This window comes from Bos indicus x Bos taurus, chromosome 8 (genome assembly GCF_003369695.1).
Source record: "Bos indicus x Bos taurus breed Angus x Brahman F1 hybrid chromosome 8, Bos_hybrid_MaternalHap_v2.0, whole genome shotgun sequence".
Classification (NCBI taxonomy): Eukaryota; Metazoa; Chordata; class Mammalia; order Artiodactyla; family Bovidae; genus Bos; species Bos indicus x Bos taurus.
Window position 1 is genome coordinate 61315543 of NC_040083.1, and position 121522 is coordinate 61437064.

General features: G+C 44.1%; 3 protein-coding genes across 4 annotated transcripts; 1 reads left to right on the forward strand and 2 right to left on the reverse strand.

Annotated features, from left to right (window-relative positions):
- Positions 1 to 15641: 15641 nt before the first annotated feature.
- POLR1E (RNA polymerase I subunit E) lies at positions 15642 to 34877 on the forward strand. The gene is made up of 12 exons (XM_027549682.1): positions 15642 to 15844; positions 16455 to 16558; positions 17964 to 18040; positions 19327 to 19412; positions 21859 to 21917; positions 23018 to 23162; positions 24277 to 24384; positions 24975 to 25071; positions 27040 to 27173; positions 29137 to 29218; positions 29964 to 30095; positions 31239 to 34877. Exons 1-12 carry the CDS (start codon positions 15769 to 15771, stop codon positions 31396 to 31398), a joined length of 1260 nt encoding a protein of 419 aa, XP_027405483.1. The 5' UTR covers positions 15642 to 15768; the 3' UTR covers positions 31399 to 34877.
- A 4519-nt stretch (positions 34878 to 39396) lies between these two features.
- On the reverse strand, positions 39397 to 82024 carry FBXO10 (F-box protein 10). Of its 2 annotated transcripts, XM_027549683.1 has the most exons (12): positions 81918 to 82024; positions 78856 to 78947; positions 61600 to 62190; positions 57885 to 58706; positions 55982 to 56131; positions 54619 to 54755; positions 49433 to 49503; positions 47520 to 47672; positions 46242 to 46511; positions 44023 to 44333; positions 42748 to 42926; positions 39397 to 41359 (listed from the first exon to the last, which is right to left on the reverse strand). In XM_027549683.1, exons 3-12 carry the CDS (start codon positions 62182 to 62184, stop codon positions 41185 to 41187), a joined length of 2853 nt encoding a protein of 950 aa, XP_027405484.1. In that variant the 5' UTR covers positions 62185 to 62190; positions 78856 to 78947; positions 81918 to 82024; the 3' UTR covers positions 39397 to 41184. The 2 variants fall into 2 exon arrangements, with proteins under 2 accessions (XP_027405484.1, XP_027405485.1); XM_027549684.1 differs by lacking the exon at positions 47520 to 47672.
- Positions 82025 to 96632: 14608 nt separating this feature from the next.
- TOMM5 (translocase of outer mitochondrial membrane 5) lies at positions 96633 to 99981 on the reverse strand. The gene is made up of 2 exons (XM_027549685.1): positions 99765 to 99981; positions 96633 to 97011 (listed from the first exon to the last, which is right to left on the reverse strand). The coding sequence occupies exons 1-2, from the start codon at positions 99883 to 99885 to the stop codon at positions 96977 to 96979; spliced, it is 156 nt and encodes a 51-aa protein (XP_027405486.1). The 5' UTR covers positions 99886 to 99981; the 3' UTR covers positions 96633 to 96976.
- Between the last annotated feature and the right edge of the window lie 21541 nt (positions 99982 to 121522).

A 121522-nucleotide genomic window follows, 5' to 3' on the forward strand; every position in this document is an offset into this window, starting at 1 on the left:
TTAAGGCGGTATTTATCACCAAGCGGCTCTAGGTTTGGACTACAGAAAAGCGACTGTGTGCCGAGGCCAATCGAGAACCGTTGTGGTGGAGGCCAGCAGGTTTTCCGCCGAATCCCACCAATCACAACCACTACTGCCTGATATCTGAGCCAGGTGTGAGCAGAGCCCGCGAGGTAGTGGGTCCCACTGCTGCCTGGACCCTAAGGATTCCTCCATCCTCACGGGGCCCGGTTCCCTCTTTGGTGATCCCGGGCCCCCTCGACTGCGAATTCCCTTTGCGGGGCTCACACAGTCACCGGGTCCGAGGTTGAGATCCCACCTCGTAGATTTTGGAATAAAATAAAGTTCCAAGAAGATGTTTAGGTTGAACTAAGCCGAGATCCAGGCTAAAGACGTTGAACTGAAAATGGGATGGATCCATCTGACCGCAATTGAGTCTGACACTGTCCCACAGGCAATCCCGGTGGCGACGTCGCGAAGCGCTGGCGCCCAAGTAGTCTGGCACTTAGCGCGGTATTCTGTGTGTTGTGTGTGTCGCTCAGTCGTGTCGGACTCTTTGCGACCCCATGGACTGTAGCCCAGCAGGCTCCTCTGTCCATGAGATTCTCCAAGCAAGAATACTGGAGTGGGTTGCCATTTCCTTCTCCAGGGGATCTTCCCGACCCAGGGATCGAACCCGGGTCTCCCGCATTGCAGGCAGATTCTTTACTGTGCAGGTCAAATGAGCCTGCAGTCTCCAGAACCAAGCCTCCAGAGAACAGAATTGCAAACGTGGAAGGATTGCGGACTTCGGTGGGATTTTGTCAGAAAAGGGCTAGCTCTGGGCGGCTTGATGGAGAACCTGGGCCCAGACGGACACTGGCCCAGGCGCTTCCGACGGCGCGGGGCCCTGGGGCAGAAAGAAGCTCTTCCTCGGCAGGAGCGCTACGTGGCTCCCGAGACACAGGCAGGCTGGGGAACGCCGTTCTTTTTAGGGGGTAGAGGGGAGGGCGGGGGTGTATTATTTTTCAAAGGGGAACATCCCACTTCAGCACTCAACATCCAGTTATCATTACATCTGATCCATCCCTTCAGACCATATGCGTTGTTAATGTTGGTTTTGGTTTTCTTTTTTTTCCTTTGAGGCCTCAAATGAAGTCTGATGGTAAATTGTATTCGTTAAGATTCTCTGACATTTTATAGCCCTTGCTTGTATTTTACTGCCAGATTGGGCAGCTTCGGGGGGAAAAAGGGGAGGGGGACGCTGACAATAAGCCAGTCGTTTCACATGTGTGACCCTTAGAGACATACTATGAGCTAGATGTTGTTTCAAACTTACAGACTGGCAAAAAATATAAAAGATGTGTATGTTCAGGTTCTCAGGGGAGTGTGAGAAAAAAGTCCCATCCTATACTGCAGTTGGGAGTATCATTGCTACTTCCTGAAGATAACTTGGTATTTCAAATTTTAAATTATATGTTCATTCCCTTCTAGCTGGCAATTCCTTTCTAGAAATTCTCCTTAAATAAACAAATGTGGGAAAGTATGTACAAGATTGTTGAGCACAGCTTTATTAGTGGCAGACAAAAATGTGAATGTGCATCTATAGAGGATTACAATACATGGATATACACTGTATATGTATTCTGACTCCTTTATCATTAATAATCTCATATACATACAAAACAAAACGTAAAAACCTGTGTGTGGATGTACACATAAAAGCTGGTAAATGTATGGCTGAGTATGAAAAGATACCATCAAACTGTTCATAAAAATTACCTCAAGGTACTGAAAAGGAATGAAAGGAAGTTGGAAAGGTGATAAGGAAATACTTTAAGAAGGCCTTATTAATTTTTTGCCTTTACATACATCTGTATCAATTTAATTTTTTAATGAGCTGTATTATTTTATACTTATGAAAACCAGGAATTTTAGATTGAGTTTTCAACTCATTGACAAAATTATTCCTAAATTAAGCTATAAATTTCCTAAGAAAAGTATAATTAAGATACTTTTGGAAGCTAGACATTGATTCTAAATTCATAAGAGACGCTAATACTACAAGAATAGCCAAGAAAAATCTGGGGGAAATTAACAAGGCAGCCATTGTTGTTGTTTAGCCGCTTAGTCTGTCCAACTCATGGAAACCTCGTGGACTGCAGCACACCAGGCTTCCTTGTCCTTCACTATCTCTGGGAGTTTACTCAAACTCGTGTCCCTTGAGTCGATGATGCCATCCAACCACTGTCTCCCCCTTCTCTGTCTCCCCTGCTGTACCCCCTTCTCCTGCCCTCAATCTTTCCCAGCCTCAGGGTCTTTTCCAGTGAGTCAGCTCTTCGAATCAGGTGCCCAAAGGATTGGAACTTTAGCATCAATCTTTCCAATAAATAGTCAGGGTTGATTTCCTTTAGCATTGACTGGTTTGATCTCTTTGCTATCCAAGGGACTTTTAGAAGTCTTCTCCAGCACCACAGTTTGAAAGCATTAATTCTTTGGCACTCGGCCTTTATGGTCACTTTCACATCTGTACATGACTACTGGAAAAACCATAGTTTTGACTATACGGATCGTGGTCAGCAAAGTGATGTCTCTGCTTTTTAATAAGCTATCTAGGTTTGTCGTAGCTTTTCTTCCAGGGAGCAAGTATCTTTTAATTTTGTGGCTGCAGTCACTGTCTGCAGTGATTTTGGAGCCCAAAAAATAAGATATGCCACTGTTTCCAGTTTTTCCCCATCTATTTGCCATGAAGTGGTGGGACTGGATGTCATAATCTTAGTTCTTTGAATGTTGAGCTTTAAGCCAGCTTTCTCACTCTCCCCTTTCACCCTCATCAAGAGGTTTTTCAGTTCCTCTTTACTTTCTGCCATTAGAGTGGTATATCATTAGCATATCTGAGGTTATTTGTATTTCTCCCAGCAATCTTGATTCCAGCTTGTGATTCATCCATTCCAGCATTTCATGTGGTATAGTTTACATATAAGTTAAATAAACAGGGTGACAATATACACCCTTGACATACTCCTTTCCCAATTTTGAACCAGTTGGTTGTTCCATGTCTGGTTCTAACAGTTGCTTCTTGACCTGCATACAGGTTTCTCAGGGGACAGGTAAAGTGGTCTGGTATTCCCACAGTTACAAGTGTATTTCATAATTCTTTATTATGTATTTTTTTAAAAATATGGGAGATGGAGATTCTGGGAAGATGGGAGAGTAGAAAGCACCAAGAATCTGTCTTTCCACCCAGATAATAACTACACTGGCAGAATCTGTTTGGTGTAACTATTTTGGAGCTCTGAAGTCTATTGAAGGTTTGTGACTTTGAGGGGAAGGCTTGGATGGCAAATTGCAGTTGATTTTGGCCAAGCCAGCTCTTCTTCGTTCAGTAGGAGCTACTGATCCCCTGCCTCTCAGTAGTATGACAGGCACCTGTGCACAGGTTCCTGGAGAAACCTGCACCAGCTTATAGAGCCAGGATGGGCAAAAAGGACCCCGTCCTCCAAATATTAGGGTTCACTGATTGCTGCTTTTGATCTTAGAGGTACAGATGAAGAGGTAGATGTCTATTATCCACCTTATCTACCATTGTTTCAAACTCCCCTAGTCATCACCACCTGAAGTGACTTCTGGGCATTTTCAAGCAAAAACTGACAGAATTGAAGTGAGAAATAGAGAATTCTATAATAATAGTTAGAGGTTTCAATATTGCATTCTCAATAATGATTAGAACAACCAGACAGAAGAAAAGTAAGGAAATAGAGGACTTAACACAATTAACCAACTAGACCTAAGAGACACATACAAAACACTCTATCAAATAAAAACCATATACATATACTTGTTAAGTGCACCTGGTACATTTTCCAGGATAGACCACACCTTAGGCCACAAATTAAGTCTCAACAGATTTTAAAAGATATTGTACAAGTTAAAAAGCAGTAACAGAAGTGAAAGTGGAAAATTCAGAAAGTTGTATAAATTAAACAATAAGCCCTTAAAACACCAACAGATCAAATTACAAGTTACAGAGGAAATTAGAGAATACTTAGAGATTATTGAAAATGAAAATACAGCAGACCAAAATTTATGGAACACAGCAAAGCAGTGCTAAGGGGGAAATTTATAGCTATAAATGCTTACATTAAAAAATAAGAAAGATCTCAAATCAACAAACTAACTTTGCAATTTAAATACTAGGGAAAAACTAAATTAGACTCAAAGCTGCAGAAGGAAAAAAAATAGTAACAGTCAGAGCAGATATAGGTAAAATAAAGAATAGAGAAACAAAGTTAATGAAACTGAAAGTTGGTTTTTTGAAAAAATAAACAAAATTGACCATCCATCAGATAGATGGACTAAGAAAAAAACAGAAGATGCAAATTACTAAAATCAGAAATGAAAATGAGGACTACCAGTTCTGTAGAAATAAAAATAATTGTAAGAATATTCTGAACAAGTGTGTCAACACACAAAAATTAGTTATATTTCTATATACCAACAGTGAACAATCTCAAGAGGAAATTATGAAAATGCCATTTACAGTGTCATCTGAAAGAATAAAATACTTCGGGATTAACCAAAAGTGAAAGACTTGTACAAAGAAAATTATAAAATATTACTGAAAGAAATTGAATTCATGGAAACACATTCTGTGTTCATGGATTGGAAGACTTATGTTAATTTTATTAGGATGTCAATGCTATCCAAAGCAATCTATAGATTCAATGCAATCACTATTAAGAATTTCAATGGTGTTTTGCCAAAATAGAAAGCCCATCCTAAAATTTATATGAAATATTTCCCAAACAGACAAAACTATCTTGAAAAAGAACAAAGCTACAGGACTCACATTGCCTGATTTCAAAATTTACTAGAAAGCCACAGTAATCGAAACTGTGGTATCGGCATAAACATATAGACCAGTGAGATGAAACAGGGAGCCCAGAAAGAAACCTTTGCATATACATGGTTCTTTGCATATACAATGAGTTTTGAAAAGGGTACCAAGACCATTCAATGGGAAAAGAACAGTCTTTTCAACAATTGGTGCTGGGAAAACTGGATATCCACAAGCAAAATAATGAAACTGGACCCTTATATAAAATCTCATACAAAAATTAACTCAAAATGGATCAAATACTTGAATATAAGATCTAAAACTATAAAACTCTTAGAGGAAAACATAGGACAAAAGCTTTGTAACAATTGTCAATAATTTCTTGGCTATGACACCGAAGTCAGAGATAGCAAAAAAAAAAATAGACAAACTGAACTTGAAAATTTTAAAGACAAAATCAACTGAGTGAAAAGTCAACCCATAGGATGGGAGAAAATATTTGTAAATCATATATCTGATAAAAGATTAATATATAAAATATATAGAGAACTAAAACTCAACAATCAAAAAACCAAAAGACATAACTCAAGAGTGAGCAAAGAATCAAAAGTGGATAGTCCTCCAAGGATTATATACAAACTGCCAATAAACACATGAAAAGATGCTCAAAACCTCTGATCATTAGGAAAATGCAAAGCAAAACTTTGAGATACCACTTCACACCCATTAGGATGGCTATTGTCGATAAAATTAAACACAAGTGTTGGCAAGAATATGGAGAAAATGGAACGCTTGTGCAATGTTGGTAGTAATATAATATGGTACAGCTGCTATGGAAAAAACAGTACAGTGGTTCCTCAAAAAATTAAAAATGGAATTACCATATGATCCAGCAAGTCCACATCTGGATATATACTAAAATGATTGAAGTGGTGTCTCAAAGAGAGATTTGTACACGGAACAATAGCACCGTTGTTCATAATGGCTAAAACGTGATTAATCCAAGTGTCTATCAATGGATGAATGGCTAAGTAAAATGAGGTTATATTCACATTGAAATATCATTCAGCCTTTAAAGGAAGGTAATTCTGACATATGTTAGAACATGGATGAACCTCGAAAACATTATACTAAGTGAAATAAGCCAGTCACAAGAAGACAAATACTGTATGATTCCACCTATATTAGGTGCTTGCTGCTGCTGCTGCTGCTAAGTCACTTCAGTTGTGTCCGACTCTGTGCGACCCCAGAGACAGCAGCCCACCAGGCTCCCCCGTCCCTGGGATTCTCCAGGCAAGAACACTGGAGTGGGTTGCTATTTCCTTCTCCAATGCAAGAAAGTGAAAAGTGAAAGTGAAGTCGCTCAGTCATGTCTGACCCTCAGCGACCCCATGGATTGCAGCCTTCCAGGCTCCTCTGTCCATGGGATTTTCCAGGGAAGAATAGTGGAGTGGGGTGCCATTGCCTTCTCTGATACGAAGTGCTTAGAGTAGTCAAATTCATCTGAGACAAAAACAGAATGGTGATTGCTGAGGCTTGGGTGAGGTAGGAATGGAGTTATTATTTAATAGGTACAGAGTGTCAGTTTTACAAGATGAAAAGGACTAAGGAGATGGATGGTGGGGATGGTTGCACAACATTATGAATGTATTTAATGCCACTGAACCTGTACACTTAAAAACAGTTTAAATGATAAATTTTTATATGTGTATTTTACCACGATAAAAAAAAAAACTATTTGATACTGAATGACAGACCAATCAGTGGTTCAAAACAGAGGGTCCAGAATAGACCTAAATATAAAAGACTTTAAAGTATGAAGAAGTTGTTATTTCAAATCAATGGAAGAAATATAATTTTGGTGTTTTTTTTTTTTAAGAGATTGTGAAACTACGAAGTCTTTTGGGAAAAATATTATGTTGAATACCTTCCCAACTTCTTACCACAAATGTATTATCAAATAAATCAAATAACATATTTTAAAAACTAAACTATAAAAGAAGAAAACATAGGACAGGCTATCCATTAGAAACCTATTTAAGTATAAAGACACAAATAGGTTAAGAGTGAAAAATGTAGACACTCGCTTCTTAGTAGGAAAGCTGTGACAAATCTAAATAGCATATTAAAAACCAGAGACATCACTTTGCCAACAATGGTCTGTATAGTCAAAGCTATGGTTTTTTTAGTAGTCATGTATTGATGTGAGAGTTGGACCATAAAGAAGACTGAGCACCGAAGAATTGATGCTTTCGAACTGTGGCGCTGGAGAAGACTCTTGAGAATCCCTTGACTGCAAGGAGATCAAACCAGTTAATCCTAAAGGAAATCAACCCTGACTATTCATTGAAAGGCCTGATGCTGAAGCTGTAGCTCCAATACTTTGGCTACCTGACTCAAAGAGCTGACTCATTCGGAAAAGACCCTGATGCTGGGAAAGATTGAAGGTGGGAGAAGAAGGGGACGACAGAGCATGAAATGGTTGGATAGCATCACCAACTCAATGGACATGAGTTTGAGCAAATTCTGGAAGATAGTTAAGGACAGGGGAGCCTTGTGTGCTACAGTCCATAGGGTCGCAAAGAGTTGGACACGACTGAGCAAATGAACAACAACAATAAATACAGAAAAAGATGTATCATGCAAATACCAATCAATAGAAAGCCAGAGTGACTATCAGCCCAGGTGGGTTTCATGACAAGTTCTATTGTAAGAGATAGAGGACAATTCTAATGACAAAAGAGTTAATCCATCAAGAAGAAATGACAACCCTGAATAGCATGATCCTAGTAACAAACCTTCGAAAGAAAGAGAAGAAAACTGACAAATGAAAAGAGAAACTCTAGAGACTTAACAGTACCCTTGAGTGTGCTTTTTTCCATTTTTGTGTTCCTTCTAGGAAGTTAATTTCTAGGATAGGTTCAATTCTGGTATAGCATATTTTCATTCTTATTTCTCCCAAACTGCCTTGGATAGTGTCAGACGACAGAGACAGGATTTTTAAAACATCTGAAAATCCTTTAGAGAAACATTTGTGTATTAACAATCTTTTTTATTTATTTTTTATAGGGCAAAACAATCATATAATTTAATGTTGAATTAAGCAGTAAGCTGAATGTCTGGGTCTCCAAATTGGCTTTGAACCCAAGAAATCTTTTTTTAAATGTTCATATTCTTTCATTCATTAATGCAAGTCTTAAAACTCTATCCAAAGGAATCCATCCAAAAAAGGAGTTTTATGCTTTAGAATTCACTGAAATGTTCTACATAAGAGTGAAAAACGGGGTGAGGGGGAGGTTCCCTGGGGGTCCAGTGGTTAAAAATCCACCTGCCAGTGCAGGGGACGTGGGTTTGATCCCTGCTGCAGGAAGACCCCACATGCTGAAGGGTAACTAAGCCCATGCACCACAGCTACTGAATCTGTGCTCTAGAGCTTAAGAGCCGCAACTACTGAAGCCCCTGTGCCTAGAGCCTGGGCTCTGCAACAAGAGAAGCCACTGCAATGAGAGGCCCTCCCACCGCAAGGAAAAGGAGCCCCCACTCGCTGCAACTGGAGAAAGCCCACACGCAGCAATGAGGATCCAGGGCAGCCAAAAAAAAAAGCAAAGTTTAAAAAAAAAAAAAGTGAAAAACTGGGAACAGCCCAAGTGTTCACTTAGAGGATTGTATCTATAAACTCTGTGAGAACACTGAATGTAGTATCATGAGAGATTTGAGAAAATGCTTACAAGATAATGTTAAATTTTCTAAAAGGAGAATACAAAATTGCATACAATATTATATCAGTTGTATAAATATACATATGCACAGAGAAAATGTAGAAAAAAATAAAACAATGCTAACAATATTGCCTTAGGTGGGCAAGGGACCATGGGTCACTATAATTGTATTCTTTATATTTTTCTGTGTTTTCCTCAACACTGGACATCAAATATGTATTGGTTTGATCATTTTTTTTTAAATCTCACAAATGTTATTGGGGAAAATTACTTCTCAGGTGGCTGGCTCAATGGTGAAGAATTGCCTGCCAAGCAGATGTGGGCTTAATCCCTGGGTCAAGAAGGTCCCCTGGAGATGGAAATGGCAGCTCACTGCAGTATTCTTGCTTGGGAAATTCCATGGACAGAGGAGCCTGGTGGGCTACAGTCCATGGGGTTGCAAGGAGTTGGACACGACTCAGCGACTAAACAACAAAAATATATGAACAGACTGAATCTAACACAATTAAATTTAACAGTCCTTCATTCAAGGTCTGAATCTTTGTTTTTAAAAAATTGCAGGGATGATGGGACTTAGCAGAAGTGAAGTCAAGAATTTTTGTTTATTGTTAACCCTAAATAAGTTAATTGAATAGTACAGATGCTTTGAATAAAAACACATATTGGTTTCATTAGGAGAGGCATGGTAAGTAGCACAAAGGAAGTGATGGGTCCTTTCTGTTCTGTGTTACCCAGACCAGAGCTAAAGTATTGATCTGTGTGGGGCCCCACAATGTGATCGATACAGAGATATTGGTGTGTGTCCAGCAGTGGTGACCAGGATGAGGAGAGAAACTGGTATGGGAAATAGCTGAGGGGCTGGAAGGAGTTGCTGAGAAGTAGAGTGGCATCACTGATGCAATGAACATGAATTTGGGCAAACTCCAAGAGATGGCGAGGGACAGGGAGGCCTGGTTTGCTGCAGTCCACGGGGTCAAAAGAGTCGGACGCAACTGGGACGACTGAACAACAGCAACAACAACAAGAGGGGCAGATAAGCAGAAAGCATGATCAGAGTATTCAGGCTTTTTCGGTTTCAGGGCAGAGGAGTTGGTGATGTCCTGTGTGGCCCTGGAGAGCAGAAACTGGAACTACAGGAGAAGCTACAAAAGATTCAGCTCTGTGTAAGGAAAAGTCTATCCTAGATGAGTCTTCTTTATAAGAAATGAGTCGTCTATGTCTATAGGTATACAAGTAGTCTGCATCAGGAATATGAAGGAAAGGAGAGAAAGAACAGGAGAGGGAGACAAACACACAAAAAGGAAGGCAGAGAGGCAGAAGATACAGTGTTGAGAGCTCAATGCAAGTTGCAGCAAATGATCTGACCTGCCCTGTTCTTGTCTTGCTAGTGATATCCTGAATCGCCAGCAGATGGAGATATTACCCCAGGAAAGGTGGTCTCTGCCTGCCCCCTCCCCCAATCCTCCAATTCCTTTTTGGAAAGAAGCATATTTTCCTTTTCTGAAAAATAACGCTAAGAGAATTCCAGAAGTCTCTGAATTTCCAAACTAAATTTATAAACAAACATTTTGTGGTAAATCCTGCCTGTGATTACCCCTGACTCTAATTTAGAAGAGATCACTATAGCTTCTGGCATTTTGGTCAGTGAAAAAGAGGAGAGTGAAAAAGTTGGCTTAAAACTCAACATTCAGAAAACTAAGATCATGGCATCTGGTTCCATCACTTCATGGCAAATAGATGGGGAAACAGTGGAAACAGTGATAGACTTTATTTTGGGGGGCTCCAAAATTCACTGCAGATGGTGACTGCAGCCATGAAATTAAAAGATGCTTGCTCCTTGGAAGAAGAGTTATGACCAACCTAGACAGCATATTGGAGAAGGCAATGGCACCCGACTCCAGTACTCTTGTCTGGAAAATCCCATGGACGGAGGAGCCTGGTAGGCTGCAGTCCATGGGGTCGCAAAGAGTCGGACACAACTGAAGCGACTTAGCAGCAGCAGCAGCAGCAGCAACAGCAACAGCAGCAGACAGCATATTAATAAGCAGAGACATTACTTTGCCAACAAAAGTCTGTCTAGTCAAATCTATGGTATTTCCAGTAGTCATGTATGCATGTGAGAGTTGGATTGTAAAGAAAGTTGAGCGCTGAAGAATTGATGCTTTTGAACTGTGGTTGGAGAATATGCTTGAGAGTCCCTTGGACTGCAAGGAGATCCAACCAGTCCATCCTAAAGGAAATCAGTCCTGAATACTCATTGGAAGGACAGATGCTGAAGCTGAAACTCCAATACTTTGGCCACCTATGCGAAGAAATGACTCATTGGAAAAGACTCTGATGCTGGCAGGGATTGGGGGCAGGAGGAGAAGGGGACGACAGAGGATGAGATGGCTGGATGGCATCACTGACTTGATGGACATGAGTTTGAACAAGCTCCAGGAGTTGGTGATGGACAGGGAGGACTGGCGTGCTGCAGTCCATGGGTCTCCAAGAGTTGGACACAGCTGAGCATCTGAACTGAACTGAGTATGTCATCTTGCCCCATTCCAGTTCCATATGTATGTGTGTATATATATATATATATATATATACACATGGGATCTGTGTGTTTAGAATCATTGTTAAATAATTAAACAATATAGGTGCATACTACAGCCCCCTTCCCATTAATATTTTCCTTTTGATAGAATCTGTCACTTTGCACTCTTGCCTGTGGGAATTCTGGGAGTCTTTGCTCTCAAGCAATGTGTCATATTCTTCACTCTTCCACTCAGCTATAAAGCATCCAATTCTTAGGGCTTTCACAGACTTTGACTGGTAAAGATGTACCTTAAAAGGGAAAGTCTTAGACTTTCCTGGTGGTCCAGTGGTTAAGATTCCCACCTTCCACTGCAGAGGGTCATGGGTTTGATCCCTGGATCCCTGGTTGGGGAAATTCCACATGCCTTGCAGTGAGGGAAAAAAAAAAAAGAAAATACTCTTGTACAACAGTGCTCCACAAACTTGAAGGGCAAATGAGTTACCTAGTGATCCTGTTAAAACAAAACAATTCCTAGGTGATGTTGATGCTCTTGGTCCAAAGATCACACACTTTGAGTAGCAAGGCCATATAATATGTCCCTATATGAGGAGGGGCAAGACACTTCTCTCAAGAACTATAATTGATTCCTTGTATCCACTGCTGTCTTCTTTGTCACTTGTTAACTATGATTTAACTCTTCCTGTTTCATTCAACCATCCCACATTTACAGAGAATCTGCTATTTGTAAACAGAATGCCAGTTATATTTAAGCAACTTTAGTGTTTTTAAGCTCCAGTCCCTATGCTAGGCTCCTAGGATTTGTGATGATTCAGACTTATTCCTTGGCTTGTCATTCATTTCATTTAACCTTTATTGAGGGTCTACTATGTTCCAGACACTGCTCCAGGAGCTAAAGATTCAGCAGTGAACAAAACAAACAAATCTGTTTATTTTCAAATCTGGGAATATTTGAAAGAAAAACTAAATGATGATAGTAGCAGATTCTAATCTATTGAATAAAATAGGAATTCACAAGTCCACACTGATGTACATAAATAAATAGGAAGTGTGATGAACAGGATATTCACTTAGTCTATATGTACCTGCCCACAAAATAACCTGTTAATTACAAAGGGAAAACAATACTGTGGAGAAGCCTGGTTGATACCACTTCAGTTAAGTGATCAAAGTTACTATCAGCAGTAATGGAACAAATTGAAATCGTGTACCAGCTAACATGATATAATGAGAATAGCATCATATCTGTAATATTCCTGCCAAAGATGCATGAACTGAGACTCATAAGTTGGAAACATTAGACAAACCCAGATTGAGAGACATTCTACAAAATAAGTGCCCTATAACTGGCTTTTTAAATTTAAAATTCAAAGTAAAAATAAGAGTGAAGAACGTTCTGGGCTGGAGGAAACTACAGAGGTACGATAGCAAAATGCAACATGTGGTTCTGGGTCAGAACTTTTGCTATAAAAACATTACTGGGACAGTAAATGAACTTAAATGGGGCATGATGATTATATGGTAGTAACGCAGCAATATTAGTTTCCTGATTTTGACACGTGGGTTGTAGTTATTTCTGGTGGCTCAGAGGTAAAGAACCTGCCTGCCAATGCAGGTGATGTGGGTTTGATTTCTGGGTTGAGACGATCCCCTGGAAAGGGAAATGGCAACCCACTCCACTATTCTTGCCTGGGAAATCCTGTGAATAGAGGAGGCTATTGGGCTACAGTCCGCAGCGGGTGCAAAAGAGTCAGACCCAACTTAGCAACTAAACAATTGTAGCTACTTAGGGATCGTTGTGGTCTGTAGGAAATATTACATGGTCTTCAGGGTGATGGACATCAGGTTGATAACTTAGTCTGAAAAGATCAGGGCAAAAAATAAGATTCTTTGCACTTTGCCTGCAGTGCTCGGAAGTGTGACTGGGTAATTAGAAGGGTGACATGTGCTCGGGCAAAGGGAAGCTAGGGTGTTAAAGGTGATTTGGATCATCTTGGAGGTATGTGTTGCCGGGAAAGAGGATGAGTCTGGGAAGAAGGCAATTTGGAGAACAGAGATAATCTGGTTCTTTCCCTTCAACAGTATTTCCCTTTGGGCAAAAGGGGCTTTGGCCCAGGTCATGCTCAAAGCTCTGTAGGCCATGCTTTGACTCTCATTTTATTCTAATAACTCCCAATAAGGGATGGAGGGAGAGTTGAATCCATAAGAACAAAGGGACATGCCCATAAGATTGGGTTCCTCCTTCCAGTCCACCCCGGAATCCTTGAGCCTTCTGGGCTTCTCCCCTGGTCCATCCTCGCAGGGTTGATTGAGCCACAGGTGTATGCACGCCTAGGCCCAAGAACTGATCATAGCTGTTTACAGGCTTGTGGACCAAGCATAGGGGTTTAAGGACTGATGTCCAGGTGTGTGGATGGAGGACTTGGAGAAATGCTTCTCTCCGCAAGTCACCACATTTAGCTGGAGCTGAAGGATTGCCTATTAGTGAATTCTAAATTTGAACTCGGGCTTTCAGATCTTAGTATTAATAAGACATATTTACACAGTAAACCTATATGCAGGTCAGGAAGCAACAGTTAGAACTGGACATGGAACAACAGACTGGTTGCAAATAGGAAAAGGAGTACGTCAAGGCTGTATATTGTCACCCTGCTTATTTAACTTATATGCAGAGTACATCATGAGAAATGCTGGGCTGGAGGAAGCACAAGCTGGAATCAAGATTGCCAGGAGAAATATCAATAACCTGAGATATGCAGATTACACCACCCTTATGGCAGAAAGTAAAGAGGAACTAAAAAGCCTCTTGATGAAAGTGAAAGAGGAGAGTGAAAAAGTTGGCTTAAAGCTCAACATTCAGAAAACTAAGATCATGGCATCTGGTCCCATCAGTTCAGTTCAGTTCAGTTCAGTCTCTCAGTCATGTCTGACTCTTTGTGACCCCATGAATCGCAGCACTCCAGGCCTCCCTGTCCATCACCAACTCCCGGAGTTCACTCAGACTCATGTCCATCGAGTCAGTGATGTCATCCAGCCATCTCATCCTCTGTCATCCCCTTCTCCTCCTGCCCCCAATCCCTCCCAGCATCAGAGTCTTTTCCAGTGAGTCAACTCTTCGCATGAGGTGGCCAAAGTACTGCAGTTTCAGCTTCAGCATCATTCCCTCCAAAGAAATCCCAGGGCTGATCTCCTTCAGAATGGACTGGTTGGATCTCCTTGCAGTCCAAGGGACTCTCAAGAGTCTTCTCCAACACCACAGTTCAAAAGCATCAATTCTTCGGCACTCAGCTTTCTTCACAGTCCAACTCTCATATCCATACATGACCACTGGAAAAACCATAGCCTTGACTAGACGGACCTTTGTTGGCAAAGTAATGTCTCTGCTTTTCAATATGCTATCTAGGTTGGTCATAACTTTTCTTCCAAGGAGTAAGTGTCTTTTAATTTCATGGCTGCAGTCACCATCTGCCGTGATTTTGGAGCCCAAAAAAATAAAGTCTGACACTGTTTCCACTGTTTCCCCATCTATTTCCATGAAGTGATGGGACCAGATGCCATGATCTTCGTTTTCTGAATGTCGAGCTTTAAGCCAACTTTTTCACTCTCCACTTTCACTTTCATCAAGAGGCTTTTTAGTTCCTCTTCACTTTCTGGTCCCATCACTTCATGGCAAATAGATGGGGAAAGAGTGGAAACAGTGTCAGACTTTATTTTTTGGAGCTCCAAAATCATGGCAGATGGTGACTGCAGCCATGAAATTAAAAGACGCTTGCTCCTTGGAAGGAGGGTTATGACCAACCTAGATAGCATATTGAAAAGCAGAGACATTACTTTGCCAACAAAGGTCCGTCTAGTCAAGGCTATGGTTTTTCCAGAAGTCATGTATGGATGTGAGAGTTGGACTGTGAAGAAAGCTGAGTGCCGCAGAATTGATGCTTTTGAACTGTGGTGTTGGAGAAGACTCTTGAGAGTCCCTTGGACTGCAAGGAGACCCAACCAGTCCATTCTGAAGGAGATCAGTCCTGGGTGTTCTTTGGAAGGAATGATGCTAAAGCTGAAACTGCAGTACTTTGGCCACCTCATGCGAAGAGTTGACTCACTGGAAAAGACTCTGATGCTGGGAGGGATGGGGGGCAGAAGGAGAAGGGGACGACAGAGGATGAGATGGCTGGATGGCATCACCGACTCGATGGACGTGAGTTTGAACGAACTCCGGGAGTTGGTGATGGACAGGGAGGCCTGCCGTGCTGCAATTCATGCGGTCGCAAAGAGTCGGACACGACTGAGCGACTGAACTGAACTGAGAGATAGACAATACCCTACCTAGATTGTGCAGATGAAGAAATCCCACACCATGCAAGGCTTGTAGACGCGAGCACCCTAGCAGCACACAAGGTGTAACGCGCTTGCTGAGTGCTGGGCCAATCAGGTACTGCGCGTTGGAGAAGCTGGCACTGCAAGGTGAGGACCGAGGCCACGCCTCATGGCGGGGTGGGGCGAGGGTGGCGGGGCAGGCGCGCCTAAGAGCTCAGGAAAAGGGCGCTTAGGGGGCGATGTCCTGTGGGGCGGAGCCACGCATCTTTGCGTGCGCGGGGTGGTATCCGGAGAGACCACGCCTCTTCCGGCCCGCCGCACTTTTACCGCGTGTAGCTGCAGCTGTTTTAACTCCGGGGATTGGCGGCTAGCGAGGCGAGATGGCCTCGGAGGTGTTTCCGAGTGCGAGGTGGCAGTATTGTGGGGAGCCCGACGACAGCCAGAGCGCTCTGCTGGGTAAATACTGCGAAGCTGGAGCAGGTTTTCCTGTAACTTCCTCCCCTTCCGTTCCTGTACCGCTACAGCCCTCCACTTCCCACGTCCGTCCAGCCGCATTCCCAGCTGGGCCAGGGCCCCTTATAGGCTCCACTACTCCTTGGGGCTTGGCCAGGGCTCTCCTGTCATCTCCTGTCATCTTGTCTCTCTGTTACTACCTCCCAGGTGGATGAGGACGTCCCAGTTACGTCCTCCCCAGGGCTGGGGCTGTATGTATCCAGGACCCCGTCATCCCCTCACCCACCAGGTCTCACACCTGCTCCATTTCCTTCTCCCCATTGGCCAGGGATTCCCTCAGCCTTTCTAGGTTTGGCCGAGGTCTCCTTAGTCAGCCCCACTCCCCTAGTTATTCCTTCCCGTGGAGGCCCGTCCCCAGGGATCCCCTCACGGCTCCAACCCCTCACCAGTCCCTCTTCCCATCTGGACCAGGACGGCTTTGGGTTAGGACCCGGGCTTCCTTGCCATCCCCATTCTCCGAGTCTGTCACTCCCTCCCATTGACGATTAATTTCCTCCCCACCATACTCTGGATTTTTCTGCTCTCATTTCATTCTTATGCTGTAATCTTACAGTCCAGTTCTCCAATGGGAGGCTACAGAATCCAGGCAACATGCGCTTTACCTTGTACAAGAACAACGACTCCACAAACCCCAGGAAGAGGAGTCAGCGGATCCTGGTAAGTGGTGCTGTGGCCAGTCACCTCCACTCTGCAGACCTCAGGAGGCCCTTTGGGTGTGGGTTGATGTAGGAAGGAGTGAGAGGAGAAAAGAGGGGGAATAGCAGGTGAACCTTTGAAGAACATTGTGCCCCAGCAGGCTGGGTTGTGGAGACAGGCCCCATTCAGTTTCACACTGGTGGTGAAGTGATGGCTTTTTATTAATTTGTTCAATCAACAAGCATTTATTGAGTCCCCAGTGTGGCCCTGGACTGTAAGCTGCTGGGGAAATAGCTAAGTCAGACCTGGACCCACCCTGAGGGAGCTCATACTATAGAGCAGTGTTTCTAGCCTCGGCACTATTGACATTCTGACCCAGGTATGTTATTCTTTGTTGTGGGGGCTGTCTTGTGCGTCACTGGATGTTTGGTAGCTTCCCTGGCTTCTGCTCACTAGTAGTGCTTCCTAGTTGTGGCCAACAGAATGTCAGACATTCCCAGATATCTGCATTCCCTGCTCTAGAGAGGTGAGAACTGAATATGAGGAACTCATACATAAGGAAACAAAGCTCAGGGTCCCAGGGAGAGAGAGTACAGAGCAGGGCAGAGTGAGCTGAGTCAGTGAAGGTTTTGCTTGCCAGAATGTCTTCCTGAGGAAGGGTGTATGGGAGCTGAACCCTGAAGGATGGAGGAGGGTTTAACAGCTGAAGTTAGTATTGCAGGTGAAGAGGACAAACATGAGGAGAGGGCAGGGAAGCTTGGCTCTGATTGAGGAATGAATTCACCACCTCCATGGCGCTGAGGGGCTTCCTTGGTGACTAGCTCAGTGGTAAAGAATCTACCTGCCAGTGCAGGAGACGTGAGTTCGATCCCTGAGTCAGGAAGATCTCCTGGAGAAGGAAATGGCAACCCAATCCAGTATTCTTGCCTAGAAAATCCCATGGACAGATGAGCCTAGTGGGCTATAGTCCGTGGGGTTGCAAAAGAGTCGGACACAACTTAGTGACTAAACAACAATAGCAGTGATCCTGAGAGCAGATAAGGAGCAGTCATGATAAAGGTGGGCAGAGAGGTTCAAGAAAGGCTTGGGCTTTAATGTTGCCTGCAGAATCATTTTGTTGCATGCCTCTAAGCTGTGGAAGCCTAGGGCCTGTCTCTGAGTCCTGAGGCGCAGCTCCACCAAGAACTTTCAGACTAGCTAGAAAACAGCACTGCCTGGAACTTTTCAAAAGTCCTCTTGCCTTTCCACCAGGGACACCCCAGACTCACTTAGAGATAGTGGAGCTGGATCCTCTCAAAGAGGCTCTCTTGTCTTATCCACTGCAGTTTTGATTCTAAAGCTTCTGCAAACTTGGAAAAGGGCATCAAGATGTTTACTGTCTTTCAACATTGGTTATAATGGAGCCCTTCCCTCCTCTACATTTTAGGCAGCTGAAACAGACAGACTTTCCTACGTGGGAAACAATTTTGGGACTGGAGCCCTCAAATGCAATACTCTGTGCAGGTAGAGATGGGGAAAGTGATTGTGAGAAGTGGGGATGGTGGTGGTGGCGGCGGCGGCCCTGGCACCGCTCTTTTCTGACTTTATTTTAGCTGCAGAGGGGGAAATCTAGAGAGGTTTACCAGGTTCCTGTGTTCCTAGACCCAGGGACCTTCACATCAGCATGTAGACATTCTTGAAATTGAAAAGTGACTTAACATTTATTTAATTTCCTAAAAACCTCATTCATTTGTAATTTAAAATTTTTTTAAAAGTTGAGATGTAATTGACATATAGCATTAGTTTCAGGTGTATGATAAAATGATCAATGTATGTAATGCTGCAAAATGGTCACAACAATGTCTAGTCAACATCCATACAGTTACAATATTTTTTCCTGGGATGAGAACTTTAGAGGCTTACTCTCTTAACATCTTTCAAATATATAATGCAGTATTATAGTCACTGTGCTGAACATTATACCTCCAAGACTTATATATTTTATAACTGGAAGTTTGTGCCTTTTGACCTTCATTAGTTTTGACCACATCATTAACTTGAAATATTGTTTATAACTATCTTGTTCCTAAAGGCAGCCGTCTCCATTATTTTTGGATGTGTGATCAACACACCAAAGTTTGCCAGAAGTCTGCCTTGGAAGTAACTACAGTAAAAGGGTTTGGTAGTGTCCAAGGCTCCAGAGTTTCTGTCTAGTTCTGGAAAGATTACTGACTTGGGCAACTCCACCGTTTACTGGCCTCTAGTTTACCTCTTGGTACAATGAAGATTGTTCAGCCTGTTCCGTCTCACTGTCAGGCATTGCATAATGCAGTGTCCCTGTGAAGATATCCATCCATGAACCACAACCAAGGCCCTTTTAGAGTCATCTCCCCCCTCCCCTACCCCAGCAGCTGATAGAGCTCCAATGAATTTGTTTGTGCTTGAAGCTTTTATCATCTCTTTACAAAGATTTTCTGGTTTAAACTGGTCTTCTCATAATTACTGAAGTTTTGTCTTTGCCTCCATAGAATTTATACATGGAGTAAATTCTAGTGTAGTTCTAGATTGTTATATCCCAAAGGTTTAACCACTACATCAGTGACCCCAAATGTGATTGGCTGTAAGAATCACCTGGTGACTTCCCTGCTCCCCTCCCCCTTTCTCCCCTCATTTCCCTGTGCTTGCAGAGAATACCTGCTGTGGGGGATTATTGTTACTCATGAGTAACACCTTTTAAGCAGAAACAAGGAGATTGTATAAACAATACCTTTTGAATGATCCATTGTCACTGATATTCCTTCTTTATTCAGGCACTTTGTGGGAATTTTGAACAAGACCTCTGGCCAGATGGAAGTATATGATGCTGAACTGTTCAACATGCAGCCACTGTTTTCAGGTAGGTTCTGGTCATGAAGGCTCAAGGAAAGGCTGAGTGTTTTAGGTTTGCTGGATGCATCAGTTTGACTTGTAAACTACATTTTGTAGCTGTTTTTTTTAAAGGTTTTTTTTTTCATTTGACAAAGTTTTAAAAGTGCTTTTACTCAACAAATATTTACTGATGACCTACTGTGCCCCAGGCACAAGTTAGGGGCTGTGAATATAGCAAAACAGGCACAGATTCTATCCCTACAATGTTTACAGACTGAAGATCAAAATCTAATCTTAGTTTAAGCAAGTTGAGCAATGATCAGAGCAGAGTAATGGAGGGCATGTCCGATACTCTTTTTCATTGAGGGCTTTTCTTAATTCTTAATGGTTCTAGTTGGGGTAGAGGTTTTAGAATCTCTGGTAGGTTGTAGAAGTTGCTTATAGGTTGGACAAAGGTTGATGCAAAGTCTTTACACTTTGTAATTTGGGAAGAGATCTATTTTTTCTCTAACCCACTGGGAGAAGTTGCAATACCTCTCTTCTCGGGCATTTTAGAATGTATTGGGCTAGAGTGGGATCTTTGAAAATGATAGATAAGATGGTCAAACTCAAGGGGCTCCTGTTTCTAAATCTTAAATACTGAGAACCATGGTTGGGGAGGGAATTAGATAAGGATTATTAGGATCATTGTGAATCCGCTTCACAGGCATTAGTTCTAATAACTTCATTCTGGCAAAGCAGTGATCTTAGTCTTTCTTGTAAAGAACCAGAAGTACTTCTGAGAAACATATAATATATACAAGAAATATGAGATTCTGCATATAATTTTAAAGGGCTCTTGCATCCCAAAGGTCATCTGTGAATTTCCTAGGGATCCATAGTCTGTAGGTGAAGAATTTCCTGCTTTGCAAACAAATGAAACAACATATAAATTACTCTCCAAATGCTCTTTTAACTTCCAATGAACAAAGAAAATTGTTCATTAATTTGTTATATAAACACATTTGTAAATATTGGTTAATTCTAACTAGCGTATATAAAAAATACACACACATTTATTGGGTCCTTACTATGCTCTGGGCACTGTTCTAAGCACTTTCAATGCATTATATCGCTTACTTCACTTGTTAATCAACAATGAACCTGGAACAGAAGTTAAATGACTTTGGCAGGAACATACTGCTGTTATAAGTAAGAGACCTGGGATTTAATGCAGGCAAGGTCACTTCAGAACTTGTGCTCCTGTCCACTAGATTATTGCCCCTTATATGACTACTTTGTGGGAGATCAGAGAGCTTCATGTAAAATAATACATACCTCATGTTTGTGCCTACTTTTAGGTCTTAAAATTTGAAAAAATATTTTTTTTATTGAAGCATAGTTGATTTCTAGTATTTTGTTAGTTTCAGGTGTATGGCATATGATATATATATATTGTTTTTTGGCAGATGATATTCCAATATAGATTATTACAAGCTATTGGGTACACTTCCCTGTGTTATACAGTAAATTCATGTTGCTTATCTATTTTATGTATAGTAGTTTATATCTATTAATGCCGTACTTCTAATTTGTACCTTCCCCACATCCAGGGGCTGGCTGGCTCAGATCATGTGCCAGGCTGTGGTGTGGAGAGCCCATGCAAACCTTCCTTTCCTTTCACATCCCTTTGAGGGGCAGTGGTGGGGGTCCCAACCCTACTACCTGGTTTCCTGGAAATCTTTCTTCTGCCAATTTTCAGTTAGTTTTCCATGATAACTGTTCCACATATAGATGTATTTTTGATGTATTTGTCAACGGGAGGTGAGCCCCATGTCCTCTTCCTCCTCCTCAGCCTTCCTGATCCCTCCTCCTCATCTCTTTTACAAGAAGGGCAAAGCTATATACTGGAAAGAGCACAGGACTTAGTTTCTAATCCCGTCTCTGCATTGCCTAGGGCAAGTCACTTCACCTGGAGGCCTCATGTTTCCTTGGATCCCTTCACTTGATTCCATAGTTATTCTCCAGATCCTCTACCTGTATACTGAAGCTTCATACTGAGTGTTCATAGTACACATGCATGTTAAGCTCTGGGAAGTCCTGGAGTAGAGAAATGTGGTTTTCTTAGATTAACTGTTAACCAAATATTAAACACTCTTACTGTCTGTAGGCAATGGAGAAGGCAGTGGCACCCCACTCCAGTACTCTTACCTGGAAAATCCCATGGATGGAGGAGCCTGGTAGGCTGCAGTCAGTGCGGTCGCTAAGAGTCGGACACGACAGAGCGTCTTCACTTTCACTTTCACTTTTCATGCATTGGAGAAGGAAATGGCAACCTACTCTAGTGTTCTTGCCTGGAGAATCCCAGGGACGGGGGAGCCTGGTGGGCTGCCGTCTCTGGGGTCACACAGAGTCGGACACAACTGAAGCGACTTAGCAGCTGTCTGCAGGCAAACTTAACAGTTTGCTTTTTTTGTTTGTTTTATGTTTTGTAGATGAATCAGTTGAGAGTGAATCAACACCAGAGAGTCAAGCCAAATCTTTCAGAGAAAAGGTAAGTGTGACAGCTAAGATGTGAGGCCTAAAGTGAGTTCCTTCCAGGCCTTGAATTTCTCCATCAGTAATATAAAAATGCACAGTTCTCCCTGGGTGCTCCCAGTTCATTCAGTCTGTGGCTCTCTGGACAGTTCCTACCTGCAGAGGCCTCTGTGGCCTCACAGAGAGCAGATGCCGTATCTGGGGCAGTTGTGCACAGGTCTGTGCCAGCATCTGGAACTGGTTCTCTGCTGGGCTGTTGCTACAGGTGTAGCATAGCACTTATTTTCAGGATTTAATCCAAGTTTCAGAAAATACTGGTTATAGCCTGGAAACTTCACATCAAGACAAAGTAAACTTTAGGATTGTCAATGTAGTAGCTTTGTACAGGCTCATCTCATCCTAGGATGGCAGACTGATTGGATCTTCAGGACTGCCTGGAGCACTGTATGGAGAAGGGTGTGAGGCTGTCTGCAGGCTCAGAGAGGGAATGAGTGATCTGTTAGCAGTGTCTGTTGTGGGTATAGGATTGGAAAACGGTGAGCTGTGTGCCCCAGATTTACTGACACTAATTCTAGTCAAGTCTTTTCATTTTACAGATGGAAACACTGTTGATTTATAAATAGCTCATTATAGTTTATAAAACAAGCACTTCAGATCTCTTAGTATCTTTTGGTTCTTACAACAAGCCTATGAGTAGTTAGGTATGAGTCAGCCCAGTTACGGAGAGGGCAGTGGCATCCCACTCCAGTACTCTTGCCTGGAAAATCCTATGGATGGAGGAGCCTGGAAGGCTGCAGTCCATGGGGTCGCTGAGGGTCAGACACGACTGAGCGACTTCACTTTCACTTTTCACTTTCATGCATTGGAGAAGGAAATGGCAACCCACTCCAGTGTTCTTGCCTGGAGAATCCCAGGGACGGAGGAGCCTGGTGGGCTGCCGTCTATGGGATCACACAGAGTCAGACACGACTGAAGTGACTTAGCAGCAGTAGCAGCAGCCCAGTTTACAGGTGTGATATTGATGGCTCAGAGAAGCTGAGAGTTTCCCTGTAGTCACACAGCTAGGAGTAGCAGTGCTCAGCCTGTCTCCAGTGACCAAATTTGTCTTTGGCACAGATGGATTCTTGCATTGAAGCCTTCGGTACCACCAAACAGAAGCGAGCTCTGAACTCCAGGAGAATGAACAAAGTTGGCAGTGAATCTTTGAATCGTGCAGTGGCTAAAGCTGCAGAGAATATAATTGATACAAAGGGTGTGACTGGTAAGCAGCTGAAACTTGGGGTTAGAGGCTGCTTCTAGAGACAGCTGTCCCTTCTCTTGAGATCCTTTACCTGCCTCACAGATGGACATGATGGGAGTTAGGGCTGTATTCCTTCCTGCTTCTCCCTGAAGGCCTTATTCGAAATAGACTCTGGGAATTATGAGAAACAGCTGACGTGGCCCGCCCTCAGTGAGCTCAGTCAAGTAGTTTTCCTATTAAAATGAAATTTTAGGAAATTTTAGAAAACCTTTCCATACCCTATGATTATATAAATATTTTCTTTCACTCCTTTCACAGTTTTACTTTTTACTTTTACATCTTAATGACCTTTTTTTTGGTCTATGGTACAAACCTCATTTTATCTTTTCCAAATGATTAGCGAGTTGTCCCCAACTTCATCTTTTCCTTGTGTAAAAAATGATTTAAAAAGTCATCTTTATCATTTTACCACATTCTTAATTGGGTTCTGTCTCAGCATTCTGACTGGCTGTTCGTGTAGCAGCATATGGTCCTTCTGATTATAGTAGCTTCACCATCCAGTTTATCGTCTGATGGGGCAGCTTCATCCTTATTGTTCGCAAATGTACGCTGTTGTAGCGTACTTTTTCTTCCAGATGATCTTAAGAATTATTTTGTTAAATTCTCTCAAAATCCGTTTGGGATTAATATGGGGAAAATCAGCATCTTTATATAATGTTTTCCCATTTAGAAACATAGAAATATGTCTCCATATGGTCAGATACAGTTTAATGTCTTAAGTAAATTTTTCAATTTTTTTATTCAGTTTATTCTCAGCTATTAACAGTAAACTTAATAGCTGAAGACATTTAAAAAGAAAAAAAAATTCACCCATTTTCATATCGTTCTACAAGACCAGCTGTTATAGTTTTCCTCTCTCTTGTCTGTGTGCATACTTAATTCAGATGTGGTTATTCCTGTATGATAGTTACAATTTTATAATTTGATCTTTCTCTTTCACTCACAATACATGAAGAAGTTCAGATGAGGGGGTTCTGGGCCGATGATAATCTCAAGTGCACAGGTTGCAGAGAGCATTGGGGAACCCAAAGCTAAGCAGGGTGACACTGATGCTGACTCTTCCTTTACTGAAAAGCCCTGGTCAGTGACGCCATCCACGATGACTTGCAGGATGACTCTGTCTGTCTCCCTCCCTGCCACGCCGATGCAGCCAAGCCTGAAGACGTGTATAAGTTTGAAGACCGTATCCTTCTTGCAGTAGAAGCGCCACCTCATTTCCCAAGTAGAGATGTTCGCATGGCAGTGCCATGGCCGGGCTCTCTGAGGATGTTGGTGGTCCTGTGATGCTCATAAAAGCTCGCCCCAGACGCTTGCTGTTGCCCCAGCACTGTTGCTGGGAAGTCAGCGAGGCTTCCCCAGTAGCTGAGGACAAACCCATCCCTCAGCAAAATGCCCACAGCTCGGCTCCGTGGGTGGGGCTCACTCTCCACAAAGAATCAAAATATGACTTTTAAGTTGGCCAGTGCCCAGAGTCTAGGCTAGGCCGATTTTATAAAAGGAAAGGTTAGAATGTAGAGTCTCCATACTTGTGATTCTACTCAGATGGAAGATGCCTGCAGCAGCTTTGTGATAAGAGAAGACAGAAAAGTCCAGGCAGACCATGAGCTTAGGCTGGGAGTCAGGAGAGCTGAGTCCCAGAAGCTCTGCCCAAACATACTGTGTTATCACCCCCTCTCAGCCTCAGTTTTCCCATTTCTAAGATGAGGCTGTTACAACATGATCTAGCTAGTTGATGTTTCCACTTTGCTTGGGTTTTTCTTGACCTGTAACTAGTTCTTTCCCCTGTGGAGTATGACGCTCTTCAGAGCCCATCTGAAGCATTTAGGAATGTCACCTCAGAAGAAATACTGAAGATGATTGAAGAGAACAGGTATCGCACTTGGGCGGATGGAGAGTCTGGGTTGTGGTGTTGGGACACACACTTACTGTAGTCAGACATGAAGGAGACCTCGGGTGTCAGTCACCGAGGACATCTGTCTCTTCAGCATTTGGGCGTGAACGAGCTAGTGCTTGCTCCAGTGTTTGGGCTCCTAGGCCTATTGCCCCGAGGCTGCGGGTAGCATTCAAGGGAGAGCATTGGCCTCTGAGTGCAGGGATCATGTGGCTGGGCAGAGGGTGGTGAGGCCTTATAGGCTGGGGCTGAGAACTGGAGCGGACCTGTATTCCCCCTACAGTGTTACACCAGGTCCAAGGGCTGGCCTGGGAGTAGGTGCCTGCTGAAGTGATAGTTTATCTGTGGTGATGTGTTGAGTGAGCTTTTCTAAAGTTAAATTATATATATTATTCATTTATTGGTTTTTTATTGTTTATTATTTTTGGCTGTGCTGGGTCTTCATCACTGTGCAGGCTTTCTCTAGGTGTGGTGAGCAGGGGCTAATCTAGTTGCGGTGCTCAGGTTTCTTATTGCAGTGACTTTTCTTGTTGCAGAGCAGGGCTCTAGGGCGCCCAGGCTTCAAAAGTTGCTGCACAGTAGTTGGGATGCACGGGCTTAGTTGCCCCAGGGCATGTGGGATCTTCCCAGACCAGGGGTCAAACCAGTGTCCTTTGTATAGCAAGATGGATGATTCTTCTTTTTTTTTTTTAATTTCTTCTTGTTCTTTCTTTTTTTTTTTTTAATTATTTATTTTTTTGTTGCACCGGGTCTTCATTGTGGCATATGGGATCTCATTCCCTGACCAGGGATCGAACCTGAGCTCCCTGCGTTAGGGAGTCTTAGCCACTGGACCACCAGGGAAGTCCTGCAAGATGGATTCTTAACCAGTGGACAATCAGGGAAGCCCTGAATTATGTTCTATAAATATAGTATGTTTTAATTAATTCAGAGATGATTGCCTCTACTCCCCTCCCCCTTTTTTTGCCTTTTAAAACAGCTTTTCTTTTATGATGGTAGTGGGGGATATTTTTGCTTTTGAGTTTTTCTTTTAATAATTTTATCCTGAAAAAATGTTGTCAGCCCTAGGTTGGTTCCCTAGATATTTGTTTGGAAATTTTACTGGTCAGTGAAATCCAAAGTCGTAGAAAATACATTTCCCACCCCCCTGTCCTCTAAAGATCCATTTCCAAAAAAAGCTTCATTGATGGTTCTTCATTATCTTAATGTGATTGTGGCTCAGGGCCAGGTACTGGAATGAGCTCTGGGCTGGGAGTCTAGAGAACTGAGTCCCCATCTGCCTGATGGACTGTGTGGTCTTCCCCTCTCTGAGCCTTAGTTTTCCCATCTGTACAAGGAGGCTGCCGTGAGATGACATTGAAGAGCCTTTTATGGCTGCGATTCCATGATCGTGATAGTGGTAGAACAACAGTATGTAAAAATAACAGCCAGCACTGATGGGACTCTTCCCTGTGCCAAGCACCACTTTCATTGCATTGTCTCATTTACTCCACAAAAATCCATAGGGTGAGGGTACTTAATTTAGAGGTAAAGAAACCAAAACAGAGATGTTCAGAAACTTGCCTGAGCCACTGCATGGCAGAGAGGGGATTCAGACCCAGGTAGTTGAGAGCCCATGCTCCAGACCACCACATCAGGAGTGGGCAGCTGTGGCCAGAGTGCTGAGTCTTGGACACTGCCTGTGAATAAAGTTTTATTGGAACATAGCTTCAGTCATTCATTCATGTGTTAATCAGTGGCTGCCTTTGCACTGCAGTGGCAGTGACCATTTGCTCACGAAATGTATATTTACTGTCTAGACCTTTACTCCCCCTGCACTAAATTCACGCTCCTCCTATGTAAGGAGCGGGTGGGATGGCCCTTCCTCAGCTGTTGACTGTATAGCAGGTGTTGGGGGTGCCTACTGGCTGGTCTTACACATTTCCCCTTTTGTCTCCCTTGTTGCAGTCACTGCTCCTTTGTCATAGAAGCCTTGAAGTCTTTGCCATCAAATGAGGAGAGCCGAGACCGCCAGGCGCGGTGCATATGGTACCTGGACGCCCTCATCAAATTTCGAGCGCAGAAAGTGATTAAGCGGAAAAGTAAGTCCATGATAGACTTTTTTTTTAATTGAAATAGTCGATTTACAGTGTGTTTCAAGTATACAACAAAGTGATTCAGTTACATATGTATTTATACATATATATATTCTTTTTCAGATTTTCTTCCATTATAGATTATTACAGGATACTGTATATAGTTCCTTGTGCTATACTGTAGGTCCTTGTTATTTTATATATAGTAGTGTGTATCTGTTAGTCCCAAACTCCTAATTTATCCCTCCCTCCCTTGCTTTTCCCCTTTGGTAACCATACGTTTATTTTCTATGTCTATGAGTCTGATTGGTATCATTTTCTTCAGATTCCACATAAAAGTGATATTATATTTGGCTCTCTCTGTCCGGCTTTACTTATTACGATAATCTCTAGGTCCACCCATGTTGCTGCAAAGGGCATCATTTCATACTTTTTATGGCTGAGTAATATTCCATAGAAATACATATACTACATCTTGATCCATTCATCTCTTGATGGACATTTAGGTTGCTTCTGTGTCTTGGCTCTTGTAAGCAGGGATACAATGAACACTGGGGTTTATATATCATGATAGGCATTTTATTCTAGTTATTTCCAGTCTGTTATCTGTCTATAATTATTAGACTAGCTCTAGTGAGAGAAGAAATGGACATGTCTTTCCAGGTCTTCACTTATAACTGTGTAACAGTGGGGTACTGCTGATGTGCTAAGAGAACTCTCCAAGCTCTTTCGTCTGAAAATAGAGTCGAGTTGGATTATATGATTGCTCAGAGCTAACATTCACTACTTCTGTTCTATGTTAGGTAAAGTGTAACATCCAGTCCAATCAAGTGAATGTTCTAGGGGATGGTTAGAAATAGCTCTATGGGGATAAAAGTTGGCCTTGCTTATGAAGGCCTTGGCATGCTGTTGTGTCAGCTCTTTCTGGCTCGTTGGGAAGTCAGTTTCTGCTGGTAGCCCATGTCACCTGTCACCAGGGCATGGGTGTCTGCCACATACTCACAGCCACCCAGAGTTGGAAATCCAGAGAGAGACACCTGTGATTTGAGGCCTAAGGTGTGTACAGTTGTGTTACTGTGACTGGGCACCTGGGGTCTATACAGGAACATCCCATTCTGCCATGCTTCACAGATACCATGATTTTTACAGATTGAAGGTTTGCAGCAACCCTGGGTTGACCAAGTCAGCACCATTTTCCATTTTTCCAACAGAGTCTGCTTACTTTGTGTCTATGTTTGTGAATGTTTTCACTGTTTGTGAATATTTTCAACTTTTACATTGTTAAATTATGATGGTCTATGATCAAGTGATCTTTGATGTCACTGCTAGGACACACTGAAGGTTCAGATGATGGCCAGCAATTTTTTAGCAGTAAGGTATCTTGTAATTGAGGTATGCACATTGGTTTTTAATTTTTAATTAATTATTGGACACTTTTAAAAAAAACTTGATACGACTGCACACTTAGGAGACTACAGTGTACTGTAAACCTAACTTACACGCGTTGGGAAACCACGCAGTTCGTGTGACTTGCTTTATTGTGGTGGTCTCAAGCCAAGCGTGCAGTAACTCTGAGCTGTGCCTGTACCCATGTTTTTCAGTGTCTGCTTAATTCTTATTTTCACATTCCAATCTCCCTTCCTTTCCCTCTCCCTGAGCTTTCTCCACAATCTGTTTCTCTTTCTAACATCTTTGAATCATGTGTCTTTAGGCCTCATTGGAGTCTGGTTTTCTTTCTCGTCACTGCCCTGTCATGAACATCTTTTGTGCACGTATGGTCTGCAGGCGAAACACACCTGAGCCTGTGTTCATTTGAAGGTGGCTGTTCTGTTTCATGGGCCCCTTTTTGTCTTCCTACATGCCTCTGTTTAGTCCAAGGGCCCGCTGTTATCCTTGTCTCCCAGCTCATAGGTGAGGTGTGGCCTGAGAGTTTTGAAAGAAAATGATCAAACTCTATTTTGTCTTGTAGGTGCCCTGGGACCCGGAGTCCCCCACATCATCAACACCAAACTACTAAAGCAGTTCACCTGCCTGACCTACAACAACGGCAGGTCAGGGGGCTTGACTTCTTGGCTTTTGCCTATAAAGGAGAGAGCAGGATCGGGGGGGAGGGGGGCTTGGATTGCAGTCCATGTTCTGAGTCACTGTGCTGAAGTGGGCACTGCTGCTCAGCAGGGTCTTGGGTAAGTGAGTTTAGGCAGCACTGTAGTACAGACTGTCCCTCTGGGAGAAGTTCTCATTAAGGCTCTGGGAAGTCCTGCAACAAAGACTACACCAAACACTTTTTCCAGGGACGCCTTCCCAGTGTCCCCAGAACCAGTGTTGTATGGAGAGGTGGTGATGCAGGCAGGGGCAGGTCAGGGGGATGACTTTGGGGAAGCCCCCTAAGCAGCACACCTGGGCCTCCTTCCTGCTTTTTGCTTGCTGTGTCCTGTTCTGACTGCTTGAAGAATCATGGGCAGCCAAGTGTGGAATGACTGTTTTCCCAGCACCCCTGCTGAGCAGGCTGGGAGGATGGGGATGGTCTGCACCAGTGCAGGCTCCAACTGTGCCTGGGGAAGGTGGAAATGCAGCCTTTTTTGTCCTCCCTGGAGGGACACTGGGATTGGCTCCACTGTGTGTGAAGGCTCAGGCAGTGTGACAGGACGAGGGATGTTGCTCAGATTCCTTTTCCTCTCCCCAAGATGAGAAGACAGTTGAATGCATATGGGAATAGGCTTGGATATTTTCCTTTCCTTTTGGAGAAATCATCTTGGAGTTTAATTTTGTCTCTTTTTTTCTACCACTGATTTGCAGTTTGCGGAACTTAATTTCAGACTCTATGAAGGCAAAGATCACCGCCTATGTGATCGTACTGGCCTTGCACATAAGTGGCTTCCAGATTGACCTGACAATGTTACAGAGGGACCTGAAGCTCAGTGAGAAAAGGTGAGCATAACAGAAGAAAAAGCTCTCTTAGGGAGCCTTGATGTAGTTCTGGTACTGCTGGAAAGTGTGACACACTATTGAGGGACCTGGGGACAATCTTTAGATGAATGAATGATTGACTGAATGGACAGGCAACCAGACATTACTGTGTGTCTTAACTACGCTAGGCACAGTGTCAAATCTGTCATAATCTCCCAGTGATTTCTCTTAAGAATCAGTGGAAGAATCTTTGGTTCAGAGAAAGCAGTGACTTTCCCAGGGTCACTCAGACAAGAAGAGGAATAGTCGGGCTTCAGAAATGAGCCTTCCATTCCCATGTAATTGAGCAGCCTCCAGTCTCCGAGTTGCTGTCACTGGAAAGAGGGATTCTGTATGATTCTGATGGGGTAACCTGGGGGTGGAGGTTGTATAAGAGAACCCCAGTTTCAGCTTAGCAGAAAGCACTCTCAGAGTCAGATGGAAGGAGCTACCAGGGGGTGTGTCTAAGGCAAGGCAGAGCAGGAGTTTGGCAGGGCTATCACATTCACACTTCTCTGAGCGGACTGGGAAGGCTGGCAGAAGTGGCGACCTTTCAGGCCCTTTCTAGCCTTGGTAGAAGGGATTCAGACTGAGTAGGGAGCATAACCGCCAGGGTGCTGAATCGCAGGGTGTGTTGGCCTTTGTCAGTGATTAAGGAGTATCTGACACCCAAGGACCCTGGTGGTGGTCCAAGAGCGCCTAGGAAAACGCCTTCATCTGGACTCTTCCAGCAGTCTGGAGCAGGATTATTCTGAGGGCTGTGCACACATGGCTTCTCACGGATAGTGAGGTTGAACATTAAAGACAAATAGATTCTTGGAGTCTGTAAAATTCTGGTAAGTGCTTGATCCTTGTTATAGGAAGTAAACAGTTATCAACAGGAGTCAGATAACCTGGTTTTCTATCACTTGTATAGGCATTTTCTAACCGCTACACATTGACACGGGAATCTGATGGCTGTCAGCGATCTTGTCAGTCCCTGCTCGGAGCTTTGCTCCTGTGTCCACCTTTGGGATTCTGTCTTTGAGGCTTGGAGCACAAATGTGCCACCCCCTCCTGCCTGTCAAGCTTCCCTGAGCATCACATTGAGGAGACTCTCCCTTGTTTTATGTGTTTGTTCCTTAGGATGATGGAGATAGCGAAAGCCATGAGGCTGAAGATCTCCAAAAGAAAGGTTTCTCTGGCAGCGGGTGGGGAGGAGGAGCACAGACTGGGCACTCTGTCCATCCCGCTGCCTCCAGCCCAGTCCTTGGACCGTCAGTCAAAGCGAAGGAAAATGACCTAGAGGTGTGCGTTCCCAGACACAACATTTTGGCCACTCCTTCTGTTCATTTGCATTTTTATTTTTAAAGAAAGAGGGTTAAAGAAGAAGCCTTGCTTTGGCACGGGCATGAAGCCAGATGCCAGCACCTCAGTTGTGTTGGTCTGAAGCAGAAACATAAAGCAAGGCCCTGTTGGACTCTCTGTCTCTGCTTTGGTGTCACTGTGACTATAAATGGCAGATGGTTCATGTGTGGGATGTGGGACGGTCGGAGGCAAAAGATCTCACAGGCTGAACCTTGAGCCACATCTAATGGATAAAGGTTAACATTAAGAGAAATGTGAAATGCTGTGCTTAGGTCTGGAAGGACCACCGGCGTCCATGGTGAGGACAAAGCCCAGCAGGGCTGGGAGAGGAGGCTTCAGGTCACCAGTGTGATGGGGTTGCCCAAACATGCTAACTTAGTTCTGGGCTACTGAAACAAAGCAGAACCAAATCAGAGGAAGTGATTAAATCAGTTGCTCAGCTTGGCTCAGGCCACACACAGGGCAGGGGTGAGCCTTGAAAGCCAGTGAATTAATTGGTCAGAGCTCAGTACAGAAAACAAATGGTCCTAGATGTTCTTAAGGAGAAAGGAGTTTAACACATGGACAAAATGGTACGAAATTGTTAAAAAGTTGCAGGAGCTGGTGTCAGGAAGTTGCTGCTAGAACTGCTGAGTTGAAGAACACAGCTTGGGTGGCTGGCCAGGCATGAAGAAGCCACTTGAATTCATGAAGCTTCTTGAATTCAGCTGCTTCCGGAATTCATGAAGCTGGTAACTTGAAACTGGAATGCTGGTTTAGCCACCCATACTTTCAGTATCCAGGCTTCCACTTCCTGGCTTGTCAGCATGGACAGCCCAAAGTTCAAGAGGCTGGCAGCCTACCTTGCTTCCTTCCTCTGTGAGTACACGTGTAGGGATCTCATTTCGTCCAGAATCCTAGCAGTGAGGGTGTCTTAGAAATAGGTTTCAGCTCTCCAGCCTCTAGTTACAGGAAGCCATACCAGAAGCAGATGGGAAGGGGTGCTTACTGCCACCCATCTTATCTGCCAGGGGAATATGGAGAAGTGGTGTCCAGAGGGTTGCTGTGAGGAACGGGACTGTGACACAAAGTCTCAAGTATATGGCTGATGCTCAGACTCAGTTCTTCAAGGTTCTCCTGAGGCAGTGGGAGCAGTGCAGTATGTGGGGCTCATGCTGGGGGGCCGGGGGCAGTGGAAGAAGGAAGAGAGAACCCACCTCTCTCTGAAAATGAGAAAGGAAGATGTTTACACAGCAGCTGGGCCATCTGTTAGGGAAGACATAGTAGAAATGGGCCTTGGATGATTAATTCAGGGCATGTGATCCTTGTATTTCTTCGATTACTGGGGTGCGGCTGTCAGAGTCACTTCTAACACATGACCAGGCCTGAAATGCCCATTTTCCATGTTCTTGTCTGGCTTGTCCCCGTTTGTGTCTGATCCTGGGAAGCGGGCACTTCCCTCCAGCAGAGGTGTGAGCAGGAAATCTAAATGCCTGTTATTTTTCTTTATCTAAGCTGTTGCAAAAATCAGGTATGTGACTGCATCAGAAAAAATAATAATCCTGATTTGACTTTGGGAAAAGAATCCCTAATGTGTTTGCGGGTGTCATCATGAATACGTTTAGATTCTGATGGTTTTGACACCTCAAGGCTTAATTTCCAGCAGTGATTAGATCACAGCATATGACTGGCCTCTGAGCAGCCTCTGTCCTCATGGGGAAGCAGGCACCGTGTGGGTCACTTCCGTCACTCGCACCGAGGGGTGGTGTGGATGGGGAAAGGCCTTGAGTGGTAAGTATACTGCTGACCCTTGAAAACATGGATATGAACTGCTTGGGTCCACTTAGACGTGGACTTTTTCCAGTAGTAAACACTACAGCACCTCCTGAGTGGTTGGTTGAACCTGCAGATGTGCAACCACAGATACAGGGGCTGGCCTGAATCATATGTGGATTTTGCAGTTGTGTGGAGGGTCGGTGCCCCTAACTTCTTGCGTTGTTCAGGGGTCAGCTGTATACTTGTCCTGGGTGACAACAGGTGTACTTCACTAAGTGTAGGTGATGTGGTCCCAAGAGACTGAAAAGCCAGTTTTCGCACATCAAAGGGTTTGTGGATCAGAAGGCTCAAAAGGGGGCCCTTTCCAACAAGTCTCGAGAGAGGGCGCCTAGCACAGTGCCCAGTATATAAACAGCAGTGTCCAGAGTGAGCTAGAGTCCATAAGTGGCACCTTCTTTCCTTGGCAGAGCTATCCGGCAGTACACACTTGTAGAATAATGGGATTGTACTAGGTTTTTCCTGGCTCTCAAACCCCACTTATTTATTAATGCATTCCCAGAGGATTCCTTGATCCCACCAAGTTACTTGTCATAATCGCTTGATGATCTCTTTGAAGAAAAACAGACTGTGGGCTAGAGGCTTATACCCTTAATAAGATTTGCAGTTTGTGGAATAACTTATAGAATGTTAACAGAATGAAGTCTTTTCCTTGGAGGGAAGTGGCCCTGACCTGCTGACACTGTTGACAGTAATGAGATCAAAGAAGGAATATTTAACATCCTTGCAGAGGACTCAACATAAAAAAAAACTAATTAGGTAAAAATTTTTAAAGCATCTTCTTTTAAGAACTTTATTTTTATATAATGTCATACTTAGAAAGTTGCAAGAATAATTACAGTCATATACAGAGAACTCCTGTATATCCTTTACCCAGGCGCTCCAACTGTTTATGCGTCATCCTATTTATTATTTGCTTTGTGCACTTATATATTTCCTTTTGAACCATTTGGGACAGTTTGAGAAAAGCACCCTTTTTATCTTAAGTACTTCGGTGTGTATATCCTAAGAATAATGAGGCCTTTCTCTTCCATAAGCGCATTACACTTACCAAAAGCAGGAACTCGGATCTGGCCCACAGCTCATATTCACGTTTTGTCCATCACACTTCATTGGTCTTATTTCATCTGAAGCAATTCCTCAGTCTTTGCCGTTCCTAACCTTGACATTTTGAAGAGTAAATTAGCCATCTTGCAGAGTATCCCTCAACTTGGGTTTACCTGGCATCTCCTTATGATTAGATTCAGGATATACATTTTCGGCAGGGAATTTACAGACGTGTTGCTCTGCTCCATACGCATCACAGTCAGCATGTGATGTTGGTTTGTCTTTAAGTTTATAATCTCTCCACTTTGGAGTTACTACTTTTCTTTTTGTAGTTAGTTTTTGGAGAAATACTTTAAGCCTCTAAATATCCTGTTCCCCATCTAATTATCACCCATGAGTTTTAGCCTGGATTGATCATTTTTGCTGAATGAAGTACCATGAAGGCTACAAAATGACAAGTGATATTCTCACTCCCATAGTTTCTTACACATTTACTGTTGGCATTCTGTTGTTAAGGAGAAGCTTTCTTTTCTCTTACATTAAAAATTTTTTTGTTCATTTAGTATGGACTCATGGATTATCCTGTGAACAGTTACCAATTATTTTGATGCTCAGATTGTACCACATTTGGCCAATCTGAGTTCCTTCAAGCTAGCTCTTGTATCCCTGTCTTTTTAAGGATACTTCACAAGATATTCTAGCCGCCTTGTACTTTCCTGCTCTGGTCCTGGATCTGGAATCAGCCTTTTATCCAAGGAGCCTGGATAGATGACATGAATGATTGGCCCAGACTAAGAAGTGAAATGCCATTCTGACAATCAAAACAGATGGCATCTTTGGCTGCAGTCAGGCAAAAACTGGTTTCTAAGCAGGGGTGACAGGTCACTCAGACTGTACTAGAAGGCCAGGCTAGGCTTGACTTCCATTTAAAAGGATGATCACAGTGAATGGGCCCAATGCAGTGGCCATAACTGCACCCTGTGAAGTTCTAGACAGGAAGGGAGAAGGAACTAGTGGAATGAGGGTGTTCCTACTGGGAGACTACCCAAGGTTGGAATAAGCCCAGCAGGCCCCAGGTGAGTCCACCATGAAGACTGATCAGAGAAGAAACTGTGCTATTGGAAGGAGAGGGAAGAAGGTGGGCCCAGTGATGTTACTGGACCGGTGTCAGCTCATGTGCTGTTCCAAGACCCAACTCTGGCTCTTGTCTGGTCTGGCCACAGCATGCCCACTATTCACTATAGCCAGGACCTCCTCTGACTACAGGGAGCAGTGGCCTCAACAGGACTGGGAGGCCTCGGTGATGAAGCTGTATTGGTTTTTTTTAAAGTATGGTTGATCTACAATGTTTTAGGTGTACAGCAAAGTGATTCAGTTATACATATATATCTATATCTGCTGCTGCTGCTGCTGCTGCTAAGTTGCTTCAGTCGTGTTTGACTCTGTGCGACCCCATAGACGGCAGCCCACCAGGCTTCCCCATCCCTGGCAAGAACACTGGAGTGGGTTGCCATTTCCTTCTTCAATGCATGAAAGTGAAAAGTGAAAGTGAAGTCGCTCAGTCGTGTCCGACTCCTAGTGACCCCATGGACTTCAGCCTACCAGGCTCCTCTGTCCATGGGATTTTCCAGGCAAGAGTACTGGAGTGGGGTGCCATTGCCTTCTCCAATATCTATAGTTACCTTTTTCAGATTCTTCTGTTAGTTATTACAAGATATGAATACTGTTTCCTGTGCTATTCAGTAGGTTCCTGTTGTTTATTTTATATGTCATAGTGTGTATCTGTTATTCCGAAATTCCTAATTTATCCCCTCCCCCCATATTGGTCTTTGTTGTGCTTATACACTCCCATCGGCAGGCATCAACATTGAGCCTGACTGGCCAGCAGGGAAGTCTAGGGAGGCCGCAGGGTAAGCTGCTTGGGTGGAGAACAGCCAAGACCTGTGAGGTCCACACAAGGGTTAAACCTTCAACTGTGGCAAGGCACCCTCGGGAGGAGACTTAGCTGCTGCAGACAAGCAAGCAACCCCAGGGAAGCACAGCTGCCTTAGAGAACCCTATCTTCTGATCCATGATTTCTGTACATAAGAGCTGGGACATACCTCCTGAGGTGCAAGACAGGACTCCCAAACTCTGTGTCTTCCTTAAGCTTTCCAAGACCCGCCCGGGCCACTGAAGTGGATCTTCCAGATGCTTCCCCAGCCACGGAAAAGCCAAGATAGGATGGGTGGCCGGTGTTCCACTTATGCCTCCAGATGACTTGGCAGAACATGGGCACTGTATGTGTGTGTGTCCTGGCTGTTCCTGTTATGGAAGCCCTAGGTTAACAGCCTTACTCACACCTCTTCTGCATACAGCCTCTTAACGTTTGGTAGGGAACCTGCTGCTAAGTCACTTCAGTCGTGTCCAACTCTGTGCGACCCCATAGATGGCAGCCCACCAGGCTCCCCCGTCCCTGGGATTCTCCAGGCAAGAACACTGGAGTGGGTTGCCATTTCCTTCTCCAATGCATGAAAGTGAAAAGTGAAAGTGAAGTCGCCGAGTCGTGTCCGACCCTCAGCGACCCCATGGACTGTAGCCTTCCAGGCTCCTCCGTCCATGGGATTTTCTCCGGGTAGGGAAACTACTGAGCCTTAACAGGCATCACCATTCAGAACACAGTTCCCTCTGGGGAGAGCAATCAAGATGGTGAAGTAGTACGATGTGAAGCTCACCTCCTCCCACTAATACATCAAAAATATACCCACATGTGGGATAGTTCTCACCAAACATCTATTGAGCCCTGGCAGAAGACCTCAGACCCCTGAAAGAGCAAGAAAATCTCCACGTAACAGTAGGATGAAAGAAAAGGGGGGAGGGGAAGGAATCCAGATTGTACCTGTGCTCTTGGAAGAAAGCTGTGAAAGAGGAAAGGTTCCCCCACCCTGAAGTCCCTTCACCAGCAGAGATCAGCCAGAATATAAAGGAGCTTCAGAGCCTCTGAGGAGAGCACAGCCATCAGTCTGCAGCTGCTAGAACAGATAAAGACCCGTATAGACGGTCAGTGCTATGGGTGTGCACTCCCCAGCCTGATAGGTGTCCACTGGAGTTCATGTCCACAGTCCGGGCGGGGGCTGGGTGCAGAAGCTTAGGCTTCGGAGATTAGACTCCATGAGAGGACCGAGGTGAACTTCGTGCAAACAGCCTGAAGGGGTTGGGGTCTGGTAGCACCGCACCTGAGGGTGTACTCAGAGGATGCCTGGGCCACCTTAGAGGGCAGGCACCATTGTGTGGGCAGTGAGTGAGGGGAGGAGCGAAACCCACTGTTACAGCCTTTATCACTGCATCAGCTCTCAGGCAGCAAGACACCATCCAAAAGAACAAGATCTGTCACCAACTTTGAAAGCTGCTGCCCCTTGGATGCAGGAGTCATCTCTAGTGGCTGACTCGGCCCTTTGGGTTCCAGGAGACATTTCTCCAAAGAAGAGATACAGATGGCCAATAGACATGTGAAAAGATGCTCAACATTGCTAATTACTAGGGAAATGCAGATTAAAGCTATGAGGTACCACCTCACACTGGTCAGTATTCCATTCCTCATAAAACTAAAAACAATTACCGTATGACCCAGCAATCCCATTCCTGGGCATATATCCAGACAAAACGAATCCAAAAAGATATGTGCACCCCTTTGTTCATAGCAGCACTATTCACGATAGCCAAGACATGGAAGCAACCTAAATGTCCAGTGACAGATGAATGGATCAAGATGTGCATATATACAATGGAATACTATTCAGCCATAAAAGAACAAAATGAGGCCATTTGCAGCCACATGAACGGACCTTGATTGAGATTATCAAGTGAAGTCAGAGAAAGACAAATACCCTAAGATATCACTTATATGTGGAATTTAAAATATGAAAAACGAAGGCTATAGGTCCCTCAGTCGTACCCAACTCTTTTCAACCCCATGGGCTGTAGCCCACCAGGTTCCGGTGTCCATGAATTCTCCATACAAGAGTAATGGAGTGGTTAGACATTCCCTTCTCCAGGGCATCTTCCTGACCCGGGGATCGAACCTGGGTCTCCTGAATTACAGGCAGATTCTTTATTGTCTGAGCCACAAGGGAAACACCTTATGACAAAACGAACCTATCTACAAAACAGAAACAGACTCATGGACATAAACTCTCAGCCATAAAAATAATGAAATTTTGCCATTTGTAACAAGGATGAATTTGGAGGGTATCATGCTTAGTGAAATAAGTCAGAGAAAGACAAATGCTCTATGATAGCACTTATATGTGGAACCTAAAAAATAAACTAGTGAATATAACAAGAAACATACTCTTAGATCTAGAGAACCAAGTAGTGGTTACCAGTGGGAGATGGTGAAGGACCGGGAAGCCTGGCGTGCTGCAGTCCATGGGGTCGCAGAGAGTCTGACATGACTGAGCGACTGAACAAGTGGGAGAGGGAAGGGGGAGAAAGGTAAGGGTAGGCGATTAAGAGGTACAAGCTACTATTAATAAACTACAAGGAGAATCAACTACAGGATATTGTACAGCACAGGGAATATAGCTACTATTCTATAAATGGGGCATAACCTTTAAAAATGATGAACCACTATGCTGTACACCTGAAACATACATCCACTACACCTCAGTTAAGAATATTTAAGAGAAAAATTCTAAAACTATCCTAAAAAGTCTTAATTAAAAGAGCACTTAAATACTAATTACTGGCTTTCTACCCAAGTTATGTGTAGATGCTAAATGAGTAAAACTGGGGAAAACGTGGTCATGGATCTGAAATCCCTTTGCAGGCCATTAGGTCATCCACACTAGGGACTTCACTGTTGCTCTTCAGAAAGCGCATGGGGCAGGCGGCCTGCACCACGGTCCCTGACCTGTGAGGACACAGACATTAAAACCTGGGATCCTGTGGGAACAAGCTGAATGGACATGATGGCCCTGGTCTCCCGCCTCCTTCAGTGGAAGCTGTGGTACCTCTGGGAGGCAGAAAGGTGATGGGCCTGCATCCAGTACTCAGGACCCCCAGTAGATACCCAGACCAAGGAAAGTACCCCCCAAAGTGCCTCTTAAAATATAGAACTTTATTTTGGTTGCTGAGATTTTCATAAGCACTTGGTTCACAGAAAAGTCATTTGTTACAAAATAATAAAAGGCAGCATTTTGTACAGCAACTCACATTGGGGCCACAGATAAGTGCAAAGAACAGTGCTGGGGAGTGGAGGGACCCACGCTCTTGTGCCCCAAGTCCTCAGGGAGGAGACTGAGCCCCCGACTCCCTCTAGCCACACCCTACCCGACCTGGGAGAACAGCACCAGGGGCCTGGCAGAACCTGCCTGGGACGCCAGCTGTGGGCGTACAACCATGACCTTACCAGGCTGGTGAGGCGCCGCATGAAAGGCCAGGTTGGCGGGGGAATGTTTAGGTTGAGCCGAGCCTGTCAGGCTCCCTTCCTTGAATAGTGGGTCTGAGACCGCCTGGCTCTGGAACCTTCACACATTCACAGTTGAGCTTAGCAGAGCCTTCCTGTCCCTCTCCTCAAGCTACTAACCCTCCCCGTACCCTGGGCTGGGGACACAGGCGGTGACCTTCATGGAGCTTACAGGTGAGTCAGTGGACAGGGATGGACCTGGGTAATTTCTAAGCAAGACAGAGTGTACCCTGTGGGGGCAGAGGAGGCTCAGAGGGCAGAGTGCTGCCATTCACATGGCGTGTTGAGCCTGGAAGGATGGGTGGGACCTGGGTGTGCATAGCTGGCGAGGAGGGCACGCCCAAAGGTAAGGAGTGTGTGAGCCAAGGCACAGAGTGGGAAACCACGGTAGGGTCTGTAAAGGCAGGTGGTCGGTCATCCATGAGAATGTGGACACAGATGGGGCCCCAAGCACCTCCATCTCCACCTGTCTGGCGCCCAGCAGGGGCGGCTGGTCTGGGTGTGCTTGTGGGATTCGAATCCTCCCTGTGCTGCAGGCACTGAGTCAACTATGTCCTCCTGAGTCTGGGGGCAACTAGAGGGTGGAGCAGTCAGGTGAGTCCTTGCACTGCGCAGCCCTCACCTGCACACCTAAGCACTTGAGGGAAGCCTTCTCCACACGCCCCTCCTGCTTTCCCAGTTGTCCCTGGGGCAGCCTGCCGAGAGAGGCTCCTTATCTCCAGCTCCTACTCCTTCAAGGTCCACATCCAAGAGAACTGTGTCCTTAGGAAACCGAACCTCCAGCCCCCTCACAGCAGAGTGGGTGCTGCAGTGTCCCTGGAGAGTCAAGGTGAGGGCTAGGAAAGGGGATGACTCGGGGGCTCTTTCCATCTCCCTGGAATCACTTCTGTCCCTTAAAAGTAAATTCGTTCTTCCCTGAGAAGATTCTGGGTTTGGTGTGTATAGTTCCCTGTAACTCAAACAGAAAACCCTGGCCAAGGTTTCAGAATCAATTTCCCCAACTCTTCATCATCTCTACAAGAGCTCGAGGGACTAGAAACCCACCAACTTCTGTTCCCTTTTTCTCCTTGAAAAATAATTCCATGGTTGGGGAACTAAGATCCTGCAAGCAGCACGCATGGCACAGCCAAAAATACCAACCAACCAAACCAACACAAAACCCAAGCTCCTTCCTGCTGTGGGCTGTGGAGCTAAAGGGCTTTGGAGGTGCCTTGTTCTCAGTCCCCAGAAGACTTGAGAGCCTGCTTTTCAGGGAGGAGGAGATAAGATGAGCAGGAGCCTTCACAAGTGCTACTTCTTCCCTCCGTGAAGGCTGCAACCTCTTGGCCCGGTAGGGCCCAAGCCTGACAGCAGGGTATGTGCCTGCTTCCTGGGGTCTTTGGACGCCCCCCAGCTGCCTCCTCCTGCAGCTCTCCATTCTTACAGGATGGTGCAGAAGATGCTGCGTTTGCTGTGGTAACCACCTTCCACATGGGCTGTGATTCTGGTTGCCATGGCTGTCACCTTCTGCCCACCATGGGCAGCGGAGGGGCCTCGGAGAGAGTTTTCAAGGTGAGGCCGTGCTGGTGGGTTCGCCAGGCGCCATGTATCAGACCTGAAGGGGCAAAATGAGAATGCAGTCTTTGAGGGTTTAGAGCATTTGCTGAATGTCCTGTACAACCTTACCTTTGGCTCAAGATCCAGGTGTTTAAATTGGGGTATAGGTTGTGTCTCCCTAGTTAAAGTGATAGCAAAAGGGGGTGGGACATGCATGAAGCTAAATCCAGTTCCAGCTCTGCCTTCAGTTCTGATGCAACCCTGGACAGGTTCCCTCTCGTCCTCTATTCCTCCATCTTTAAACAAGGATCTAGATAAGACCAGTGAGTTTCTCTTTTTTTCTTTCATTCCTCCAGGCCCAATTTTTTTTTCCCATTATGTATGACCATGAATGTTATGCAAGCTTTATTCATTCATTTACCTTTAGTTTTTGGCCATACCCTGTGGCATGTGGGGATCTTAGCTCCCTGACGAGGGATTGAATCTGCACCCCCTGCGTTGGAAGGCAGACTCTTAACCACTGAACTGCCAGAGAAGTCCCATACAAGCTTTATTAATCATCAGCAAAAATTAGAAGCTACCTAAATATTCCTCAGCTGATGAACAGATAAACCAAGTGGTGTGTTCATTAAGCGACAAAAAGAATGAATGACAGTTGTGACACCACAGGGGAATCCGGGATACACTGGGCTAAGTCTAAGAAGCTGGGCTCGAAAGACTACATGGTATATTATTTCTTTAGATGACATTCTGGAAAATACAAATCTACAGAGGGCAGAAACTGATGGGTTTCCTATCTCTTAAGCTTTTGTGGAGGTTATGAAGGGTTGGGGAAAATCAAATGATAGTGATGGTTTGATCAGGACTTTCTGACCTAAGTTACAAGGAATCACCTGTAATACATATCAAATCCTAAACTGCTTAAACCAGCAACATTGTCTTGTATTTTTATGATAATATTACAAGTAGGGCTGGCAAGGTGTGGGCAGTGTCAGAGGCTGGCTACTAAGGGGTGAGTAAAAGCCTGGGGGTATTTGTTCAAGGGGCAACAGTGGCCACAGCAATAAACACTCATGTGAGACCTCAGATATGCTACTAGGTCACAGGACCTTATTTTATCTTAAGTTGGTGCTACGGACTTTATTAAGTGGATTTTACTAAGGCTCAGAGATGCTGAGTAAATTGCCCAAGGTCACATAGCCAGTAGCTGGCAGAGGTGAGATTTGAAACCACATACCCAGACTCTTTGAAAGCTTATTCCCTCCTAGGGAGTCAGGCTCAGCTCCTCTGCCCAGGCCCAACACAAAGGTCAAGCACAGGCCTTTATCTGACCAGAGCTGAAAGCTGGCATGACTAGAGCAAGGGTTGCCACAATCACTAGGCCTGGCTTCCCCAGTGACCTCGCGGTGGTTCTAGAAGATTGGTTTAGGCACCCCATGCACTTACTTCTTGAAGACCAAGAACCTGTTGTTCTGTATAATGCATTCTTGGTTGTTTGAGCTCTGCTGGAAGATGGTCTTGTTGGTCCTGCCCTGGAAGATGGTGTTCTCCTGCACCAGGGCCTTGGCGTGGCCCTGCACTGCAATGCCGGAGGCCCGGAATGAATGGATTCGGTTCTTTATTACCTGGGAGAGGCAGCCAAAGCTTGTCACACCTCGGGGACTGGTGGGAAGCCAGGTGAATGAATCACCAATTATAAAACTGAGGGGTACAAGCACGCTAGGTAAGTCAGCACTGAGCCAAGGGAGCTCATGGAAAGGCTGTCGAGCAGCCAGAGAACCAGAGAAGGCTTCCTGGAAAAGGTGATGGATAAGCTGTAGGAGTTTCTCAGGCACAGAGCAGGGAGAGATGTTCCAGGAAGAAGGAACAATGTGAAAAGGGCCCTCAGACTGAGGAGGTGGAGCCGGAAGCAAGGGCCACTGATGGCCCAGCTGAGACGACAGTGAGCCCTCCTCTGCCTTCCCACAGTGCTTGGATGCACAGCCAAGGAGTTCTTTACTCCTTGCCGAAGTCAGGGACTCACGAAGCCACAAAGCCGAAAGGAGGCTCTGGGACTGTAATTTCACATGGGCAGGGACTGGGTCTGCTTGGCTCAACAATGAAACCCTAGCACCCAACTCAGTGCTTTGCTTAAAAGTGGAGCTCGGAGCTCAAGGTCCTGTGGGGAAGAAAACCAGGAAAAGGAGCAGACACAGCACTGAGGGAAGTGCCCTGGAGGCAGGGGTGGGCAGAGACGCCTCAGAAGCCAAAAAAGGGGCACCTCCCACAGCCTGCACCGCCAGGGAGGGCTTCCAGAAGACAGTGACAGCCAGTGGGGAGAAGGCTACTCTGGGTAATGGGACAGTGTTGCAAGGCCCCGGGGCAAGACAGGTCCTCAGTGAGATTAGTCCTCTAGGAGGAGAAAGCTGAAATAGCCCTGATCTTGACCTGAAGACCATGAAGATACCTCAGGGGGCACCCCCACCCCAGTTTCCTGCCAGTACCCCTCCTGTGTGAAGTGCCCCTTGTCTCTTGCAGGCAGGGTTTAGGTGGCACCCTTGCAGACTGCTGAGGGTTTATGGTTTTGTTTCTCAGTAGAGAGGGCAAGAGAGCCCCCCTAGGACTGGCATAGGCACGCACATGACACACACACACACGTGGCTCTCCTGGGACTGGTGTAGGCACGCATGTCTCACACTCACACACACACACACACACACACACACACACACACACACACACCTTTGTGTCAGACAAGGGCAGCAGCTGCAGCCCACTGCCCCGGTTGCCAATGATGTCATTTTCCATGACGGTGCTGTCACCCTTGGTGATGACGCCATGGCCTCTGTTGTCATAGATACCATTGCCCCGGAGCTCCACCTTGCACTGGGCCTCGATCTTGACCCCACTCTGGCGGTTGCAGGAGATGCTGTTGTTGGCCACACGGGTGAGCTGACTGCTTTGGGCCACAGTGATGCCCCTGACTCTGTTGGCGTGGATCACGTTGGTTACAATGTGCAGTGCCTCACTGCTCTGGATGTAGAGTCCTGAGGCTGTGGGGGGAGAGGAAGCACAGGGTGGCCCCAGGGTCACTGCTAACCAGACCAGGAGGAAAAGCCTTCTCAGAACTGTGCACCCAGGAAAGGAGGTAGGGAGGAGAGGGAGAGGCAGCCCTGGGGACTTGCATCTTCCAAGCTGGATAACAGAGCAGGAGGAAACCTAGGACCAGCAAGGAAACTCTGTTCCTTCTGAGCCAAGTGCTCAGTGAGGGGGACGGAGACACGCTGTGAAGAGGCGCCTGAGACTCAGCTGGTCCTCTGGCCCAGGCACTCATCCTGCACTGGAATGCCTCCTACAGTTGTCTCCCCCGACTGCCGTCTGTACCTCCTGGGACGGAGCGCTCACTACCTGATCAAGGCTGCCCATCCTGCCTCTGGACAGACAGACTCACCTGAGTGAAAATTCTGTTGCTTTTGTTCTGCTTCCCATTCTGAGCTAGAATCTGCCTCCCTATTGTCTGGGGAAATTTTCTTATTTCTGAAGAATTAAGAAATGTCTTACAGATACCATAGGGAAAAAAAAGCACAAGATCAGCAGGCTGAGAACCGCAGAACTGTGGTCAGGAAGAGGCAGCATGGCAGGCCGACCTGGGGTGGTGAGGACTCCCAGTGGTGACGTCTGCCGCAACCCCGCCAGGAGCGGGAGGCTCGGGCAGCAGGGGGAGGAGGCTGAGGGAGGGTGATGACCACAGGGTCTTGTGGAAGCAGTCTGGGTTGTAAGCCCTGCAGGTCTGAATTTTTTGGTGCCACCTGCCTGTTGCTTCTCTTGGCTTGGTTGAGAATCGCAAAAATAAATCAAGTGTTTTGAATTTACGTGGCTTTGCTTGTTGAACTGGACAGTGTGGCCACGGGAAGGAAACCCTGAACTGGGAGGGAACAGAACTCATTTTCCAGGTAAGTAAGTGGGCTGGGGCCACTGGCCCCCCATCTCCCTGCCTCGGCCACTCCCAGGGTGATGAGCTTCCTCAGGGCCCAGGGGCCTCTCTTTAACAAGCCTTCCTCCACCATTCCCCAGAGTGATTCTCATAATCAGCCAGGTGTGGGAGCTGTAGAGTTGGATGAATTCCACAATAATTTCTTTTCCCCATTCAACAAACATCAAACACCTACCATCCATTTTTATCAAGTTTAAGATAACATGGATTTTAAATATTCTTATTTTCTGTATCTCTAAGAAAGAAAAAAGAAAGTGAAGTCGCTCAGTCGTGTCCGACTCTTTGCGACCCCATGCTGTAGCCTACCAGGCTCCTCTGTCCATGGGATTTTCCAGGCAAGAATACTGGAGTGGGTTGCCATTTCCTTCTCCAGGAGATCTTCCTGACACAGGGACTGAACCCAGGTCTCCCGCATTGTAGGCAGACGCTTTACTGAGCCACCAGGGAAATCTAAAAAAAAATCACTGCCAATTAAACCATGATATGCCATCAACTGTAAGATGTATCTCATCAGAGATGTGAAAAAAATATGAAAAATGTGTCTCAGAATTGACTGAATGTATATGCCAGGTGTGGGACTGGTGCCAAGGGGCAGGGGGCACCAACAAGAGTGGGATTCAGTTCCTCGCCTCAAGTTCACTGCCTGTCAGAACTGATGAAACAGCCACAGAACGAACAGTCTCAGCCCCCGTGCTGGTGGGGCTGGGTGAGGGCCCAGGTGGAAGGAGGGAAGGATGGCAGGCGAGGTCTCTGAGGTCCGTGTTGTTTGGGACATGTGGATGGGAGAAAGGGAATTTCGGGCAAGAGAAAGGCGAGGGGTGTGGTGGGAGAAGAAGAGAATGGATTGAAGTCCAGGGGGTGGGGGTACCAGGTGAGTGGCTAAAGAAGTGGCTGATGAGGCTGAAGGGTCTCAGGGCAGGCCGAGCATGGGAGGCCTTGCGGCAGGGCTGTGGGGAGGGGTGCTCACCTCCGTTGTGGTTAACACTGTTGGACTCGACCAGAGCTATGGTGATGGGCCGGCGCAGCGGGTCGTCATCCTTCTCCAGCTCTGTCTCCCACAGGATGGCATCCCCGTCCTCACTGAAGTTCTCCTGGGCCCCGTGGCCGCCTGGGAATTCTCCGGAGCCATCCTTCTGGCTGAACACTGCCACTCCGTACAGGCCATTGTAGCTGACATGGTTGCTGGTGACGTGGGGCAGGCTGGACGCCATCATCCACACCCCACAGCCCTTATTAGCTGTAACAGTGAAAGGAGCTGGTCGTTAACGCTGCCAACAGGCAAGGCAGAACCCAGTATCTCAGGCAGGGAAGCAAAAAGGCACTGGCCTGGGAAACTGGGCCACTGATTGGTAAATGGCCTTGAACGAGTCACTTTAGGGCTTGGCTGCTGCAGGCTTCTCCTTCATACAAGGGGTAGTAACAGTCAGGTTAATCTCACAACTGTTGTCACTCCATGGGGTGTAAAAGTGCTCTGGGAACTGCCAAGGCCCCACTTCCAGATCGGAAACACACGAGCCCATGGTGACAGTGCCCAAAGGGCCCTCAGAACTCATCCAGCCCAACCACACCCTGCACGGAAATGCAGGGTTTGAGTCCCAGCCCTACCACTCCTTACCTGTGTGATCCTGAGCAGGTTACTAAACTTCTCTGTGCCTCAGTTTCCTCATCTTTAAAATGGGGTTACTAACTGTACCAACCTCAGAAGGGGTCCTGAGGATTAAATATGATAATGCACAGAAAGGGCCTAGTAAGAGTCCAGGACCTGAATGTAGGTTAGCTATTGTTATTATTAGAGATACAGTCCAGAAAGACTGAGGTGTGGCCCAAGGTCACAGAATGAATGAGAATAGTTTTCTTTCTATGATTACCCTATTTCTCCATTATATTTTTAGTTCTCTGGATCAAAAGAAAGAGCAAGAGGGATTAGATGTTCATGTATCAGAAATCAGATGGCCCTGTCCTTACATAAGATCCACTCCTGCCCTTGGTTGTTTTAAGTGGGGATTAAAGCTCTCTGCTTTGCTGACCCCATGGGGTCAACCTGGATTAGAAGGTGATTTATGAAAGGCTCATGCCTTCTGAGAGGGGCTGTGACCTGAGATACAGGCTGGTTAAGATGAGGTACTGGAGGCCCAGGGAACAGCAGTGACTCTCTTAGGACCTACAAGTTGGAGGTGGAACCTGTGCTTCCTGCCTTCAGGCTGCACTGGCCCCCAAACCTGTCCCCAAGGAGAGCGGCTCTCACCGTAGATGGTGTTTCCTTCTAGCAGGCCTTTGCCTTCATCCCCCACAACCACACCATCCGAGTAGCCAAAGCAGATGAGGTTGCTCCTGAGGATGGGGACCCCTCCTCGGCGGATGTCCACACCTCCCCACTGATTCTCTCGGATGACATTTTCTATGGAAAGAGGTGGAAAAGAGGGTCACAGGCCTCCTACAGTGCTGCCATGGGGACTTGAACAGCTGACAGAAAACAAGTCCGGACAAGGATGCTGAGGCCTGCCCCTCTCAGGAGGCAGCACCCAGAATCTTGTCTGCTGTGTGGCTTCCCAAGGACGTGTCTGCTGTCTGCTTTCCCCAAGGGCAAGGTTTGTGTCTGCCTTGTGGTTTCCTGTATCCCCAGAACCCACTGCATCTAGCGGCCTGGAGGACTGATAACTAAGAACAGGCTGGCTTTAGCATCCTCGGACCAAGGCCAGGCAGGGCTGTCTGTCCTGGGGGACTGTCCTCGGGAGCACTGACGCAGAATCCAGCCACCCCTCACAGGCCTGGGGAGGTGCGAGCCTGTCCTTCTCAGCCTCAGTTCTGGACTGACCACAGCCCTCCTCTCCCCTCCACCATGTCTCTGGGAGGGGGCGGGCTGAAGGGCCACCAGTGAGAAGGGGTGTCCTGGGACACTGCTGCCGCAGCACCAGGATGAGGCAGACTCTCAGCCTCTTGCGACAGGACTGCAATGGTTCAGGAGGCCCTGTGTGACCAGCTCCTGCCTGCCTCTGGGACCCCATCTCATACTCCTTGCCCCTTGCTCACCACACTGCAGCCAAAGGGGCAACCTCTGTGCTCCTCAGGCCTGCCAAGTCTGTTCCCACAGGTGGCCCCATTTGGAATCCTGGTTCTTTCCTGAGTTCCTTGCCATCCTCCAGCTTCTGGTTTACATGTCACTTTTTTGGAAGGCCTGCATTGACCACACAGTCCTAAATACCCAGTTTGTCTATCGCCCTATTTTAATTATCTGTAGAGGAAATTCCCTGGCAGCCAAATGGTTAGGACTTGGTGCTTTCACTGCCAGGGCCAAAGTTTCATCCCTGATTGGGGAACTAAGATCCTGAAGCTGTGCGGTGTGGCCAAAAAACAAAAATATGTATCACCCTCAGAGATGACTCTTCTTGAAAAAAAAAAATACATGCTTTTGTTATTTTCGCCTCCTGAAATGTCAGTTCCTGACAGCAGAAATTATCTGTTTTCTTCACTGTTGTATCCCCAGCTCTTGCATACACCGTGTGCTCAAAACATGTCCGATAAATGACGAAAGGCGGGATTCAGTCAAGAGGAGTTACTGGCCCAGTGTTTGCTGGATCCCCTTAATGTCCTAGGTATGGCTATGCTCTGTGCTGAGGCTACACTGACGTACCAGATGGACATGATCCTTGCCTTACAGAACACAGCAAAGGAGGCTGTCATTAAATGGATCATAAGAAATTAAGTACAATGTCCTACAGAGCAGGCCTACATGGTGGACTAAGTGAGTGGATGTACAATGGGAGCTCAGGGCAGGCTTCCCCCAGGAAGAGACAATTGGGGTGAGGCTCAGAGAATGACAGGAGTTGGCCAGGCAGAGGGGGAATGGGGATGGATTGCCAGAGCAGGAACAAGCCTGTAGAGTCCAGAGAAGGGGTTCAGTTTGTGTGGTGTGAATATTTCTGACAGTGTTCTGTGAGCCACCCACTCAGATCCTGTAAGCACCAGGCCTGGCAAAGAACGGACGCAACCTCCCTGCCTGGTAAGCACGGCTAGGGTGTGGAACCTATGTCCTCGAGCGCTGGTCACCATCAGGAGGCCAGTCTGTCCAGGAGAAGGACTGGGTGGGTGGGAAGCTGGGGACGTTGGCTGGGTTGTGGTTGCCTGGCTGGTTACAGCTGCAGGCAGTCTCATGCCTACCTGTGATGAGGCCTCTGCCATTCTCGTTCACAGCGATGCCGGCTGCGTGGCCCTTGAAAATGTGGTTCCGGCTAAAATGAAAGAAGACAAAATGTGAGACCAGACCAACATCATGCCTCAAAGACAATGCCCATCCAAGGTGCCTACCCTCTTTGTGGGCTTCCCAGATGGCTCAGGTCCACTGGGATATGGAGCACCTCTTTGAGGCCCAGAAGCCAGGCAGAAAGCAATCACCAGTTACACGGCCCCCAAACCACCTGCAACTGTGCCACAGAAACAGATATCCCTGTCTCTGCAGCCTCTCTGGACTGCTAGCCACACTCAAGCACCATTTTATTTGTATGATCGTTGTTGTACAGTATTATATCATTTGAAGGTGTACAACACAGTAATTCACAATTTTTTAAGGTTATACTTCATTTGCAGATATTATAAAAATTGACTATATTCCTGATGTACAATATATCCTTGTAGCTTATTCTATACATAATACTTCATACCTTTTATACCTCTTAATCACCTACCCCTAATTGCCCCTCTCTGCTTCCCTCTCCCTACTGGTGACCACTAGTTTGTTCTCTATATCTGACTCTGCTTTTTTATTATACTCACTAGTTTGTTGTATTTTTTAGACTCCATGTATAAGCGATATCATACAGTATTTCTTTCACTGACCTATCTCACTTGGCATAACGGAAGATCTAAGAAAGCATGCTCTTGACTCAAGAGACACACATGGCCCTACTGCCATGGAAAGTCCTCGAGAATGAGCTCCCTAGAATAAGACACCTGAGTGTGTTAAAGGACCTGCATTGCTCCCGTCTCTCAACTCTGGTTGCCTGCCTGTAAATACAGAGCCACTCAGACACTGGCAGAACTGGGTTATTTCTGGAGGATACGCATTTGCTGATTGGTATTTTTACTAACAGGAATACTGTGATCTCCTTCTATACTGGAGAAGCACCTGCCCCCTCTCTTAGGAGGTGCCCTCCTACTTCCTACCATGCAGCTGAGGGATTTAGATCCAAATACACAACTAGCTGTTCAGAGCCTGACACAGAGCCTGGCTCCTCTCACAGAACCTCACTGATCAGGAGTTGGCTGATAAGTCTTCCCATCACTAGGGCAAGGTCCAAAGCGTTTACCATATGTTACTGTTGTTTAGTTGTTGAGTCGTGTCTGACTCTTTTGTGACCCCATAGATTGTGGCCTGCCAGGCTCCTTTGTCCAGGGATTTCCCAGGCAAGAATACTGGAGTGGGTTGCCATTTCCTTCTCCAGGGGAATCTTCCTGACCCACAGATCGAACCCACGTCTCCTGCTTGGCAGACAGATTCTTTACCACTGAGCCACCACCAGGGAAGCCTGTACTTCCTTGTGGGGAAGCCAAATGCCAACTGTGTGTACATTATGCATTTGGAATTGAATAAGTGAAATTGTCTGTTAAAAAACATCCTTTTGTTTTTACTCAGATGCGAAGCAACTGCTTTGATGTGATTATAATTCCATCAACTGATGGTTACTCTGGGCTTCTAGAATTCAGAATCAGATGCAGTCCATGGGCTCAGGCAAACCTCATTCATATTTCTGAGAGCTGCACCATGGAAGCAAATTCATGAGTGTTATACCTTTAACACAAATCTCACTTTCATAGAGAATCCATGGCCACTTGAAGAAACATGTGTGTGCACATAGGGTAGGCAGAACAAAGATAAAAGAGACATCAGAGGGATGGTATGGGGAGGGAGGAGAGAGGAGGGTTCACAATGGGGAACACATGTATACCTGTGGCGGATTCATTTCGATATTTGGCAAAACCAGTACAATATTGTAAAGTTTAAAAATAAAATTAAATTGGAAAAAAAAAAAAGAGAGACATCAGAAAACATGAGGAAAAGGGGACAGAGCATTGTTCCAAGAACCAAGGGTGGGATATTAACACAGTTTGAGTCCTGTGCTTCCTTGCAGCCAAGGCAAAAAACAAACAAAAACAAAAAACCATAGGTTATGTAACTCTTACCAGCAAAAAAATATGCTCAATGGCTTGCCTTATTGAGGTCACATCACGGACCTTGAAATTCAGGGACCTCCCACAAATCCCTGTCCTCCATCACAAAGAAACATAAAGGAAAAAAGCACAACCAAATTCTCTCAAAGCGACTGTTTTATTCAAAAGATACTTTTTATTGAAGTGTATTTGATTTATAATGTTGTGCCAATCTCTGCTGTATAGCAAAGTGACTTACTTATACACATACAGACGTTCTTTTTCATACTCTTTCTCATGATAGTTCATCACAGGATAGGATATTGAATATGGTTCCCTGTGCTGTACAGTAGGACCTTGTCGTTTATTCATCCTGCATATAGTAGTTTACATCTAAACCCAGAATTTGTTTTGTGGGGGGAGGCTTTTGGCTTGTGGGATCTTTTTCCCCAACCAGGGGGAACAAAGGCCCTCAGCAGTAAGAGCATGGAGTCTTAACCCCTGGATCACCAGAGAATTCCCTCAAAGGGACTGTTTTAAAAAGCCAAAAATAAAATAAAATAACAACAATGAAAAAGCCAAGACACTGATATGGTTGTAATATTCCTTGCTCGAAACCCTTCAACAGCTCCCCAGCACCCACAAGGTTTGGGTATATGGCTGCAGTAAGTAATTACCAAAAACTTAGTGGTTTAGAACAGCACGAGTTTATTATCTTCCGGTTTAGGAGGTCAGAAGTCCAAAATGGGTCTGACAGGGCTAAATCAAGGTGCCAGTAGACCCGCCTTTTTTCTGGAGACTCGGAAAGCATCTGTTTCTGACCTTTCCAGCTCCTAGAGGCGGCCCAGGCTTCCTGGTCCGTGGCCTCATTCCTCTGGCCTTGCCTCTGTTGACACATTTCCTTCTCTGACTCTCCTGCTTCCCTCTTCTAAGGACCCTGTGATTACACTGGGCCCACCTGGATCACCCAGGGTACTCTCCCCATCTCAGCACCCTTATCACATCTGCACAGTCTCTTCTGCCTTGTAGGCAATCTATGCACAGGTTCCAAGGATTAGAAAATGGATAGATTTGGGGGCCATTATTCTAGCTACCACACGTGGTATTCGAGTTCCTCCATGTTCCAGCATCAACCCCACTTTGTAGGCTGACCTTATGCCCAGACATACCACACTTTTCCCACCACTTTCCCAGGTCATACTCCAAATTTCACTGCCCCAGGCTTGTAATGCCTTTCTGAGGCCAAAAAATCCTATTTGTCCTTCAGTAAAAAGTAAAGTGTTAGTCGCTTAGTCACATCCAACTCTTTGCAACCCCATGGACTGTAGCCTGCCAGGCTCTTCTGTCCATGGAATTTTCCAGGTAGGAATACTGGAGTGGGTTGCCATTCCCAGGGCATCTTCCTGACCCAGGGATTGAACCTGGGTCTCCTGCATTGCAGGCAGATTCTTTACCATCTGAGCACTGCTCAAATGTCAGCACCCCACATGCCCTGTCCTGACTCACTCAGCTGCAATCATGACTGGTTTCCTTCTGCACTTGCATGAAGACGTATAAAAATGCTCACTTTAGTGGGTCCTTCCCTTACAGCTCCCATCTGCAGAATGACACCAAACACTTCACAGAGCAGAGACTGTTCATACATCCTTTATACTGCTAACCCCCTTAGATGGAGTAAACACCTAAATGTGTGTTTAATGAATAATATGCACACATGCAAACCCATACTCTTATCTTAAGGCAATAATGTAAAAGATGGGAAAACAGCTCCATAATCATGTGATCACTAATTGTTTTTAGTAAGCTGCCTATTGGAGAAGGAAATGGCAACCCACTCCAGTATTCTTGCCTGGGAAATCCCATGGACAGAGGAGCCTGGTGGGCTACAGTCCATGGGGTCGCAAAAGAGTCGGACATAACTTAGTGACTAAACAACAAACAAAACCAAGCTGCCTACAATAGTGAAAAAATAGAAGCCTAACAGTAATAGGACTGGTTCAAAAATGAGGAATGTTCTGAAACTGACCAAAGTGATAAATATAAGATCCTTCAACAACATGGAAAAGTACACACAGGATAATGCAGGGGAAAACTCTCAGACTATATTTGCTGCACAGTAATTCCAGTTATTTTTGTAAAGCGCAGACATAACATGTGAGTCTTCCACTCAAAACCTTTAGTGATCCCCCCTTATCTAGACAGAATAAACTCCACCTTTCCCACTGGACTACATAAAGCCTTCCTCATCTGGCCCAAGGCTTTCTAGCACACTTCCCGGCAGAGATGGACTGCCACGGGGATATAAACACTCAGGCTGCAGTGACCACAGGACCCAAGATGATCTGGGACAGTCCCAACTTGAGATGTTTTACAGCAATGTCACAACTTGTGTGAGACTTTTTCTCAAGCCCCAGAGGACTGTGTGCTCCCTGACTCTGCTATGTTCACCTGCCTCTGCTCACACCACTTCCTTCTCTAGGAGTGTCTACTCCCCAGTTCCATGAGAGGCCAAGTCCTACCCGTATTTCAAAGTCTTAACCCCAATGCCAGCTCCCAAATGAGGCTCCCCACAGTCCCCTCATCAGAATAACTCCCCCTCTCGGTACCACTTTGACAGCATTTATCACAGCCTGCACCACATGATGGGTGGGAGGGCAGATCCGCAGCCCCACTACCTACAGCTTATACCAGTGATGGATCACGGCATGCTTCCGTGCTGAGGTCAGATGTAGCCTCCAATCTTAATACAGCATCCCAGGTAGCCACTAACAACCGATCAGAGTTGTCAAGTGAGTTGAAACCTCTATGCCAGTCCTATCTTAGCATTATTTCTGGACACACATGTCTTCCTCCAGACTAGAGTAAGCTCCAAGGGAGCAGAGTCTACCTGGTTTACCTTTGTTATCATTATTAGAAGTGCCCAATAATGCCTGCTGAATAGAATGGCCCCACATAATTAACTGGAAGGGAACACAGACACAAAAGCACAGAATACAGATAATATAACACAGAAGGCTGTGTTACTGAGGTGGGATTGTGAGTGAAGCCTGTCTCTTCTCTGCTTGCATGTATACAGTTGCTTTAGTAAACAAAAATGGTTTCAAATGAAGCAAAGACAGGAAGCAGGGAAGCAGCGATGAAAGAGGAAGAAAGGGACCATGGGTGAGCAGGATGGTCTGAGTACAGAGGCACATACATACCTCACAACTGGATTTCCGTGGTACAGGATGTAAATGCCAGCCTCCTTGTTTGAAAAGATTTGATTGTTCCGGATGATGCCTTTCCCATTGCCAAGGACAACAATGCCGGACCGAAGGCCGTGGTGGATCTGGTTACACTGCAGGTGAACAGGAGATACCACAGAAGGCAGATCAGACATGCCGGTGAGCAGCAGAGGGCTCAGTGCTGCCCCACAGCAGGGCCAGGATGCGTCAGCAGAGGAAAACACGTCACTGCAGGATCCCAAGCACAAAACAAAGTGAATGGACCGGGCGTGGCCCTGCCCTCTCTGCACAGGTGCACACATGGATACCTGTCAGAGAGACTCCCGAGAGAGGAGTCTACCCCACCCAGACTCTTGGGATGTATTAATAGTTACATCCTGACACTTAATGCTGAGGGCTCTTGCCTTCATCTACAATGCACAGTACTGAAAATTTCTGAGCCTCCAAAGAGCATGATCATTATCAAGGCCACATTACCCCAGGGCCCCGGGGGCGGAGCCCCAATATGTGGGAACACTGACTAAGCACAGGCCTCAGGGACCACCCAGGGAAGGGAGGGGGACTGTGGAAGGTGTAGCCCCAGGGAGCTTAGGTTTCCCATGAGGCAGGAGGCCACCAGAAGGTATACGAGCTACAAGGACCTTTGGAGGTATTTCTGCCAAACTCCTCTGAGCAAACGGGGAAAGAGGCCCAGGGTCACACAGTACATTTGTGGCAGAGCCGGATCTGAAACCTAGCTTTTCTGTTTCCCAGTTAGTTGCCTTTTGCATGGTGGTTAAAATCTTAGGTTATAATAAATTATAATTGTTTCACTCTTCTAATTTACACCCTAAATACAATCATATATTTAAACCAAGAAGCTAGCTGTTTCTTTTCCAAAACTATTTCACAAAAACAAAGTTCAAGTTTGCTTTAAAGTGTTTCCTGCTGCAGGAGCTCCTATTCTTACTGGTTTCCAGATTTTCCCCTGAAGGATTTGGCAGACTCACCAGGGTAACCAAGTGTTTTTCAGGGCAGACATCATATCTTTATTTTTACTGAACTCAAAACCCACAAGAGCATATCAGAGCTGTAGGAAGGAAGGCCCTGTGAACTTCCCTGTCTGCTGGGTCCTCATCCTTGCTGGGGGAAGACTTCAGGGATGTGATTTATCCAAAGTCACCTTCAACACATGGAGGAAGAGACCAGAGTCACTAGGACCCACAGAGGAAAGGACAGGAATGACTTAAAAGCAGGAAGCAACAGGAATTTAAAATGGTAGCATTTGCTTAGACATCCTAGAAAAGGTTTCTGAGAACTATGAGCCACCCTGCAAGGGGCACCAAGACGGAGGAAGTACCAGAATGAGAGGGTTGGACTTCTTCCGGATGTCCACGCCGGCCTCCGCATTGTGGCAGATGTTGTTGCCAGCAATCAGGCCTCCACCCTCCAACCGAAGAAAGATGCCCGATGCTCTGCAGTGGTGAATGTGGTTCCTGAGCATGATGATCTAGGCAGAGAAGAAACAGCCATTCATTTTCTGGTCACAAAGGCTATTTTTTAAAACCTGCTCAGGGGGCACCTGAGTTTCCTCCTTCCTGTCTGGTCTGTGCAGATCTGCCTGACTCCAGCTCAGTGGCTCTCACCATGAGCTCACAAGGAGGGAGCATCTCGACACCCTTTCCGGTTTGGACCTGCAGCCTCTGTACCAACCTCATACCTGTCCTTCACTAAACCCTGGATGGAAGCTTGGCCCTGGGCTCCACATCCCCAGCCTCAGAGCAGGATGGAAGTGATGCTTAGATGAGATAGGATTAGGCAGGCTGCTAACTCCACGTGAAGAGTTCCCCAGAGGTCTGAGGGCACAGCTACTTTAAACGGAACCAAGTGCCAATCCCATAGGCACTTCTGCTGGACTTCACCTGCCTAAGGAAGTGCTAGAGGGTAAGGTAACTCACAGGCGCTCCTTGCCCACCTTCCCTTTGGCTTTTTACTTGTAAGACAAATACCCATTCTTGCCCACTCTGCATCTCTCTTAATGTATTATCTTGGGGTGGAAAACCCACTGGAATTCCAAACTAAGAGACAGTTAGAAACGTTGGTATAGGGATAGGGAAGACACCATAAGCCGGCACACAGCTTATTAAGAGGGCGTACTGCCACTTACACTTTCTTTTTATATTTAATAATTATATAAAAACTTAAAATGTATGTTTTTTTAAAAACTGTGTATTCATAATACAATATAGTATGTGAAGGCAAATTGTGTACTAACAATAAACAATATATTACATTAGAGTTAAGTCCTGGGAGGGGTAAAGTGTAATGCAAGTACAATTTCAAGGAGATGCTTTCTGCTTATAATGGAGAAAGTTAGAAAGAGTATTGCTCCCACAAGAAGAATCTCTGAATCCATGAGAGCTGAGGTTGCAGGACCACCAACGAGCCTGGAACCTAAGGGAAAAAGGCACCTCCAAGGACATGAGATGGGACTACCTGCTTGTTTGAAAAGACACAGGTGCCATGCTAGCCAGAAAGAAAAGTTTGGGTAACTGTTTTCACAACTTGTTAAAAGCCAAGTGTGAATCAGTAAGAGCACAGAAGCCCCGGGAGAAGCTGCATCTATTCACTTCTCCACAGACCATGCCAGCTGCTCATGGAGAAAGGCTGAGGGCCAGACAAGAGGCCAGAGATGCCTCCCTTCTGCTGGGCACTTGGTGGGAAAGAACAGTCACTTTGGAAAAAGCACTAAGCCCCTCTTGGATTTCCCCCCTAATTTTCCCAGAGAACAAGCTTCAAGCAGTTGGGTGAAGAGCTGCAAACCCCGTGGCTCTCATGGGGTGGGGGTGGGGGGGTGGAAGACAGAAAAACAATAAACCCTTTATCCCTCAGGGATGTGGGAAGAAAATGTTTTGGTATTGAGGGTTAGAATTCCCCTCCTAGTGCATGAGGTGAGGCAGGACCACTGCAGAGGGCCCACTGCCAAGGTCCTAAACCCATGGACACACCTACCCAAGACTAAGGATGAATGCGGATACCAGAAACTCCTTACCAGGACAGCTCTGCCTCATTCAAGTCAGATGATGGACATGAGGCAAGTGTGTATTATAAGCTTAAGAGATGATGACTTTTTAGAAAATACAGACTAGCTCTATCCAAGCCCTCCAGCATACAACCACTGAAGCCCTCTCACCACTCAAAAATCATGTTCCTGGTGACCCAGTGAGGCCTCATGGGTCTGCACAGTAAGCCTATGACAGCACCTTGCTATTATGTATACACCGCACCGCGTAAGTCAGGTTCCGGAAGATGTTTCCTTCCATCTTGGCTCGGCCATAAGAGCAAACAAAGACACCTCCCTTGCCGTCCCGGAAGAGGCACTTGCGGATGAGGCAGCCCTGCACGGAGCTGGCCAGTGCCATGGCCTCCCTGTCCTTCTGCAGCTCCTGCTGCAGGGAGTTCAGCACCAGGCAGCTGGGCAGCTGGATGGAGGCTCCAGGCAGCGGTGGGCCCAAAAAAGAGCCCCCCAGGACTGGCCGTGGGCCCTGCACTTGGTAGGACAGTCTGTACGTGAGCTGGTCCTCGTCCTCGTCCTCACCACTGGGACTCAGGCCTCCATCGCTGCTGTCTGGGGTCCGGGCCACCCTTTCCCCATTGCTGCCCACCTCTGCATCCTGTGAGCCAGCCCTGGGGGAGCCGGTGGTTGGGCTAGTGGGGCTCTGGCTGCCTTCAATGACAATGCCACAGGTCCTTGGGCTCCAGGCCTGGTCCCTGCTCTCCAGGTCAAGGGACATTAAAGAGTCCGAGTCCTCGGTGGGGAGCACGCCAGGAGAGGACCTGATGAGCCCTAAGAGGTGCGTGTAGGCCCAGTTGTTCTCTGAGGATGGGTGGCCCTCGACAGTCACCGAGTTGTTTTCACTGCCCACGAATTCACAGTTTTCCAGGACACACAGGGGCACGTTGTGCAGAAAGACATGAGTGTTCTTGAAGGAGCAAAACTTCACTTGGCAGGTGCCTGGGCCGTGGACCTGGATGTGCCCATTCTCGAAGTTGCAGTTGTCAAACTGGACGTGACCTGAAGTTGTCTGGGAGATGAGAGAGCGAGAGACAGTGTGTGTAACAGGGATAAGATCTGTTTTGCTTGTCAGAGCTCTGTCTGCTCCAGAGGGGGTGGCACCTCAAGAGGCCTTCTGTCCTGCTGGTCACGTTCCCTTCCCCACAGGGTGCATGTCTGCCAGCCCCGGAGGAACTGGGAGCTGCTCTGCATGAAGGAAGCTGCCTGCCCTTCTCTCCCTCCAGTCCCAAAGGGCGGGGGCAAGAGTGGAGATGGAGAACGGCAGAGAAGTTCACTCTGCAGCAGGGCCCTTCCCCAACTCCCCAAATCTCAAATAAATGCTACCAATGCTCATGAAGCACTTAGAATAAGGAGTGTGGGGGTGACCTGCAGAAGGGGGAAGATGCTGAATGCTCAGAGGGATGGGGGAAATGGAATTGACACATGTTAATACTGGAGATGAACCAGGAAACTATCACTCTAGGGATGATTAGAAATGATGGGGAAGCTTCCAATTTCTACAGACCCAGGAGCTGGCTGGGATGCAAGCCCAACTTTACCAAGCCCTCTGATGGGTAAGGGTCCCACGTGGTGCCTCAGTTTCACAGAGACTGTGTCCCATCACGTGGCACTTCTCTGGGTCTCACCCTCCAAAGCACTCTCCCTTCACTGTCATCCTCCCTTGGCCCTGCAAGCCAGCCTCCCCTGAGCCTGTGGACTGCAGCTCATCAGAGGCCAGCCTAGTGTCTGGACTCAGGATGGAGCCGGCGAAGTGGGAGGGCTGACAGAGGCCAAGGTGGCCAGGAGGGGCTGTGCCAGCAGTGGGAGGCCCCGACACAGGTGTTGGGAGTCTGCGTGGGAACTAAAGCTGGTGCACAACTAGAGCTGGAGACAGCAGGCTTGCCACAGCCCGCAGCACAGAGGCTAAAGAGCGCGGGGCTCTGAGGTCTGGCCGCAGGGCCCAGCTCCCAGCTCTGCCTCTCCCAAGGGTGTAACCTCAGGCCGACATGTCACTGCTCCAAGCCTCAGTTTCTCTGTCTACAGTACAGGGCTCACAAGCTAACAAAGCACCAGGCATGGAGCCAGGCACAAAGATGGCATGTGAGAAAAGCCAGCTATTATCACCATGGAGAGCAGAGTCCTCTGGGGCAGGGGAGTGCTGAGCCCCACAGCGCAACTTACTTGAGCCCTCAGCTCTGCAGGCCTGACAGTGAGGCCTGGCTGCTCTGTATTTCTGAAGAAGAACTGTTTCTGGATTTCACACCAAGTTCCATGAGATATATTTGAACCATAAAAGGAGGGAGTGTCCCATGATCCTGTTCAGTAATCCTTGGACAATTTTACATTCTCCAGCAGTGATCTCCCTTGAGAGCTTGTTCCAGAACTTAACTCCCCTAAACCTGTTAGTTCTTCCCTAGGGCTAACCTAACTTTTTCTTGATGCAATTTAAGTCTATTTTCTCTTACTTGGTCCTCTCTGTAGAAAAACACTGGCTCTCTAGAGATGCAAAGCCACTGCCAGGGTTCTCCTCAAAAGTCATATAAAACAGCTGTGAAATCACCCTGGCCTTGGCATTTTTTCAGGCAGGGTGATTCTGGCCCCTTGTCCTGTTGTTAGTTAAAAGACAATCATGGACTGAGCACTAATATATGCCAAGCCCTGAGGCAGGAAGTGGGCTGAGCTACAAAGACATCTATGGCCAAGACCTACCCCTTGAAGATCTGTGGCTACATTGATGAGGGGGAAGCAGAGGCTGAAATGAACATCTTACTCCAAGAATAAATGTCTATGAAATGTGAAGGGTATGGAAATGAACGATTCTTCTGGGTCTGTAGATCAGCAGTGGAAGACCTCATCAGTCCTTCTGAAATCTTCTAGGTCTAATTAGCAAGCAGCCTTTCAAGCTTCAAGGAAGACAGTACAATGTAATTTCAAAAGTGCTTAGGCTCAAAGGCCTAGATTTGAGGTCTAACCTAATTACCACTTGAGAAAGTTATTCAGTGTCTCTGAGCCTCAGTGCCCCTCATCTGCAGAATGGGGACACATCTCCTCTGTCTACCACAAGATTGTTGTGAGACCACTGATGCAAAGTCACCTATATTATGATTACAGGTTTTGAACCCTAGTTCTGTCCCTTACAAAGTCTGAGACCCTTGCTGAGGCTCTGTTCGCTTGTCTATAAAGCCAGCTGACACTACCCATCTTAATCATGCTGTAAGGACATGCCTGGCACCCAGTAAGTGCATCGTAAATGACCGGTGGCACAAATATCATTATGAACCTGACAGATAATCTGGTTGTTACCGGTAGAATAGTGGTGGTGTAGTTTTTGTTGACAAGGTACAAAATCCATGCACTGTAACCAGTTTCTAAGCAATGTAACAGCTGCAGACTGTTCTGCCAGGAGCTACCAAAAGCTACCGTGCTTGTCTCTGAAAACAACTGCTCTGTTTCTAGAAGGAATATGTTGTTCTGATATTTTCCGACTCTCTCTCCAGTCACTCTTGGCAAAAGCCAGACCTTCCCTGACCCTCCCCAGAGTGGGGCTAACGTGCTGAAGGTCCCTGGCCTGCAGAGCGTCCCCTCTTTGGCCATCTCTCTGGGAATGTTGCCTGTCACCATGCGGCATGCTCCTAGAACCTGGCTTTCCCACCTGGCTGCTGTACCTGTGGCCCCAGTTGGTCCAGTTTGGAAGGGAAGAAGTACAAGGCAATTTTGACCTCCAGTGAGGGAACAAAGCAGAATGTAGATCTTTACTGATCCCCGTGCCTCCTTCTCAACTGGTGTAGAACTCAGAGGACTGTGTTATAGGAATAATGACTGAACTCTCAATTCCAACAAAAAAGGGGTTACAAACCCACCGAGAAGAGGCCAAGACTCAGGGTCAGGCTGGGAGAGGCCATGCATCGGAGGTCGACACCCACCTTAAACATGAAGGGTGAGAACCAGGCTGGCATGAAGACAAGGTTACACAGGCGTGTGGTCGAGCACTGCTGGTCAATGCTGGCCAGCAGGGCCACTTCACCTAGCTTCCCATGGCCTACAATCTCCACAGGCACCTTCAGGATGATTTCACCTTGCTCTTCATGCAGACCTGGGAACAGCAGGATTCGGTCAAACAGGCTGGACATGGCCAGGGCACTGCCTAGGCTGTGAAACTCATGGCCTGGCCCGACACTCAGGGTCCGGCGCATCCTCCTCCGGCGAAATAGAGAAAAGCAGACAGAGGTCTCCAAGATGGCAGCGTTCTTGGTCCAGGTCTTGGAGGCAAGGTAATGCTGCTTGAAGGCCTCCCTCCAAGACTCAGGCTCCACATCGGGCTGGTTGGGCCAGTTGGGGTGGCGGCACTCAGCACAGCCCAGATACAGCTGCCGCCAGCGAGTCCTGTCGAGACTAAGGATCAGTTCACGCCAGGCCCTGCACACCAGGCTGCAGCGGCCCAGGTCGGGAAGGGGCAGGTAGGCCAAGATCATACGCCACAGCTCCAGGGGGAGGCCGCCAGCCTCCATGGTCACCTGGGACACAGACACAGAACAAAAGAGGTTTTTGTCCATCCTGCTTATGGTCCCCTTCCTTAAAACATCCCCTGACATGATAGAAATACAAAGGATCGTAAGAGGCTACTACAAGCAACTATGCCAATACAATGGGAAACCTAGAAGAAACGGACAAATTCATAGATAGGAACAATCTTCCAAGACTGAACCAGGAAGAAATAGAAAAATATAAAAACAGACCAATCACAAGTACTGAAATTGAAACCATGATTAAGAAACTTCCAAAAACAAAAGTCCAGGACCAGATGGCTTCACAGGCGAATACTAGCAAACATCTAGAGAAGAGTTAACACCTGTCCTTCCGAAACTATTCCAAAAAATGGCAGAGGAAGGAATACTTCCAAAATCATTCTATGGGGCCACCATCACTCTGATATCAAAACCAGACAAAGATACCAAACAAAAAAGAAAAGAAAACTACAGGGCAATATCACTGATGAACATAGATGCAAAAATCTTTAACAAAATACTAGCAAACTGAATCCAACAACATATTAAAAGGACCATACATCATGACCAAGTGGGATTTATCCCAGGGATGCAAAGACTTTTCAATAAATGCAAAACAATCAGTGTGATACACCACATGAAAAAATTGAAGGATAAAAAGCATATGATCATCTCAAAAGATGCAGAAAAAGCTTTTGACAAAATTCAACACCCATCTGTGGTTTAAAAAAAACTCTCGTCAAAAAGTGGGCACAGAGGGAACTTACATAACTCTACATAACAAACCCAAAGCTAACATTGTCCTCAACAGTGGAAAGGTGAAAGCATTTCCTCCAAGATCAGAAACAAGACAAGGATGTCCACTCTTGCCACTTTTATTCAACACAGTCTTAGCCACAGCAATCACAGAAGAAAAAGAAATAAAAGGAATCCAAATTGGAAGGGAAGTAAAACTATCATTGTTTGCAGATGACATGATACTATACTTACAAAATCCTAAAGATGCTACCAGAAAAATACTAGAGCTAATCAATGAATTCGGTAAAGTTGCAGGACACAGAAATCTCTTGCATTGCTATACACTAACAACAAAAGATCAGAAAGAGAAATTAAGGAAACAATTTTATTTACCATTGCATCAGAAAGAATAAAATACCTATTAATAAACTTACCTAAGGAGGCAAAGGGGCTTCCCTGGTGGCTCAGACAGTAAAGAATCTGCCTGCAGTGCACAAGACTTGGATTTGATCCCTGGGTTGGGAAGATCCCCTGGAGAAGGAAATGGCAACCCACTCCAGTATTCTTGCCTAGAGAATCCCATGGACAGAGGAGCCTGGTGGGCTACAAGTCCATGGGATTGCAAGAGTTGAACCTGACTGAGCAACTAACTTTTAATTTTACAGGCAGAGTACATCATGAGAAATGCTGGGCTGGAAGAAGCACAAGCTGGAATCAAGATTGCCAGGAGAAATATCAATAACTTCAGTTATGCAGATGACACCACCCTTCTGGCAGAAAGTGAAGAGAAACTAAAAAGCCTCTTGATGAAAGTGAAAGAGGAGAATGAAAAAGTTGGCTTAAAGCTCAACATTCAGAAAACTAAGATCATGGCATCTGGTCCCATCACTTCATGGCAAATAGATAGGGAAACAATGGAAACAGTGAGAGACTTTATTTTTTCTGGGCTCCAAAATCACTGTAGATGGTGACTGGAGCCATGAAATTAAAAGACACTTACTCCTTGGAAGGAAAGTTATGACCAACCTAGATAGTATATTGGGGAAGGCAATGGCACCCCACTCCAGTACTCTTGCCTGGAAAATCCCATGGATGGAGGAGCCTGGTAGGCTGCAGTCCACGCATGGGGTCTTGAAGAGTTGGACACGACTGAACGACTTCACTTTCACTTTTTACTTTCATGCATTGGAGAAGGAAATGGCAACCCACTCCAGTGTCCTTGCTGGAGAATCCCAGGGACAAGGGAGCCTGGCGGGCTGCCGTCTATGGGGTCGCACAGAGTTGGACACGACTGAAGCGACTTAGCAGCAGCAGCAAATAGTATATTAAAAAGCAGAGACATTACTTTGCCAACAAAGGTCCGTCTAGTCAAGGCTATGGTTTTTCCAGTAGTCATGTATGGATGTGAGAGTTGGACTATAAAGAAAGCTGAGCGCCAAAGAATTGATGCTTTTGAACTGTGGTGTTGGAGAAGACTCCTGTGGGACTTGGACTGCAAGGAGATCCAACTAGTCAATTGTAAAGGAAATTAGTCCCGAATATTCCTTGGAAGGACTGATGTTAAAGCTGAAACTCCAATACTTTGGCCACCTGATGTGAAGAGCTGACTCATTTGAAAAGACCCTGATGCTGGGAAAGATTGAAGGTGGGAGGAGAAAGGGACGACAGAGGATGAGATGGTTGGATGGCATCACTGACTCAATAGACAGGAGTTTGAGTAAACTCTGGGAATTGGTGATGGACAGGGAGGCCTGGCGTGCTGCAGTCCATGGGGTAGCAAAGAGTCGGACGTGACTGAGTGACTGAACTAAACTGAACTGAGCAACTAAGACATACAGACATACACACAAGGAGGCAAAAGACCTGTGCTCTGAAAACTATTGGATCCTGATGAAAGAAATTGAAGATGACACAAACAGATGGAAAGATATACCATGTTCTTGAATCAGAAGAATCAATACTGTCAAAATGACTATACTACCTAAGGCAATCTACAGATTCAATGCAATACCTGTCAAATTACCAATGGCATTTTCCACAGAACTGGAACAAGGATTTTTAAAATTTTCATGGAAACATAAAAGACTCTGAATAGCCAAAGCAATCTTATGAAAGCAAAATGGGGATGGAGGAATCAGGCACCTTGATTTCAGACTATACTACAAAGCTACACTAATCAAAATAGTATGGTAGTGGCACCCACAAAAAAAGAAGTATAAACCAATAAATCAAACAGGACAGAAAGCCCAGAAATGAACCTAGCACCTATGGCCAATTAATCTATGTCAAGGAGACAAGGATATATAAGGGAGAGATACAGTCTCTTCAATAAGTGATGCTAGGAAAACTAGACAGCTAAATATAAAAGAATGAAATTCAAACATTCTCTAACACCATACACAAACTCAAAACGGATTAGAAATCTAAATGGAAGACCAGCTGCTATATAATTTTTAAGAGGAAAACACAGAACACTTTTTGATGTAAATCACAGCAGTATCTTTTTGGATCCACCTCCTAGAGTCATGAAAATAAAAACAAAAATAGACAAATGGGACCGAATTAAACATAAAACCTTTTGCACAGCAAAGGAAACCATAAACAAAATGAAAAAAAAACACACTCAAATAATAGAAAAAAATATTTGCCAGTGAGGTGACCAACATGGGATTAATCTCCAAAATATACAAACAGCTCATGCATGTCAGTATCAAAAAAACAAACAACCCAATCAAAAATGGGCAGAAGACATTTCTCCAAAGAGGACGTACAGATAGCCAAGAAGAACATGAAAATATGCTCAAAATCACTAATTATTAGAGAAATGCAAATCAAAACCACTGTGAAGTATTACCTCACACCAGTCAGAATGGCCAACAGCCATCATCAAAAAGTCAACAAACAATAAATGCTAGAGAGGGTTTGGAGAAAAGGAACCTCTCCTACACTGATGGTGGGAACATAAATTGGTACAACCACTAAGGAGAAGAGTATAGAAGTATCCAGCAATCCCAATCCTGACTGTATAACCACAGCAAATTGTAATCAGAAGAAATACACGTACCCCAATGTTCACTGCAGCTGATAAGTCTCCCTTGAGGAGCTCTCTGAGCTCAGAGAGGATTTCCTTTCATGCAAATGTCACATTCTCTGTTGTTCCATTTGGCATTATTTACTATATCTTTACAACATTAATCCATGGGGATCCATGCAGCAACAGGGATTTCTATAACCAGGTAACACTTAAAAATATATACATATTCCCACAAGATCATCTCAATATACACAGAAAAAGCATTTGATAAAACCCAACATCTATTCATAATAAAAAAAAATCTCACTAAGGTAGGTATAGGACTATATCTCAACATAATAAAAGTTATTAATATTTATGGTAAACCCACATCCAACATAATAAACAGTAAAAAGTTGAACAGTAAAAAGCTGAAAGCCTTCCCACGAAATTCAGGAATAAGACAAGGATACCCACTCTCACCACTTCTATTCAACATTGTATTGGAAGCTCTAGCCACAGAAATCAGATAACAAAGAAAATAAAAGGTATCCAAATTGGAAAAAAGGTAAAACTGTCACTATTTGCAGATGACAAGATACTCTCTCTATACAAAGTCTCCACATAAAAACTATTAGAGTAAATAAATTTTGCAAGGTAGCAGGATATAAGATTAACATAGGGAAATCTGTTACATTTCTTTATACTATCAATGAAATATCAGAAACAGAAAGTAACAACCCTGTTTAAAACAAGGTCAAAAGCAAACAAAAAACAATTTAGGAATAAACTTAACGAAGGAAGTGAAAGACAGGTATGTTGAAAGCTATAATACACTGATAAAGGAAACTGAAGATGATTCAAAGAAATGGAAAACTGTCCAACGCTCTTGGACTGGAAGAATAAATGCTATTAAAATGGCCATACAACTCAAAGCAATCTACAGGTTTAATGCAATTCTTATCAAAATACCTGTGAAAAATTATATTTTTCACAGAACTAGAACAAATAATCCTAAAATTTATATGGAGCCACAAAAGATCCAGGATTGTCAAAGCAATTCTGAGTGCCAATTCTGAGAAAAAAGAACAAAGTTGAAAATACAACCCTTTCAGACTTCAGACTATATTACAAAGATATAGCAATCAAAACAGTATAGCACTGGCACAAAAACAGCCATATAGACCAATGGAACAGACTTGAGCGCCCAGAAACAAACCCACACACCTACAGTCAAATTAGTTTATGACAAAGAAGCCAAGAATATACAATGGAGAAAGGACAGTCTCCTCAACAAGTGGTGTGAGGAAAGATGGACAGCAACATGTCAATCAATGAAACTAGAGCACTCCCTCATAGTACATACAAAAATAAACTCAACATGGTTTAAAGACCTAAAGGTAAGCCATGACACCATAAAACTCCCACAAGAGAACACAGGCAAAACATTCTCTGACATAAATCATAGCAATGTTTTCTTACATCAGTCTCGCAAGGCAAAAGAAATAAAAGCAACATTTCACTTTTGCACAAAAAAGGAAACCATCAACAAAATGAAAAGACAATCTACAAAAGGAGAAAATATGTGCAATGTGGCTGATAAGGGGTTAATGCCCAAAATAACACAAACAACTCATACAACTCAATATTAAAATGAAACAAAAACCAAAACTACCCAATCAAAAAATGGACAAAAGACCTAAATAGACATCTCTCCAAAGAAGACATATAGATAGTCAACAGGCACATGAAAAGATGCTCAACATTGCTAATTAGAGAAATGCAAATCCAAACCACAATGATGTATCATGTCACACAGTCAGAATGGCCATCATCAAAAACTCTACAAATAAAAAATGCTGGAGAGGGTGTGGATAAAACAGACTCTTCCTACACTGTAGGTCAGAATATAAATTGGTGCAGCCACTATGGAAAACAGCACGGGGGTTCCTTAAAAAACTAAAAATAGAACTACCATATGATCCTTCAATCCCACTCCTGGGTATATATCTAGAGAAAACTTTAATTTGAAAAGATGCATGCACCCCAATGTTCACAGCAGCATTATTTACATTAGCCAAGATAAGGAAGCATTCCAAGTGCCCATCAACACATGACTGGCTTAAGATGTGGCGTATGTGGAAAATTCTTGGCCATTACGACTTCCCTGGTGGCTCAGACCATAAGGAATCTGCCTGCAATGCGGAGACCTAGGTTCAGTCCCTGGGTTGGGAATATCCCCTGGAGAAGGGAATGGCTACCCTCTCCAGTACTCTTGCCTGAAAAATTCCATGGATAGAGGAGCCTGACAAGCTACAGTCCATGGGGTTGCAAAGAGTTGGACACAACTGAGCAACTATGCAATATTACTCAGCCATCTGCAGCAACATGGATGGACTCGATAGAGAATATCATACTTAGTGAAGTAAGTCACACAAAGACAAATATATGGTACCACTTACATGTGGAATCTACAAAATAATACAAATAAATATATACACAAAACAGAAATAGACTCACATAGAAAACAAATTTGGAGAAGGCAACGGCACCCCACTCCAGTACTTTTGCCTAGAAAATCCCATGGACGGAGGAGCCTGCTAGGCTGAAGTCCATGGGGTCGCTAGAGTCGGACCCGACTGAGTGACTTCACTTTTACTTTTCACTTTCATGCATTGGAGAAGGAAATGGCAACCCACTCCAGTGTTCTTGCCTGGAGAATCCCAGGGACAGGGGAGCCTGGTGGGCTGCCGTCTATGGGGTCGCACAGAGTCGGACACGACTGAAGCAATTTAGCAGCACCAGCAGCAGCAAACAAATTTATGGCTACCAAAGGGCAGGGTTGGGGGGAGTAATTTATGGGTATGAGATCAACAAACTATCATACTATACATAGAGTGGGCTTCCCAGGTGGCGCTAGTGGTAAAGGACCGGCCTGCCAATGCAGAAGACTAAGTGACATGGGTTTGATCCCTAGGTTGGGAAGATCCCCTGGAGGAGGGCATGGCAACCCACTCCAGTATTCTTGCCTAGAGAATCCCCATGGACAGAGGAACCTGGCAGGCTAGGTCCATAGGGTCACAAAGAGTCGGATGCAACTGAAGCGACTTAGCACTCGGCACTCATACATAAAGTAGACAGGCAATAGGAATTTACCATATAGCACAGAGAACTATATTCAGTATCTTACAGCAACATAATGGAAAATAATCTAAAAAATAAATAACTAAATCACTCTGTATACCTGAAACTAATGCAATATTTTAAACCGGCTATATTTCAATTTTAAGAAAAGTATACAAGTTTTGCCCTCTCCCCCTTTTCTTTGTCACTGGGGCTTCTGAGCCATAGAATTAAAAGTAACAAATGTTCCCCAGGGCTTGTGCCTGTAAATAACTGATAACAATGGGAATCTGTTTAGATGCGAGGGAGCAGGTCCTGAGGCAGGGCTCAAACTATTCCTTTTAAAATGTGTTTCCAAGAGTGTGAGAACTCAAGGTTTCTGTGAGGTCCCTACCTAACCACACTGGAGGGATCCACATGCCTCTGGGCCACCTGAGTGTCCCCAGTCTCAGTGGGGAAAGCAGGGGCCATTCCCTTGGGAGATGAATCCTATGAAACCTGGCTCTCAACAAGTAGACTGTCTCCCTTCCTAGCCCCGTGACTTGAGGTAAATCCTTTAACATCTGTGAGCTTGTTTCCTTATCTGTAAACAGGCTCACAATGGCTATCTTGCTATCCTCCATGAGGATTTTGAGAATTTCCAAAGGAAAATAAATCATTTATTCAACAAATATTCATCAATTGTCTAATATTGTGCTAGGCACTGTTCCAAGTACTAACAACCAGTAAACAAGACCTTCAGGGACAGAAAGTACATTTAAAAAAATAATAACATAAACGCTGAGAAGACAAATAAAGCAGGCTAAGGGGTATATGTGTGTGTGCCCACGTCAAGGAAGGTCTCCAAGGAAGTGACATTTGAACAGAGACCAGAATGCCATTTAAAGCTCTGGCGTGAGATCACTAGAGAGAGTGAAGGTGACCAATGCCTTGCCAACCTAACATCTAAATGGCATGAAGTGGAGAGAGACTGGGAGCAAACACCCTGAGAAAACCATACAGAATTCTGGTCAACGTAAGGCACCGGAACTGAAGCACTGCTGTGCCGTTCAGGCTGCCACTGCTTCCAAGAGGGTGGCGGCTGTGCCATTTAGATCACTGCATATCATGACGGGTCAGCAAGTTGGGGTCAGGAATAAAACCTCTAGTGGCATCTCTGCAGCTCACTAATGCTCTTGGGAGAGTGGAGTGTGGGGTGGGTACAGGGGATGGGAGGAAGTAGCGAGTTACAGCATAGGGACTACCCTATGTGAGGAGCGAGGCAGCACACGCAGATGCAGGGTGGCCACGTGACGCAGCACCTGAACACCTGCTGTAGAGAAATTCACTGCAACCAATTAGACATTCTCTGCCCTCAAGGAGCTTATTGTTTTATTTAAGGCTTCAACTTACGGTCTGTCTCCCCTGAGTAAAATGTAAGCTGCTTTGTAAGCTGCCTAGAACCATGCTTGGCCCACAGTAGGTGCTTAATAAACACTTACTGAATGAATGAATGATCACTATCATCAGTTATCTGGTGTACAGTATTAGAACAGCCTCAGCTGTAGAATCCACACTTCGAGACAGATCCTTGTGGAATTAAAAAAAAAAGAAAGTAAAGAAAACCCAAGTATGTGGTCAACATTTGCTATGTATAAGACTCTGTGGTAAGTACTGAGAGAGTCAGAAATAATATAAAGACCTCACCCTCAGGTCTGGCAGGAGATGAAGCTATCACTACCACCACTTCCCCCACCCCCAAAAACCGCAGTACAAGGAAAAAGTGATCCGTGCCATAAAAGAGGGAAAGCCCGTGTGTAAAGAATAAAAATGTGACCCCCTAGCTGGGGGAATCAGCCAGTCACAAGAGAAGGCAACAAAAACAGCAGGAGCTACTGTTTACTTAGCATGACTGTCTGAAGGGCACACCATTAAGCACATTTCATGCGTTATTTCCTTTTATTCTCTCAGCATCTCTTCAAAAGCCTTACAACTCAGAATGTTGTTTCTAGGACCTATAAGAACTGGTTAGAAATGCCAGCACTTGGGCACCACTGCATAACTATTGGATCAGAATTGGCATTTTAACAATTTTACAAGGAATTCGTATGTACTATGTGTTTAAGCAGCACTGATTTAAAATTATTATTGTCTTTATCTTATACATAAAGAAACTAAGTGAGAGAACTTAGATGACAAATGGCTCACTCCAAATTACTCTGCTAAAGAGCCGCAGAGCCCCCTTTTGAAGCCAGACCTTACCCCAATGTCTGGGTTTTTAATCATTAAGTTTCATGGAAGAGCTGATGTCAGAGATACGGGGTGATGTTGGGGCATCCAGAGAAAAGATGAATGGGGACTGTGGACAGAGGAGAGGGTCAGCCAAGCCCCCAGGCAGGAAATTTTGGCTGGGATTCCCTGGTGGCTCAGACAGTGAAGAATCTGCCTGCAATGTGGGAGACCTGGGTTTGATCCTTGGGTTGGGAAGATCATCTGGAGGAGGGCATGGCAACCCACTCCAGGTTTCTTGCCTGGAGAATCCCATAGACAGAGGAGCCTGCTGGGCTGTATAGTCCATGGGGTCATAAAGAATCAGAAATGACTGAGCGACTAATCACAGCACAGAGGATACAGAAAGAAACTCAGTCTGGCTGAAGCTCTAGGAGTCTGAAGGGGTCAGGGAGAAAGATCAGCTGGTTCAGTTCCTGCAGAGTTTTTGTTAACTTGAGGGCAGTAAGGAGCTGCCGTGAGTCCCAGCAGAGATGGCCCTAACCATCCTGAGAAGAGTCAGACAAAAAGGGCCCACGCAGACTCAGGAGTCGGGGTCCGCCTCTCCCCCACCGGATAGCCCTGAAGGTGGGACTCAACAACCCATGCGCTCCTGTCCCACGTTTGTATAATGAAGAAAATGTACCTACTTCCTACCTAGGGGAGGCCCCAGCAGTAGATCAAAGCGGTGGGAATTTTGCTTTTAACAAAAAAGCAAGGGAAAAGAGCCAGGACAGTTCAGGATTCTAGTATTTTCAAAGGAAAAACGAAGAAATTCTCATCCCCTGTTCTGAAGTGTACTAAATACAAACTGTATTAGTTGAGGAACCGTAATAGGTTAATGATTTTAGACTTTTCTTCAAATCAAGTACATTTCCTAGAGCTTTGTTGATCTTAGTTTGAAAGTACACAGAGATTGAAATACAATGAACCATCAAAGAGCGCCCTACACATACCTACACTTACACATGTACACACTCTACCGGAAAAGGAAACAAAGCTTAAAACCTTGAAGATGACAGATCTCATTTGGGCTTTTTATCATTTCTTCAAACCTCAGTACTCTTCAGCCTGAGAAACAACCAACTGTTTCTTACTTTCCACTTTGAAATTTGATGACACAGACAAGAATTCTGTGTTCTGGCGCATTTACAGGGCTGAGTGTGGCTGGGAGCTATAAGGACCCACTTTTTCTCCTTCAATGCACTGCCATTTATTCTCACCTAGGAGAGTGCACTGGGTCAGGGAAACCCAAAATCTGGATTTGAATCAGATTCTAGTTCACTGGGTGACCTTGAGGGGGCAGGGAAAGGTTGAGGGTTTACTAAATGCCAGGTGCTTTTTATATGCCATCTCAGTAAGCACTTCTAACCACCTGAGAGGTGGTAGTCTTCTCATATCCGATTCCAGGAATAAAGGTTATTCCATCTTTTATTCAGCAAGCAGTACAGCTGCCATTCCCAGCCTGGACTGAGTCCAAAGCCCCTGCCTCCTAGTTTCCTTCCTGAGGTTCTGGGGTTCCTAACTTGTGCCATGATGGTAAAGGACCTTCTAACCTCACCGTTACACAAAACTCACAGATCATGAAACAAGCATGAATTTACTCCTGAAATTATTATGCATTAGAGTATCACACAGTGTCTGAGCTGGATGTGACACAGCAAGACTCAGTTAGGAAGCCTGGGCCAAAGATTTAGGACCTCAAGCCAGTATTTGTGACAATCAAGGCACCTGTGCCCAGCAGCAGCCCTCTGGCCAGCAGGCAGCAAGTGTAGCAGCAGGAGGAGGAATGAACAGAGACCTTCAACCGACCCCAACCAACCCAGATGTTCTGGTGGCCTCCCTCTGGCCTCCTCCCAGGCGGCTTGGTCTGCAAAGGAAACAGATCTTATGTCTCTTTCTCACCACCTCCTGCCTCTCACTCCGCCACATACAGCTTCCCAGAAATTTCTCTTCAATCACTCTCAGCTTGAGACAATTCCACACCAAGTGCTTATTATTTTACACCTGAGATCACATGTTCAATGGAGTCAGAACATCTGGGTCTCAGCTTCCTCATCTATTAAAGTGGGGGGGGGGCGATAATAAAACCCTCAGGAGTTGTTGTGAGACTACAATGAGACAATGAATGGAAATTACTTAACATTGAGCCTGACACATAGTAACACACAATCAATAGTGATGAATTCCCTGTTACTGACTCTTTCCTTTCTCTAAATTCCTTCTCTTTCTGTACTGCCTTTGAATCAACCCTCCAACCTCTTAGAAAAACAAATCATAGTAAGTGATGGTCTTCTGTAGTCAGATAAGATACAAGAACAGAGATGGAATGGAGGTCACGGCCGCCCTTCCTGGCCCACAAAGCAGACAGTCCCACCAGGCCAAGCAGCGGGTGCAGAGGATTCTTATTGCAACTGAGCTACCTGATGCCATTTGATGGCAAAGAGAATGAGGTTTCTTTTCAGAACAGCATCACTGAAAGAGCACTGGCAGCAACAGAAATCCACCCATGTAGGCACTGACCCTAAGTTCTGAGTGTCTGTTCTAGTGAGTCTCTTGACTCCAAGAGCTAACAACAGAGAGCTTATCATAAGGGTTTATGTGGCATTTAAGAGAATGGATTTTTAAAGAAACACAAGAATAGAAACATAGTAGGTCTGGATCAATGGCAGCCCCAAGGCCCTCAGCAGCTGCAGTCTGGGTCTTCACTCATCACATGACTCAGCCACCCTCCAAGGATCTCCTCTATTCTCCTCTTGTTTGGAGTCTACATAACATTTCTCTCCTTCATGGCTTCTGCTTCCTCCTAAGATCAGTTAGCCAGGGCTCCTCAAAGGCTTGACTCTACCTCATGGCTTCTCTATACATACCATTTCAGCCTCAATTTCTGTAGCTAAGTGTCCTTCTGTATCCGCAGTTTAAATGTCTAAGAGAACACGCGTCTTCTTTTACACTGGGTCACATCACAGGTCCCTGGTGAGGCCAGCAATTGGCTGTTCTTGGGTCTGATGTCCATCTCTGGTTCAGTTAAATTTTGACCAGGGTGTAGGGGTAGAGCAAGATTTTATGGTAGAAACACAGCTGTCTGGGGCTGCCACTCCATGAACAGGAGTTATGGATGTAGAACTTTCCCTTAGAAAGGGCTGTGGGAATGGCAAACACCACGGCTGACATGTTGAAAACATCTATACATACCAGAGCCCCACGTGTCTGCTGCTGTCAACCACCAAGATGTCCTCAGCCAACAATGCCAAGGTGCCCAGAGTGAGTAAAGGAATTGTTTGACCAGCCTCCTCCTTCCCTGTCAGTGGGCTCATGAATAGGTGATGTCCTCCCACTTTTTTCTTATAAAGATTAACAGAGTTAATTCCAATTGCAACCTCTCTAACCCTCTTCTTTCTTTGTATCTGTCAGCCATTACTCAGTGCAGTGACTGTGGTAGCTGTAACTTTGGTCTGCCCAGCACACTTTCCCTCTTCACAATTTTTATTTACTGTTGGCTGTGCTGGGTCTTTGTTGCTGCACACGGGCGGTGTGGCGGGTCTTTGTGGGTTGTGCGGGCTTCTCACTGTGGTGGCTTCTCCTGTTGCAGGGCACAGGCTCTGAGTGCACATGCTTCAGTAGTTGTGGTGCATGGGCTTAGTGGGCCCTCAGGATGTGGGATCTTCCTGGACCAGGGATCGAACCTGTGTCCCTTCCACAGGCAGGTGGATTCTTAACCACTGGACCTGGAAGTCTGCACCTTCCCTCTTTTGGTTTTTTCAGAAGAACCCCACTCCCACTTCATTTAGTCCTGAGTCTAGGGGCTGTCATGCAAAGTGCTTCAGCCCTTCATCACAGAGGATGGATCCCCGGCCCAAAGTAGATGATCAGAATAAACCATCCCCCCTTGCCAGGCACGGGGACAACTCAGATGACTCTCTGAGGAACAAAGCCAAACTAAGACACACAAGGTTAAGTGACTATGAGAGATAGAGAAACACCCTAAGAATATTTTGGCCCCTGGATCCAGCTATGCCGTTTTATAAGCCAATAGAGTTTCTTTTTAAAGTTAAGAGTGCCTAAGCTGGTCATTTGCAACCAAGAGAGTTCTGACAGGTATACGCAGAGTTTTCTTAAGGAAATTCTTTACTCTCTCACTTTTTTTCCTCCCTTATCTCACTGGTTCCATCTCCCGGTCCTTAAATGACTCTAATCAAAGCTGATACACTCTATTATAACAAGTTGCCAATAAGCGGCAAAGGAAAAGACAGTTCAAGTGGCCTAAGGTTTTGTACCATCCAAAAGAAGAGTAGAGACATTTATCATTTCCATAATTTATCAACTTTGGTTAAATTAAAATTTCAAGGGTAACCATTAAAAGAAGAGCAAGAAGAGCATAATGTCCGTTTGAAACTAGAAGAAGGGGGTAAAAGCAGTGATTAAAAACCACCTCCCCAACAGGAAAAAGAGAGCTAAAATAAAGGGAGAACTAGCAGGACAAATGCGCTGAAACATAAAATATGACGACAAACTTAAACCTCAATACATCCATGGTTGTATTAAATGAATACAGACTAAATGTTCCAGCTAAGAGACAAAGACTATAAAAAACCAAACCCCAACTATATGCTATTTATAACAGACATTCTTAAAACACACAGAAACAGAAAGGGTGAAACAAAAAGGATAGGAAAAGATATACCTTGCATAAACTAACCAAAAAAGATGGTATGGCTATACTGGTATCAGATAAAATAGAGTTAAGGCTAAAAAAAATAAGGTTAGTACACCAAGAAGTAGAACAACTTCATATTTGTATGCACTTGATAATTGGGCTCAAAGATATAAAAGCAACAAATTAAAAGGTAAAATAGACAATGTCATTATCATAGTTGTATATTTTAACACATTTCTCTATAATAGCTAAGATAAGCAAAAAAAATCAGTAAGGATCAAGAATTTAAAATAATTAATAAACTTGATCTAATGGCATTACACAGAACTATTACAGAGAATCCAATAATTAAAGAATACAAATTATTTTCAAGCACACATATAACACTTATAAAAACTCAAAACAGAGCCCTAACAGAAATTTCAACAAATTTAAAAGATTAAGATTATACAGAACAAGCTCACTGACTACAATCAATTAATAAAAGATAACTAGAAAATACTCATATCCTTGGAAATGAAGAAAACATTTCTAAGATACCTATGAGTCAAAAGGGCAATCACACTGGATACTAGAAAGTGTTAATGAATGAATAAAATACTACATATCAAAACTCATGAGCTCTGACTAAACAGTATTTGGAAAAAAATGCTTAACTTTAAATGTAAAGAATAAAAATAAAAAGTATAGAATTTAATGAACTAAGCATCCATTTCAAAAAGTTAGAGGAAAAAATAAAAAAATATACAAGGAAAGTAAAATTCTTCTTTAAAAAAGCAGAATTTAATGGAATAGAAAACCCAACCATGGAGAAAACCAATGAAGACAAAAGTTGGTTCTTCGAAAGAAACCTCTACTAAGCTCAAGAAGAAAAAAGAAAAGGCATAAAAATAAAATCAGATGGAAAGAGGATATTGCTACAGATGTTGCAAACATGAAAAGGGAAAGGAAATATTACAAACTTTACATAAATAAATCTGAAACTTTAAAAGGGACAAATTCCTGAAAAATATTACTCAAAAACTATCTTAAGAAGAAATTGAAAAACTTGTCCTAGAAGCATTAAACATTGAATCTGTGGTTAAAAATAACATAATAAAATAAACTTCCAGATCCAGGTCGCTTTGTCACAGAGTTCTTTCTTACATTCAAGGGACAAAGGAGGGAAACCAATACGGATGGTGGAAGCGGAAGTTGATGGGCATGATTTGATCTTTGGACCAGTGGTAGTGGCTGGGATGGTCCCACTCACCTTATACTTGTGAGTTTCCCCAGAAACTGTAACTAACCAGAATCCTGGAGAGGTTGTCCCCAGATGGAGTGAAGTTGACGTAGAAGGGAAAGGTTTGACTATAGGGAATACCACTGGTGCCCCACCCAGATCCTCTTTACTGCCTAGCACACCCATCCCCCAGACACAAGTGTCAGCTGCTAACAACACTCTGATGTCTCTTCTCCAGAAAACTGCCACCTCACCTAGTTATCCTTCTCTTCCTCTCCTCCCTCCATCCTGCTTCCCTCATTCTCCTTTTCCTGACCACTTCTTCCAATGCATCATTTGAGTGTTAATCCCCACTAAGGTCCTGCTTCAACAGAACAGGATCTAAGATAAACAGCTAGGAGGATGAAAAGGGCAGGAGAAGGTACTTTTAAAACATATAACTGACAAGGAACCACTACTCAAAATTTATACAGAACTCAGATAAATCAATAAGAAAAGCTGAAAAATAGGCAAAAGACGGAATAGGCAGCAAACAATAGATGCCATCTGATTAACCAATAAAAAAGTGCTCATTAATAGTAACCAAGGAAAGAAAATTAAAACCACAGAGATATCAATAAAAACCACCTACAAGAAGAGTTTCAAATTTTTAAATTGACAATACCAAGTCACTGCAAGGATGTGAAAAAACAGGAACTGTTACATATTGCTGGTAGCAAAGTAAATTGGTACAATCACTTGGAAAACCATTTGGCATTATCTAGCAAAGAAATTCTTCTTCAACATATATAACCTAAAGAAACTTGTTCACAGGACTTCCCTGGCTATCCAGTGGCTGGGACTCTCTGCTTTCACTACAAGGCGCGCGGGTTTGATCCCTGGTCGAGGAACTATGATGCCACAGGCTACGCAGCATGGTCAACAAATTTTAAATAAAATAAAATGGTTAAATGGTGAATTTAAAAAATACATAAAAAATTAAGAAACTCATTCACATACACAATAGAAAATGTCTAAGGATGTTCATGGCGGCACTGTTCTTTGCATTTAGAAACTATATCATAAGACACTTGTAAACACAAGGATGAATAACACTACTGTGACATATTCATACCATGAAACATTGCTAGCGATGAAAGTAAGTGCAGTCACCACATGGATTCAGCTCACAAACAAGCTGAGCAAAAGAAGCAAACACAAAAAGCACACAATATGATTCTACACGTATAAAGTTAGAAACCTAGCAAAAAAGTAACTGTATCGCTGAAAATGCAAACATAGGTGACAAAACTACAAAGAAAAGCAAAGAAACAATTATCACAAAAGTCAAGATAGTTTCTTCCAAGGAGGCGGTTTTGATTTGGAAGGGGGTGCTATGACTACTGGCAATGTTCTATTTCTTGACATAGGCGGTAGTTACATGTGTATTTCCCTTAGAACTGTGAAACGATACATTTATGGATTTTACCCACATGCATTCTTGGTTGTATTTCTCTCTTTTTTTAGGCTGTGCCTGAGACATGCAGGATCTTAGTCCCCCGGCCAGGGATTGAACCCGTGCCCCCTGCAGTGGAAGCATGGACTCTTGACCACTGGACTTCCTGTGTCACATACTTTTAAAAGTTTAAAACAAAGACAATAAAATAAACATATTGATTACCGTTTGACTCTTACCTATGAAAAGTGAGGTGAGTTGGCACCCAAAGTCCTGGTGGAGCTATCTGGTTGAAGGTTGGCATTCCTGAGTATTCTTGGTAGGCAAAATCCTGGAGAGGAGTAAAAGTGATTTGCCAAAAAGCCTTGGGTTAGAGTTAGGACGAGAAAGGATTCAGTTCCCAAACCCTGAGAAAAGCTTTGAAAATACATAACTCTACTATGTGGTCTGAGGTGACCCCAACCAAGGCTGCCTCTATGTGCTTCCCAAATAGGGGAGACTGGGGGAACCAGCTTAGTCTCAAGCTCCACACATGCCCTTTGGGAGAATGGCTAAGCACAGTGGCATAAATTTAAAAAGCTCCAACCTTGGAATCCAAGCATGGGATCAACTGGCAGGGCCATGGTCCAATAAGGGCACTGAGCAGCAGTGGACACACTTCCTTAAATTGTGCAGGACAGCTGTTCAATAGTCATATGATACAGCTGCGTCAGAAACAATGTGGGTAGACTGCTCAGACTACTGTTCTCTCCCTTCTGGAGAGTAAGACTGACTTCTTTGGACTGTCTGAGCCCCCAGGTGGCTTGGAAGTGGGAGACTTCGTAATTCTCACTAATGGGGGCATTAAGAGACTTGGGAGATTGTTTGGAAAAATAAAGAAATATGGGGCTGCTTAGAACCCAACTGGTTTTGAAATGAGATATATGGTTAAACATCCAAAATGAAAAGACAAAATATTAACCAAATGAATCTGCTTATCTACCTTTATCTACCTCTATGAACATATTAGCATGTGTACAGGTAGGAACTAATACATCCCTAGGCTAAAAGAAAGACTAACGAGGGAAATAAGGAAACATTTCAAAGCAAGCCCATGATAGGTGACTTAAGAGAAGATCCATTCATTAAGGTAAACTGAAAGGACAAAAATGCTTCTTGTACTATTATTATTATGTGCCTGACACACGCAGAAGGAACTTGTTTCTTTTACATCTTCCTTGAAAAGCATCTCAGTATCTTCTTGGTTTCCCAGGACACCATCTTTACCACCTCTTAAAGCTCTCACTTGCTCCCAATCTACATCTTTATCAGAGCCCCACTGATTTGCCCCTTCGGATTATCCCTCTAAAGATTCTGAGATACCTAAACCAGGGTCTATATGTGTTGTTGTTCTGGTTTTTTTTTTTTTTTTTTCTGTTTCTACTTATTACCACTCCCCTTGGTCCTGCCACTGATGGATGTTTGTTAAAGGAAAGAAGGAAAGAGGCTGGGAGGGAGCAAAGGATATTATGGCTGCACTGTAACTGAAAAAAAAGAGAGAACCACCATCAGAAAACAAACTGCAGGGAACTGGGGACTACCTGACCATGTATTACTTGACAGCTACTTATGTTATCATAAAAATACAATTCGTCTGATAACCATGGAAACCAAAAAGAAGGCACCGAGGTGAGGGTGGCTCTTTTCAGAAATCTAAAAACAATAAGAGGGCTGCCTGAAACCAGAAAAAGAAATCCAAGCACTGTACGCCTGAGGAAATCCTTTACTAAAAGGCCTGACAAAGCAGCGCTTTCTCCAGTCTCTAAAATCTCACCAGGCTTCAACAAGGGCGCTGGGACCGCTGGGGCTGATCATGAAACTATTCAGGCCTCTGTGTGCATCGGTCCCTTGGGGCCAGCTGCTATGAGGAAGGCTCACTGGGGACCTATTGTTATTTTAAAATGTACTAAGAACTGGCAGAGGAATATGTGTGTGTGTGTTTCTTCTCCAGATCCTATCAGGTACACAAGCCCACAGTAAGTGCTCCATATATACTTGTTGAATAAATGAAGAAATCAGGTTAAAATTCAGGGAAAGCACAGCATCTGGTAAACAGTGTGTGTTCTTTCCACCACCCAGTGCCAACATCCTGTCAGGTTCTGAGAAAATCAAAGTCCTGTACTCAGTTCTGGGTCCAGTTTCTCCATTTGCCCAAGGAGACAACTGGAGTAGATGGTTTCCCAGGCATCTTCCAGCTCTGACAGTCAATCACTGTATTGTGCTTTTTTTGGTGGCAGCACACGCCTGGCACTTCTCTTTCCCCTCAGAGGGAATCTGATACCCATCTGCTCCAATACATTAATGTTCCCATCCTGACTGACTCACTTGGTAGAAACAACAGGTTCACATGCCAACTGTAAATGAGAAGGCAAAGGGGGAACAGACAGAAATGGGGAAGAACTCCACTTGGCCCCGTTCTTAGGAAATCAGTACAGCACTCTTTTTAGGAATAAATATGCAGAAACGGAAGTGTGATGATTCTAAACATCCCTCACCTGAATGACTCTCTAGCTTACTAATACCTGTACTAATAGCAAATTATTGAGCATTTCTGTGCCCGACACGGTGCTAAGCCCTATTACACTTAATCTTCACAACAATCTCATGAGCTAATTACTGTTGTTATCTTCTTCTAACAGATAGGGTTCTATCCTGCTCGAGGTTGCACAGTAAGTGGCAGAGCTAGGATATGAATCCAGGTGTAACTGACACCCTGAGTTCTGGCTCTTCAGATGGCTTTTCCACCTGTTCTTCATTGTGGTCCTGTGAGCGAGGCAGGACAGGATTGATCACCTTTACTTTAAAGATGGAGAAACTAGTCTCGGGACAGGCTTTGCGATTTGCACAAAACACAGAAGACATAAAAGGTGCCTGGCCTCAAACACTCGCTCCTGCGTTCCGAGATGAGGGTTCTTCCCATCTTCCTCTTCGACTTCATTAACAGACTCGCACAACCTCCAGGCTGAAGGCAACCGCAGAGATCCACCTTCCTGGCCCCGTTTCACAAAAGGGGAAACCAAGGCACAGATGTTCTCCGGAGCAGCTAAGCCTCCAAGTGCCAGCAGAGCGCGGGGCCGAGGGCGGCCTGAGGGCAGCCCTCCCGGTGCAGCCGGGGCCAGGTGCTCAGACTCCTTGGCCGGCAGCCTCGCGAAGCGCCCGAGGTCCCCGGGAGGCAGCCCCAGGGCGCCCGAGCCCCCTCCCCAGGGCCGCCCCCCGCTCCGGGGCCAGGGCATCCCGGGGTCTCGGGCTGTCTCCCCCTTACCTCGCCGGGAGCTGTCCGGGGCGCTAGCCCACAGCACCGCGGGCCTCGGGCGCCGGGGCCGCAGCCACCTGAGCGAGGACTGCGGCGCGGGGCCAGGGGCGGGCACGCCTCGAGCCCCGCCTAGGGGCGGTATTTGCCGCGCTGGTGCGGGGCGGCAGCCGTCACGTGACGCGCGGGGAGGGGATGCCGGGAGCGGCGGGCGCGCGGCCGGGCTGGGCTTCCGGACCACCGCGGCGGAAAGGAACCCGGAGTCTCCTCAGGGAGGGTAGGGAGAGGGAGACGTGAACGGGGCGGATGAGGCTTCAGACGCTACGAAGTTGAGCTCGCGAAAGGACGATTAAGGCTGGTACTGCATGGCCCCTTGGAGCAGAAATAGAATCGGTGGGTGGAAATTGCAGGCAGGCGACTGGGGTCACTATGAAGAAGATTCTTCCAGTCACCAGTTATCTGTCGGTGTAATGGGCTGTTCCAGGAGGTAATGAGCAACTTTGTAGGTGTGCGCAGAGGGGCTGGTTCATTCATTCAACGAACTGACCGCTGGCTATGGTCCAAATAATATGCTGGGAGTATATATTAAATGATTTTATGTATACACACTACCTGTCACATACTTGTTGCTGCTGCTGCTGTTATTATGGGCACAGACGTGAACAAAGCTGATGTGGCTTCTGTCCTCCTTAAGTTAATTTCTGAGTGAAGAAGGTAGACATTAACCAGATATCATTTAAATAATTTGTAGTAAGTGCATGGGAAGAACCCAGATTTAAAACTAGGGGGCAAGGGAGGGTGGTCAGGAGTTAGCCAGAAGAGAGGCCGGTAAAGCCTCTATGAAAGCTCTTGGGTGGGGTGGGGCAAAGAAGAGAAGATTGCTCTTTGGGTAAATGGAAGATGTCCAGTTTGTCTGAAGCTTATTGTGTTGACAAAGAACAGTGTAAGTGAAATTAAAGCCAGGTAGGGATCAGATCATGCAACATTTAGTAAGGCACAGTAAGGATTTAAAAATTTTATGTAAAAGGAAGGCAAAGAAGGGGTGAAGGATGTGGGTGATTTGAGACCCCCCCCTCCCTCTTTTAGTATGATAGGAGTCGTGGGGAAGATCCCTTGAAAAAGGAAATGGCAACCCACTCCCATTTTCTTGCCTGGAAAATTCTGTGGACATAGGAGCCTGGCAGGCTACAGTCCATGGGTTCACAAAGAGTCAGACCAAACCTTAAAAAAAAAAAAGAAGAAGAAGTATGCCAGCTACTATGTGGAGAATAGACAAAGTAAGAGTGGAAGCATGGAGGTTGGTTAAAACTTGGACTGGAGTGATGGTAGTGAAGATGGAAGTAGATTCAAGGAACTTTATTGAGGTAGTCAGCCTCAAGGCTTGATAGGGGAAACTAGGGGCATTCCCCAGTCTTTTAGCTTAACGTGATTGGATCCATGAAAATGCTATTTTGTGAACTATTACCAGTGTCAGTTCAGTCGCTCAGTCATGTCCGACTCTTTGCAACCCCATGAACTGTAGCACGCCAGGCCTCCCTGTCCATCACCAACTCCTGGAGTCCACCGAAACCCATGTCCATTGAGTCGGTGACGCCATCCAGCCATCTCATCCTCTGTTGTCCCCTTCTCCTCCTGCCCCCAATCCCTCCCAGCATCAGGGTCTTTTCAAATGAGTCAGCTCTTTGCATCAGGTGGCCAAAGTATTGGAGTTTCAGCTTCAACATCAGTCCTACCAATGAATGTTCAGGACTGATCTCCTTTAGGATGGACTGGTTGGATCTCCTTGTAGTTGAAGGGACTCTCAAGGATCTTCTCCAACACCACAGTTCAAAAGCATCAATTCTTTGGCGCTCAGCTTTCTTTATAGTCCAACTCACACATCCATATATGACTACTGGAAAAACCATAGCCTTGACTAGACAGACCTTTGTTGGTAAAGTAATGTCTCTGCTTTTGAATATGCTATCTAGGTTGGTCATAACTTTCCTTCCAAGGAGTAAGCGTCTTTTAATTTCATGGCTGCAATCACCATCTGCAGTGATTTTGGAGCCCCAAAAAATAAAGTCAGCCACTGTTTCTACTATTTCCCCATCTATTTGCCATGAAGTGATGGGACCAGATGCCATGATCTTAGTTTTCTGAATGTTGAGCTTTAAGCCAACTTTTTCACTCTCCTCTTTCACTTTCATCAAGAGGCTCTTTAGTTCTTCTTCACTTTCTGCCATAAGGGTGGTGTCATCTGCATATCTGAGGTTATTGATATTTCTCCCTGCAATCTTGATTCCAGCCTGTGTTTCCTCCAGCCCAGCGTTTCTCATGATGTACTCTGCATATAAGTTAAATAAGCAGGGTGACAATATACAGCCTTGACGTACTCCTTTTCCTATTTGGAACCAGTCTGTTGTTCCATGTCCAGTTCAAACTGTTGCTTCCTGACCTGCATACAGGTTTCTCAAGAGCCAGCTCAGGTGGTCTGGTATTCCCATCTCTTGAAGAATTTTCCACAGTTTATTGTGATCCACACAGTCAAAGGCTTTCACATAGTTAATAAAGCAGAAATAGATGTTTTTCTGGAACTCTTGAGCTTTTTCGATGATCCAGAGGATGTTGGCAATTTGATCTTTGGTTCCTCTGCCTTTTCTAAAACCAGCTTGAACATCTGGAAGTTCACGGTTCACGTACTGCTGAAGCCTGGCTTGGAGAATTTTGAGCATTATAGCGTGTGAGATGAGTGCAATTGTGCAGTAGTTTGAGCATTCTTTGGCATTTCCTTTCTTCGGGATTAGAATGAAAACTGACCTTTTGCAGTCCTGTGCCCACTGCTGAGTTTTCCAAATTTGCTGGCATATTGAGTGCAGCACTTTCACAGCATCATCTTTCAGGATTCGAAATAGCTCAACTGGAATTCTATCACCTCCACTAGCTTTATTTGTAGTGATGCTTCCTAAGACCCACTTGATTGCACATTCCAGGATCCAGGAACTATTATAAGGGGAACATATTTGGTGGGGGCGGTAGTGGGGGGTGTCAAGAACTCAATGTTGGACTTGTTAAATTTTAAATGCCTGTGTGTCAGCCAAATGGAGATCAAAAGATATTTTGATACAGACCTCTGGATTTTGGAAGAAAATGTCAACTACAGAAATCTAACTTCAAAGACTTACAGGACCTTCTAGAACTAACACTAAAAAAGATGCCCTTTTCAACATAGGGGACTGGAATGCCAAAGCAGAAAGTCAAGAGATACCTGGAATAACAGGTAGATTTGGCCTTGGAGTACAAAATGAGGCATGGAAAAGGCTAATAGAGTTTTGCCAAGAGAATGCACTGTCATAGCAAACACCCTCTTCCAACAACACAAGAGACAACTCTACACATGGATATCACCAGATGGTCAATACGAAAATCAGATTGATTATATTCCTTGCAGCCGAAGATGGAGAAGCTCTTTACAGTCAGCAAAAACAAGACCAGGAGCTGCGTGTGGCTCAGATCATGAACTCCGTATTGCCAAATTCAGACTTAAATTGAAGAAAGTAGGGAAAACCAGTAGACCATTCAGGTATGACCTAAATCAAATCCCTTATGATTATATAGTGGAAGTGACAAATAGATTCAAGGTTTTAGATCTGATAGATAGAGTGCCCGAAGAACTATGGATGGAGGTTTGTAACATTGTACAGGAGGCTGTGGTCAACACCATCCCCAAGAAAAAAAAATGCAAAAAGGCAAAATGGTTGTCTGAGGAGGCCTTACAAATAGCTGAGAAAAGAAAAAAAAAAAAGCAGAGGAGAAAAGGAAAGATACATCCATCTGAATGCAGAATTCCAAAAATAGCAAGGAGAGATAAGAAAGCCTTCCTCAGTGATCAGTGCAAAGAAACAGAGGAAAACAAATGGGAAAGACTAGAGATCTCTTCAAGAAAATTAGAGATTCCCAAGAGAACATTTCATGCAAAAATGGGCACAATAAAGGACAGAAATTATATGATTCTAACAAAAGCAGGAGATATTAAGAAGAGGTGGCAAGAATACACAGAAGTCCTATACAAAAAGATCTTCATGACCTAGATAACCACGACGGTGTGATCACTCACCTAGAGCCAGACAGTCTGGAGTGTGAGGTTAAGTGGGCTTTAGGAAGCACGACTACAACCAAAGCTAGTGGAGGTGAGGGAATTCCAGTTGATCTGTTTCAAATCCTAAAAGATGATGCTGTGGAAGTGCTGCACTCAGTATGCCAGCAAATTTGGAAAACTCAGCAGTGGGCACAGGACTGCAAAAGGTCAGTTTTCATTCCAATTCCAAAGAAAGGCAATGCCAGAGAATGTTCAAACTACTGTACAATTGCACTCATCTCACACTCTAGCAAAGTAATGCTCAAAATTCTCCAAGGCAGGCTTCAGCAGTCATGAACCAACAACTTCCAGATGTTCAAGCTGGATTTAGAAAAGGCAGAGGAACCAGAGATCAAATTGCCAAGATCTGGATCATGGAAAAAGCAAGAGAATTCCAGAAAAACATCTATTTCTGCTTCATTGACTACGCCAAAGCCTTCGGATCACAACAAACTGTGGAAATTTCTTCAAGAGATGGGAATATCAGACCACCTGACCTGCCTCCTGAGAAATCTGTATGCAGGTCAGGAAGCAAGAGTTAGAAACGGACATGGAACAACGGACTGGCTCCAAATTGGGAAAGGAGTACATCAAGGCTGTATATTGTCACCTGCTTATTTAACTTATATGCAGAGTACATTATGCAAAATGCAGGGCTGGATGAAGCACAAGCTGGAATCAAGATGCCAGGAGAAATATCAATACCACCCTAATGGCAGAAAGCAAAGATGAACTAAAGAGCCTCTTGATGAAGGTGAAAAAGGAGAGTGAAAAAACTGGCTTAAAACTCAAAGTTCAAGAAACTTCATGACATCCGGTTCCATAACTTCATGGCAAATAGATGGAGAAACAACGGAAACAGTGACAGACTTATTTTTGGGGCTCCAAAATCACTGCAGATCGTGACCACAGCCATGAAATTAAGAGGCTTGCTCCTTGGAAGAAAAGCTACGACCAACCTAGACAGCATGTTAAAAAGCAGATATGTTACTTTGCCAACAAAGGTCCATGTAGTCAAAGCTATGGTTTTTCCAGTAGTCATGTATGGATGTGAGAGTTGGACCATAAAGAAAGCTGAGCGCCATAGAATTGATGGTTTTGGGCTGTGGTGTTGGAGAACTCTTGAGAGTCTGTTGGACTGTGAGGAGATCCAACCAGTCCATCCTAAAGGATATCAGTCCTGAATATTCACTGGCAGGACTCATGCTGAAGCTCCAATACTTTGGCCACCTGATGCTTAGAACAGAGTCATTGGAAAAGACCCTGATGCTGGGAAAGATTGAAGACATGCAGAAAAGGGGACGACAGAGGATGAGATGGCTGGATGGCATCACCAACTCGACAGACATGAGTTTGAGCAAGGTCTGGGAGTTGGTGATAGACAGGGAAGCTGGGGATGCTGCAGTCCATGGGGTCACAAAGAGTTGGACACAACTGAGCAACTGATCTGAACTGAATCTAAGAATGCTGTGAAAAACAAATCATTGCAGCATACTGAGGTTTGAAATAGCTGACTTCAGTGATCCCACTGACATATCTCAGTCCTTAGTTCTATACAATGTATTCTCTAAAAATATATTCCATCTATTAATACCATATGATGAATTGTTATTATTACAGATTCTGGGTGAGACCTGAGTTACCATGCAGCTTTTCTTTTATAAATGGAAAGAAAAACACAAAAACACACGCACCCTAAGTCTAAGGCCAACAATTTATTTTAAGCAAAGTCAAAGTTGTACACACTAGCTAGATACAAATAGCAGACCACTCTGACTTAGGTCAGATCAGAACAGGGGAAGTTCAGACTACATCACACTACAATGGGCGTGATGATTTATCTCATTATCTTTGGGCAAAGCTATAACATGTTTAATCCTTTGAAGGGTGTCCCATTGTATGAAACTGGCAGTCTTGATGTCTGTCAAAAAGTAATCAAAAGCCCGAGTTTCTGGATTTGTGCCAGCCAACATTATTGTTTTGGCGTTTCTATGAAACAGTTAAGCCTTTCAAAGGAGTGTAACAGCTTTCTACAAGAGCATGCTGTCTCTCTCATTGGTACAAACATCACTTGCCACATGGAAATTTTGTTTTTAAATATGTGCTTAAAATACAAGAACATAATTTGTAAACTGCATCTTTCTGCCCTCACCTCATCTATGCCTGCCTCTATCCCACCGCTAGATGTGCACTGATTTTTCTCCTACATTAGAAAGGACCTGCGCATCTTTGCATTCTGGCACATGGTTGGTATTTATTGTAAAATGATAAGTACACCTACATCATCTCCTTAACCGTGTGAACGTTATTTCCCTTGTGTTATAGAAAAGTGAGGCTCAGAGTGATTTGTCCAGGGTCAATATAGTAGACATCTGTCGTTCCTTTTTGGCTGTCCAGTATCTGAATTCATGCCTACATTTGGGAATTCCCCATCCTATGAACTTGCTGGCAATCAGAGCATGCCTTTCACTACAGAAGCTGAAATTGATTTTTTCTTTACTTTTCCATGTGACCCTGATGCTATAAATTAAATATTCCTTGGACTTGGAATCAGAAATACAACAAAGTTTTATCTTGGAGTAATTCTCTATGGCAACCATAGCAAATGCAGCAAGATGTTTTCTGAGCAATACTGGCTGCCATGATAGTCCAGGGACCTCTGGCTTGGTAGTAAGTGGTGGCATCTGCTGCTGCTAAGTCGCTTCAGTTATGTCTGACTCTGTGCGACCCCACAGATGGCAGCCCACCAGGCTCCCCCGTCCCTGGGATTCTCCAGGCAAGAACACTGGCGTGGGTTGCCATTTCCTTCTCCAATGCATGAAAGTGAAAAGTGAAAGTGAAGTCGCTCAGTCGTGTCCGACTCTGTGTGACCCCATGGACTGCAGCCTACCAGGCTCCTCCGTCCATGGGATTTTCCAGGCAAGAGTACTGGAGTGGGGTGCCATTGCCTTCTCCGAAGTGGTGGCATCTAATCCTCAGCAAAGGTGGTGTCCTCACTGCACCAGTTGCATGGAGTGACAAAGGGGGATATGTTCCAGTTGCCTAGTCTCCAGGCCTCCTGGTGATGCTACCTATAATCCTTTATAATGAATTACTTTTCTCCTTACATCTACCAAAACTGGATTTTGGTGTTTGCAAGTTAAAAAATCTGACTCATAGAGTCACGTAATAGCAGAGCTGAGGACTTTGAACTGATTCTAGTGTTCCTTCCTAACATAAACCTGTACTCTTCAACAGCCCACATTTTCTACAGTACATTTTGATGTCTCTGAATCACCCTTTATTCACCAAATTTATCTTTTAATGCCAGGGGATTGTTGAATATTTCAGTCGCACAGTGAGGCAGCTGCCAAGGAACATAGTTTCAAATGTAGCAGCATCACTGTACAGTTGTTCATGTAATATTAAAATTTGTTTGTATTCTTATCCTTTATAGGCCTAAGCAGAAAATGAAAATACTACTTATGTGACTGAGAAACAGGTGAAAATAATCAGAAGTGCTTAGAGCAGATCTTTAGGTTTAGCAGAATGCTTATTGGACTAAAGTCAGCTGTGTGTTTCTGAAGACAATTTAAGAACCTTTTATATAACTGAAAATATTTCATAAGGTACTGTGTTTAAGAGTGTAAGTGATTGTGTAATGTGTTTACATCTCAGCAACAACAAGTCGATTCAACTTTTAGATGTGTACTTTCTATGTTTTTGTGAACTTGCACAAAAGCAGGCAAATGGTACCACCTCCACTCCAGTACTCTTGCCTGGAAAATCCCATGGATGGAGGAGCCTGGTAGGCTATAGTCCATGGGGTTGCTAAGAGTCGGACACGACTGAGTGACTTCCCTTTCACTTTTCACTTTCATGCATTGGAGAAGGAAATGGCAACCCACTCCAGTGTTCTTGCCTGGAGAATCCCAGGGACGGGGGAGCCTGGTGGGCTTCCGTCTATGGGGTCGCACAGAGTCGGACATGACTGAAGCGACTTAGCAGCAGCAGCAGCAAGCATAGCTGTAATACTGAGTGCACACAAGTAGCAACTGTTCACGTCTCCTGGGTGACGTCTGTAATAGAGTAGGTAAGAATCTTGGTGCTTTATTTATAATTTATTATTGTAGCCTTTAAAAAATAGCCTTTAAAAATATTGAGGCTCTCTTGTGCTGTGTAACTTGGAATTGCAGTATATATACTAGCCAGCAGATGTCAGGATGGGATCTCTTTCTTAAGACTAAAGTATGAAAACACAATAAACAACAGGAGTTCCTAAAAGAATCAACGGTCTTCTTGCTCTTCAGTGCTCAATACACTTCAGTCACACTTCACAGTCTTCCTTAACACATATACTTTAGCATTTTTTCGACCCCTCCTCCCACCAGCACTTTTATGTGGACAGTTCCTATTCATCCAAATCAGTCACTTCCACGGGGAACCCTCCCTGCTTCTTCCCCATCCCAGGAAGCCAGGGCTCCTTTATTCCATGTTCTTACAGCCACGTTAGTTTACTCTCATAGCAGTTTACATAATGACTTAATTATTGATGAATTTAGGTAATATCCAACTCCCCTGCTATTTTGTAAGCCTCTTATGGATTGGTACAATGACTGAAATCTTCTCTTCTGTATCCCTCACCTACCACAGTGCCTGGTCCTCTGTAGTCACTAAATAAAATAAGTATCTGTGAATGTGAACACCTCCACCAAGGAGACTGGGAATATTTTTGGAGGCCTAGACAACAGGTAGTGTCTGAAAGCCCCTGGTTGCTTTAAAAAATAGATTTCCTAAGCTCCATCCATAGCAGTTCTGATTCAGTAGGTCTTTGTTTAAAAGCTTCTTGTGTGGTTTGCAGCCTGCTTTGGAAAAGCCCTCTGCATGTGGTGCCCGACACTGCCAGTGTTCTTTTCCCTATTATACTTGAACCTCTCCTTTGGCAAGGGGCATCTGTGTATGAAAACTGTCCCTAGTATGCATTCTTTGATTCCCAAGTACCTGACACCCAGCCTAGTATCCACTGACTCTTAAAATTTTATGTGAAAAAAACATCAGGTACCCATAAACACGAAGACATACTTATTGTAAGAGTTCTTTTCCTACCAAGAAATGAGTACTACAAATATGCTATTTTACTATCTTATTTACATATGGAATTGGAAGGAAGGAAATAAGTGATAATCTGAGTCTACAGTATCTAGCACCGTTTCTGGCATCCCCCCTGCTCCCCCCCTACCCCGTTCTTCTCTGCTATTCACTGTAAACTCAAGAAAGGTGAAATTACTAACAGTGGTCTAAGTTTGATATGCTTAAGAAAACAGGCTGAAAAAAATTTTAAGTGCTTTCTGTCAGATCAGGAATAAATAAGCACCCTGCAACTTAGGGAACAATAAAGTAAAAAATACAAATTCTTTTTATGGTGATGAACTTCTAAGCAGTAGAAGGCTTGCTAACAACAGTGAGGGTTTGGTTAGAGGAAAAAGTAGATGTTAAATTAAATGCCCTTCTCTTCAGCTTCTTTAACAGCATCATTGTTTCACTAAGCTAACAACAGTATTTTACTAAGAATGATTTTCTCAAGATTTAATAGGTTTAAGGTTTAACTTACACTTTTATTTTTATGTTCAGTAAAGAATCTGTGTCTTACACTTGTGACCAATGAAAACAATGGTTATTACAAAAATTGAGTGAAATTCTATAATTGATGTGAAGGTTCAATAGAAAGCTTGTTAAATTTTATTCAGAAGTATACCAAAAATATATAGATGTTGAATTTTACTAATGATGGTAAGATGAGCAGTTCATTGGATCATTTCCTGGTTCTAATTTTCATCTAGCACATTTCTAAACATTTTTTTTTGCAATATCTTTATTATTTCAAGTAATTTATATATCGTTTTTCTTCTATCAGCTGAGATAATCAGAGACAATGCAATTTGAATTTGGGGAAGAAGAGCATCACATACATTCCCACTGCTGCATCACACCCAGCAGGAGTCTTCATTATGTTTCCACACTGTCCCATATAAAGTAGTCTTCAGTCTCTTGGTATCACAAACATATGTGCACTTAGCTACTTTCCTCCCTCCTAAATAAACATACAAATTGGGGGAGAGTAAGTTATAGTAGGTCAACTGTGGTCCTTGTCAGATGACTATATATACCTTAGCTGTGAAACCAACAAGCTGACCTAATGGAAACAGTTCAAAAGGTCATGTTAGTGATACACATCTCTTTGGAAAACAAAACTAAAGGATTCTGTTTTTCAGAACAGGAATTTTCCTCTCCACTGAAAGGAAAGGAAAAGTATTTTGGGCCAAAAGATCAGATAGGAAAACCAAGAGTCAGTGAAGAATCTCTACCATAAATAAAGAGGACTGAGGAGTGAAGCCTGGGACACCCACCAGTGTCAGAGGTTAGAGACGAAGAGCCAACAAAAGAATCTGAGGAAGGGTGGGTGAGTGGAACAGAAAAGGCAGATAAGAGGAAAATCGAGCAGGCCTGGTAAGGTGGTTAAAATAGCAAGGAAGTGTGTTGAATGCTGCTGAAAGGGCAAGACAGGTTAGTTAACCTTGACAAGAGCAGTTCCAAAAGATTGGTGGGGATGCAAACCTAACTGGAATGGGTTCGGGAGGTAACAGGAGGAAGGAATGAAAATAGAAACAGTCTTCTTGAAGCATTTAACTGAGAGCAGAGAAATGAGATGGAAGATGGAGAGGGGTGAGGATTCAAGAGGATTATGGTGGATGCTGTGCCGAACCACCCAGATTTCAACTTTGGATGAAGGAACTCAATCCGCCAGCAGCTATGAGGTTTGGCTACAGATACCACACAGCTGCATCCCCCTCAGGAGATGCTTTCAGCTGAAGGAAGCTGCCTGCATACAGTACACCGGCCCAGCAGCCCCTGTGCGGTGGCTAGGCAATCCAAGGGCAGAAAGGCCCCGCCCTCTGGCCTTGTTCAGGACTTCTCTAAAGGGCCATCAGCATCAGATACCTGTGGGACTGACTGAAGCTGCTTTTTCAACCAGGGCAACTATTCTGTCTTGCCCAGGACTGAGGTTTCCATGCTAAACTGGGATAGTCCTGCATGGTTGATCACCCTATTTGCAGCTGCACTACAGTTCAACTTCTCCTCCTGCCCAAACTTGTTTCACTTGCTCTCGGAAGTGCTTCCCCTTCCCCCCAAGAACTCCCCCTAAAACCTCCTATACAAAATCTCAGCATCTCCAGGGGAAGAAACTTGCAACAGGGCTTTTTTTCAGTCAGAGGAAATCACAGCCCTTTTGAATCCTATAGGTAATGATCCAGTAAAAGAAAAGGGAGGGAGATTTGATGGGTCACAATTGTTGGGTAGCTGATGCAGGTGGGATTGAGGAGTTTGGCCTTAAATAGGAGAGGGCTTTCCTAACGGAATCTACGTGACCTAGGTATCAAACCTGTGTATCCTGCATCTCTCCCTGGAGAAACCCACGGACAGAGGAGCCTGATGGGCTACAGTCCATGGGGTCGCAGAGTTAGACGCCACTCAGCGACTAATACTTTGACTTTCCTAATGGGAGGGAGGGTACAGCTACTGGTGGGTGGGTCATCACGGGGTAAGTTTATGGGAGCTTTCCTCTGGATGCCGCTATATTCTCAGGGAAAGAAGAAGCAACACTGTCACCTGAGCTTGAAGATAAGGGGAGATCCTAGAGGTCTGAGAAGGTGTGACATGTCTATCTAGTGGATTAGAACAAACTAAGGAAATGCAGTGGTTCTACAGGACCCAGTTGAAGTTCAACGGTCATTATTTTCCAGGCAGAACCTGTCAGGGTGTTTCTTTCCAGACACTTCAGCTGCAGAGAGTAGGATTTAATCAGGATGGGGTTTTGCCAGAAAAGTATAATGACACTAGAGGGAGGGAAGAGATTTGAAGGTGTATGCAAGAATGATTACAACACTGGCTAGTGGAGTGAGTTGAGGCATGAAGGTGGTGAAGCACAGAGACGAGATGGCAGGATAAACATTATAAGAGGGTCTAGTGGGGCTGAGCTATTTGTATTGGAGGAAAGAAATCAAATCTAAATCTGGGCTATGACTGTGGGGTTGAGTGATTAAGGAAGGCTGGGGTCTGAAAATGACTTGCCAGAGAAAGCAGATCTTGGCAGGAGGAAACTTTCAACTTTTCCCCACCAAATCTAAACCTTTATTAAAGTAGCAGGCAGAATGCCCCCATCCCCAAATCACTATTGTCCTAAACTTCAAACCTGTTAATATGTATCTCATATGGCGAGAGGGGGTTTGGAGATGTGATTAAGGATTCGAGGAAGATTCCCTAATTTGTAGTTTAAGCAGCTATGCTGATGGAGCCATTTACTGAATTTAAGCAAAAAATTTCAAGTGAAAAGTAATGGGTCCAGTTTTGGACCTGCCAAGCTGAAAATACCTGAGATGGAGATGCTAGGTGGGCAGATGGATAGCCAAACATGGCCAACATTTCAATTTGAAATAAACATCGGGACTTTCTTCTAGATAGATGGTAATTAAAGCCATGGTCACAGCTGAGGAAGTTTATAAAGAAAAGATAATCCAGGACCAGAAAGTACTTCAAGCCTGATCAGTGAATAATAAAATTCTGCCAAAGATGATGGAACAGATAAGGGATTTACCCTAGATCTGAAGAGAATGAGGCCACAATAACAGGAAATGAGGAAGGAGTGGTATAAACCTATTGGTTTGCTGCTGCTGCTCTAATAAATTATTCAAACTTACAACAACACAAATTACCTTACGGTTGTGAAGGTCAGAAGTTTGAAACAGGTCTTGAGGGGTTAAAGTCAAGGTGTCTGCAGACCTGTGGCCCTTCCAGAGGTTCTGGGGGAAAATCTGTGCCCCACCCTTCCCAGCTTCTGGAACACAGAGGCAGCCCACATTCCTTGGCATGTGGCCGTATCATTCCAACCTCTGCTTCTGTTGTAACATCTTCTCTGACTCTGCTTTCTTTCTCCCTCTTCTAAAACCCATGTGATTACACTGGGTCCACCCAGATAATCTAAGATACTCCCTGTACCTCCAGAGTCTTCCCTGAATTCATTCTTTCCCCTACACTACATTCCTCCGAATCAACATGTACTGGTCTGCTCATTCCATCCTCTTTGACCTTCCCTTCTATGCCCCACATTGCATCTAGGTTTAAGCAAGCAATTTTGAACTCCTCTTGATCAATATGATTTGAACACCTTAATCAATTCCTACCTGGCTCCCCCTTCTCTACCCTTTCCCCATAAGATAAATGTAATTATTCCTTCAAATCTGAACCAGCAGCAAGGTGAGGTCCTTCAGATATCCATTTGTGTGGCATCCTTTGATGAACTATAGACCCCAAAATGGCAGTCCCATGATTGTCCATTCCCAGCTTCTAGCACAAGAGCATGGCATATAATAGAAACTGTAACTGATAAATGAGTTATTAATCTCTGGGACTTTTGTCCATGGAATTCTCCAGGCAAGAATACTAGAGTGGTTGCCATTCCCTTCTCCAGGGGATCTTTCTGACCCAGGCATCGAACCCAGGTCTCCCATGTTGCAGGCAGATTCTTTACCATCTGAGCCACCAGGGAAGCCCTTAAAAAGCCAGACCTTATGTTAAATCATCTTCCTTATAAATATTTGCAAGAGAACAAGCACCTTACTTTAAAATAATAAGACAGTTCTGTAATGTTGGAGGCTGTTTCACACTTTGCCAGATTCTGCCCTGTACTTTAGAGCAGGTGTCCCATAAGCCAAACTCAGTTTGCCGCAAATAAGCCCTTTTTCCAGGAAAGACTAAAGACATAACAGCACCCCCTCATGACACTGAACACCAAGCAATTTAAATACATGGTGAAAAGTTTAGCTGATTTAGTGTGATAAGTTCAGAAAACTAAGCCTAGGAAAATCAAAAGGATATGCAGGAAAAGGCAACAACAAACAGTGTTTGGAGTCCTAATGAAATCAATCTAATGAAAATCACACTAATAAGTACATAGAAAGGAAGCAGAAATGAGAGACAGAGGTAAGGACAGGGAAGAGACATAATCCTCACACGGAGAAGTCAGCAGGCAACGTCTAAAACAGAAAAATAAAGTAACAACATAATCGTTATTTACAGACAGGAAGGTAAACTCAATGTAATTCTTGAAAAAGAGGTGAATGTCATGGTGTCTGGGAGGAAAGTTAAGGACTCTCTCCTTCTCCCAACAAACCTGGAGAACTGCCTGACTTTAAAAATACAGCATTTTCCCCTTTGGTGGTATTACATATTCTCAGCCTCAAGCAGTAAAACTGCCTTTCATAAAGACTGCTTAAGAATAGAAGCATGTTGTTAGCAAATTCTCCAGTCCCAAACAGGAGGAACTCAATGTGGTTTGTAATAGTCTCAATGTTACAGTAGTCTCACCAGTGATTGTTCATTTGCAGCAAAAATGTGGGTTAAGAAAAATAAAAGCCCTATTTTTCTTATTAAAAATATAGACTAATAGTCCCATGCTTAAATGACATGTTTGTGTGCTTGCTTCTATAAAACATAACTAATGGAGAGGAATTCTTCAACAAATATACTCCAAACAGAAGTAAAAAAGTACACAGAAATGACTCACAAGACAGGGCCAGTGCAGACATAATTCCCTTATAATTCATACTTGCTAGAAAATGGAGTTTGACATCATGATGTACAATTATACCAACATTCATTGAGGCTGATATCACAGGTATAAGGGAATACCATGACTGTAAAACGTCTCTTCATACTCGCCAAAGAGTTTTAGCTATAAGGTCAGTTACCAGCGCCAAAGTTGTTCTTAACAAGTAGAATTTTTATGTTCATTCAGTCGAAGAGTCTCTTACATCTTTCTGGGCCTATTCATTTGCAGATAGGAGAAGAAACTGTAACCAGGTTCTTCATGCCATGCATTCACACGTGACACCCACTCTTCATATGCTGTCCAAACTCTTCATATGCTGTCCAATTTCTTTAAAATAAAAGGAGCTGAAAGGAAAATAAACCCAGAATTTGTTTTCAGATCCAGATCATCACAAGTTACATTATGGAATTACAGGACTGGGAAATAAACTTTACGGTTCAACACATTTTTCAAACAAATGATGGCTAAGCCTTGGCCTGGGCACCCAGCAAAAGCGAATTGCTGTCTTTCAAGGGAGCCCATCCCACTGTCGTGCAGCTACAAGTATTATAAAGTTCACTCTTACACTATATAAAATTTTTTCTTCATGTTCTCCTCTTAGGACATAAAGAAGAAATCTAATCCTCCTTCAAATGACAAGTTTTTACTTTGTCATGTAACTGTCAAAGGAACAAAACTCTGGAAGAAACAAAATGGCATTTCTCACTTTAAAAAAATGCATTTGAAAGGCAGAGAGTGGGGGAAAACACTGAAGTAGGGATCCAGAAAGCTAGACACATATTTTTGTTCCCCCACTGATTAGTCATATATTTTTTGTGTGCTTCAGTTCACATCTGATACAGTCCTATTTCAGTTATTATGAGTAGGGTGGTGTAAATAAAAATGTCTAGCAAACAAGGAAGTGCTGTCACAGGGATCTAAAGAAGTGATATTACTGTCTTGTGTAACAGTGCTGTGGCCAAAATAAGCATGGGAAAAGAGGCTCAGCATCATTAATCATTAGAGAAATGCAAAACAAAACTACAGTGAGATATTCATTAAAACTACTTCACACCCATGAGGATGGCAATTGTCAAAAATCTTGGCAAGGATGTGGAAAAATGGTACTCTTGTACCCTGTTGCTGAGAGTGTAAAAATGGTATTGCTGCTATGGAATACAGTATAGTGGTTCTTGAAAAAAGAGATAGGGGGGTGCTGCCAGCAGCTCGGAGGAGCAGGGAATGGGGAATTACTGTTTAACAGCTATAGAGTTCAGTTTTACGAAAGAAAAAGTGTTCTGGAGATGGTGGTGATGATTACAATATTATTAATGTATTTAATACATTAAATACTTAAAAAAACCTAATTCTTATCAGAAAAAAAAGTAACAGTCATCAAAAGAATGGATAAACTGTGGTATATCCATACAACGGAATGTTATTTGGCAATAAAAAGGAAATACTGATACAAGCTACAATATGGACAAACCTTGAAAACATTATGCCAGAAATGGTCACATACTGTACAGTTCCATTTATAAAAAATATCTGGGATAGGGAAACCTCTAAAGACAAAAGTCCCTTAGTGGTTGCCAGGGGCTAGGGAAGGGGAAAAATGGGAGAATGACAACTAATGGGCATGGTGTTTCTTTCAGAAGGAAGGAAAATGTTTTAAAATAGATTGTGGTGATGGCTGCACAACTCTTGACTATACAAAGAACCAATGAACTGTATACTTTAAATGGGTTAAGTGAATAACATGCAAATTATATCTGAATTTAAAAAGTGGTAAGGATCAGTATTCTGTTTTGTTTTTAAACTGATTCGTCTCAAATACAAAGGTCATTGAAAAGCAGCAAATGTTTCACTGGCAACTAAGTCAACCAAAAAAAAAGGTAAGAGGAGGAACTTAGTCGAGAGTTGCAAGCTGTTGAAGGAGCAAGATGACTTGGTAGTTTCCGTTTTCCAAGGGCTCCCTCTCCTGGGGAAGCAGAGTAACACCACAGACAGTGAAGGACAGAGTAAGAGAGACCCGACCTCAAGAACTCTGGCCTTAGGCCCAAAATGAGCCTTACACAAGATGACCGTGGTATGGCCGCCATTTATCTGAATCACCTCTGCCTCTATCCAGACCTATCAACAATATAGAACAAGGAACAGTGAAAAGGTATACTGAACTGGAAATCTAGCAACAGGGGCAATTCACTTCTGAGATTCCTATCAGTAAAACTAGAGCACTGATCTATAAAACTGTATCTAGCTCCAGTACTGTATGCCTATAATTCTACTACTTGGCGAAAGTCCCCTCTGAAAATGGAGTTCATTTGCAAAGAGGATATACAGAGGCTTAGGCCAAGATCAGGCAATGCAAATAGTTTCTACCAAACGTAAAAATCAAATAAACACTCAGGCATTACCATTAACCCTATCGATCCTTTCTTCTTCTTAAAAAAAAAAAAAAAAAGTAACTACCTATTTCACCCTCTTTACAAATAAAAGGAACAAAATCTTCTGGATTTCAAAGGTTAGCACTAATGGAAGGAAACTTGGCAGTCAGTTAAGAACTCTGGATTCTAGGTCAAGACCATTTACTGAATCGCTGAATGACCTTGAGCCAACTATTGCTCCACTCTAGATACCAGTTTTTCTGTTTGCAAAACGAGGGGGTTGCTCCTGGGGATAAAGTTAGTTTTGTTTAGTTGCCAAGTCGCATCCGACTCTTTGCGACCCCATATACTTTAGCTCTCTGTCCATGCGATTTCCCAGGCAAGAATACTGGAGTGGGTTCCCATTTCCTTCTCCAGGGGATCTTCCCGACCCCAGGGATAGCACCGGCAAACCTTAGAGGCTCTTTCAACTCAATCGTCCTTAAGCAGGGGCTGAGTGATTAACCTCGTGGTCCGGATCGCCGCGTGCACTCGGTACCCCCACCCTGACCCGCCAATCCTAAGCCTTGCCCTCCTGCGCCGGTCGCCTTCAACGTGCATAACTCTTGCTCCTCGCAAGTGCTTAGCTCTTGCTCCAAGGCCCCCACAAGACCGGTGGGACCAGAGCTGGGTGGGCAGGTGGCGGCGAGCTCCCTGCGAGTCTCGCGGCCACAGCCTGGGAGAGTACTTACTGACTCGCAACAGGGCCACATAGATGAGGAAGTTCCGTATGGAGGAGATCACATCCTCACGCATCTTCCGTTTCATCTCCTCCGGGTCCAGCTTCGGCGCAAGGCCCTCGATCCGGAACATCCCAGCTCTCGCTAACGGCTTCCAGCTGCCACCCTCTCGGATCTTCTCCGCAGCCTCCCGGCGCCCGGAATTCGGCCCAACCCCATTTCCTGTTCCCGCCCCTCATTTTCACGCGTGACGACGAGAGCCTGCGAAGGACAAACTTCCTCCTTAAATTAAACTGTTGTGAAGGAAGGCGGCCTGAAGAGGGTGCTCGCAGTCTTAGCGACGCAAGACTCGTGTTCTTCCAGGCCTTTTGTTTAACAACCTCTGTCCTGAACCGGGTGCGCTTAGCTGAAGGGAGCCCGTCAGAGGGGGAGGTGTGCATAGGTACCATCATAAATAATAATAGTTAACACTTACGGAATACTCAGTACACTGCTACCGCATGAATTCGATGTTATAATCTTCATTTCCTAGATGAGAAAACTGAAGCACAGAGATCTTTAAAACAACAGCTTGCCCAAATATGTTTTAAAATACCTCGGAACGGGGGAAGTGTTGGGAAAGAGAGATGAAAGGATATTAGCAAAATACTGAAAATTACTTAAGCTGGTGATAGTGTATCACTTTAGTTAGTCCTGGTCTTCTATTTTGAGTATTTTTGAACTTTTTCATGATAAAAGATAAAGATGATGAAACTTGCTCAAGATTACACAACTGATAAGTTGCTGAGCAGGGTTTTATACCTAGTTAGACTGGGAGAAGGCAATGGCACCCCACTCCAGTACTCTTGCCTGGAAAATCCCATGGACAGAGGAGCCTGGTAGGCTGCAGTCCATGGGGTCGCTAAGAGTCGGACACGACTGAGCAACTTCACTTTCACTTTTCACTTTCATGCATTGGAGAAGGAAATGGCAACCCACTCCAGTGTTCTTGCCTGGAGAATCCCAGGGACGGTGGGGCCTGGTGGGCTGCCGTCTATGGGGTCGCACAGAGTCGGACACGACTGAAGTGACTTAGCAGTAGCAGCAGCAGCAGACTAGTAGGATCCCAGACACAGAGTGTTTAACATTTTCCATATTATTGTTGTCTTCTCATTTCTGGAGTTAACCGATCATCAATTATAGTATTGCTCCAATACTATACTTTGACAATACTATCAAAGTATAGTATTGGACCAATAATAACTTATATATGAATCAAGTTTATATCGGTTCAACATCTTACAGATTTACGGGAGAGGCTTAGAAACCACCAGTATTAAAGTTGGTTTGCTGGTGATGGGCAGAGGCAAGGTTCTAATGCAAATAATTATAATGTCAAGTTGAATTCTCTTTCCTGTGAACTCTGTTGTTCCTCTGTTAGTCTTATTAGCCATTAGCGGCTGCTTAGATGGGCATCTCTGGAGCCAGAAAAAAGGAATTTAATGCAACCAGATTTCCTGTCGAAGAATCATCAAATAGTTGTTAGAAGGCTGCTGCCCCAAATTATGCACGCCAACCAGCCATATATGTAATTCTTAGACACGAACCAGATGACTGAACTGGTCACATATTTCAAAACCAGAATGCTCCTTCTTCAGTGTGCTATGCACATTGCATAGTGACTGGATTTTAGATGAATTAGAACAAGAATTTAACTATAGGAGGAATTGATAACTCTAAGTGTTGCTGACCACCTTCCTGATTGACAGAATGGGTCAAGAAAGGGAATTCATCTGCCTATTCAGGCTTTAGTAACTTCTTGCATCTATAATTCATGCAATGGAAGAGCAGAGGCAGCTCTGAGATAGGAGGGGCTGACTCCCAAGAAAGAGCTCCACCTCACCCTTTGAGAGTGTTTAGAAAGCCTGCAGTGATGTTGGAAAGTAGCAGGGGCTGTGGAAAGAGCTTGAACCAGAAAACTGGAGACATAGCCTTCAGATCTGGCACTACCGTTATCTAGCCATGTGCTGCTGCTGCTGCTAAGTCGCTTCAGTCGTGTCCGACTCTGTGCGACCCCATAGACGGAAGCCCACCAGGCTCCCCTGTCCCTGGGATTCTCCAGGCAAGAATAGTGGAGTGGGTTGCCATGTCCTTCTCCAATCGATGAAAGTGAAAAGTGAAAGTGAAGTTGCTCAGCCATGTCCGACTCTTAGCGACCCCATGGACTGCAGCCTACCAGGCTCCTCTGTCCATGGGATTTTCCAGGCAAGAGTACTGGAGTGGGGTGCCATTGCCTTCTCCTAGCCATGTGAGGAGGGACAAGTCTCTGTTCCACTGCAGCTGTGTTTCTTCAGTTATAAACAGAGGAGATATGATTCAATTCTCTTGAGAGTCCCTTTCACTTCTAACAGTCTGTGCATTTGAATTCTAATTGTATCATCTAGGGCATTCTGGTCTGGAGGGTATGGACATCAAAATATTATCAGATGTGGTGAGATATCAGAATGGCCAATGTGTGTGTTTTCCATGGTAGGAAAAATGTAGCATCCCACATCCATCTGAATAGTGAGGCAAAACAGATTGGAAAGGGGTGAGTTCTTAAGTGATTCCAGTAACTTGGGTCTCTAATGCTGACTGAATTTAGATAAACAGTTCTCATATGAAACTACCCGTTTTTTACTTTGCTAAGATGCTCTTGAGTAACTTCCCTGGATTCATAGGGAACCAAAGAGGGGAGAAATTAATAGAAAATCATGCTTCTTGATGAAAAAGAATAGATTGTTAGCATTTGCATTTTATTCATCCAATGTTTATCTGATGATATGGTAATTCGTGGCTGATTTGTTAAAGGACAGTGTTACTCTCATAACAATTCCCTTCCAAAGGTCTGGTGCCTGCCTTCTTGTAGAGAGACAGGAAAGTAGTGGGTGGCAGTATGGCACAGCTGTGTCTTGGGGTGAGGAACTGGTTCTGGATGCAGGCTAGAAGGTGAACTATTCCTGTCTCAGAAATGTTCATCCTTCCCCTTGCATGGTTCCTCTAGTTGTAATGGAGGAAACAGTAAAAGAGGTTTGGCTATTTGTCTTTTCTTTTCATGGTTTTTATTTTTTCGCTTGTTTGTTTGGTATGTAAGTGGTGGTATTGTCCAATTATGGTTGACATAGGTGAGGTAAATTGAGAGACCATGCTTCAGGAAGTTAATACTGGAATTAGCTGTTTCACATCTTGGACCCCTCATTTTGTTCCTCATTGAAATGATGAGGGACTTGGGTCAAATCTTTAAAGTTACTTGCAGTTCTAAAATGCTGAAATTCTGTGTCTGTCTTTCCTGTTCTTCCTTTATAATCTTACACGAAAGGCTAAAAGCAAAGAATTCCCTGTGCTTTGCCACGGAAGGCAAAAATAAAAAGTATGCACACATAATTTAATATTGATATTTGTATTATTTAGTCTAATCAAATGGTAGTTGATGTCACAACCTGACTTGTTTTTCGTTTCAATCCCAGGAGGGTTTTAAGAGCTATTTCCTTTGCCTCAACTTCCCAGATGGTACTGCACACAAGCATTCATTGTGTACAGACTACCCATAAAATAATTAACCATTTTAATTTCTATCACTGGGGAGGAATTTGTATTTGCAAAGTCAGAGATGAGAGATGACTCATGATTGGGGAATAATTCCAACATATAATCACAGGAACTTTGTGGTTTCTAATTTATAGGGGATGTGTAGTTTTCACATATTGAACCTACAGCCCCTTCAGATGAGAAAACTGAGGTCCAGAGGGAAGCTAGTTAGAGGCAGAGCCAGCTGGGGCTGGGGTAGGAGTCTGTGCTCTCAAAAAAAAAAAAAAAAAATATATATATATATATATATATTTTGTGTGTGTGTGTGCACTTATTTATATATCTATTTTTTACCAAAATGGATAACATGATATATACTGTTTTCACTTGCATTTTCCATTTAAGCTATATTGACTGTCTTCCTACATCTTTATTCTTCTAAATATCATTAATGATGTCTCTGTGGTATTCTTTATATGCTGCTGCTGCTTCTGCTAAGTTGCTTCAGTCGTGTCTGACTCTGCAACCCCGTAGGCGGCAGCCCACCAGGCTCCGCCATCCCTGGGATTCTCCATGCAAGAACACTGGAGTGGGTTGCCACTGCCTTCTCCGATTCTCTATATGAATGTACCATAATTTATGTAATTAACCTCTACTTTTGAGCATTTAGATTACTTCGATATTTTCCCTATAAATATTACCCTGAGAAACATTCTTATAATAATCTTTGTGGACCCTCAACATGTTTTGATCATTATAATTATTACCTTAAATTCAGAGTTCTCAACTTCTCTCAGTGACCCTCCCCACCTTTTTTTTTCCTAAGGACAAAAAAGCACTCTCTGGCCAAGAGCATAGGTATCAGATTTCCAGATCTCTGGGAATTACAAACAAGGGATGGGAAATTTTGTTTGTTTTCAGAAAAGGTTTTCTTCCTCGTACTATAAGTTCTTATTATTTAGCAGCAGGAGAAGTAAAATATGCTCCAGGGTTTAGTTTGCATTGACATTATTTAGAGCACATAATAATTACCAGCCATCTCCTTGGCAGAGGTTAGATGATTGCTTTTGCCACTACTCCCACCTCACCCCCATCACACAAAACACACATAGTATATGTTGTAGAAATGTGCCTATACACAGATGGATATAGTTTCTTGCCTATTAGTAAAAATGTAGAACCTGTTGTATAATAAGTGCTTAATTAATATTTATCAAGTGAAAGAAAGCACTAGAAGGAAAAAAGAATCTTTTACTGATTCAGTGACAGCACATCCACCTTTGTTAGACTTGCCTTCATCCCATGTCAGGAGACCTTTGCAAAAGCTGGAAATGAGCTCCTTACTTTTAACTTCCACAGGAAAAAAAGGACGAGGCTACCAGTATGAATTCTCCACACCCTGTCCCCGGCATTTTGCAGATGACACACCTGCCTGATCAAAGCAAACAAGTAGATACCCACAAGCATATTTTCTCATCTCAGAAAACATAAAGCTTCCTAAAGGTAGGAATATATTTCGCTCTAGCATATCAAATTTGAATAGCTATATGTTGTTTGTACAAATTGTGAGTGAAGGAAGTGCCAATAAAGGCCAGGCCTTAATCTGTGAGTTGTTTGGTCACTCGGTCATGTCTGACTCTTTGCAACCCCATGGACTGCAGCACCCCAGGCTTCCCTGTCCTTCACCATCTCCTGGAGCTTGCTCAAACTCATGTCCATTAAGTTGGTGATGCTATCCAACCATCTCATCCTCTGTCGTCCCCTTCTCCTGCCTTCAATCTTTACCAGCATCAGGGTCTTTTCCAGTGAATCAGTTCTTCACATCAGGTGGCCAAAGTATTGGAGTTTCAGCTTTAGCATCAGTCCTTCCAATGAATATTCAAGATTGATTTCCTTTAGGATTGACTGTCCTGATCTTCTTAATTCCAAGGGACTCTCAAGAGTCTTCTCCAACATCACAGTTCAAAAGCATCAATTCTGTGGCTCTCAGAGACTTCTATGGTCCAACTCTCACATCCATACACGACTACTGGAAAAACCACAGCTTTGACTATGCGGACCTTTGTTGACAAAGTAATGTCTTTGTTTTTTTAATACACTAAGTTTGTCATAGCTGTTCTTCTGAGGAGCAAGTGTCTTAATTCCATGGCTGCAGTCACCATCTGCAGTGATTTTGAAGCCCAAGAAAATAAAGTTTGTCACTGTTCCCATTGTTTTCTCATCTATTTGCCATGAAGTGTTGGGACTGGATGGCATGATCTTTGTTTTTGAATGTTGAGTTTTAAGCCAGCTTTTTCATTCTCCTCCTTCACCTTCATCAAGAGGCTCTTTAGTTCTTCTTTGCTTTCTGCTATAATGGTGATGTCATCTGCATATCTGAGATTATTGATATTTCTCCCAGCAATCTGATTCCAGCTTGTGCTTCATCCAGCCTGGCATTTCACATGGTGTACTCTGCATATAAGTTAAATAAGTGGGATGACAACATACAGCCTTAACGTACTCCTTTCCCAATTTGGAATCAGTCTGTTGTTTCATGTCTCATTCTGTTGCTTCTTGACAGGTTTCAGGTTTCACAGGAGGCACATAAGGTGGTCTAGTATTCCCATTTCTTTAAGAATTTTCCACAGTTTGTTGTGATCCACACAGTCAAAGGCTTTAGCATAGTCAATGAAGCAGAAGTAGATATTTTTCTGGAATTCTCTTGCTTTTTCTGTGATCCAATGGATGTTGGCAATTTGATCTCTGGTTCCTCTGCCTTTTCTAAATCCAGCTTGAACATCTGGAAGTTCTCAGTTCACGTACTATTGAAGCCTAGCATGGAAACTTTTGAGCATTACTTTCCTAGTGTGTAAAATGAGTGCAATTATGTGGTAGTTTGAATATTCTTTGGCATTGCCCTTCTTTGAGATTGGAATGAAAACTGATCTTTTCCAGTCCCGTGGCCACTGCTGAGTTTTCCAAATTTGCTGGCATATTGAGTGCAGCACTTTCACAGCATCATCTTTTAGGATTTGAAATAGCTCAGCTGAAATTCCATCACCTCCACTAACTTTGTTTGTAGTGATGCTTCTGAAGGCCCACTTGAGCTTTCACTCCAAGATGTCTGGCTCTAGGTGAGTGATCACACCGTTATAGTTATCTGGGTCATTAAGATCTTTTTCATATAGTTCTGTGTATTCTTGTCACCTCTTCTTAATATCTTCTACTTCTGTTAGGTCCATACTGTTTCTATCCTTTATTGTGCCCATCTTTGCATGAAATGTTCCCTTGGTATCTCTAATTTTCTTAAAGATATCTCCAGTCTTTCCCATTCTATTAGTTTCCTCTTTTTCTTTGCATTGATCTCTGAGGAAGGCTTTCTTATCTCTCCTTGCTATTCTTTGGAACGCTGCATTCAGATGGGTATATATTTCCTTTTCTCCTTTGCTTTTAGTTTGAGCAAACTCCAAGAAATTGTGAAGGACAGGGAAGCCTGGCATACTGCAGTCTGTGGGGTTGCAAAGACTTGGACACAACTTGGAAACTGAACAACGACAACAAAAACCTAAATGTAAGCTCTGGAACCATAAAACTTCCAGAAGAAAACACAGGTGATCAACTCTTTGACATTGATCTGGGTTAATATTTTTTGGACATGTCCTCTCAGGTGAAGGAAATAAAAACAAAAATAAACAAGTGGGACTGCTGCTGCTGCTAAGTCACTTCAGCCGTGTCCGACTCTGTGTGATCCCATAGACGGCAGCCCACCAGGCTTCCCCGTCCCTGGGACTCTCCAGGCAAGAACACTGGAGTGGGTTGCCATTTCCTTCTCCAATGCATGAAAGTGAAAAGTGAAAGTGAAGTTGCTCAGTCGTGTCCGACTCTTAGCGACCCCATGGACTGCAGCCTACCAGGCTCCTCTGTCCATGGGATTTTCCAGGCAAGAGTACTGGAGTGGGGTGCCGTTGCCTTCTCCGAACAAGTGGGACTATGTCAAACTAAAAAGCTTTTGCACAGTGAAGGAAATTACCAACAAACGCAAAGGTCATGTACTGAATGGAAGAAGATATTTGCAAACAGTATAGCTGATAAGGGGTTCATATAGAAAACGTTCAAAGAACTCATACAATACAACATCCCTTCTACCCAAAAAAACCTAATTCAAAAATGGGCAGACAATCTGAATACACATTTTTCCAAAAAAGACATACTGATGATCAACAGGTACATGAAAAGATGCTCAACATCACTAATCATCAGGGAAATGAAAATCAAGATGAGCTATCACCTCACACCTGTAAGAATGGCTATTATCAAAAAGACAACAAATAACAAGTATTGGTAAGGGTGTGGAGAAGAGAAACCCATGTGCACTGTCAGTGGGGACAAAAAATTGGCACAGCCACTGTGGAAAATAGTATGGAGAGTCCTCAGAAAATTAAACATGGAACTACCATACAATCCAGTGATTTCACTTCTGGGTGAAAAGCATGAAAACACTAATTAGGAAAGATATATACACTTATACACTACCATGTTCATTACATTATTTATAACAGCTGAGATACAGAAGTATCCTAAGTGCCCCTTGATAGACGAATGGATAAAGAAGAAGTGGTATAAATATACAATGGAATATTACTCAGCCATAAAAAGAATGAAATCTTAATATTTCCAGCAACATGGATGGGCCTAGAGGGCATTCAGTTCAGTTCAGTCGCTCAGTCGTGTCCGACTCTTTGCAACCCCATGAATCTCAGTCCCTGTCCATCACCAACTCCCAGAGTTCACTCAAACTCATGTCCATTGAGTCGGTGATGCCATCCAGCCATCTCATCCTCTGTTGTCCCCTTCTCCTCCTGCCCCCAATCCCTCCCAGCATCAGAGTCTTTTCCAATGAGTCAACTCTTCGCATGAGGTGGCCAAAGTACTGGAGTTTCAGCTTTAGCATCATTCCCTCCAAAGAACACCCAGGGCTGATCTCCTTCAGAATGGACTGTTTGGATCTCCTTGCAGTCCAAGGGACACTCAGGAGTCTTCTCCAACACCACAGTTCAAAAGCATCAATTCTTCAGCACTCAGCTTTCTTCACAGTCCAACTCTCACATCCATACATGACTACTGGAAAAACCATAGCCTTGACTAGACGGACCTTTGTTGGCAAAGTAATGTCTCTGCTTTTCAATATGCTATCTAGGTTGGTCATAACTTTTCTTCCAAGGAGTGAGCATCTTTTAATTTCATGGCTGCAGTCACCACCTGCAGTGATTTTGGAGCCCCCAAAAATAAAGTCTGACACTGTTTCCACTGTTTCCCTATCTATTTCCCATGAAGTGATGGGACCAGATGCCATGATCTTCGTTTTCTGAATGTTGAGCTTTAAGCCAACTTTTTCACTCTCCTCTTTCACTTTCATCAAGAGGCTTTTGAGTTCCTCTTCACTTTCTGCCATAAGGGTGGTGTCATCTGCATATCTGAGGTTATTGATATTTCTCCCGGCAATCTTGATTCCAGCTTGTGCTTCTTCCAGCCCAGCATTTCTCATGATGTACTCTGCATATAAGTTAAATAAGCAAAGTGAAATCAGAAAGAAAGAAAAAGACAAATACCATATAGTTTTACTTATAAGTAAAATTTAAAACAAACGAGCAAATGAACAAACAAAATAAAACAGAAACAGGATCCTAGATGCTGAGAACAAATTGTTCATTGTTGAAGAGGAGGGGGTTTGGGAGAGAAGAGAAATAGGTAAGGGAGATTAAGAGATACAGAATTCTTGTGAAATAAATGTGTCACACGTATAAAGTGTACAGTGTGGAGAATATAGTTGGTAGTTATATAATATCTTTTGGCGTACAGATCACACATTGCAGTGATCATTCTGAAATGTACAGAAATATTGAATCACTATTTTGTGTAACAGGAATTTATATAATCTCGTAGGTCAACTATACTTCAAAAACAAACTCAGAGGAAAGGAGATAGGATTTGTGGTTACCAGAGATGGGGTGTGGCGGTGGGGTAATTGAATGAAAGCATTCAAAAAGTACAAACTTCCAATTATAAGATAAATAAGTTCTAGGGATGTGATATACAACATGAGAAATATAACACTACTATATGTTATATATGAAAATTGTTAAGAGAGTAAATCCTAAGAATTGTCATCACAATGAAAAAAATGTTCTTTTCTATTTCTTTGATTTTGTATCTACATGAGATGGTGAATGTTCACTAAATTTATTGTGATAAGTTCATGACGTATGCAAGTCAAATTAGTAAACTGTTTGAAGCATATATAATGTTTTATGTCAATTATAGTAAAATTGGAAGAACTAAATTAAAAACAAATAAAATTTAAAATTAAGACAAACCTCTACTAACTGTCCTGTGCTGGCTTAGCTGTGTGTCTGCATGGCCTGTTCCTACCCCTGTGAGAGTGTTAAAGCACTGAGCACAATGTCTTGCCATTGTGTATGTGCTCTTCTCCGTCCCTTAAAAAGGATAGCCATCATGTCTTACTCATTTTAAATCTCATAGTACCTAGCAGATGGGAACTGTTCAGTAAGTGTCTCCTAGGTAAATGCTTGTTGTCAAATAAGTTGATTTTGAGGAATGGTATCAAAGCTTTTATTGTTGGATAACCTGGAATTGTAAGCCTAGAAAAGACTTAGAAGTCTGAGACATTATAAATGACTCATAGGCTCTGTTTCCTTCTCAACCTGATGGACTTGGAAGACATGCAAGGACTGATACACACGAACGTCACATGCATCCCTACACAGTGTATTTCCAAGTCACATGACGCCCATTCCTCTGCAGGGAAAGAGCCCCGGGCCAGCTGAGCTAGGTTAGTGCACTATGGGTGAGCCTCACAGGCTGCTGGCACACCTCAAGAGGGTGTGGATTTTGTGTCAAGTGTAGGAAAGCCAACTAGGGCAGAGAGTATGAGAACCGGTTGGAAGAAGGATGACACCCCAGGAAGATGGATCTCCTGTTCAGCAGTTCTAGTCTCAACTCTTTCATTCATGAGCTGTGTGATCTTGAGCAAGTGTCTTCCTTTGTGTAGGCTCCAGTGTCCCTGTTTGTAAAATGAGGGCTTGGATTGGCTGGTCTCTAGAGTCCCTTCCAGGATTGATGCTCTGGGATTCTGTGAAGTGTGAAGACTGCAGACATCAGTGGAAGGAAGCAGGTAAGTGTGTATTAGGAGCATGTGGCAATCAGCCATCTGTTCCAGGCCTTTGGCAAAAGGGAGCCAAGCCAGTGTACAGATTTGCTTTAAATCAACCCAGAAGTGGAGACATCTGAGGCACAATGGCTCACCATTGTGTCTTAAGGATCTAACTCAGGTCTGTCAGAAGGAAGCATTTCCAAGGATTAGAGTGGGGGTGGGTGGCAGAGCAGTGTTAGTTTTCATTTCATAATAAAATGATCACATTTGGGACAAGTTTTTATGGTTTTTTAGCCAATAGTTTGATTAAATTTTTTGCACTGAAATTATCCCAAATATGAGTGTTGGAAATGATGCAAAGAGTACCACCTGGAGCTTAGCTAGGGGAGACCTGACAGCAGTGCAGTGTTTTTGAGACCTCATGAACTGTAGCCCACCAGGCTCCTCTATCCATGGGATTCTCCAGTCAAGAATACTGGAGTGGGTTGCCATTCCCTTCTCCAGAAGTGTTTTTGAATGGAACTGTTAAGTGGATGAATTGAGATTTTTTTTTTTTTTTTTTTGAGTTTGAGGCTGTGAACCATCAAGTCATAGAAACTTGCCTTAGCCAAGTGAAAAACATCCAGTTTCTTCTGAAGTCTTAAATGGGTGGTAGTGCCTTTGATAATTAAATGAAAGATTCCTTTCCTTGAGAAGCATAAAGAAAAGTATATATATATATATGCCTAACTGAATAAATACTTCATAACCAACTCTTACTAGGTCTAGTACACTGGTGTCAGAGTCTCTGAGAGGTGTGTGGAAACTCCCACCTTTGTTCCTGAAGGAACTGGAAGCACGTAGGCACAAGGTGTGCTCAGGAAGTCAACCTTCTGGCCCAGGATAACTCCTTCAAGTCTTGTCCTTCCTTTGTGTTGACCAAGAGTTTCCTCATCTTCTTAGAAAAATGCCTGTGTGATGATTCACTTGGGTTCAGAAAGATGGATGCATAATCTCTTAATTCTTGAGGGTGTTTGGGTTTGTATCCTACTGGACAAAGCACAAGACAAGTGTTGGTGTGGCAAAGTTCCGTTTTTGGCTCTGAGGATTCAGTTGAGCCAGGAGCAAAGTAAAGCCCCTCCTGAGGGGACCAGCCAGATGCAGAAAGAATGAAAGGAAATGGACCTCCAGGAAGAGGAGCCAAAACACAGAAATAGTAATAGTTAAATTCACTGACTGTTTACTCTGTGATTCCAAATCACAATGATCGTAATCAGAATTACACTATTAATAGTTCTCACACCATCCCTCTGAGGCAGCCTCTCTTATTCCATTTTCTAAATGGAAAACTCAGGTACAGAGGGGTTAAACAGTCACCCAAGGAGAATCGGGTGGTGATTGTAGAGCTGGGATACAGACCCAGGTAGTTGGGCTGTAGGGTCCTTGCTGTTTACCCCTGTGCCCTGCTGCATCCATAACCTTTCAAGGTCATATACAACTCTCGCCATGTATCTCCAGCATCCAGTCTGGGGCTGGGGAGGTAATGGGCTTTGTGGAGCGTTCGTGAACCGAATGGAACCCAACAGACCCAGCCTGTGCCCACCTGGACTCTGGGAGGCTCTGTTTGACTCAGCACAGTACTTGAGAGGAGCAGAATGCTAGCCGGTCCCTGGGGGTTGACAGCTGAAGCCCAGTCTGACCAGCAGATGTGGGATCATGTGCAGGGTTCCCTCTTACTGCACAGACATGGGGAGGCAAACCATGGGTATAGAAGAGCCCAGAGCTGGGGCTTGTGAGGGAGCAGACTTCTGGTTCCAAAGCATGTACTGAGAACCCTCTGCACCAGCCCCTGTACTGGGCACTGGCCACTGTGATACAGAGTTGGATTGTCCATATTCCATGCTCCGGAGGAGCTCTGTGCTAGTATTGGGAAGGGCTACCTATCTGATGGGACCCAGGAAATTGCCTTAGGACTCCTGTCCTGCTTTGCAGGGCCAGAGAAGACTAATTCTCAATCCTACTGTCTTTCTTACAGAGTTTTAAAATTCAGCTCATTCCCATTAACTGGATTCAGGAGATGGGTTATGTAACTTTCAGGCCTCTGGATGAACTTTCTGGATCAAGACTGTAGGGCTAAGATGGTGGCAAGAACTTGGAAAAGGGCTCTGCAATTAAAACGGCTAGAGAGATGGTTGGATAAGAGAAAGGAGGAAAAGAAAGATAGCTGTTCATGTGTTCATAAAACACTGCTGCTGGTGCTAAATCGCTTCAGTCATGTCTGACTCTTTGCAGCCTATGGACTGTAGCTTGCCAGGCACCTCTGTCCATGGGATTCTCCAGGCAAGAATACTGAAGTGGGTTGCCATTTCCTCCAGGGCATCTTCCTGACCCAGGGATCAAACCCACATCTCTTAAGTCTCCTGCATTGGCAGGCAGGTTCTTTACTACTAGCGCCACCTGGGAAGCCCCACATAAAGCCCCCATTGAAGTATAAACACTAGGACCTATTTACCCAGTAGGGAGGAGAGGACATTTAGTCTCTGTGTTAATTATGGAACCATCTTTTGGGTCAAGTGTCTTAAGTGATGAAGCAATTTTGGCAGACTAGGGACTCATTTGGTGGTAAGTGATGAAGCTGATGTCTGTCTGGTTTGCCTGGCTAGTCACAGTTTATGCTTGTTATACTGCTGGCATTATTTATTTATATTGCCTTGTTTCACTCTAAAAAGTGTCCTGGTTTGGATGGTAAATTTTATGGTCATGCTGCCCAAGGACCCAAAAAACACCTGCATTTTTTTTGGTGGGCTTGAGTTCTTCATTTTAAGACCAAAGAGATTGAAGTATAAACACCTCTTGCTAGATAGCCTTTTCCTCTGTTGAATATGGTCAAAACTCAGTCCTTTCCCCCCTTAGCCTGGCTGGAAAATGTAAAACTTAAATTTACTCTAAAAATTAATAAAACCTCTCCCCACTTCCAGAAATCTCTTTAGAAATAGAAAAACACGGGCAAGGTACAAATTCATTCAGCTTTTGCCATAGATTTCTTTGACTAGCGTCAGTTAGGCTTATCAGTTCTCAAATCTTTTCGTTTTCCTCCACTTAAAGTTCTGGGGCCCACAGCAGACAGAGGCTGGAGCAGGGTGCTGGTAGGCAACCACAGATGTAGAGGGGTCCTGTCAGCCTCTCACATGTCCTGCTGTTCTCTAGGACCCTAGTCCTTGAGGTGTAATCTCCTGATTCCTCAGGGAAGAGAGGGAGGAGAGTTATTTTCTCATGTGGAGCCACCCCTGGAGATCTGCTTGAAACGTAGTCACTGTGACTGTAGCAATTGTTAGAAACTAGCAAAAGAATCAAGGAAAAGGAATGAAACTGGTGGTGTTTCATGAAATTTAATTGAGCATTGCCCTGCTTATTAGCATCCCTTAGCTCAGTTTATATGGTCTCATTTACACACGGAAGAAAACAAGGATTTGGGGAAGGAGCTCTCTTGTGTGTCCTTTGCTCTCTCTCCCCTCACTGGGACATCTGCCCTTGCCTGTGTTGTTGCGCTGCTGTTGCTAAAGCCATCAAGCAAGACCTGTGGCTGTACGTGACCTTAGTCATCTATTTGTTACAGAAGCATTTTTGGACTGTTTGAATGGCTTCATCACCTCATCCTTTTGGATACAGCTAGAGACTAGGAGGAATAGTAATAGACAATTATTGAGTGTTAGGCCTGTCATAGATGTTCAAGGGAATTACAGGGTCAAGAAATTATAGTCAAAATTCAAAGGGATGCAAAAAGAAGGAGATATTGTTTAGGTTTTGATGCTAGAAGCTCATTATTTCAAAGATCTACAAGTATGTAATAAAGCCATGTCAGCTCTTGTTTTCACCTTCTCAACAGCCAAAAAATCACTGAATAATAAGAGACAGCGAAGGGGTGCTTCTTCATGGAGAATACCCCTAGGAATCTTGCTGTTTCAGGGAGACATTGGTTTTCTTCACATCAAATTCTCTTTAAAACAAAGTGAACTCTGGGTTGATGAAACAACACACTGATTATTTAAGAAACGTGACATAACCTACCTGTGAAGATTATTGAATGTGTGCAGAAGCCTTCCAGATTTTAAACTCTGGGGGATAGAAACCAATTCCAAACCACTGCCATTGCAGAAAACCTTGTTTTCCTTTGCAAATCATGCCTGAGAACTGTCGCTAATAACGACTTATCAACCTTAAAAGCAACCACAATCATAACTTTATAGTAATGATAGAAGTACTGAAAGTATTTAAGTTTTAACAAAAACAATAATTAAAATGTATCAAGGGCATATTGTGCACCAGATCCTACCCTGAGAGCTTTACATGCATTGTCTTGTTTAATCCTCCCAATAAAAAGTATTCTTATGTAGGCATTATTATATTATTATCCTAATTTTACAGATGAATATTATTACAGTCCAACCTCTCTCCAGACATCAACTGTCTACTCAGCATCTTTGTTTGGATATTTAATAAGCATCTCAAGTTTAAAGTCCAAAATTTGGCTGCTAATATTCCCTTTCTCTTTCCCCTTCTTCCAGCATACTTGCATGCCTTCAGTAGTTCCTCATCGCAGGTAATGGCAACTCCAGCCTTCAAGTTGCTCAGGCCAAAAATCTTGGAGTCGTCTTTGACTCCTCTTTTCTCACTCATGCACCGCATGGTTAGAAAATCCTGGCGCTGTACCTTCAAACCTTGTTGGAATCTGACTGCTTCTCACTCTTCCACGGCTACTACCTGGTTCCAACTACCATCCTCTCTCATCTGGATGACTGCAGTGATCTTCAAGTCTATGCCCTCGCCCCCTTCAAGTCTATTCTCTTCACGGAGGCCAGACTGCCTCTGCTAAAAGGCAAGTTCAGAATCCTCCAGTGGTTACTTATCTGACTCAGAGTAGAAACAAAGCCCTTCCAACAGCTGCAAAGCCTCAGTCAGGGCTAACTTCTTTTCTGATCTTCACCTTGAGTTCACCAACCCTGAATTTTTTACAGTGTCTTGTGCATATATAAATCTGTGCATTCTTCTGGGAGAACCTATCTAGTGGTTACCAGCTTCTTGAAAGACTCAGCACCTCCCCAAAGCTTAAGAATCACTGCTTGGAGGAAACCTCGTATTTGAAAATCCAATTTAAGGAAAGCATTTATTCAAATTATAAAATGTTTTGAAAAGGATTTTTTATTTGATGAAAAGAGTCACTGAAAATGTCTTGTGCATTTACAGTACAATGAAATCAATATGTTTAATTATTTTACTAGACTCTGTGACCCAAGTGTATCAGTTCTAAGAGGATTCAGAGTATATCTGACTATAGTAAAATCTATGTGTAACAGATAGATGTTTAAGCCTTAGCTAACAGTTCTCTTATTCCCATTAATATCAAACCTATATGTACAGTTTGGGGGCTGTTATATGTAAGGTGTTGTATTTGGAAATATTTTTGACATATTTAATTTCACAGAGCCTAATGTAAAGCTGGGCACAGAGTAATGATGTCTATCTTCTGTATGCTCTTCCTGCCTTTACCCCTTATCCTAGAACTTGAATCATTTCACAGATCAGCAAATTGTAAAATGAGACTGGAGCCAAGTGATTCTCTTGAACAGGGAGAGAGACCAGCAGTGTTTGCAGGTGGATCAGCCTGGATATGGGTTCTTGAGTCACTGAGACCCCAGGACTCAATCATCCTCTGCATCTCAACCATTTATAGACTAGAAACCCTGACATATGCCAGGGGTGTTGTATGGATTAACCAGTAAACCATAATCAGTTATGAAGTAAACATTAATTATTGTTTTCATGGTGAGTTCTGGTCTGGGTTCCTGATCTGGAGAGAGGATCTGCTTGCACAGTAGCCTCTGTTGGAGTTCAGAGCACCCTACAAACCTGTGAGGGATGTGTCCTCATTTGCCATACGTTGGGAGTACTTCAAAGAGTTGTGGAGCACTTGATTTTGCACTGGAGACGTGTCCTGTGTGTGACTACAGGGAACCCGGTCCCTGTCTCCAGCATAAGAAGGGCTGCTGTTGGGCAGAGGATTTGTTCTTCTTGGACCCAGAGGGCAAAACCAGGACCAGTGGGGAGGCAGGTGTTAGCCCAAGAGTGGGAAGAACTTCAACAGTTGGAGCAGTTCAACTGTGGAACCAATGCCTGAAAAGGCAGGGAGTTTTTCCCAGCCATGGAAAAGTTTAAGGAAAGGCTAAATGACTTATTTTCAAATAACTTACTGATTTATTACCTACCCTATGTAGGACATTATGCTGAGTGCTGGAGGAGCCCAGATGTGAACTAGACAAGTACTGTGCTCTTAGCATAGATGTAAGAGGGAAGATAAAACCCATCCATCAATCCAGTGAATCTACAGTGGTCCCTCAGTCTTCATGGGAGATTAGTTTCAGGACCTCTGCCCTCCCCACAGGTACCAAAACCCAAGAATGCTCAAGTTCCTTGTGTAAGATGGACAGTATCATCTATAAAACAGTATAGTCTGCCCTCCACATCTGGGGATACAGAACTTTTAGATACAGAGGGCCAACTGTATATTGAGGTATCATAGCGCTGGGTGCTATACAGTACTGAATAAAACAGAGAGTTTGTGTGTCTTGCAGCTGGTAGATGAGTTTGACAATAAGAACCCCTAAAGCATGAAGTTAATGTCAGTCTTCGAGAATGAAACTAGGAAAAGTTAACATGAAACGAAAATCAACTGGCTAATGGCAATGTGATTTTAACTGAAAAAATTTAAACAAAAACAAATCATACTTTGGCAACTGTGAGGACAGTGTGAAGGGAGTGGTCTGTCTGGAGCTAGGGGACAGGGAGTTAAAAGGCAAGTGTTTGTGAATTGTTTCCTAGCTAGATCTGAACACAGGCTCGTGGATCAGGGACTGAGAACATTGGGCTGTCACAGCTCAGTGACACTGGCCATGGAGATTATACCACTCATACTCTTCTCAAGGAGATCTCTTCTCCTGGATGACTCCTACTTATCTTCAGGTTTTAACATAAATGTAACTTTCCTGGAAAACCCTCATCTGCACTCTCACAGTACGGAGTGATATTTCTCCTATGTGGCACTTATTCCAGCTGTAATTTATTCATTGTTCCTTGGCATCTCTCTTCCCCACTAGACCAGACGCTGCATCAGTCTTATTCACCCTTGTATCCCATTGCCTGGCACACAGAGGCACTCAGTAAATACTTGTCAAATGACTGGATAAATAAATGAAAGATGGAATAAATCTGATTTCCCAGGAAGATTTTTTCCTATAAGAGAAGAATTTTCTGAGCAGAGAGATGACTTTTATTTCTGGAATTCTTGGAGACCTCACTTAGAGCAGGATTCTAACATAAGGTAGAAATGTGAGTGGACAGGAAATGAGCTATGGGACTTCGGAGATGGAATAGCAATGATAGAAGTGGTTATGTAAGGGAGGGCACCTGACCTGAGTACCGAATCAAAGATGGGATTTGGCAAGTGGAACTGAGAAGTAGATGGAAAAAGATTATTCTAGCTAGAGATAGACAGCATGAGCAAAGATATCCAGTTTGGAATTCAGAGTGTATGTACAGGAGTGATGAAACATAACATGGGGAGGCAGGCTGGGATCCCGCTGAGGCAGGCAGGATAAAGGGTTTAGACTTATTCATCTATTGGCAGGCTTTGCCATAGAGGGGACCCCAGCATTGCATGGGTGTCAGTTCCTTTTGTAGCTTTTCAAAAGATATGACATGGACAAGGACTGGGTGACTTCAGTAGAAGGCCAGCTGTGTGTCTCCTTAAATGTCCTCAAAGTAGGGTGTAATTATCAGGGATCTCATAGGGTTCAGGTTCTTGCCCTTTATCTGTCAGGCTCAAAAATCTGTTTATCCATACTCAAAGGTGGATCAAAGCTCACAAGGCTACCGTATATAACCAGGATGCTAATTTAGTAATTCATAAGGAAAACTAGCATTGCTACAGGTATCATATAGTCAAGTCCTAAAATGTTCCAGCCCTGTAAGCAGATCACATAAAAAGTCATATATAATTAGGTGTTAGCTTGTTAACTCACAAGAAATACATTCCCCAAGGATGCCCAAGTCCAGTAGCTAGGTAGTCATTTCCTGTCGGTAGATTTAGACGGGAGGCCAAACTACAATCAGTTGCTTGATAAACCTGGAATTTAGAACAAGGGAAACTCATTAGAAGGATGTTTCAAATGAACTTATTTACAAAATAGAAATGGACTCACAGACTTAGAGAATGAATTTATGGTTACAGGGTTGGTGGAAGGGTAGGAGGGGAGGGATAGATTGGGGGTTTGAGATTGACATGTACACATTGCTGTATTTAATATAGATAACCAACAGGACCTACTATATAGCACAGGGAACACTGCTTGCTGCTGCTGCTGCTAAGTCGCCTCAGTCGTATCCGACTCTGTGCGACCCCATAGACGGCAGCCCACCAGGCTCCACCGTCCCTGGGATTCTCCAGGCAAGAACACTGGAGTGGGTTGCCATTTCCTTCTCCAATGCATGAAAGTGAAAAGCGAAAGTGAAGTCGCTCAGTCGTGTCCGACTCTTAGCGACCCCATGGACCGCAGCCTACCAGGGAACACTGCTTAGTATTCTGTAATAAACTAAATGGGAAGAGAATTTGAAAAAGAATAGATACAGGCATATGTGTAACTGAATAACACAATGTTGTTAATGAACTATTTGTTGTTTAGTTGCTAAATTGTGTCCAACTCTTTTACAACCCCATGGACTGTAGCCCACCAGACTCCTCTGTTCATGGGATTTCTCCAGGCACAGAATACTGGAGTGGGTTGCCATTTCCTTCTCCAGGGGAATCTTCCTGACCCAGGGATCAAACCCTGGTCTCCTGTGCTCCAATATAAAATAAAAATTAAAAGAATGTTTCTAGACATCTGACATCTGTAATAGGCAGGTACTTGTCACCAGAATTACCTGGGTCATGTTTTTAACCAGAACCCCTCTTCTCTAGATGGTATTAAATGGACGATGCCAAGGTTTGCATGTCTGACCTCCTTTCTTTGCATTTGTATGGCTGGTCAACCTCCCTTCTGACTGATGCTTGGCTTTTCTAGCTGTGTTAACACTTTCAATTCGATTTCATCAAGTTTTCCTGGTCTGAGAACCATTCTGTTTCTTTAGAGTGATTTAGCAAATCTCTCCTGTAATTGATGTTGTGTTGATGTCCCAGTTTAATTCTCAGAGGACAATCTCATTTCTGATTCTTTCAGGATCACTCACTCACTGTTGGCCCTAGTACTGACAACACTTTCCAGCCTTGAGATTCTAGGGCAACCCAAGCCTCCAAAGGTTTGAAACAATCTTATTTAACATTGTGAGATTGTTACAAACTAGATGAAGCCTCAGTGATAATAACTATTTCCATTCCACTCATGTTCCTTTTTGCAATCAAAACACAGGCTCATGTCTTTTATCACTCTAAGATGAAATTCCTTACCTCTTAAGGTAAAGAGGGCAGGGATTGAGTTGCTCATGGTCACATAGTTAACAAGAGACAGAAACAGAGCTCAAATCCCAGGCCACTTTCTAGTATATCCCACTCCTCGATCGTGTAACAGAAGAGTTTTCTTTTAAATTCCATTTACGTTGAAAGAAAAAATCAAATTACACTAACATTTAATTTATCTAACTGAAGATCATGCAGAGAAGTCAAGTCAATTCTCCATCATGAGTGATGGAGAATTCTAGTATCAGGACCAGGGCTTGATTAGCAGTAGATATGAAAATCCCACCCCTACCTCAAGGAGGCAGAACAATGAGATTAGACAGATCCCTGGGATCACAACTGGCAGGAGCAGTAGGAACAAAGACCAGATCACAGACCGGAAGGCCCTTGGGTAAGCCCAGAGTTGGGAAAAAGGGGCTGGTATTCCTGAGGGATGTTGCCACTATTCCCCAGGGAAAATTGGGTGAATGGTGCCTCTTAGCCTTTCTGGAATCAAAACACTCTTTCATTGCTGGAAATAGGAGGATACATTCACACTCTTTGAGTCTTTGCCCCATACTTTATACAACCCACCTTCCTTTGTGATAATTCGGGGCTAGGGACATTATTTTGCTCCTAACAAGGGTGAAGATTGTATTGCCTCCAACCTAAACCCAGGAAACTATAACTCTTAGACGTTAAGTAACTTGAGCAAGGTCACTTAACCAATATATGTTGGAAAAGGGTTTCTAAGGTAGGTTGGTTTGGATGTAAAAGTCAAACTTCCCCGTTGTGCCGTGCTGACCCTCAATACATTCATGTCTTTGAAAGAGATCTTACAATTCAGGCCTCTTTTGTCTTCTAGTCCTGCAGTCAGAGTGATGAGAACAAAAGACAGGAGAAAGGCAGGAAAGTGTTGCATTCAGTATGTGCTAGAGCCATATCATCTGGGTTCAAGTTCTACCACCTGCTAGCTGGATGACCTGGGGCAAGCCTTACCCTCTTCTGTGCCTGTTTCCTCACTTCTAAAATGAGGAGAATAATAGTACTCACTTAAAAAAAATAATAGTACTCACTTCACAGGATTGTTGTGAGAATCAAATACATTAATATAACTATAGTGCTTAGAAAGGGGCTTCCCTAGTGGCTCAGATGGTAAAGAATCTGCCTGTGCTTAGAAAAGTATCTGGCACATAGTACATGCTCAATAAAATTAGCCATTAATATCTTGATTAAATTGAGGTCTTGACCTCAATCCAGTCTGACTCCTTCAGTGGCTTTGGGAGACACTGCAGCTCATTAATTCCATAATTCTAAACTCAACATTCAGAAAACTAAGATCATGGCATCTGGTCCCATCATGGCAAATAGATGGGGAAACAATGGAAACAGTGACAGACTTTATTTTGGGGGGCTCCAAAATCACTGCAGATGGTGATTGCAGCCATGAAATTAAAAGAAGCTTGCTCCTTGGAAGAAAAGTTATGACCAACCTAGACAGCATATTAAAAAGCAGAGACATTACTTTACCAACAAAGATCCGTCTAGTCAAAGCCATGGTTTTTCCAGTAGTCATGTATGGATGTGAAAGTTGGACTATAAAGA

Bases quoted from the DNA above. Each gene is read 5' to 3' on its own strand.
- TOMM5 (XM_027549685.1), bottom strand. From the start codon at position 99,885: ATGTTCCGGATCGAGGGCCTTGCGCCGAAGCTGGACCCGGAGGAGATG. The intron at 97,012-99,764 runs GTAAGTACTCTC...TTTTCCTTTCAG, and splicing joins TGTGGCCCTGTTGCGAGTCA to CTCCTTTTATTTTAAAGAAA.
- POLR1E (XM_027549682.1), top strand. From the start codon at position 15,769: ATGGCCTCGGAGGTGTTTCCGAGTGCGAGGTGGCAGTATTGTGGGGAG. The intron at 23,163-24,276 runs GTAAGCAGCTGA...TTTACTGAAAAG, and splicing joins TGATACAAAGGGTGTGACTG to CCCTGGTCAGTGACGCCATC. The intron at 29,219-29,963 runs GTCAGGGGGCTT...ACTGATTTGCAG, and splicing joins CTGACCTACAACAACGGCAG to TTTGCGGAACTTAATTTCAG.
- FBXO10 (XM_027549683.1), bottom strand. From the start codon at position 62,184: ATGGAGGCTGGCGGCCTCCCCCTGGAGCTGTGGCGTATGATCTTGGCC. The intron at 49,504-54,618 runs GTATGTATGTGC...CTTTCATTTTAG, and splicing joins CACGGAAATCCAGTTGTGAG to CCGGAACCACATTTTCAAGG. The intron at 47,673-49,432 runs GTAGGCATGAGA...CTCTTTCCATAG, and splicing joins TGGCAGAGGCCTCATCACAG to AAAATGTCATCCGAGAGAAT.